Genomic DNA, 144,179 nt, shown 5'->3' with positions numbered 1-144,179 from the left:
ATTTTAGGACTTGGGTGCATATTTGTTTTGGAGCCCCGAGGGCTCGGGTTGATTTCGGGTGGTTAACAAATCATTGTTGGACTTGAGAAAACTGTAGAAATCTGCTTCTGGTTTCCTTCTTCATGTTCACGAGGGGAGTCTCGCATCCCCGATGAGGAAATTTGGACTGGCACTTTTTGTGCTTCGCATTCGCAACTAAGGGAATGTGTTCGCGAAGGGTCGAGGTGCAAAGCTTCGCGTTCGCCATCGAATCCCCGCGTTCACGAATGGAAAGAGATTGGCCAGGAAAATTAGCTTTCGCATTCGCGAAGGGCATCTCGCGGGCGCATAGGCCAAGCCAGGTAAGCATCGCGTTCGCGAGGTAGCCCTCGCGTTCGCGAAGAGTAAAAATTGGACAACACAAATTGTGCTTCGCGAACGCGAGGCACTGACCGCGTTCGCGAAGGGTAAAAATCCCAAAAACAGAACTTAAGTTCTGGAAATGGTGTTTCGACCCATTTTCAACTCTTTTTCATTTTTGAGCTCGGGTAAGGCGATTTTTGGGCGATTTTTACGGGAAAATATTGGGGTTAGTGTTCCTTATCCTATATTGATTATATGTTATGATTCCATATTCATTTACATCATGAATCCGTGATTTAGGGAAGAAAAATCAGATTTTTCTAAAATCTTTCAAAAACGAAAATTTAGATTTGAAGGTTCATTTGACATCAGAATTGGATAATTTTTGTATGGTTGGACTCATCTCGGAATGGGTGTTCGGATTTCATAAGTTTTTTCGAGATTTGAGACGTGGGTCTCACTGTCGAATATTTTAATAAATTTTGGATTTTTATCTGGAAAATTAGTAAATTCATATGGAATTAATTCCTATGATTCGTATTGAATATATTGAATTGTTTGTGAATAGATGTGAAGCTTTCGGAGACACATTTAAAAGGAAAAGCTGTGGTTGAGTAATTGATTGGAATTTACAAAGCGAGGTAAGTGTCGTGGTTAACCTTGACTTGAGGGAATAGAACCCTTAAATTATTTGTTATGTGAATCGCATGTGAATGACGTATAGGCGAGGTGACAAGTGTCTATACGTCGTCAAATTAATTGTTTGCCTACTTACTTGAAATATCATAAATTATTTTAAATCATGAATTAATTATTATAATAATTGTTTCTCTCCTATTCTTTGTCAAATATTAATTCTTGAATTCCTGGACTAATTGTTACATGTTATTTGAATTGTGTGCCTTAATAGTTATTTGATATTTAGCAAATTAAATATTAAACTGCATATTTTCTCTATGATCTCCAAAATAATTTGCTATTTGCCTTTGTTTATTTCATAATTAAATCATAATTATTGTATGCTTGTTGTCTTATAATTTTATATTAATTATTGTATTTATTGGGGAAATTACTTCTATAAGAATTGGTAAATGAATATGTTGGAGGAGCGGGTTGCAAGCCGCAACAAAATTGATTATAATGAATATATTGGAGGATCGGGTTGCACGCCGCAACAGAATTAATTATAATGAATATAATGGAGGATCGGGTTGCACGCCGCAACAGACTTGTTAAAAAGTCCATATTGGAAGATCGGGTTGCACGCCGCAACAGACTTATTAAAAGTCCATATTGGAGGATCGGGTTGCACGACGCAACAGACTTATTTAAAAGTCGACATACACACACACACACACACACACACACACATATATATATATATATATATATATATATATATATATATATATATATATATATATATTGGGGGATCGGGTTGCACGCCGCAACAGACTTGATTAAAATGAATATTGGAGGAGCGGGTTGCACGCCGCAACAGAACTGAATGTGAATATATTGTGAGAGCGGGTTGCACGCTGCAACAGAGTTGAATGTGAATATATTGTGAGAGCGGGTTGCACGCTGCAACAGAATTGATGGAAATGATAATTGGTTATGACTGCTGAGTTGGCTTCCATTATTATAAATGAGTTACCTGTTTTATTTCTCTTATTGCTGTTGTTACTTGCGTACAGGTAATGTAAGTGACCCGCCTTAGCCTCGTCACTACTTTGTCGAGATTAGGCTCAGCACTTACCAGTACATGGGGTCGGTTGTACTGATACTATACTTTGCACTTCTTGTGCAGATTTTGGAGTTGGTCCCAGCGGCGTACCATAGACTTGCTCGGATTTCAGCTACTCAGAGGAGACTTGAGGTATAACTGCATGGCGTTCGCAGTTTTGAAGTCCCCGCCTACTTTACTTTAGCTGTGTGTTTGTTTCCAGACAACTTTATTTTATTCAGACCTTTATTTGTATTTATTCTAGAAGCTCGTGCACTTGTGACACCAATTCTTGGATGGTATTTAGACACCGTTATTTTTTTTTATGGATTATTCACTATATTTTAGATTTTTCTTCCGCATTTGTTTCTTTGATTATTAATAATTTAAAAATTATTTTAAAAATAGATAATATTATTTTAACGTTGGCTTGCCTAGCAAGTGAAACGTTAGGCGCTATCACGGTCCGACGTTAGGAATTTTGGGTCACGACAAACATCCTACTCATAGTTTGGCCTATTTCCTTCAGATTTCATAAGGCCTAATTTCCCACATTAACACACTGTGTTAGTCTCAAGTATCAATTTCGTTCCTACACACTCATTATACGTATGCCCATAATCACATCTCTGGTCATAATAACTGTTCATAATTAATTACAGCATCCTCAATTAATCTTATATTAACCAAAATCTCATTTCAAAATTTCACAATATTGATAACAACACGCGAGGCATGAAGACCTCATAATTATTTACCCGAATTAACGAGTCACATTTAACGCCACCTGGGCACTCATCTCGTAGGCTAAAACTCAATATTTACAGCACGGATATGGCTAAATATGCACAGAAAATACATACAAAATTATCAAATAAGCCTAACCGGCATGACTCCCTATTAATACTATAGTACAAATTTAATTTCACAAAGGAAGAATTTAAACGCATAAATGTTTTCACCACAAGGACCTCGTCCTTATATAACTTCCATCGCGGCTTGTAGCCCAGTTTAAATATTTCACATCATATTAAAATACGAGGATCTCGTCCTCAACCTCGAATCACAAGTATTTTGCACATTGTGCCAACTGAGATTTTTTTTCATTCCCTTTCTTTCTTCTTTTTAATAAATTCCGTAAACAGTTTTTACAATACATAATGAACCCTCATCCTGGTAGGGCATATAATTCATAAAATTGAAATCAATTATTCTGAAATTACATCAAAACTCACTATAGTGACTAATAAAATTACTTTTGGACTTATAGTCCTCCATGATGCACAAAATAAAAATGATAGACGCGGGCTAACATCATCAAATCTCCCCAACAAGGATAACATATAAGTGGATCACAAAGTTACGAAGCTCATCCATAAGCGGAGCATAATAGGAGGACTCGCCTAAAAATTCATAACCGAATCAAATTAAGGAATATATCCTTTTATAACAGATCATGATCATACCTGTAGTGACACCACCTGGTGTAGTGGCTCAGCCACACCATAACAACTATATCAACGGGCTGGGCCTCCCCCTTCTAGGGCGCCCGCTACCCGCCTATCCTCCACCCCTAACTGGCTGTGCTTTTGGGGTAGTAACTGGAATAGAGCTTGTAGCCTGAGTATTCTGATGAAATCTGCCTCTCCCAAGTCTGGGACAATCTCTCATGATATGCCTAGTATCACCACACTGATAACAAACCCTCTACAGGTTTGGCTGTTCATACTGAGTCTATGCCAGATAACTGGAATAACCATTATAGGAACCCCGTGCCGGTGGTGCATTAAAAGAACTTACTGTAGCACCCCGAGTATTCTGAAATTGTTTCTGTGACCTCGCTGGTACTGAAATGTAGAATTATTAAGGACGCGGGAATACCGCAAGTCCCAGCATCATCCCACACAAATCTCAGCTCTTAATCATATACAAATTTTGGAGAACCTTTCAATACTACATAAATATATCTCAGGCCAAAACTGATATAACACATGACCCCATAATCTGATCGTTGATAGTGGAATCCCCTCACTTGGCGTGAAGCTATAGGACAAAGTCCGATGATCCACAACACTAACCTTCATCGCTCGTACGACACCGGTCATAAGACACCTCAAGCCATTTATTTGGCGCATGTCATCCTCGTGACAGTTAAACTCACTATAACGACCCAGAATCCGTTAAAGGTCGTGATGGCGCCGGACACCACTGTCAGGCAAGCCAACACTAAATAGTTAATTAAATTCTCATTTTAATATTTTTGAAATCGTAAATTTACTTCAATTTATCTAGTAAAAGATGAATTTACAGAATAATAACAATATTTTCCAATTTCAATACTGAACATCCCATAATCATCCCAGAACCCGGTGTCACAAGTGCATGAGTATTTTCTAGGAATGTAAAATAAGATACAATAACTGTCCGGAATACAAATTGGACAGGAAAGAAAATACAATACTCTAAAGGAGACTCTACTGGTTGCGGTGCGTCATATAAAATGCAGCTCACCTAAGTCCCCGCCATAATCACGCCTCTATGCCCACAAGGCCGCTAAACATATGTGTACCTGCACAAAAATATACAACAAGTGTAGTATGAATACGTAAATCAACGCGTACCCAGTAAGTATCCCGCCTAACCCCGAAGAAGTAGTGACGAGGGGTCGACTTCGACACTTACTATAGGCTATAAATGGGGTATCAGTGATATAATTAAGTATTGATTATATGAACGGTTGCAAGCTCAATATTTTGAAGTAAGTAAGCAGTCCTTTCGTAATTAAGAAATCTCCAAATTTATCTCCCATTATTTAACAATTTAACTCAGGCCGAGGAGGCAATATCATTATTTATAAGTTTCAAGGCAAGCTTGGCACGAACCATAGATGCATCTATTTACTACCGAGGCGCTCGGCCCGATCCACAAATAACAATTATTTTCAAGAAAATACAAGTTTCTCATTTACAGTCAAGTATCTCATACAAACCTTCAAGTAAGTGAATTTAACCTTATACAATTCTTTTATCAATTCCTATCATGACTAAGTGATTATATTAGCAAGTAAGGGCACAAACATTCCAAGTATAGCATGATACAGGTCCTAAACTACCCGGACAATAGCATAATAGTAGCTACGTACAGACTCTCGTCACCTCGTACGTACGTAGCCCCAATAATTAGGTACAAATATTAATTTAATTCACTTATAGGGTTAATTCCCTCTTACAAGGTTAGAAATGAGACTTACCTCGCTTCGAAGTTCTATAACCGGCTTCTGAGCCCTTCAAGCAACTCAAATCGATGCCCGACGCTCCAAAACTAGTCAATAAATGAGGAAATCCATAACTATATACTCTAATACTCATTATAATCTAATTTATAACAATTTCTAACTCCGTTCGAAAAGTCAATAAAAACCACCATCATGCCCACGCGCCCGGGTTCCGAAAATTTTCGAAGTTAATCATTACCTATAACCTTATGAACTCAAATATATGATTTATTCCCAATTCCATGCCCAAATTCGTGGTCAAAATCCAAAATACCAAATTCTAGGTTTTCTACCTAAAACCCCATAATTTCTACAAATTTCCATGTCTAAATCCATATATAAGCCATGTATTTAACTTGCAATAGGTGAGAATCACTTACCATGATATAGATAATGAAGATGGAGCTCCAAAATCGCCCTAAGACCGGCTCCCATGGAGAAAATGAAGTGAAAATGGCCCAAATTCCCGTTTTAAAACTTCACTGCCGAGGTCCGCCCTTCTTCGCGATCGCGGAAAGATCATCGCGATCGCGAAGGCCAAAAAACGCATTGCCTCCAACTTCCTCTTCGCGTTCGTGTCTACCTGGCCTTCGCGTAGCCTTCGGATCACCACCCTCCACGTTCGTGGTCCATTAGCCGCCTTCACGAAGGCCTACTGCTCCAAGCCCCGTTCTTCACTGCGTTCGCGTCCTCAAGAACGCGTTCGCATAAGGCCAAAAATCCATGGTCCATCGGTTCCTTCTTCGCGATTGCATACATCCACTTGTGATCGCGATGCACAACACCAGATGCTCCAAACAACTCTACACGATTGCGGACTTCCTATCGCGGTCGCGTATAAGGAAACCAGCAACGCCATGACATCAACTTCAGTAGATCCCCCGAGTCGAATTTCAATCCGTTAACCATCCGAAATCCACCCGAGGCCCCCGGGACCCCAACCAATCATACCAACCAGTCCCATAACACATTACGAACTTGCTCGAGCCTTCAAATCACATCAAACAATATCAAAATTATGAATCGCACCCCAACTTAAACTTAATGAACTTTGAAACTTCAAACTTCTACAATCGATGCCAAAACCTACCAAATCACGTCCGATTGACCTCAAATTTTGCACACAAGTCACATTTGACATTACGGACCTACTCCAACTTTCAGAATCGGATTTTGACCCCGATATCAAAAAGTCCACTTTCGGTCAAACTTCTCAAAAACCTTTAAATTTCTAACTTTCACCAAATGGCCCCAAAATGACCTACGGATCTCCGAATCCACTTCCGGACGTGCTCCCAATAGCAGAATCACCATACAGAGTTATTCTCAGACTCGGAATCCCAAACGGACATCGATAACATTGAATTGCACCTCAACCCAAATTATTGGAATTCTTCCAAAATGCTAACTTCCACAATAGGTGCCTAAAGGCTCCCGGGGCATCCAAAATCCGATCCGAACATACGCCCTAGTCCGAAATCAACATACGAACCTGCTGGAACTTTCAAATCCCGATTCTGAGGCCGTTTACTGTAAAATCCAATATTAGTCAATTCTTTCAACTTAAGGCTTTCGAAATGCGAATTTCCTTTCCAAATCAACTCAGAACTTCCGAAATTTCAATTCCGACCACGCGTACCAGTCATAATACCTGAAGTGAAGCTGCTTGTGGCCTCAAACTGCTGAACGACACACTAGATCTCAAAATGACCGGTCGGGTCGTTACATTCTCTCCCACTTAAACATACGTTCGTCCTCGAATGTGCTAAGAACTGCTCTGGGGTTGTCCGAAATTACTGTTTAATACCTCGTGCACTTACCTGTGCTGCCACAACTCAGTTGAGCACACTAGCTCGAGCCAGTCTGAAGATTCTACCTTTTTACTTAGCCAAATAAGCCTTAGAGTCCAACTCCAACATCCGGAATTCTTTGCCAGGCCTGTCCCTATCATACGAACACCATATCAATCACTACACGATGCACCGATACATGATTGCATACCTTTGCTGAATTCACACTATGCTCTGCATAACTCAAATGACCATAATAACATCCTCCGATAATAATAGCCGAAATTCCACGAATTTGATGCTCACAATGCACCTCCTGACATATATAAGTCTTGTTCCAACTCTTGCAATACCGCCATGACGGAAGAGATGTGTAGAAATTCATAACCAACTGCAGAGTCAACAAATCATTGAATCTCTCCCTTTGACTAGAATCATCACCCTATTATAATCTGATCGCACTAATCCCAGATCCAAAAATCTCGTCTCACCCAGTGTAAGCTGCTCAGGCAATAAGCCACCCCAGACATGACCAAAAGTCTCATATGACGCCGCAATGTGCCAATAAGCTACAAACGCAAATGTGATACATAAGGAAAACGAACTCTGGAAGGGATTACTCAGCCCACGTAACTAATCAGACAACCGAAAAGGTGTCATGAACCTTTCCTCAAAAAATGGGACACAAAACATGCAAAATAAAATATAGGGGACTGTACTCAACATTACACTATTGTGGTGTGCAACCCGATCCAAACAACATACCCGTGGCGGCGTGCCACCCGATCCACACAAAAAGAATCTATAAGGAAATACTTACCGAGTTAGAATGCCTATTACTACAAAATATCCGAATATCGGACACAAACACGCTAAGTGCATAATACCATCCCGAGGGAGACAGATAGTGCCTTACGCTACTAAAAGTCAAGCACAACTAAGGTGCAATATATGATCTGAATCTCGAGAGCCATCCTGCTCACATAACATTATCGCTACGCGGAACCTCAACACATATGAAATTAACAAGCCGTTTCATAACTCACACAACACAATATAGTATTACATGAAGTAGCCGACGACGAAATAACATCCAACGTCTGAATACTCCTCCACAAGGAGCGCTAAGCTGAAATGAACACATCAGGCCCGATATAGAGCCCACATTCATATCTAGATCCATCCACGGACCTCAAGCCGATTCTGACCGTACCGCACTAGATTAATAACCTTTCAAGGATCCATAATAACCCTTTTTCCCATAACACACAAGAACAACTATCATAACCGGAACAAACTTCCACATCCCACAACCAAATGAACCGAGCGCCCTCCAGGCATAAATTCTCGAATTAGCAATATTGCCACAATCTTCATACTTGGTTTCAATATTCACTCAATCAAGTGACTACACATCATACTTATACCTTCTTCCCGTGGGATACGCTCCCACGACCTTCCGCACCAGGTAACAAGTCTGCACATTCATACCACCGACCACACTAAAGCTGTAAAGCAAATCAAGAATCCACAAATCAATACACAAGGCCTCTTACACATGAAATCAACCTTAGGTGATGCCGAAAACAATACCATCTTACTTTAAACATCTAAATACTTTTTCCTACTCATCCGAGCTCATGACATCCTTGTCAACACCGCACCGCAATCTTGAATCCTCAACTTTCAAATCCCATGCTGCTTGATGCATTAAATCACGCCAATACACAAGAGTACAAGAATTTCATCATAACTCCTGAACCACTAATAAGGTAAACACTTCATCATATAGAAACCTTTTACTTAACTCATTTCAAGAGAACCATTGCAACATGTGACTGAATTCTCATATCCGCCAAAAATACCAATCTCAAGTAGTGGTCTAAACCACCATAACTCTCCCGGGATCTATCTACACATAACATGCCATAATACTTGAATTCCTCCAAATAAAATCAATTACGGCGGCCATCAAGCCTCGCACGTACCGCCACAAATCACATGCATAACTCAATGCGCTGAAGGAACTGATCATTGCCACCATCATGCCAATTCAACCATCGTTAGACGACCCGTCTTTTCCCAATTTATCCTTAACTTGCCTTAGAAATAATAATAGCTCCATTCATTACATCATGAACCTAAATTCGCACTCATCCTGAGTGACCTTATTTCACGAGACCACGCTGTTCCAAACCTACGAACCATCTCATACCCTCCTTGTGCGTATATTCTCATCTTCAACTGGTACACCCATTTTTAAAATTCCTCTATGAATCCGAAGTTATTTTCTCTCATTCCTCCAATACTACACTGCAGACCGAAGATAACATAGAACACTCCAAGCCCTTTTTCATAATCTGCAAAAGCTCGATACTCAACCATACTACTGGCTCAAAATCCTTAGGCACCGCACTCTGAATTTTTGAACCCACTAGAACCATTGCTGCGAGTCACCCACTCTGACTTGGTCCCGAATGTAATCAACTCCAAGGTTCTGCTAGCACTTGAACACTCTCTCAATAAGCACCCAACTGAATCTCTTTCCTTGTACATCACATCTATACGAAACATAAACTCTGAGTCTTCCCCAAACCCGAACACGAATCGATAAGGCCAAATATAGCACACATTCCTCAAATCCTTTGCTCAAATTACTACTGATGTTCTCTTCTCTTAGTCATAACGACCCATTTAATACACTGATAACCAGAAACTGCACTAGTTGACAATTACAAATCCAATCATAGACGGTGGGGCTCTCCCACTTAGCCTGAAACTACCGTCGCATGAACCTGGAACCTACCTAGGTTCCTTTTATTCTATTGACATGATCTTGCATAATCGACCCGCCAAATTCCTCGAAATCCTTCTATTAACCTTTAATGAACACTCCGAACCACTAGCCCCAGTTACATATTCAATCTCTTACCGGGTAGCCAGTAGAATTCTTCATAGAAGCTTCGTCAAAACCATACGACCGCTAACCTGCTCACAGGAGATAACCCACATGTGTAAATTATATGCCGACATATTCCAACGTTGCTGCACTGGGTATAATTACTACGAAATCAGTAGACCATCCTAAGTCCGAGCTCATTCACCAGCTGCACCAGCCTGTTCACTCCCCATTGGCATCAACTAAACGTGCGACAATACATTCCAATCCAAAGTCATGTTGTATCCTTTTTCATATTAAGTTACTCCCTCCTGTCACACCCAATCTTCCTCAATATAGCAGCCGATATTCCAAATTACGCCTGTAGACCTAGTCACTGTCCACCATGAATCCCAATCACTCCAAATGTCCCTCAAGACGTGTAGCTATCCCAACCCATATGCTACCTTGCCACTCTCCCACTTTGGTCAAACCCTCTCCTTTAAGCAACTACTCGACTCATGTTTCTCACACTTGGCCTTCTAGAAGTTTAACCATCGCGAGACACCTCCTACATGTCCTTCCTCATCCTTCGCTGCCCAGTTGTTGCCTTAAATAAATATCTATCTCTGTAGCACTTAAACCAATAGATTGCCACCAACTTAAAACCTCCCCGAAGATCATCTTCCTTGAGCCCTCAACACCCAGAACACCGATGCAATCCTGAACCACCGCACATTGTGATCTCTGACAGCCGCTTCCCCGGCACTATTTCATAATACCCTGCCCTGAAGGCAAATTGATGAAGACCATAACACCGGCGAACTTGACACATTCAATCAAGGGCGAAGACACCACATTATTGATGGAAATTCTACCATGCTCAAAAATACCAAATCTCGTTATTCAATCACCCCAAATCTAAACATTCCTAGTCCGACTGCCTTTCCTTCAACGGAAATAAAATACTGGAACTCTGAATCATGCACTGAGTAAACCTCCTTCCAAGTCATTCACTGCTTCGACGCATAGACAAGCATCCTTCCATTACACAAACACGGTGCGATAGCAACGCATAAATTGTCATACCAATTGGCGCATAGCCCCAAAACCATCAGAAATACAACTACTGAGCTGAGATGACAGAACATCCTTCCACAAGGCGACGACGTTAGCCCCAATCGAATACGCAGGGAGAAACATCCTACTCTATTAAAATTCCTCGATTCCAATTTATAATAAGCGCTTCGCGTCGCGTAAGATTGAATAGGAAGGAAATGAAGGCATAAGCCTCAAAGAAATCGAATCGCACGATGAGTAATCAAGAAAGGAAGTGCTCCTAACAACCCTGTAGCTTCTCGAAGATAAGTACAGACGTCTCTATACCGATCCGCAAGACTCTACTAGACGTGCTCATGACTCGTGAGACCTAAGTGAACATAGCACTCTGATATCATGTTGTCACGACCTAAAATCCGTTAAAGGTCATGATGGCGCCGAACACCACTGTCAGGCAAGCCAGCACTAAATAGTTAATTAAATTCTCATTTTAATATTTTTAAAATCTTAAATTTACTTCAATTTATCTAGTAAAAGATGAATTTACAGAATAATAACAATATTTTCCAATTTCAATACTGAACATCCCATAATCATCCCAGAACCCGGTATCACAAGTGCATGAGCATTTTCTAGGAATGTACAATAAGATACAATAACTGTCCGGAATACAAATTGGACAAGAAAGAAAATACAATACTCTGAAGGAGACTCTGCTGGCTGCGGTGCGTCGTATAGAATGCAGCTCACCTAAGTCCCCGCTATAATCGCGCCTATGCGCCCACAAGGCTGCTAAACATATGTGTACCTGCACAAAAATATGCAGCAAGTGTAGTATGAGTACGTAAATCAATGCGTACCCAGTAAGTATCCCGCCTAACCCCGAAGAAGTAGTGACGAGGGATCAACTTCAATACTTACTATGGGCTATAAATGGGGTATCAATGATATAATTAAGTATTGATTATATTAACGGTTGCAAGCTCAATATTTTGAAGTCAGTAAGCAGTCCTTTTGTAATTAAGAAATCTCCAAATTTATCTCCCATTATTTAACAATTTAACTCAGGCCGAGGAAGCAATATCATTATTTATAAGTTTCAAGGCAAGCAATACAAGCATGCGCAAATCATGCCGAGGTCGTACGGCTCGATCCAACGAATATTTAAACTGTGCACTACTAGAGGGTCGAATGACACGAACCATAGATGCATCTATTTACTACCGAGGCGCTCGGCCCGATCCACAAATAACAATTATTTTCAAGAAAACACAAGTTTCTCATTTACAGTCAAGTATCTCATACAAACCTTCAAGTAAGTGAATTTAACCTTATACAATTCTTTTATCAATTCCTATCATGACTAAGTGATTATATTAGCAAGTAAGGGCACAAACATTCCAAGTATAGCATGATACGGGTCCTAAACTACCCGGACAATAGCATAATAGTAGCTACGTACGGACTCTCGTCACCTTGTATGTACGTAGCCCCCACAATTAGGTACAAACATTTATTTAATTCACCTATAGGGTTAATTCCCTCTTACAAGGTTAAAAAGGAGACTTACCTCGCTCCGAAGTTTGGAACCGGCTTCGGAGCCCTTCAAACAAATCAAATCGATGCCCAACGCTCCAAAACTAGTAACTATATGAGCAAATCCGTAAATATATACTCTAATACTCATTACAATCCAATTTATAACAATTCCCAACTCCGTTCGAAAAGTCGATAAAAATCACCCTCGCGCCCACGTGCCCGGGTTTCGAAAATTTTCGAATATAATCATTACCCATAACCTTATGAACTAAAATATATGATTTATTCCCAATTCCCTTATGAACTAAAATATATGATTTATTTCCAATTCCATGCCCAAATTCGTGGTCAAAATCCAAAATAGCAAATTCTAGGTTTTCTATCTAAAACTCCACAATTCCTACAAATTTCCATGTCTAAATCCATATATAAGCCATGTATTTAACTTGCAATAGGGTGGAATCACTTACCTAGACATAGATGATGAAGATGGAGCTCCAAAATCGCCCCAAGACCGGCTCCCATGGAGAAAATGAAGTGAAAATGGCCCAAATTCCCGTTTTAAAACTTCACTGCCCAGGTCCGCCCTTCTTTGCGATTGCAGAAAGTTCATCGCGATCGCGAAGGCCAAAAAACGCATTGCCTCCAACTTCCTCTTCGCGTTCGCGTCTTCCTGGCCGCGTTCGCGTACCTTTCTGATCACCACCCTCTGCGTTCGCGGTCCATTAGCCATATTCGCGAAGGCCTACTACTCCAGGCCCCCTTCTTTACTGCGTTCGCATCCTCAAGAGCGCGTTCGCATAAGGCCATAAATCCATGGTCCATCAGTTCCTTCTTCGCAACTGCGCACATCCACCCGTGATTGAGATGCACAACACCAGACGCCCCTAACAACTCTACACGATCACGGACTTCCTATCGCGATCACGTATAAGGAAACCAACAATATCCATGACACCAACTTCAGCAGATCCCCCGAGTCAAATTTCAATCTGTTAACCATCCGAAATCCACCCGAGGTCCTCGGGACGCCAACCAATCATACCAACAAGTCCCATAACACATTACGAACTTGCTCGAGCCTTCAAATCACATCAAACTACATCAAAGTTATGAATCGCACCCTAGCTCAAACTTAATGAACTTTGAAACTTCAAACTTCTACAATCGATGCTGAAACCTACCAAATCACGTCCGATTGACCTCAAATATTGCACACAAGTCACATTTGACATTACATACCTACTGCAACTTCCGGAATTAGATTCCGACCCCGATATCAAAAAGTCCACTTCCGGTCAAACTTCTCAAAACCCTTCAAATTTCTAACTTTCACCAAATGGCCCCAAAATGACCTACGAACCTCCGAATCCACTTCCGGACGAGCTCCCAATACTAGAATCACTATACGGAGCTATTCTCAGACTAGGAATACCAAATGGACATCGATAACATTGAATTGCACCTCAACCCAAATTTATAGAATTCTTCCAAAATGCTAACTTCTACAATAGGTGCCGAAAAGCTCCCGGGGCATCCAAAACCTGATCCGAATATATGCCCAAATCCAAAATTATCATATGAACCTTCTAAAACTTTCAAATCCAGATTCTGAGGCCGTTTACTCTGAAATCCAATATTAGTTAATTCTTTCAACTTAAGGCTTTCGAAATGAGAATTTTCTTTCCAAATCAACTCTGAACTTTCGAAATTTCAATTCTGACCATGCGTACCAGTCATAATACCTGAAGTGAAGTTGCTTATGGCCTCAAACTGCTGAATGATGCGCTAGAGCTCAAAACGACCGGTCGGGTCGTTACACTCGCTTCCTCCAGTGCCTTGGCTGCTAGTATGTACCCTTCACTAAATAGAAATCCCATGCGAACTACATAGTCTTTAGATCTACATCCACCTCGTGAACCTACCACGATTGTGATGATTAGGCAATTAATTAAACCTTCTCAAGATCATACTTATCAACCAGATGTCAGAACCTGTTGCACCCCCATGTGCACAACTAAATGATCTCTCAATACTTCCGCATCCTCGATCTGGATGACACGTTATAACAATGGTTGAGCAACCCTGGCTCCCTTATAACCCCTATGTAGTATCACGAACCGTTGGTACATAGTTGATACCGAGTGCGCAATTTCATACACGAGTGGATGCAAAAGAACATAAGATATATGATTAGAGCTGAATAAATGTCGCACGATAAGGAGTGAAAGAAGTGAAGATTTTTCCTACTAGCTCTGTAGCCTCTCAAAGATAAGTACAGATGTCTCCGTACCGATCCGCAAGACTCTACTAAACTCGTTCGTGACTCGTAGAACCTATGAACCTAGAGCTCTGATACCAACTTGTCATGACCCAAAATCCCACCACAGGCGTCGTGATGGCACTTAGTCTATAAGACTAAGTAAGTCGATTATAATTACAATTCAAGCTAAATGTTTTTATTCAATACAAGTGTCAAAACCAATAGCGGAAATATTCACAAACGACCTCCCAAGACTAGTAATACTAAGTCACAAACTCTAACTGAATACATGAAATGATCACAAAGATCAAATATACAATATTGTTCGAATAAGAGTTGACAGTACAATAAAATGGAAAGACTCCAAGAGACTGCGACTACCAAGCAGCTCTACCTTGAATCCTTGCGTTCAACACACTAACTCTGCCCGAGTCCAATATCTCCAATACCTGGCTCTGCACAAAAATGTGCAGAAGTGTAGTATGAGTACACCACAGTCGGTACCCAGTAAGTATCAAGACTTACCTCGGTGGAGTAGTGACGAGGTACAGTCAAGACACTCACTAGTCAAATAACCTGTGCAATATAGCAGTATACAATAGTACTGAAAAATAACTAGCAATGATAACAAAAACCTCAACCACTAATATAACAACAAGGCAACAAGAACATCATAATTATTGCTTAGACGTATAAGGAACACAAGTACAATCAATAAATCAAGTCCTTCAAATATAAATCCTTCACATATTATTCTTTAAGATAAATATCTTTCGAATATACTTCTTTTGAATAAATATCTTTCGAATATACTTCCTTCAAATAAATATATTTTCAAGTAAAAGTCACGATGTGACACCTCATTTCACAATCATAAAAATTACGGGTCTAAGCCCACTTTCATATTTTCCACGGCACCTCGTGCCCATATTTCTATCACAATCACACGGACAACTCACGTGTCAATAATAAAATCATCATATTTTCCCCGACACCTTATGCCCATATTATTTCATAACTGCACGGACGATTCACGTACCAAAATATCAATGTATATAAGATCCGTAGGATCAATTTATTTTCAATAAAGTAAGGTTAACTCTTTAAATCAAGTAAGAAATCAACAAAAAGATAAGTTTATTTTAGAAATCGTTTGAGTGAAGAAAAATGACATTTTCATTAAAATAAAGCATCAGATAAGCTACTGATTTGGATATAACATTTATTAAATTAAAACATACTAGAAATGTTCTTTTATTTAAAACAAATCAATCATCAAAAATACGTACAATCCAAAAATACAAATCCTCAAAGTCTCGTACGAAAAAGTCAAGGTCAACACAATACATTAAGAAATACAAAACACTTAATATTAAGTCAAATAATACATCACGGAAAACACAAGAATTTACAAATTACGGAAAAATAAAATAATTAAAGGCAAGTGCAGCCATAGAGGAATATCAACAAAAGGGAACTCCCGAGGTACCGCCTCGTAGTCCCAAATCATAAATAAATTCACAATCTTTCCGTATATCACCGCGGGAGCCTTCACATATTATTCTTTAAAAATTATTTTTTTCGAAATAGCATCCCACGTTTTAGCCACCCTTATCACACCGCATGGCTTCTAGTAGTTCTCCCTACTAGCCACGCGTATCAAGCTCCCCTTAACTCACCGCATGCGTTTCAACACCCAGACCTTATACCACCAGATGCATATCAATATCACAATTCGCACCTCAAGTGCCTGATTATCACAGCATAACACAACTTGCACCTCAAGTGCTCAAATATCACAACATATTATAAATTGCACATCAAGTGCTCAAATATCAAAATATGTCACAAGTTGTACCTCAAGTACTCAAATATCAAAACATATCACAAGTTATACCTCAAGTGCTCAAATATTACAATATATCACAAATTGCGCATCAAGTGCTCAAATATTACAACATATAAAAAATTTCACATCAAGTGCTCAAATATTATAACTTGTCATAGAAATCAACACTACATTATTTTCCACAATAAGGAGCCCATGGCTCGACCATACTGTGCACACAAAATCTTAACAAAATATTCGGGAGTGAAGAACTCAACTAAATAATATTTCACAATTTAACACTTTGCCTCAGTATGATTTACGGCCTTTATAACTCAATACCAATTTCAACAACATGAACTGGAAAGTAATTCATCAAGGAACAACACCTTCTTTAATCCAAAATTTTAGAAAATAGATTAATGCCTCATTTTAAAATTATTTGAAATGAATAATCCATAATGAAATTATCTACAGAAAATATCAACTCAACAAAAAAATACAGGATTTACATAAACATTAAGGTGGCAATCACACTAAATCATCATATGAAAACAAATTCAATAAACAAGGATAAGGCGTGACAATTCAAGAATTTACTAAGTTTCAATAATTTTTCAATTTAATACATAAGGGCGTCTACGAATTTCAACCGGTATAATTTGCACATATAAACCAAGTACGTACTCGTCACCTCGCGTACATGGTTTTCAATTACGCAATTTTCACATAAGACTCAATGCCTAAGGGGTAATTCCCCCACTCAAGGTTAGGCAAGATACTTACCTCGGCGAAACTAAACTGAGTCTTTAAATGATCTTCATGAGTGAAACCACCTCCGGACGGCTCAAATCCCAATGATTTTCTTGAAAATAAGATCGTCACAAATCGAGCTTTCTTAATTTAGCTCTTTAGTGGTATTAAAACCTTCCACTACTCTTACAACTTCAATCTACATCAACATAATTCAATTGGACTAATATTAGTAAACAAATTTCCAGATTTTTGGTCATTGTAACGACCTGGCCGGTCGTTTTGAGTGTAATAGCCCCAATCCCCTATTAACTGCTTTTCTCAAATGTTTTTCTGCTATTGTGACTTACCGGGATGATTGGTTTTGAGTTTCAGAGTGTTTTGGGACACTTAGTCCCTAAATGAGAGCTTAAGCCTTAGGATTTGGACCGTAGTCGGAACTATGTGAAGACGACTCCGGAATGGAATTCCGTCGGTTCCGTTAGCTCCGTTAGGTGGTTTTGGGGTTAGGAGCGTGTCCGGATCGTGTTTTGGAGGTTCGTAGCTCATTCAGGCTTGAAATGGCGAAAGTCGAATTTTTGGAGTTTTGGGCCGGTAGTGGAATTTTTTATATCGGGGTCGTTTTCCGATTCCGGAAGTTGGAGTAGGTCCATAATGTTGATTATGATTTGTGCTCAAAATTTGAGGTCAATCGGACGTGATTTGATAGGTTTCGGCATCGGTTGTAGAATTTTAAAGTTTCAAGTTCTTTAAGTTTGAATTGGAGGGTGATTCGTGATTTTAGCATTGTTTGATGGGATTTGAGAGCTCGACTAAGTTCGTATGGTATTTTAGGATTGGTTGATATATTTGGTCGAGGTCCCGGGGGCCTCGGGTTTATTTCGGATGCTCAACGAGTCATCTTTGGACTTAGAGAAGCAGCAGATTTCTGGTGTTCTGTTGCAGGCATTTTCTTCATCGCGTACGCGAGAGATTCCTTGCATTCGCGTAAGGTATATGGGAATGGCAGCTGAATTTCTCTTCACGTCCACGATGTTGCTCTCGCATTCGCGAAGGTGTGGAACCTCGAAGCTACGCATTCGCGACATGGTCCTCGCGTTCGCGAAGAAGAACTGGAGGCAGGCGGGATTTCGTGCTTCGCGTTCGCGATGGAGATCCCGTGTTTGCGAAGGGTCAAGATGAGTGGTCTTCGCGTTCGCGACATGTGCATTTTTGAGCCAAATTACATTGTACTTCTCGAACGCGAGGGTGTGGCCGCGTTCGCGAAGAAGGTCGCGTCTGGGCAGTATTAAAGTTCCAAAAATGGAGGTTATGCCATTTTTATCAAAAACTTAAGTTGGGAGCTCGGATTTTGGACGAGGGATTGAGGGATTTTTAGATATATCGATTGGGTAACGATTCTTAACTCCTTTATGGTTATAGTCCACTAATCTATGCTTGAATTCATCATTTAATTTCGGATTTGGGGTGAAAATTTGAGAAAAAGTTCTTAGGCCAAATTTTGGGGTTTTGATCGAGATTTTGTTATTGAATTTGAACAATTTTGGTACGAGTAACTCGTGAGTGAATGGGTGTTCGTATTTTGCGACTTTTACCCGATTTCGAGACGTGGGCCCGGGGTGACTTTTTAGGTGTTTTTCCTAATTTCACGCTTTAGCTTCGAATTAATTAGCTAAATTAGTTACTCGTTGTTATAGTTACATTATGCAATTTATTTGAATAGATTCAGGCCATTTGGAGTCGGATACCCGTGGCAAGAACGTGTTATCGAGGTGATTTGAGCGGTTCGAGGTAAGTGACTTGCCTAACCTTGTGTTGGGGACTTCCCCCTTAGGATATCTTGATATTATTTGGTGTGTGGGCACCGTATACGTGAGGTGACGAGTACGTACACGGGCTATTATTGCAAAAAATCTTGTTTAACATTCTTAAATCATAAATTATTTTTCTTATTAAGTCATACTAATATGTTTAATTGTGTAGCTTAGACTAGAAAAGCATGTTTACGTGTTTTAACTGCCTAATTGACATTCTGTGCGTCATGTTTAGCTAAGTCCTCATTTGCCCTATCTGCGTGCAGTATAAACTGTATAACTCGATGTCATACCTGTCATTTCATCTTGCGTTGCATATTTACTTTGGGACTACGGACGTATTCCGGGAGATCCCCCATCACAATATTTACTTTGGGACTACAGACGTATTCCGGGAGATCCCCCCTGTACTGCATATTTATTTTGGGATTACGGACGTATTCCGGGAGATCCCCCTGTACTGCATATTTATTTTGGGACTACAGACGTATTCCCGGAGATCCCCCCTGTACTGCATATTTACTTTGGAACTACGGACCTATTATGGGAGATTCCCCATGTACTGCATATTCATTTAAAACTACGGGACAGTATCCCGAGAGATTTTCCCACTGTGTTTACCTTGTTTTGAGCCGAGGGCTCCCTTAACTGTTAAATTTTTGAGAATTTCTTTAACTATGTTACCGTAAATTTCACTTATATCTTTTACGGTTTAATTTATTATATTTACTCCGGTAGGGCCTTGACCTGACCTCATCACTACTCGACCGAGGTTAGGCTTGGCACTTACTGGGTACTATTGTGGTGTACTCATGCCCTTCCTGCACATGTTTTCGTGTGCAGATCCAGGTACGAGCTATGAGCCTTGGGGTTAGTGCGTGTTGCTGATTCTAGAAGACTTCAAGGTACTTCTGCTTGCGTCCGCAGATCTTCGGAGTCCCCTTCTACTCCCTCGCCTAGAGACTTTCTTTATTATCTTCAGACTTTTGTATAGAGCTACATAGATTATAACAGCTTGTGACTTAGTGATATTTCGGGTCTTGGGAAACTATTTTGTATATGCCGAGTGGTACTACTCTTGGCTATTTATAATATGTTGTTTATCTTTAAAATGTTGTGTTTCTTTATATTTTTCACAATATTAGGCTTACCTAGTCGTAAAGACTAGGTGCCATCACGACACCTTATGGAGGGATAATCTGGGTCGTGACAGTCATTTAGGCATTTTATCAAACACCTAGAGTACATAGCATTTTACTACCTTTAGTAATGATGTTTTCTTCAACCAACAATCCCTCATTCCCATCAACAAGATATAATACAACATCCTTTGTCCAATAACTACCTTCTTAGCATCATTATAATCATCAATGAACTCACATCCACCCAATTGTTACTAATTAATTCATTACAAAAATCTCTACAATACCCAATAATATATTTGAAGCATTTATGGCTTCCAAGAACCATCCAATAAGTGCAAATGCTTATTTCTTGCTCATATATTCACTAACAATCCATGATTATAGGTTTAAGAGTGAAAGATTACCTCTTGGAGACCAAATCTTGAAAGTCAACTTTTGGGGTGTTTTTGAAATTTTAAGAAATCCTATGGAATGCAATCAGAATCTTGTTGTAACTAGAGATTGAGAAGTGAAATCATCATAAAAATACACTTAAAAACTCACCTTAGGTGTGTATTGGAAGCCTTGGCCGAATGGGTGATGTCGAGAAATCCATAATCTTACAAAAATGACTTAGCCCCTCTCTCTATCTGTCCTTGGGGTTATTTAATGGGATCCTACGTGCGCGGCCGCGCGCCTGGGCAAGTGGCCGCTCATCTGGCTATGCACCTGAGGCAAAAACTCTCAAATATGCGCGGCCGCGCATCTGAGCGTGCATATGACACAGGTCTAGTAAAATGGCCATAACATTTTGTATACATATCCAAATGACAAACGATTTAATACATATCCTTGTTTTCTTCCGTGATGCCTTAATTGCCTTAGTTTAGTGTAGCTATTATGGTTTATTTCTTCATTGTTTCAATTGTATTGTTTATCTTTAACACACTGTCATATACCTATTCAGTTTTCTTATTTATTCCAGTAGGGTCTTGACCTGACCTTGTCACTACTCTACCGAGGTTAGGCTTGACAATTACTGGGTAACGTTGTGGTGTACTCATACTATGCTTCTGCATATCTTTTTGTGCAGATCCAGATACCTCTTACCAGCCTCGACGCCAGTGAGTCGAGCTCGTATTTGGAGACTTCAAGGTATACCTGTCGGCATCTGCAGGCCTCAGAGTCACCCTCTATCTAGTTCTATTTCATTTTTTCCTTTTTTGAGCCGTGAAAACAGACTCTTACAGAAATGCAGGGTAAGAATGCGTACAATAGACCCATATGGTTCGGCCCTTCCCCAGACCCCGCATAATGAGAACTTAGTGCACCGGGCTGCCCTTTTGTATAGGGATGTTCAGTATACTCCTGTAGAGCTTATGACTTGGCATCACCGGATTTTGGGAGTTTTGTTCTATTGAGTTGCAGAGTTCTTTTTATGATAGTAGTTGGTTAATTTGAAAGTTTTATCATTATCTCAGTTAAATTGCATGTATGTTAGGCTTACCTAGTCTTAGAGACTAGGTGCCATCACGACATCCTACGGAGAAAATTTTGGGTCATGACAAATTGGTATTAGAGTTGTAGGTTCGTAGATGTTACGCGTCACAAGCAGGTTTAGTAGAGTCTTGCGGATCGGTACAGAGACGTCTGTGCTTATCTTCGAGGAAACTTCACTTCTTTGATTCCTTGTCGTGCGAATTTTTTGACTACGAAATTTTGAAATTTTGTCTTTCTATTCTCTCACCGATAGTGAGGAAATGCATCGCTGGATCCGATGGTTACACACCTGCGCCCCCTGGTAGAGACGCGAGAGGCCGGGGCCGGGGCAGAGGCCGATGAGGGGCACATGGTGCAGCCAGACCACTTGCCCGAGCTGCGACAGAGGAGCCATTAATAGCTCCAGTTGGGGGGGGGAGGCACATGAGGCACCTGCTGCTACCTCTGCACTTCAGGAGACTTTCGTTCAATTCTTGAGCATGTTTGGTACTCTAGCTCAGGCGGGTTGATCCCACTTGCACTGGCCACATCTCAGGCTGGGGGAGGAGCACAGACTCCCGCAGCCCATACCCTAGAGCAGCGAGTCCATGTTGACAAGGTCCTAGAGGTTATACTAGTATAGCCAGGTTGTCCCAGTTCAGCCCGACGTTAGGGCAGCAACATCTTAGATGGAGTGATAAGTCGGGATCTTGACTGCATGTTAGCGCCTTTTATCTTTTGTTTTCATTGATTTTATTTGAGAAAAATTAAAAAGCTACAAAAACAAACTTGCATATTCTTAGAGTATATATTTTGTTCATATATTTAAATAGAAGAAAAAACATGTTTTTTTAAATTAAAAACTTAATAAGTAGACTAGTAACTTTTAATTTATTTTTAGTGTCATTTAAATCATAGTCCAAGTATATATTTGTATTGGTCTAAAATAGATAATTATATTCTTATCTTTATATTTTCTATTATTTCTCTTAACCAAAAAAAAAAATGGAGAAAAAAAGATCCTAATTTAATCACTCATCCCACATCTCTAACCTCCCAAACTTTCTACCAGCCTCACGTCCCTTACCCCCGCACTCTCTAGCCTTCACATCTCTCACCCCAGACACAACATCACATGCACACGATCTCACCAACATCCATATATATGAATGCATAATCTCCTTTCATGAGGAAACAAAATCGGGGGGGGGGGGGGGGGGGGAAGGGGAACAGAAGGAAAGTAACGTTGAAAATGGGAAAGAAAACACTTCACAAAAGAAGGAAACAAGCAACGAAGATTGAAAGAAAGAAAGAACGCCAAAAAGAGTTAAGCTAGTAGTAGTCTTTTCTCTCATTATTGACACTAAACGTCATCGGGAAAATTCCAGCCTTGAAATAACCTCCAAACTCAGTTAAAAGCAGCTCGAGAACGGTCCAAATCTCAGTCAAAAAACAAAAACTCCCAAACCCAGTTGAGTACGTCTGAGGTTCCTCGAGTTCCGGCGAGTTTTGAAGTCGAGATTTTGTTACGGTTTTTGGTTCTGAAGATTCAAAAGTTGCTGTCTTGTACCAGTTTTGACTTTTTATATTTAAAATGAAAAGTTTCTTTTGCTTCCGTAGAGGTTCGTTTCTGTCTTGGATATACTACTTTTTCTCTTAATATTGTTAATATTTTTTTTTATGAGAATTTTCTTTTAGTGATTCATGTTGATAGCCTATTACAAAATTATTTGTTGATATGAACATTCTAATAGTAGGTTTATGAGCTACATGAAAAGATAAAAGAGTCTATTTCCTGCTTGTTTTACTCTAAATATACCATGGATGAATGAAACTTTCCTGTTAATATTCGCCTTATCTATTGTTAAGTTGGTAAGAATTTTATGTCGAGCACATTACTGTATTGTCTGCGTTTTAAACTAAAGTTACGGTATATTTTCGCTTAGGCTCGTAGGAGTGAATGTCAGTCTTAAGTCTCTGTCGAAAATCCTTCATCCCTGTTGGTATAGTTTTCTTTAGAAAAATAGAAGAAGATATTTTTGTAAGCTTAAATCACTTCTGTAACTTGTTAATTTGGTCAGTTATTTAGTCATAGAAAAAAACAAAGTAAAAATAAAAAAGTAAAACGAAAGTGACTAGAGTTACGTTAATTTATTTTTAGATTACTTACTGCCTTTGGCATTTAAGTAAGTTAAGTCGACTTATTCTATTGATATATGTGGCTAGAGTATATGAGAATTTTTTTTATAAAATCTAAACGTCCTTCGTGTGTAGAATATTATACTAGTGATTTAAGTGAGTTCTTAATGATTTGAAATAATGTTAGGATAATTTTTTGTTTGAAATAGTTTCAAGAATTGAATTAGTTTGCTGCTTCTCATTTTGGAGTCAAGAATTGGTTTCATGATTGTGATCGTTAAATGACTGTATTTTCAAATTTTAGTCTTAATTTTTCATTAATTGCTTACAAATGTCATGGCTGAATTTTTGGCCATATTGCTGCTCGCATTTATATGTCGATTTTTGTCCATATTGTTGAATGTTTGGACGAACGTTTGTTTAAGAGGTGGAGAGTGTAACGACCCGGCCGATCGTTTTGAGAATTTAAGTCCCGTTCGGCGGCATAAGGCCCTGAGAAACTTCGTATTATGTGTATTGACTTGCGTGCGTGGTTGAATTCAGTTAACGGATGATTCGGAGTGATTTGGGACACTTAGTCCCTAAAACGGAAGCTTAAGTCTTAGAATTTTGACCGTAGTCAGAACTGTATGAAGACGACTCTGGAATGGAGTTCTGTTAGCTCCGTTGGGTGACTTTGGACTTAGGAGCATGTCCGGACTATGAATTTGAGGTTTGCAGCTGCTTTAGGCTTGAAATGGCAAAAGTCGAATTTTTGGTGATTTGGACCGGAATTTGACTTTTTGATATCGGGGTCGGAATGCGATTCTGAGAGTTGGAACAACTCTGGTATGTTATTTGGGACTTGCCTGCAAAATTTGACGTTATTCCGGGTTGGTTTGATAGGTTCCGGCACGAGTTTTCGAAGTTGGAAAATCTGAAAGTTCTTAAGTTCGATTCATGGTGCGATTCGTATTTTTGCCATTGTTCGATGTGATTTGAGACCTCGAGCAAGCCCGTGTTAGGTTATGGAACTTGTTTGTGTGTTTAGACGGGGTCCCGGGGGCCTCGGGTGTGTTTCGGATGGGCCTCGGGCCAATTTCTTTTATTTTTGGATTGCTGATTTTTGGTGTTTGGTGCTCTCTTTCGTGATCGCGTAGTGTTCTGTTGATCTGCCCCATTTTTCTTCATCGCATTCGCATAGTACCTCACGCGATCGCGAAGGTCTGCTTTCTTCTACTTCGCGTTCGCATATGTTCCCTCGCGTCCGCGTAGTAGAAATTAGGAGCTGGGGGCTGTTGGCTATTTCTTCTTCGCGTTCGCATCATTTGCCCCGCGTTCGCGTAAGCTCCTGTCCATTGTTCATTGCGTTCGCGTCCCTTCACTCGCGATCGCGAAGGGTCTTTCTTGGCAGCCTCAATTCTCTTCTCCGTGATCACGACCCAATCTCCGCGATCGCGATGCATAGTCGTCTGGGCAGAATATAAGTTTTCCAAATCGAGGGTTAGGCCATTTTCACCATATTTTGACTTGTAGAGCTCGGTTTTGAGCGATTCTTGGTGGATTTTTCAAGCAATTCGATTGGGTAAGTGTTCTTACCTAGTATTTAATATATTCCATGATTTTATCTTTATTTTTATCATTTAATTTGTGTTTTGAGTTGAGGAAAATGGTGCTTTTTGAAGAAAATTTTCAAATTGAAAAATCACGATTTGAGGGACGAAATGCTATCGGAATTTGATGATTTTAGTATGGTTGAACTCGTGAGTAAATGGGTGTTCATATTTCGTAACTTTTGCCGGATTCTGAGACGTGGGTCCCATAGTATTTTGCTTATGGAATTGATTCTAATTTTTTTATTGACTGTATCAAATTAATTATGACTAGATTCGAGTCGATCGGATTTGGAAAAATTGAGGAAAAGGCATACTACTTGATTAAATTGGAGCAAGTCGAGGTAACTGTCTTGCCTAACCTCGAGCGGGGGAATTACCCCTTAAGCATCGAGTCTTATGTGCCATTTGTGAAATGTGAAAAGCCATGTACGCGAGGTGACGAGTACGTACTCGGGCTTATATGTGCAAAATTCATTGAGATAAAGTCTTAGGCATATTATGTAGTAAATTGAATAATTGTTGGCATATATTTAATCATATATTTGTCATGCCTAAATCCTTGTTGTTGAATTTGTTGTTATATGACAATTTGATGTGATTGTTACTTGATTATTTCTGTAACTCCGTGAATTTGTTGGTTTGATAATTATTGGAATTTAATTTTATTATGGATTTTTCCTCTGTAAATAATTAATTAAATGAGCTTAAGAAGAGGTGTTTATATAATTATTGAGAATTTGGATTAATGAAGGCTTTGCTTTATGCTGAGTAATTTCTATCTCTGTTGATTATTTTTGGGGTGTTATACACATTGTGTGGAGCCTTCGGCTATTTGTTGTGAAAGTAATTGATTTTGTTGTATCTTTGTAATTTTGGTTGTGGCCATTGGGCAAATTATGATATGAATTGATTTTGTTATGTTGCCGTGATAATTTCCCGTATAAATTGTTGTGTTGTGTGAGTTATTATTTTGAGGAGATAAGGGTGGCATTTCACCGTTGATATTACGTGGGAATAAAGGTGGCATTTCACTGTTGATATGTTTGTTGGAATATTGTCTGGGCGGAGCGATAAGGGCGGCTATAGGAGCGATAAGGGTGGCTATAGGAGCGATAAGGGTGGCTATTGATATTGTCAGTGTCACGACCCAAATTCTAACCTGTTGTGATGGCGCCTATCTTGAAATTAGGCAAGCCGAAAACTTCATAAACCACAATTTCTTTTAAATAGAATCCGCAATCCTTACGGATACCGTTACAACCACTCCCCAAATCCTGGTGTCACTGAGTACATGAGCATCTATATATTACAAGTCTGGAGAATACGGTCTATAATAAACTGAGACCAAATGAAATACACAAAAAGATAGGGAAGGAGAGACAGGGTCTGCGAAACATGGCGTCTACCTCTGAATCTTCGAAAAATCGACCGTGTGAAAGGATCAACACCCACTGTATCCGGGATCACCTGGATCTACACACGAAGCGCAGGGTGTAGTATGAGTACAACCAACTCAGTAAGTAACAATAATAAATAAGGAACTGAAGATAGTGACGAGCTATACAATTTCTAATTCATTTTCAGTAATTCCAGCAAAGAATTGACATGCTTTCAAATCCGACAGTTTAAGTCAAATCAATTTATGAATTCGTACTTTAAAATTTATTTGAAATGACTTCAGTCAACTTATTGAGAAAATAGACCCGAATCCGTTTTTTGACGGTCCTGGTGGATTCGTATCATGATTTTGGGACTTGGGCGTATGTCCGGATTCGAATTCGGAGGTCCCTAACTCGAGTTATCGCAATTTGTTGAAAATTTAAAGTTTAAAAGTTTAAAGAATTTATAAATTTGACCAAAGTTTGACTTAGTTGTTACTGGGTCCGGATCTCTATTTCAGAGCTTGGTATGACTTTATTACTGTAATTACTACTTGCCTACAAATTTTGGTGAAAAACGAAGTTGATTTGATGTGATTCGGACGTCCGGTTGTTAAAATGGAAGTTCTTAAGTTTTATTGAAAATTTCATTTGTTTTGGTATCTGATTCGTAGTTTTAGGTGTTATTTTGGTTTTTTGATCACGCGAGCGAGTTCGTATGATATTTTGGACTTGTGTGCATACTTGGTTTGGAGCCCCGAGGGCTCGGGTGAGTTTCAGATAGACTACAGAGTGATTTCGGACTTGGTAGAATAGTTGATGCCTCTTTTGTTGCTGGTGTTCTGGTGCAGGTCTCGCATTTGTGAGATCTAGCTCGCATTTGCGAGCATGGGCAGGCTTGAGGATCCTTGCATTTGCGAGGTAAAAGTCCGCATTTGCGAACTTGCCATTTCCGCTTTTGTGAAGGCGGAGTCACATTTGTGACTCAACACGGTCCTTGGCAATCTTCGCATTTGTGAAGAGGTGGTCCGCATTTGTGAGAGCTGGGGGTTTGCATTTGCGACCAAAAATATCGCACTTGCATTGACTGGGTTTTTGAGAGGAGTTCGCATTTGCGACCTCTTTCGCGCAATTGCGATGTTCGCAATTGCGAATAAAATATCGCAATTGCGAACAAAATATCGCAATTGCGATATCCGCAGCTGGGTAAAAACTAAGATAGACGGGATTTTACTCATTCTTTCAAATTCTCAACCCTAAAAACCTTAGAGGCGATTTTCCCAAGAGCCTTTCTTTCTTAATTCATTGGTAAGTGACCTTAATCTACTTTCTTTCATTTACCCATTATATTTTATAAGTTTTCATCATTTAAGCCTAGGATCTTTCATGGTGGAAATTGGAGATTTGGGTAGAATTAGAAATTTTTGCAAAATTAAAATTTAGACCTCGAATTGAGGTCGGATTTCGAAACAAATTACATAACCGGACTCAGGGGTGAATGGGTAATCGGGTTTTGGTCCGAATTTCAGATTTTGACCAAGCGGGTCCGGGGTTGACTTTTGTTGCCTTTTTTAATAATAACCTAAATTGAACCTCTTTCATTCGTGGGTAGTTTCGGAGGCTTATTTTGAATCGTTTGGTTAATAATTTGCTAGATTGATTTTATTTTAGACATAGGGTCTCCCCTCCCTAGTCGCTTTTCTAACATAGGGTCTCCACTCCATAGTTAATTTTATTTTAGACATAGGATCTCCACTCCCTAGTAGCTTTTCCAACAAAGGGTCTCCATTTCCTAGTTGATTTTATTTTAGAGATAGGGTCTCCACTCCTAAGTCACTTTTCCAACATAGGGTCTCCACTCCCTAGTTGATTTTATTTTTAGACATATGGTCTCCTCTCCCTATTATCTTTTCCAACATATGGCCTTCACTACCTAGTTGATTTTATTTTAGACATAGGGTCTCCACTCCCTGCTTGACAATCAACCCAAAGATAATTTTTACCGCATTTAAAACACGTAGCACACCGCTGATAATATTCCGTTGCTAACTCTTCAACTGTTTCCTTAGGCTGGTTGTACTCCATCTTCACATCATTTAGAGTTCAATAACAAGAACATGCTCTTCAGGATTTCTTCAACAAAAGAAATCTTGAAGAGAAGTTAACATAACAAAACTAAAAATAAAAAAAAAACATAAAAATTAAAAGCTAATTCCTGAATTAGCACTACAAACTATTTCAAACACTATTGAGTGCCAATCCCCGACAACGGTGCCAAAATTTGATGAGCGCAAAACACACACTTAAATTGTGCTCGCTAGTCAAAGATAGTATAGTATAATATCGTGTCCACAGGGATTGAATTTAAACAGTATTCTCGTAGTTTGTAGCTAGATTGCTATCTAGGAGGATCAACAGTTGAGATTTATATGACTAAGAATCTAAAATCTACAGCTATTGACTAGTGACTATCGAAATAAGTAATAAGCAATTAAGGTTATCGGTGGGAGAGGATAGGGTTTTGACAGAATAAGTGCAAGATAATTGTTCGAGATCTAACTCTAAAATTGAATTTCGGCCCCGATATCAAAAAGTCAATTCCATTGTCAAACTTGAAAATCTTTAGCCTTTAAATTTCTAGTTTCCATTAAATGGACATAACTTGAGCTAGTGAGTTCCAAATTAAATTTCGGGCATACGCCCAAGTCTCAAATCACGAGACGGACCTACCGAAACTGTCAAAATATTGATCCGGGTCCGTTTGTTCAAAATATTGACCAAAGTCAACTCAGTTGAGTTTTAAGGCTCTATTTCACATTTTAATCAATTTTTCATATAAAAACTTCTCGGAAAATTATACGGGCTGCACACGCAAGCCGAGAAATGATAAATAGTGCTTTTTGAGGTCTTAGAATACAGAATTAATTATTAAATTTAAATATGACCTTTTGGGTCATCACAATTATTAGTTCAAATGTTCAGCAAAAACTTCTCTTTCGATTAAGTCTCAACTTCTCAATATGAACCAATTTAATCTCTGTGAAGATATGCAAGAATCCATAATGGATTGGTCTTTAGGATAGCCTCTCTCGATTATTCTCCTAACTAGGTTTAATCAATAATTCAACTAGCCTCTTTCAATTACTTAGAAGAATCTATGAACTCAACCAACAATATAATGCAAAGATATCACAAGTTATGCTTCTTTCAATTACAAAAACAAGTGAATATAGATGCAATAATTAAATGTTCCAAAAATGATTCAAATACATAAAAATAGAATTATAATCTACAAACAATCATCAATACACCAAATCCATCAAAACCCAAAAGGAACTACTCCATAGACATGGAGAAGTTCTTCACAAATATAACTAAAGTATAGAAAAACATAAATTCAATCCAAACCCGAATCTTGAGTGAGGAAGGAATGATGAAATCCTTATGCTTGTGTTCTTCCCAAACCTCCTTTGCCTCCTTAGGTCGAAAATCTGTCAAAAGTCCCCGAAAATGGTGTTTTTCCGTGTATTTAAGCCATCCCTCAATAAACCCCGGACAAAATTATCTTTTTTTAGCGGAAATGGAAAGTTACTCTAATATTTTTGTGCTATCTCGGCATAAATTGCATTGTCGTGCCGCCCCATGCAGCGCGGCTGTGCAGTTTCTTCGAGTAAGTTCGTTTCTCCAATATTTGACATTCGGACTTCGTCCTCGACCCCCGAACGCGACCCCGATTTAATCACTTGGGCTTCTACTTAGACTTCAATGCTCCAAATAGCTCGAATTAGCTCTACAACATCTAAATAACTTGGAATCACTCCTACACGACATAAAACACATAATAAGTGCAAAACACTACTAATTAAAGTTCAACATAAGTAAAGTGCAGTGAATTAGAATGCAATGAGCGACTAAAGTGCAATGAGCGACTAAAACACAGGGTTATAAGCCTACCATCAAGTAGTTGAAATCAGAAAGCACAAAATGGGGATATTAGTGTTGCTCACCATTGTTGACTGAGAGAAGCAAAGCTTGATCGTAAAGATTGGTAAAACCTGGAAAGAGGAAATCAATGTGAACATTTGACAGTAAGAAATTTTGATTAAACAAATGAATGTTTTAGTAGTTGCAATGGGGCTTAACGTTACAGTCAAACATTAAGATTAAATATGTTTATAAACCAGTAAATTAACCCAGTCATTCGAGTCAAATTTTAAAGGTAATGCATGTAATAGTTGTAATCGTTAAAGACAAATCACAAAACTAAAATTCTCTATAATTGTAGGGAAAACATATTTATTTTGATTCTCGTCAAAGAAGTAAGGAACCAAATTTGCATTTCAGGACAAATATTTACTACTATAATTTATTTGAGAACTTAGATAGGACAATTTACTTTTTTACATCTATAAAGTGGAGGTAATAATGTGGAAACAAAAATATACCAAGAGTTAAGGAAAACACAAACTGATCCAAAGAGAAATTCAACCTTGACGAAGATGTCATCTCTGCTCTGCTGCATAAACTGCACCAAGGCAAGTAAACTGTGTATAAATCACCAGATCGAATAAAAATAAAAACAAAAAGTTGTAATTCAAAAGTGATATGTTTTTTCTTGTGGGTTTATTTAAAATCTTGTAGACGGGGAAATTTCCAAAAAAAGAAGAAAAGAGATAAATAGTGCATCCGTGAGCATGGGGAATGTTCCACATCAGATTTTATTTTTTAGCTTTATAAATATTTGTATATAAATTATTGACAAACTTTAATTAAGCTCCACACACATGCAAAGATAATGTGAACATTACTGACTTTCCTTGTATACCAAAATTTCATAGTCAACAACTAAAATTCAAGGGAGGAAGATATTATGTTTCCCGTAAGCATCCATGATAATTTGGTGAAAGCTCTACTTTCATAATCTCAAATGACCGCAATTGTCATTAGGGAATAAAATGCCTCACCTGAAGGATAACTCGAGAAGACGAATACACTAACCTCGTGGCAATTAAACAATTTGTGTCGTGTTGTATTGGTAGTACTCAATTATAAGGGAGAACCATACAACTAAGCACATTACCGGTCTAAACTCCATATTAGTAAATTATAATCAATATTTATAGACATAAAAATAAATTCAATGGTCATCAGTCATCACTATTAAATAAAAAAATCTTTCCCAACTGTTAATAATGACTGATTGCACTTAACTCCGCCTATGTCGCCTCATATGTGCATTTTTGTGAGCATCTTCTTCTCTGGCTTTGTACTTTTCTTTTTCTCTTTTATTTCTAGCACTATTTCTGTGGTGTGGATTTAGTATTTTAACTACCTTGGCTCATCTCTTCATCGCTGCTACAACTGTTGGTGAGTCTTAATCTTCATTTTTTTTTTCAATTTGGTATTTACATGGGTGTGGATTGTAGGGTAGTTAGTTTTCTTCCTCCTTAATTTTCTTCACCCATCAATAGATTATATACACATAAATGATAAATCTTTATCAAGTTGAGTTAAGAAGGCATAAGAAAATTGCTACTGATTAGGGATAAATAACGACCAATTTACAGTAGAGCAATTAAGCAATCATTTATGCCACATAAAGTTGTGTTGTGATTATCTATATTACTTAACATATCAGATATTCTAGCCTTAATATTCATTTGGAAATGTTATTGGTTCTCTTCAAAATAAAAAAATTCTCTTAGATATAAAACATTCTACATGGATTTAGGTTTAAATTTCTTATAAAATTTTAGAAGTTTCTTACTGCAAATTTTCTTACAGATTTCAAGTTAGTTCAAGTGCATGTTCTTGAGAGGAAAAAACATAATAGAATCTTTATACTCTTGGTTATCAATTGTGCAGAAAACATAATACTTAAGGATCTTCGGGGCTCACCTCAAATACAGATGGAGAAGGTCAAATTGAATCTGTTCACGGCCTTTTGTTCGTTTGTACTACCATCTATCAACCTAAAAGAAAAATAAATCATGCGCTCAACTGAATTATGAAACTTCAAGGGTCTAACATTTAAAATGCTGAAAAGATATGCAAAGAAGACATAGTTGGTAAAAATTAACTTTGAAAGGATTATAGACATGCAAGTGTGAATAAATTTGCAGCATTTCCTGAATCCGTGGGTAAAGTCAACAATGCGGCATATTTTTGAATACTTCATGGGCGTCAACATAAGCAGTTGTTATCCAATTTTTCTGCGATGGCGAAGGAGTAAGTTAAAGACGGAGCAGAATCAAAAATCAAAGCGCAAATAACTAGAAAACGCAAATTGGAAACTGTGATGGGGAAAGAATTTAGAGATTAGCTAAGGAATTAAAGTAAATCAACAAAGATGAAGCAAAATCTGTGTAGAAGAGCAAACAGGGAGGAGAAAGAGTATAGGGATTTTCAACAATGGTAATGTGATGATCCGATAGATCATCTAGAGTTTTAACCTTTAATTTTGTATTTTGAAATCTTAAATAGCTCCTTTTCGTCTTCTCCGATTTGCGTGCGCATTCCGTGTCTTTTTCGAAAGGCTCTTGTGTGAAAACTTGATTTAAATGTGAATTCGTGCCTTAAAAATTTATTTGAGTTGACTTCGGATAACATTTTGAGCTAACGGACCCGGATCTGTATTTTGATGGTCCCGGTGGGTCCGTAACATGATTTGGTACTTGGGCGTATGCCCGAAATCGAATTCGAAAGTCCCTAACTCGAGTTATCGTATTTTGTCGAAAATTAGAAGTTTAAAGGTTTAAAGACTTTATAAGTTTGACCGAAATTTGACTTTGTTGATATCGGGTCCGGATTTTGGTTCTGAAACTTGGTATAGGTCCATTACTATATTTATGACTTGTCTACAAAATTTGGTGCAAAACGAACGTGATTTGACGTGATTCGGACATCCGGTTGTTAAAATGAAAGTTCTTAAGTTTTATTGAAAATTATATTCGTTTTGGTGTCCGATTCGTAGTTTTAGGTGTTATTTTGGTATTTTGATCGCGCGAGCGAGCTCTTATAATAATTTTGGACGTGTGTGCATATTTGATTTGGAACCCCGAGGGCTCGGGTGAGTTTCGGATATGCTACAGGTGTTTTGAACTTAAGGAAAAATGTTGGTTTTAGCTTCTGCTGGTTTCTGTTATCTTCTTCTTCGCGACCGCGAAGAATGTCCCGCGATCGCGAAGGGTTGTTTGGGATAGGGGAAGGGATTGTTCTTCGCGAATGCGGGGACCTCGTCGGGAACGCGAAGTGGAGGGGGGCTTGCCCTTCGCGAACGCGAAACATTGAGGGCTTGGGGGGATTGGGCTGGAGTGCTACCCGAATGCGGACCCTGGGCCGCGAACGCGATGGTCAGGGGGGAAGAACCATCGTGAACACGAAGGCCATTCTGGCCGCTGTGCTTCGCGATCGTGTCAGGCCCTTCGCGAATGCGGCTGCTTTTCCGCGGATGTGAAGCATTGAGGGCTTGGGGGAGACTGGGCTGGAGTGCTACGCGAACGCGGACCCTGGGCCCCGAACGCGATGGTCAGGGGGAAGAATCATCGCGAATGCGGAGCATTTCTCGCAAACTCGAAGGCCATTCCCGGAAGCTGTGCTTCGCGATCGCGTCAAGCCCTTCGCGAATGCGAAGAAGACCTGACGCCCAATGATTTAAATGTTTCGAAAATGGGATTTCACCCATTTTTCATAAACTCTCCATTAGAGCTCGGCCTAGAGGCGATTTTGAAGGGGGAACTCATCACCAATTTATAGGTTTGTACACTTTAACTCGTTTTCTTCCATTTCTAACATTACCCATTAATTTCTAGCCTTAATCTTTGTTCTTCCACGGTAGAAAATTAGGGATTTAGGAAGAATTGCGAGGTTTTGCAAAATTTGGGATTTAGACCTCAATTTGGGGTCGGATTTCAAAACTAATTATATAATCGGGCTCGGGGGTAAATGAGTAAATGGATTTTGGTCTGAACCTCGGGTTTTGACTAAGCAAGCCCAGGGTTGACTTTTTTTTTTTACTTTTTGGAAAAAGGGTAAAAATCCTATCTTTATGTATTGTTATTGATTCCTTTAGCATTATTTGACGTTATCGAGTCGATTGTGGTTAGATACGAGGTGTTTGGAGGCGGATTCTAGAGGAAAGGCCCCGTAGAGCTTTGAATTGACTGCGGAGTGAGGTAAGTATCGTGGTTAATCTTGATTTGAGGGATTAGGACTTGTTTATGTATTTCCTACGTGTTTAAATATTTGGGTACAATGTATATGTGATGTGACGAGTACTTATGCGTTGTTGATGGGTTAAAGCATACGGGTGGAACTTGTTTCTTGTAATTTACATCCTTCTTTGTTTATGGTATCCATTCTTAGACCAGTTTATTACTTAATTGATCGTTCTTTCCGCATTTATGAACTATTTGTGATAATTGAGTATTTTTGGAAGTTGAGGTTTGGTATTGTGGAACCGTTGTTGACGTAAGGTTTATTCTTGCTTATTCTCTCTCCCCAAATATTATGTATTCATTATTACATTATAAGGGAGAGTGTTAAAGCACGAAGGGTGATGCCGTGTCGATTATTGTTTCATTTATTGATTAATACATAGTGAGGAAGAGAGTTAAAGCACGAAGGGTGATGTCGTGCCGTATTTATCGTTTCATGATGAAATTAAGAGTTAAAACACGAAGGGTGATGTCGTTCCGTATTTATCATTTTATGGGGAGATTGAGAGTAAAATCATGAAGGGTGATGCCATGCCATTATTGTTGTTCCATGGTGAGGTTGAGAGTAAAATCACGATGGGTGATGTCGTGCAGTCTTTATTCATTATGTTATCTGTTTCCATTTGTTGGTGATTTACTTGACGGTTTTATGTTGTTATTTCTGTTATAGCTATCGTATCATGTTCCTCTTCGCATGCCCCCTCCCAATAGTACATGTTTAATCTTTATTGTTGTTATGTTGTACGTATATTTTCGTTTGTACAGGTTTAATTATGTGAGTCTCCTGTCATAGCCTCGTCACTGCCTCGTCGAGGTTAGGCTCGACACTTACGAAGTACATTGGGTCGGTTGTACTCATACTACACTCTATATTTTTTGTGCAGATTTGGGTACTGGTCACAGCTGTACGTGAGGTGCATCAGCTCGGATTGGCATATTTGGAGACTCGAGGTAGATCTGCTGGCGTCCGTAGACCTTGAAGTCCCCTTCCTCTTTCCTTATTTACTGTTCATTTCATTCAAGATAATTGTACTTATTTCAGACTTTATTTGTAGCACTTCTACAAGTTCGTGCACTTGTGACTCTATAGACATTTTTGGGTTTTATGCCACTTCGCACTTCGTTTTAGTTTCATTTCAGTTCAATTGGTTTAATTATTTGAGTTGTTTAAAACTCGCTTAAGAATTTCTCTAACGTTGGCTTGCCTAGCAAGTGAAATGTTAGGCGCCATCATGATCCCGAAGGTGGGAATTCCGGGTCATGACAAGTTGGTATCAGAGCACTAGGTTGCCTAGGTCTCACGAGTCACGAGCAGGCTTAGTAGAGTCTGGAGGATCGGTACAGAGACCTTTGTACTTATCTTTCAGAGGCTATGAAATTTAGGAACAATTTCAGTTCTATTTCTCTCTGTCGTGCGATTTTATTCTATCATTGATGATTGAACTCTCTTATTTTTGTTTTCTCGTAGATAGCGAGAACACATACTGCATCTTCAGCTGGGCAGTAGTCACAAATTCTAGTAATTAATCAATACATTCAGGAGTTAACGTTCTTCTCGTTTGTAGTTATTGTTACTGTAATATATTTGACACCCATACCCTTCCTTTACATATAATCTCATTTTTCTAATGGTAGGCAATCATAGTTATTAGTTGAATTTGTCACTACAGTACTTGGCCTGCACTAAGGTGTGTGCATAAATTACTTGTAGTACAGGGGACCGTTGGGCATAAATTACTTGTAGTACAGGGGACCGTTGGGCATAACAGATACGTGGGAAGTTCAGAATTTGTCAGTCCGTCCGTGGTGGTAGTTGGATTACATGAGTGACTTACATGTCACACGTTGTCCCTATAGCAGTTAGTTACTGAAAATGAGAGGATATATTAATACAAAAGCAGAAGATAAGGCAGATTGCCACCCCTTTGATGTTTACGAGAGAGAGGAGTGCCGATGAAGTTGTTTCGAAATAGCCGGCAATAAAGGAAATACAGAGAGTACTTAGTACACAGCAAGCAACCAACTTGGTAGCAATAATAACAATAACATATCCAGCATAATCCCACATAATGAATTGTGCGAATAATATTGTGTATGCAGACCTTATCCCTATCGTGTGAAAATAGAAATGTTATTTCCATAACGTGGTAGCAATTAATGGTAATTTCCCGAGGACCATCCTATCTTTCTTTTCCTATAGTCCCGATCCGGCGACCCCCACCACTGCATATTAAACAAGCGAATAAGATAAATAACAGATTGGAAGGACCAATTACAATAATTTGTTTCACTTCCATATATACATTGCGTGTTGGTTCTATTTTCTAATTTGTAATATGACGGCATGCGAGGTGTAAAAATATTGTGCAAGTTGACGCTGGTTCGAGTTTAAAATTATTTTACTTGAATCACTTAATGTATCATATAACAGCTAATGAAATGGATGTGTTTACCCTCAAAATCGGATAACAATTAGATTTATATGTGGTTTTAAGGATACACGATCTAGCTTGATACAAAATGATAAATCAGATTGAAATTGAAATAAATAATAGGAAAGTAAATGCAAACCACACAGGTTGAACAGTCTTAGCCTTAGATGAGCCCCCAGTGGCAACTCCTACTAGGGGCAGAGGTCGAGGCTGAGATCGCGCCAGAGGCCGAGGCAGAGACAGGGCTCAGCCTAGAGCTCGAGTAGCAGCACCAGCAGCGGAGCCTCAGGTAGATTTTGATGAAGACGTTCCAGCTCAGACTGTACCTGTTGGACCAGCTCAGGTCCTGGAGGAGTTCATTGCCACTCTAGTGCTTCAAGATGCTCTAGTCCGTTTAGTGGGCCTTATGGAGAGTGTGTCCCAGATCGGTACCTTCCCGGTGGCACCAGCCGTCTCTCGGGCTGGGGAAGGAGTACAGACTCCCGCTACTCACATTCCGGAGCAGATGACTCCCCAGTATCAGACTCCAGCAACCCCGCCAGGTGGGGTAGTTCAGCCGGTTGTTGCGGCACAGTCGATGATGGACCTGCCATGTCTTCTGAGGCTTTATTGGTATTGGACAAGCTCTTTCTAATTCACTTTAGTGCTGCACCTTTTGAGGACCCACAAGATTATCTTGACCGCTGCCATGAGATGCTGCGGAGCATGGGTATAGTTAAGACCAATGGGATCAATTTTGCTGTGTTTCAAATGACTGGTTCCGCCAAGCGGTAGTGGAGAGATTATATGTTGACCAGACCAACTGGGTCCCCTGCACTTACTTGGGATCAGTTCTCGCAACTATTTCTAGAGAAGTTCCTCCCCATCACACTGAGAGAGGATTACCGCAGGCAGTTTGAGCGTCTCCAGCAGGGCAGTATGACTGTTACTCAGTACGAGACCAATTTTGTGGATCTAGCTCGTCATGCTATTCTTTTGCTTCCTACCGAGAGGGAGAGTTTGAGGAGGTTTATTGATGGACTCACTCACCCTATCAGGCTACAGATGGCCAAGGAGACCGGGGGTGAGATTTTCTTTCAGAGGGCTGCTAATGTTGCTAGGCAGATCGAGATGGTTCTTGCACAGAAGAGAGGGTAGGGGTCTGATAAGAGACCTCGTCATTTCGGTGGGTTCAGTGGTGCCTCGTCTAGAGGCAAGGGTACTTTTAGTAGAGTCCATCCTCCCAAGCTATTTCACTCAGCGCTCCAGGCATCTCACAGTGCTTTAGGTGGCCGCATCCCTCATATGTCTCATACCGATCAGCTAGCCTACAGTGCACCACCAGCTCTTATTAGTGCACCTCCGCTCTAGAGTTTTCAGGGTGGTTACTCAGTTCAACAGGGACAGTTTAAAGGTGAGCAATCACAACAGCCGAGGTTCTGTTATACTTGTGGTGATCCGAGGCACATTGCTAGATTTTGCCCTCGGGTACCGGGCCGCTCACAGTAGCAGGGTTCTCGTGCCATGGTTCCGGCACTAGTTGCTTCACTGCCTGCTTAACCAGCTAGAGGAAGGGGTCAGACAGTCAGAGGTGGAGGTCAGGCTGTTAGAGGTGGAGGCCAGGCCATTAGAGGTGGAGGCCATCCAGTTAGAGGCCGTCCCAGGGAAGCGGTTCAGAGTGGTGGGCCCACCCCCGATGTTATGCTTTCCCAGCTAGGCCTGAGGCTGATTCATCCGACGTTGTTATCACAGGTATTGTTCCAATTTTCCATAGAGATGCTTCAGTTCTATTTGATCTGGGCTCTACTTATTCCTGTGTGTCATCCTACTTTGCTTCATATCTGGTTGTGCCTCGTGATTCTTTGATTGTTCCTATGTATGTGTCCATACCTGTGGGAGATTCTATTGTAGTATATCATGTCTATCACTCGTGTGTGATTACTATTGGGAGACTAGAGACTCGTGTAGATCTCCTACTTCTTGATATGGTAGATATTGATATCATCTTGGGTATGGATTGGTTGTCACCTTATCATGCTATATTGGATTATCACGCCAAGACGGTGACCTTAGCCTTGACGTAGTTGCCTCGATTAGAGTGGATGGGGACTCCTGGCCATGTCTGTGATTCTAGTGCGAAGGTTCCTTCAACAGATTCAGTGCCTGTTGTTCGTGAGTTTCCAGAGGTATTTCCTGCAGACCTGCCGGGGATGTCGCCCGACAAGGATATTGATTTCTGTATTGATTTGGCTCCGGGCCGTATGGCCCCGCCAGAGTTGAAAGAATTGAAAGAGCAACTGCAAGATTTGCTTAATAAGGGCTTCATTAGACCTAGTGTCTCTCCCTGAGGTGCGTATGTGTTATTCATGAAGAAGAAAGATGGATCGATAAGAATGTGCATAGACTATCAGTAGTTGAATAAAGTCACCATCAAGAACAAGTATCCATTGCCGAGGATTGATGACTTATTTGATCATCTTCAGGGTGCCAAGGTGTTTTCGAAGATTGATTTGAGTTCTGGCTACCATCAGTTGAAGATTAGGGTATATGATGTCCCAAAGATAGCTTTTAGGACTCAGTATGGGTATTATGAGTTTCTAGTGATGTCATTTGGGCTGACTAATGCCCCAGCAGTATTTATGGATTTGATGAATCGGGTGTTCAAGCCCTACTTGGATTCCTTCGTGATTGTATTTATTGATGATATCTTGATCTACTCCCGCAGTCGAGAGGAGCACGAGCAGCATCTCCAAATTGTACTTTAGACTCTGAGAGACAGCTAGTTATATGCCAAGTTTTCAAAGTGCGAGTTTTGATTGGACTCGATCACCTTCTTGGGGCACATCGTATCGGTAGAGGGCATACAGGTGGATCCTAAGAAGATTGAGGCAGTTCAGAACTGGCCTAGACCTACTTCAGCTACAGAGATATGGAGTTTCCTGGGTTTGGCGGGCTATTACCTCCGGTTTGTGCAGGGATTTTCCTCTATAAGAGCCCCATTGACCAGATTGACCCAGAAGGGTGCCCCGTTCAGATGGCCAGACGAGTGTGAGTTGAGCTTTCATAGGCTCAAGACTTCTTTGACTACGGCGCTGGTATTGGTGTTGCCCACAGGTTCAGGATCTTACACTGTGTATTGTGATGCTTCTTGTGTTGGGCTCGATGCAGTATTGATACAAGATGGTAGGGTGATCGCATATGCATCGCGGAAGTTGAAGGTTCATGAGAAGAACTACCCTATTCATGACTTAGAGTTGGCAGCCATTGTTCATGCGCTGAAGATCTGGAGGCATTATCTTTACGGCGTGTCGTGCGAGGTATTCACGGATCATCGGAGTCTACAGTATTTATTCAAGCAAAAGGATCTTAATTTGAGACAGAGAAGGTGGTTGGAGCTATTGAAAGATTATAATATCACCATTTTGTATTATCCCGGGAAGGCCAATGTGGTGGCCGATGCCTTGAGTAGGAAGGCAGTGAGTATGGGCAGCCTTGCGTATATTTCAGTTGGTGAGAGACCCCTCGCATCAGATATTCAGGATTTGGCAATCAGTTTGTGAGGTTAGACGTTTCAGGGCCCAGTCGTGTTCTAGCTTGTACAGTCGCTCGGTCTTCTTTGTTTGAGTGCATCAGAGAGCGGGCAGTATGATGACCCTCATTTACTTGTCCTTAGGGACATAGTGCGGCATGGTGGTACCAAGAAGGTTGTTGTTAGAGATGATGGCATTTTGAGGATGCAGGGTCATATTTGTGTGCCGAATATGGATGGGCTTCGTGAGTTGATTCTTGAAGAGGCCCACAGTTCCGATATTCTATTCATCCAGGTGCCGCAGAGATGTATTAGGACTTGCGTCAGCATTATTGGTGTAGAAGTATAAAGAAGGATATAGTTGCATATGTAGCTCAGTGTCTAAATTGTCAGCAAGTTAAGTACAAGCATCAGAGACCTAGTGGTTTGCTTCAGAAGTTAGAGATTCCTGAGTGGAAGTAGGAGCATATAACTATGGATTTTGTTGTTGGACTCCCACGGACTCAAAGGAAGTTCGATGCGGTATGGGTCATTGTGGACAGGCCCACCAAGTCAGTGCATTTCATTCCTGTGGCAGTTACCTATTCTTCAGAGCGGTTGGCTGAGATTTACATCCGTGAGATCGTCAGCCTTCATGGTGTGCCCGTGTTGATCATTTCTGATCGAGGTACACATTCACCTCAAACTTATGGAGGGAAGTACAATGTGAGTTGGGCACGCAGGTGGAGTTGAGCACAATATTTCATCCCCAGACATACGGACAGTCAGAGCGCACTATTCAGATATTGGAGAACATGCTTCGCTCTTGTGTTATGGATTTCGAGGCTTCTTGGGATCAATTCTTGCCACTTGCGGAGTTTGCCTACAACAAAAGCTACCAGTCAAGCATTCAGATGGCTCCCTATGAGGCATTATATAGGAGTCAGTGCCGTTCACCAGTTGGATGGTTTGAGCCGTGAAGGCTCGGTTGTTGGGTACAAATTTGGTACAGGATACCTTGGATAAGGTCAAAATTACTCGGGATTGACTTCGCACAGATCACTCTAGGCAGAAGAGTTATGCCGACAGTAGAGTTCGTGATGTCGCATTCATGATCGGAGAGAGGGTATTGCTCCGGGTTTCACCCATGAAGGGTGAGATGAGGTTTGGGAAGAAGGGCAAGTTGAGCCCTACGTATATCGGACCCTTCAAGATTCTTCAGAGAGTGGGTGAGGTGGCCTACAAGCTCGTATTTCCACCTAGCTTATCATTCCATCAAGTAATCCATGTGTCCATGCTCCGGAAGTATCACGGTGATCCGTCCCATGTGTTTGATTTCAGTTCAGTCCAATTGGACAAGGATTTGACTTATGAGGAGGAGTCGGTGGCTATTCTAGCCCGGCAGGTTCGACATTTGAGGTCAAAGAGTTATCCTTCAGTTCGAGTGCAGTGGAGAAGTCAGCCGGTCGAGGCATCCATCTAGGAGTCCGAGTCGGACATGAGGAGTAGATATCCACACCTTTTTACCGGTCTAGGTACTTTTCTATGTCCGTTCGAGGACGAACGGTTATTTTAAAGGTGGAAAATGTAATGACCCGATAGGTCATCTAGTGTTTTAAACTTTAATTCTGTATTTTGAAACCTCAAATAGCTCCTTTTATCCTTCTTCAGTTTGCGTGCACAGTCCGTGTCTTTTCCGGAAGGCGCTTATGTAAAAAAATTGATTAAAATGTGAATTAGAGCCTTAAAACTTCATTTGACTTGACTTCGATCAACGTTTTAATCTAACGAAATCGGATTCATGTTTTGACGGTCCCGGTGGATCTGTATCATAATTTGGGACTTGGGCGTATTCCCGAAATTGAATTCGAAAGTCCCTAGCTCGAGTTATCGCATTTTGTCGAAAATTTAAAGTTTAAATATTTAAAGACTTTATAAGTTTGACCGAAGTTTGACTTTGTTGATAACGGTCCGGATTTTAGTTCCAGAACTTGGTATGGGTCCATTACTGTATTTATGACTTGTCTGCAAAATTTGGTGCAAAACGGAAGTGATTTGACGTGATTTGGATGTCCAGTTGTTAAAATGAAAGTTCTTAAGTTTTATTGAAAATTTCATTCATTTTGGTGTCCGATTCGTAGTTATAGGTGTTATTTTGATCACGCGAGCAAGTTTGTATAATTTTTTGGACTTGTGAGCATAGTTGGTTTGGAACCTCGAGGGCTCGGGTGAGTTCTGGATAAGCTACGGGTGTTTTGAACTTAAGGAAAAAATTGTTGGTTTTAGCTTATGCTGGTTTCTGGTATCTTCTTCTTCGTGATTGCGAAGAATGTCCCGCGATCGCGAAGGGTTATTTGGGATAGGGGAAAGGATTGCTCTTCGTTAACGTGGGGACCTAGCCGCGAACGTGAAGTGGATGGGGGCTTGCCCTTCGCGAACGCGACAACCCTTCCGCGAACGCGAAGCATTAAGGGCTTAGGGGAGACTTGGTTGGAGTACTACGCGAACGCGGACCCTGGGCCGCGAATGCGATGGTCAGGGGGGAAGAACCATCGCGAACGCAGAGCATTTCTCGCAAACGCGAAGGCCATTCTGGCAGCTGTCCTTAGCGATCGCGTCAGGCCCTTCGCGAATGCGAAGAAGGCCTGATGCCCAGTGATTTAAATGTTTCAAAAATGGGATTTCCCCCATTTTTCATAAACTCTCTATTAGAGCTCGGGGTATCCATGCTTAGACCAGTTTATTACTTAATTGATCGTTCCTTCCGCATTTATAAACTATTTGTGATAATTCAGTATTTTGGGAAGTTGAGGTTTGGTATTGTGGAACCGTTGTTGACGTAAGGTTTATTCTTGCTTATTCTATCTCCCCAAATGTTATGTATTCATTGCTACATGGTAAGGGAGAGTGTTAAAGTACGAAGGGTGATGTTGTGCCGATTATTATTTCATTTATTGATTAATATATAGTGAGAAGGAGAGTTAAAGCATGAAGGGTGATGCCGTGCCGTATTTATCGTTTCATGATGAAATTGAGAGTAAAAGCACGAAGGATGATGCCATGTCGTATTTATCATTTTATGGGGAGATTGAGAGTAAAAGCACGAAGGGTAATGTCGTGCCATTATTGTTGTTCCATGGTGAGGTTGAGAGTAAAAATACAATGGGTGATGTCGTGCAGTCTTTATTCATTATGTTATCCGTTTCCAATTGTTGGTGATTTACTTGACTGTTTTATGTTGTAATTTCTATTATAGCTATCGTATCATGTTCCCCTTCGCATGACCCTCCCAATAGTACATGTTTAATCTTTATTGTTGTTATTTTGTACGTATATTTTCGTTTGCACAGGTTTAATTACGTGAGTGTCCTATCATAGCCTCGTCATTACTTCGTCGAGGTTAGGCTCGACACACGGAATACATTGGGTCGGTTGTACTCATACTACACTCTGCACTTTTTGTACAGATTTTGGTACTGGTCCCAGCTGTACGTGAGGTGCATCAGATCGGATTTCCATATTTGGAGAGTCGAGGTAGATCTGCCCGCGTCCGTAGATCTTGAAGTCCCCTTCCTCTTTCCTTATTTAGTGTTCATTTTATTCGAGTCAGTTGTACTTATTTCTGACTTTATTTGTGTAACGACCCGGCCGGTCGTTTTGAGCGTATTACCCCCGATCCCCTATTTACTGCATTCCCCGTATCTGTTTCTGCTTATGTGACTTGCCGGGAGGTCTTGTTTTAGTTTCGGAGTATTCTGGGACACTTAGTCCCTAAAACGGGAGCTTAAGTTTTAGGATTTTGACCATAGTCGGAATGGAATTCCGTCGATTCCGTTAGCTACATTTTATTTTGGAATTAGGAGCGTGTACGGACTGTGAATTTGAGGTTTGTAGCTGATTTAGCCTTGAAATGGCGAAAGTCGAATTTTCGTAAGTTTGACCGGGGGGTTGACTTTTTGATATCAAGGTCGCATTCCAATTTCGGAAGTTGGAGTAGGTCTGTAATGTTGAATATGACTTGTGTGCAAAATTTGAGGTCAATCGGGCGTTGTTTGGTATGATTCGGCACCGTTTGTAAAATTCAGAAGTTTAGAAGTTCTTTAGGCTTGAATCCGAGTGTAATAACTGTTTTGGTATTGTTTTGAGTGATTCGAAGGTTCGACTAAGTTCGTATTTGGTTATATGACTTGTTGGCATGTTTGGTTTAGGTCCCGGGGGCCTCGGTAGATTTCGGGTGGTTAATGGACTTGATTTTTTAGTTGATGAAGCAGCGGAAGAGTTGCTGCTACTGGTGTAACCGCACCTACGGAGTGGGCACCGCAGGTGCGAGCACGCAGAAGCGTGGCATGAATCGCAGATGCAGGCAAGGCCATGAAGGACAGGGGTCGCAGGTGCGAAGAATTTCCTGCACCTGCGGTAGCATAGATGCGGACAAGTGGACGCAGGTGCGGGGGCAGCTAGGAGAGAGTGACTCCACAAAAGCGAGGCCAGGGCCGCATATGCCCGTTCGCAGGTGCGGAACCTGGAGCGCAGATGCGGAACCTGGAGCGCAGGTGCGGGCCCTGGAGGTCCAAGTGACTTCCGCAGAAGCGGTATTTTCACTGCAGATGCGGCATCGCAGGTGCGATAATAGGTCCGCAGATACAAAAAGTCTGGGCAGAAGTTTTAAAAGCAAGGGTTCGCGATTTTAGTCTTATTTCAACATTTTGGACTCGGACTTAGGCGATTTTGGAGAAGATTTTTGAGGTGATTATTGAGGTATGCTTCTTGTACTCGGTTTGGATCATAAAACTTGTTTCCCCACTGATTTCCCCACCTAATTAGTGATATTTTGAAGTGAAATTTGGGGGTTTAGGGCTTGAGAATTGGAGAGTGGATTTTGGGGATTTGGATGACCAAATGGTGTCGGATTTTGATAAATTTGGTATGGTTAGACTCTTGAGTGAATGGTCTTTCAGGTGTTGTGACTTTTGTCGGATTTTGAGATGTGGGTCCGAAGGCCGGTTTGAGCTGATTTCGAATTTTTGGATATGATTTAGTACTTTTCTTGTGGAATTGATCACTTTAGCCTATATTGATTGTATTGTATTACTTGTGGCTAGATTTGGGATGTTTGGAGACCGATTTGAGCGGCAAAGGTATTTCGACGTAAGGATTTGCTCGGTTTGAGGTAAGTAACGCTTTCAAACTTGGTTCTGAGGGTTCGAAACCCCGGGCTATGTGCTATACGATTGGTATTGAGGTGACGCACATGCCAAGTGACGGGCGTGCGAGCGTGCACTGTGAGAATTGTGGCCTGATTGATTCCATGGCAACTGTAGTCAATCAGACGTGATTTGTTATGATTCGGCATTGTTTGTAGAATTTGGAAATTTCGAAGTTCATTAAGTTTAAATTGGAGGGTGATTTATGTTTTTGTTATTGCTTGACGTGTTTTGAGGGCTCGGCTAAGTTCGTATGGTATTTTAGGACTTGTTGGTATATTTGGTTGAGGTCCTGGGGGCCTCGGGTATGTCTTGGATAGTTAACGGTTTGAATTTGCACTTAGGCAAATGGGTGAAGCCTTTTGATATCTGGTGGTTTTGCACCTGCGGTGGGGAGACCGCAAGTGCGTACTCGCACGTGCGTGTGAAGGAGTGTAGAAGCGGGAATGGAGGAGATGGCCAGGGGTCACAGGTGCGAGGGGATTTTTGCATCTGCGAGCCCGCAGATGCGCTTGAAGTTCCGCAGATGTGGAGAGTGAACTGGAAGGGTGAACTCAAAAGCGGACCATTGTCCGCTGGCGCACACACGCAGGTGTGGCCCCTTCATCGCAGATGCAGACCCATTCCTTTAAGTCATTACCGCAACTGTGAAGGAAATTCCGCAGGTGCGGCGTCGCAGGTGCGATGGTGTGTCCGCAGATGCGGAAGAACAGGGCAGAAAATGGGATTTCGAGGGCTTGATTTCCATTTCGATTTTGGGACTTTGAGAGCTCGGTGTGAAGCGATTTTTTGAGGTTTTTTCAAGAAGATTGTTTGGGTAAGTGATTCTAACTCGGATTGGACTATACTTCATGAATCTATTGTTATTTTCATCATCTAATTAGGGATTTTAGTTGTAAATTTGGGGGGAAATGGTAGAAACTTCATAGGCTAAAATTTTTAGTTTTGGAAGGTGATATGAGGTTGGATTCGAGTAATTCTTGTATGGTTGGACTCGTGAGTGGATGGGTGTTCATATTTTGTGACTTTTGTCGAATTTCAAGGCATGGGCCCGGGGGCCGGGTCGAGCCTATTTCGGATTTTGGTTTATAATATCGTATTTTTCTTGTGGAATTGATTCCTTTAGCCTATATTAATTATATCGTACTGCTTGTGGCTAGATTCGGAGCGTTTGGGAACTGATTCGAGGGGCAAAGGCATTTCGGAGTAGGATTTGCTCAGTTTGAGGTAAGTAACGCTTTCAAACTTGGTTCTAAGGGTTCAAAACCCCGAACTATGGGTTATGTGATTGGTATTGAGGTGATGCACATGCCAAGTGACGGGCGTGCAGGCGTGCACCGTGGGAATTGTGGCCTGTTTAATTCCATGGCACTGTATAGTGACTCTATCTAGTTGATATTCGTATTTTCATTATGTGATAAAGTAATTGACCTATCAATCATGCTAGATATCATGTTTAGCTTTATGCCGGTACTGTTAGGACCCCTATTGGTCGTTTCTTACTGTCATCTCACTGATTTTATTGATATTATGTACTCAGTCATGTTCATGCATTTCACATCATATCTCCGTCTCAGTTGTTATTTATTGATACATCATATCATTATTTCGGGCTAGTTTTCATGATATTGTGAGTCCGTGAGTGAGACTGGAGAGATTGATGACTGAGTGAGGTTCAGAGCCTGATTATGAGTGACGGTTATGGTATCGGGATGCACGCCGCAGCGATTATACTGATTTTATGATAGTGTTTGCGCTGTAGGAGCCCTTCTGGAGTCTGTAACACACCCTCAGTAAGCGCAATTGATAATATTGAGGGATGGATCTTCCTTGGACATGGATCTTGTCCGAAGTACTTGATACCTGGAGATGGATCTTCTCTACAGGGCTGGATTGGCCTTCCTCAGTACTGGGTGACTTATAGTCAGTGATGTATATGTTCCGGGATGGATCTTCCCTGGGCCGTATGAGCCATATACAATACCGAGTAGTTGAGCATTCGAGAGTGTGAGCACATGAGGCTGACAACATGGCGCTTCACATACAACATGTGCATTGGCCTATAGAGATAGCAGAGTTATATTCTTTACACTGTTCAGATATGCTTTACTTTATTCTTTTGAGTTGCCTATTTAACTTGAAAGTATGCCTACGTTTCTGTACAGTTATTTCTATTTTATCTGTACCGGTTGAGTTCATCATTATCTTTTAGTCCAAAGTTTGGACTTGTTACTTACTGAGTTGGATGTACTCATGTAACTCCCTCCACCTCGTATGCAGATCCAGGCATTTTTGGTCATGGCGGCAGTTGCTCATTGAGACTTTAGAGTTCGGAGACTACCAAGGTAGTTGCACGACATTCGCAGGCCTTTACTCTCCTTCTATATCACTAGTTGTATTTTTATTTTATTTCTCTAGATACTGTAGTGGACTGTATTCTGATTTAGACGCTCATATACTCAGTGACATCCCGGTTTTGGGATGGATTGTACCGTATTTTGGATATTTCTGTTTTCAAAAAGGCTTTTCCTAAATTATTAAATTGCTTCCATCTTTATGTTCAAAGATTTTTTTTTGTTGAGATGTTGAGTTGTGGCTTGCCTAGTTCCACGATAGGCGCCATCACGACGGTTAGATTTTGGGTCATGACAAGTTGGTATCAGAGCCTAGGTTACATAGGTCTCACGAGTCATGAGCAGGTTTAGTAGAGTCTTGCGGATCGGTACGGAGACGTCTGTACTTATCTTCGAGAGGCTGCCGAACCCTTAGGAAACTTCACATTCTTGAATTCTTGTCATGTGAATCTGTTGATTCTGGTAACCAAACTTTTGTTGTTCTATTCTCTCACAGATGGTGAGGATGCGTACTACGGGGCAGGACGGACATCCACCAATACCACCATTCAGGGCCGCGAGAGGCCGAGGTCGCGGTAAGGGAAGAGTTGTAGCTCGCACCGTAGCTAGGGTAGCACCTGCAGATCCGCCAGTTGCCCCAGTTCAGGAGCAGGCCCCAGTGGTGGATGAGCTTGTGGGACCAGCTCAAGCACCATCTGTGCCCATTGTGATTCCAGGCCTTCAGGTGGCCTTAGCTCATATTCTGACCATGTGCACCAGTCTGGCTCAGGCGGTCTCTGTTCCGGTCACAGCAGCCACTTCTCAGGCCGGAGGAGGTGCTCAAACTCCTGCCGCCCGCATACCAGAGCAGGTGATACAGGGACTCCAGACACCGGGGGCACCACCAGCCCAGCCGATTGCAGCTGCTCAGGACTATGTGGTTCCTGTCATGCCCGATGATGAGCAGCGTCGATTGGAGAGGATTGAGATACTCCATCCTCCATCTTTCAGTAGTACCGAGGGAGAGGATGCACATGGTTTCTTGGACAGATGTCAGAGGATCCTCCGTATAGTAAGTATTCTGGAGACCAGCGGGGTCTCGTTCACTACTTTTCAGTTTACTGGACCTGTCTTTACCTAGTGGGAGGCTTATGAGAGGCGTAGGCCGGTTGGTGCAGTGCTACTTACCTGGCAGCAGTTCTCCGTTCTCTTTTTGGAGAAGTTCGTGTCTCAGTCCCGCAGAGAGGAGCTGCGCAAGCAGTTTGAGCAGCTTCGTCAAGGTGATATATCCGTGATGCAGTATGAGATGAGATTTTCAGAGTTGGCCCGTCATGCTATCTGGTTGGTTCCCACTGACAGGGAAAGGATCGGGAGGTTCATAGATGGCCTCACTTTTCAGCTGGGATTTTTTATGACTAAAGAGAGTGTGTCTGGTGCTACATTTGATGAGGTTGTTGATATTGCTCGTCAGATTGAGATGGTTCGCAGCTAGAAGCGGGTTGAGAGGGAGGCCAAGAGGCCTCGTGGATAGGGTAGATTCAGCGGTGTTCCTTCTGGGGGTCAGTTCCACCACGGTAGGGGTCGTCCTTTCAAACATGCTCAGACGACTCGCCCGGTTCACCGTGGTGCATCATCTAGCCATGGTGCACACAGCTATCAGCAGGGCCAGTCTTCATTCAGTGCACTACCAGCTCAGAGTTTGTCTCATGCACCATAAGCTCGGGGTTCATCTGTGTCAGGACCTTCTAGCAGTTATTCCGGTGCTCGGGGTTCCTTTCAGTCCTCACCGCCATTTGCAACGAGAGGTTGCTTTGAGTGCGAAGATTTGGGACATATCAAGAGGCATTGTCCCCGTCTTTCGGGAGGTTCATCTCAGTAGGGGAGTCAGCCTTCGACTTCGGCACCAGTTACTTCACCACCCGTCCAGCTAGCTCGGGGTGGAGCTCGGTCAGCTAGGGGTCGCCCTAGAAGGGGGCCTATCAGTAGGCGGCCAGGCCCGTTTCTATGTGCTTCCTACCAGACCAGATGCCATTGCTTCGGATGCTGTGATTACAGGTATTGTCTTAGTTTGCCATAGAGATGCCTCTGTATTATTTGACCCTGGTTCCACTTATTCATATGTGTCCTCGTATTTCGCTCATTATCTGGATATGCCCCGTGAGTCTCTAGTTTCATCTATTCATGTATCCACTGCAGTGAGCGATACTATCATTGTGGACCGTGTATATCAGTCATGTGTGGTGACTATTGGGAGTCTGGAGACTAGAGTAGATCTCTTATTTCTTAGTATGGTCAATTTAGATGTTATCTTGGGTATGGTAAGTTAACAGATGTTTTATTATATGGTTTTGAGCCAAGTGGGGGAGTCTGCTATCTATGATTTGATTGCACGATTTTGTACAGTATTAGTTTTTGGGCTGAGGCATACTTGTTGATTGGTTATGACTTGTAGAGGTTGATATCGGGGATGACTTGAGTAAGAAAAATTCTTGAATGCGGGTTATATTGCACTTTATGAAAAATCATGACATGATTAAATTGTTATTTTGAAGGATGTAGTGCGCACGGAGTGTGAATTTAATCGGTGCTATTAAGGCAGGGTTACCCCTTCGAGCTTTGCTGTGCTAATGAGGCACATTTCATTCAGCCCGTTTGGGTGGTGCAATTTAGAATCTGAAATTACATTTAATGGTGCCGGGATTTGCGATAATTATATATGATTATGGATTCTATATTTTAGTATAAGAAAGGTAAAAAGAATAATTTTAAAATTCACATAAGGTATTTTTCAGAGTGAGCATTATAGTTGCGGTATTTATGGAGGTACATAAGAAGAGTACAATGGCTTACGGGCCTTATGGTGGTGTGGTGTTATGTTAGGGTGTCTTGTAGTGAGCTTTGGGTAAGGATCGTGGAGTTCTGACAAGGAGAAGCATCAAATTAAGGTTAATTCAGAAAAAACCCAAAGTAAATAGGATAACTGGGTAGTAGGCTAGACCAGTATGGTAATGGCATGCTCGTTTCTTTTTTGGGTAATAATGACATGTAGGCGTTACAGATGTTTTGGTGGCAATATTCTTCGGCTTTAGTGACCTGCGTGGCTTGGGCGAGTTGGAGGAAATTAGTTCTGATAGCTTGATTAGGTGCAAATGGATTTCAAAGTGTTCTTGATGGTTTCTACCATAGTTTGAACAGGATATTTCTACCAGTGTGGGAACGTGTTATGTATTGTGATTTCCTCCTAGAAGGAAGCAAGAGGAAGGTTTCTAACTAATCGGGGATGTAAATTGTTGGTGACTCGAGGTTGATAGTGAGATTCTTGTGCTTGCCACATGACGGCATAATAGACGTGGTGTGTTGTGCAGGATTAAGATTTACATGTACAAGGTGGCAGTTCATTCTTGAAGGCAAGTTCACGAATTCTGGACAGAATGGTCAGTGTTATATATTTAGATTAATGTTATAGTTGCTCGGTAATCCCTGAGAGGGGTGCGCGATTGAAAGGGTCCATTGTGTTTTGATTACGGATGTTCATTGGTATTACAGTACTCTCCTGGTTGATCGACTGCTGATATTTAATTTTGCTATGTGGCACGGAAGAATTTTAGGAGTATTCCTCGTTGGATGATCGTGTCTGAGAGATGTGTTAGACATTATGGCAATGGAGTTGGGATCAGATATGGGATTCGTATGTTATATGGATTTGGAAACTGGGAGTTCTCAAGACCAGGTTGTTTCCATGGTTGTGGACTGTGAAGTCATGGCTGAAGCTAGCTAGACGATAGTATGTGTTATGATTCGGTCATTGTGGGCTTTCGAAGGGTTATTTATCCATGTGTGGGTTCCCGGAGTTGATTTGGGGGTCCATTGGTAGGCCCAATTAGGATGTGTATTCTACACCGAGTCGGATTGGTTGGCTCCATACTGCTATTGTTGAGTGATGTGCCATTCGGTTGTTGTTGAGCTTATTCGTGTCTTGATATGTTCGGTGAGTTACTCTTCTATGCTACGAGGGGTTGTGATTCGTTTGTTGTATGCACCCATGGTGCAGTTCTATTGGGGCCTTATAGCGGAAATTGCGTGAGAAGGGTATTTGGGTGATGCATGAGTGGTTGCGCATTGGTTATGTTCTTTCGGGTTTGTGTGGCATTGTTTCATTTGCTTCTCCATGGTTATGGTAATGCACTTCGATTACTTGATGCCAGATTCCGCGTGGTTATTGATTTTGAGCATAGTGGCTGAGGTATTTCTTATGGATCAGTGTTTGGATGGGGTCGTGCATTGCGGCAGAGTTATGTTGAGATATGATCCTTGTGTTAGATTCGTGTGTTATGGTTCTACGGTATGTGATGGGTTCTTAGCATTTTGTTGGGGTGGTACCCGTCGATCTTACGGGACGATTCTCTTGTTTGAGTCATTTTCGTGATTGAGTACATTTGGAATGTTGCTTATTGGTGCACGGATTGCACGGGTTATGGCTTTAGATAGTATTGGTGTGGCATGTCAGTAGAGTAGCTGGTATTTGATAAGATGAAGTCGTCGGATCTAGGATGAGTGCTATCAGATTTGATTGTGGCATTTTTGGAAGGATAATATCGAAAGCCGGCTTACGAATTTGCTAAGGTTCTTGTCGAAAGAGAGGGAGCTCCACGACTGGTAGATCTGATGAATGGTTATGAGTCTCTGCTTGTTTCTTTCATCATCGGTGGTGTACCAAGGTTTTAGAATGGAGTCTTGTTTGATATGAGGTTTATTACCGGCATGGGGTTGTTTCGAGCAGCTACGGTGATTAGAAATCATTGCTTCGAGCATTTGAGCTATGTGGTATTTGAGTTTTGAGTATTTGAGTTATGGTTATGGCTTTTGGTATAACTTGTTCAGACTTATACAGTGTGTAGGTTGCGGGATTCTGACCTTATAAGAAATTCCGTATGTTGGAAATTGGATTCTAAGGCTTGTGGGCTAGGTAGAATTAAGAAGTCTCAGTTATGTGGTGTTATCAGACCTATATGGGATAGGGTGACGTGGGGTCACCCTCGGGTACGTGCGTTATAAGATGGAATAGTGATGTGGTGGCTTGGAAACAACTTTTGGCACGTTCGAGGACGAATGTATGTTTAAGTGGGGGAGGATGTAACGACCCTGCCAGTTATTTTGAGCGTATTAGCCCCGATCCCCTATTTACTACATTCCCCGTATCTATTTCTGCTTATGTGACTTGCCGGGAGGTCTTGTTTTGGTTTTGGAGTGTTTTGGGACACTTAGTCCCTAAAATACAGAAGATTGAGTCTTAGGATTTTGACCGTAGTCGGAATTGTGTGAAGACGACTCCGAAATGGAGTTCTGTCAGTTCCGGTAGCTCCGTTGGGTGATTTTGGACTTAGGAGCATGTCCGGACTGTGAATCTGAGGTCTGTAGCTAATTTAGGCTTGAAATGGCGAAAGTCGAATTTTTGGGAAGTTTGACCGGGGAGTTGAGTTTTGATATCGGGGTCGGATTCCGATTACGAAAGTTGGAGTAGGTCCGTAATATTGATTATGACTTATGTGCAAAATTTGAGATCAATCGGACGTGATTTGTTATGATTCGGCATCGTTTCTAGAATTTAGAAATTTCGAAGTTCATTAAGTTTGGATTGGAGGGTGATTCGTGTCTTTGTTGTTGTTTGACGTGTTTCGAGGGCTCGGCTAAGTTTGTATGGTATTTTAGGACTTGTTGGTATATTCGGTTGAGGTCCCGGGGGCCTCGGGTGTGTCTCTAATGCTTAACGGTTTGAATTTGGACTTAGGCAAATGACTAAAGCCTTTTGATATCTGGTGGTTTCGCACCTGCGGTGGGGAGACTGCAGGTGCGTACTCGCACGTGTGGGTAAAGGAGCGCAGAAGCGGGAATGGAGAAGATGGCCAGGGGTCGCAAGTGCGAGGGGATTTCCGCATCTGCGAGCCCGCAGATGCTCTTGAAGTTCCGTAGATGCGGAGAGTGAACTGGAGGGGTGAACGCAGAAGCGGACCATGGTTTGCAGGCATGCACATGCAGGTGTGGCCCCTTCATCGCAGATGCGAACCCAGTCCTTTAAGTCATTTCCGCACCTGCGAAGGAAATTTCGCAGGTGCGGCATCGCAGGTGCGATGGTGTGTCCGCAGATGCGGAAGAACAGGGTAGAAAATGTGATTTCGAGGGTTTGATTTCCATTTCGATATTGGGACTTTGAGAGCTCAGTGTAAGGCGATTTTTTGAGGTTTCTTCAAGAAGATTGTTGGGGTAAGTGATTCTAACTCGGATTAGACTATACTTCATGAATCTATTGCTATTTTCATCATCTAATTAGGGATTTTAGTTGTAAATTTGGAGGAAAATGGTAGAAACTTCATAGGCTAAAATTTCGAGTTTTGGAAGGTGATTTGAGGTTGGATTCGAGTAATTTGTATATGGTTGGACTCGTGAGTGGATGGGTGTTCATATTTTATGACTTTTGTCGAATTTCGAGGCATGGGCCCGGGGGCCGGGTCGAGCCTATTTCGGATTTTGGCTTATAATTTCATGTTTTTCTTGTGGAATTGATTCCTTTAGCCTATATTAATTATAGCGTACTGCTTGTGGCTAGATTGGGGGCGTTTAGAGATTGATTCGAGGGGCAAAGGCATTTCGGTGTAGGATTTGCTCGGTTTCAGGTAAGTAATGCTTTCAAACTTGGTTTTGAGGGTTCGAAACCCCGAACTATGTGTTATGTGATTGGTATTGAGGTGACGCACATGCCAAGTGACGGGCGTGCGGGCGTGCACCGTGGGAATTGTGTCCTGGTTGATTCCATGGCACTGTATAGTGACTCTATCCGGTTGATATTCGTGTTTTCATCATGTGATAAAGTGATTGAGCTGTCAATCATGCTAGATATCATGTTTAGGCTTTGTGCTGGTACTGTTGGGACCCCTAGTGGTTGTTTCTTGCTGTCATCTCACTGATTTTATTGATATTATGTACTCAGTCATTTTCATGCATTTCACATCATATCTCCGTTCAGTTGTTATTTATTGATACATCATATCATTGTTTCAGGTTAGTTTTCATGATATTGTGAGCCCGTGAGTGAGACTGGAGAGTTTAATGAATGATTGAGGCTCAGAGCCTGATTATGAGTGACAGTTATGGGATCGGGCTGCACGCCGCATCGGTTATACTGATTTTATGATAGAATTGGGCTGTAGGAGCCCCTCCGGAGTCTGTAACACACCACCAGTGAGCGCGGTTGATATTATTGAGGGATGGATCTTTCCTGGACATGGATCTTGTCCGAAGTACTTGATACCTGGAGATGGATCTTCTCCACAGGGATGGATTGGCCTTCCTCGGTACTGGGTGACTTATAGTCAGTGATGTATATGTTCCGGGATGGATCTTCCTTGGGGCGTGTGGGCCATATACATTACCGAGTGGTTGAGCATTCGAGAGTGTGAGCACATGAGGCTGACAACATGGTGCATCACATACAGCATGTGCATTGGCATGTAGAGATAGCAGAGTTATATTCTTTACAATGTTCGGATCTGCTTCACTTTATTGTTTTGTGTTGCCTATTTAACTTGAAAGCATGCCTACGTTTCTGTACAGTTATTTCTATTTTATCTATACCAGTTGAGTTCGTCACTACCTTTTAGTCCAAAGTTTGAACTTGTTACTTACTGAGTTGGATGTACTCACGTTACTCCCTGCATCTCGTGTGGAGATCCAGGCATTTTTTGTCATAGCGGCAGTTGCTGATTGATACTTCAGAGTTCGAAGACTACCAAAGTAGCTGCACAGCATTCGCAGGCCTTGACTCTCCTTCTATATCACTAGTTGTATTTTCAGTTTATTTCTCTAGACACTATAGTGGACTGTATTCTGATTTAGATGCTCATGTACTCAGTGATACCCCGATTTTGGTATGGATTGTATCGTATTTTGGATATTTCTGTTTTCAAAAAGGCTTTTTCTAAATTATTAAATTGCTTCTGTCTTTATGTTCAAAGATTTTTTTTTCTGTGTTGAGATGTTGAGTTGTGACTTGCCTAGTTCCACGATAGGCGCCATCACGACGGTTAGATTTTGGGTCGTGACAATTTCATATCATATCTCAGTCTCAGTTGTTATTTATTGATACATCATATCATTGTTTCGGGCTAGTTTTCATGATATTGTGAGCCCGTGAGTGAGACTGGAGAGATTGATGATTGAGTGAGGTTGAGAGCCTGATTATGAGTGATAGTTATGGGATTGGGTTGTACGCCGCAGCGGTTATACTTATTTTATGATAGCGCTTGGGCTGTAGGAGCCCCTCCGGAGTCTGTAACACACCACCGGTGAGCGCGGTTGATATTATTGAGGGATGGATCTTCCCTGGACATGGATCTTGTCCGAAGTACTTGATACTTGGAGATGGATCTTCTCTACAGGGCTGGATTGGCCTTCCTCGATACTGGGTGACTTATAGTCAGTGATGTATATGTTCCGGGATGGATCTTCCCTGGGCCGTATGGGCCATATACGGTACCGAGTGGTTGAGCATTCGAGAGTGTGAGCACATGAGGCTGACAGTATGGCGCATCACATACAGCATGTGCATTGGTATGTAGAGATAGCAGAGTTATATTCTTTACACTGTTCGGATCTGCTTCACTTTACTGTTTTAAGTTGCCTATTTAATTTGAAAGCATGCCTACATTTTTGTTCAGTTATTTCTATTCTATCTGTACTGGTTGAGTTCGTCACTACCTTTCAGTCCAAAATTTAGACTTGTTACTTACTAAGTTGGATGTACTCACGTTACTCCCTACACCTCGTGTGCAGATCCAAGCATTTTTGGTCACGGCGGCGGTTACTGATTGCGGCTTCAGAGTTCGGAGACTTCCAAGGTAGCTGCACGGCGTTCACAGGCCTTGACTCTCTTTCTTTATCACTAGTTGTATTTTCAGTTTATTTCTCTAGACACTGTAGTGGACTGTACTCTGATTTAGACGCTCATGTACTCTGTGACACCCCAATTTTGGGATAGATTGTATCGTATTTTGGATATATCTGTTTTCAAAAAGGCTTTCCTAAATTATTAAATTGCTTCCGTCTTTATGTTCAAAGATTTTTCTGTGTTGAGATGTTGAGTTGTAGCTTGCCTAGTTCCACGAGCGCCATCACGACGGTTAGATTTTGAGTCGTGACAATTTGTAGCACTTCTACAAACTCGTACACTTGTGACTCCAGATCCGGATTGTACTTAGATATTTTTGGGTATTATGCCACTTCGCACTTTGTTTTAGTTTCATTTCAGTTCAATTGGTTTAATTATTTGAGTTGTTTAAAAACTGGCTTAAAAATTTCTCTAACGTTGGCTTGCCTAGCAAGTGAAATATTAGATACTATCCCGATCTCGAAGGTAAGAATTTCGGGTCGTGACAGGTAAACAAAAAGGACAATAGAAAAATAAAAAATTAAAGGAGGATGAATAGAGAGATAGAGGGAAGAAGGGAAACAGAGAGAGTAAAGAATCTGTTGGAAAAGAAACGATTGTTTTTGAAGCATTGTATGTTTTTCGTATGCTGTGACTTTTGGTTTTTGATAGTGAAAAATCAGAGGAAATGACAAAAAAATCATAGGGAAAGAAAAATTGAGTTCCTGTTAAATGGAAGCGCCACGTAACCGGTATTAGAGTCCTCAATTATATATATACTAGTAAATATGCCTTGGTTCGCACAGTTGTAAGAGAAATTAATAAATTAGCAAAATAATTTCTTATAAATATAGTTGACATATAAAAGATAAAAATTTCATATTTGTATAAATTACAAAAATGAATTCTCTAAACAAAGAAGGGTGTTAAAGAAAAGGGAAAAGGAGCAAGACTACTTGCTTAGCGCCTTCTTAACCCTACGTTAAATAGATAGTATATACCTTTTCCTTCTTAAAATAAGAAGGATACATTAGAAGTATCTTTTTGAAGCATTTGTTCCAAAGTATCCAACATAACTTTTATTATGTATTTTGTGATATTTTTGTATTTTTTGATATTTTTACGCACTCACGTATATTAATAATACTACTCTAGTTAGTATATACTAAGCTAACATAAACAAACTCACTAAAAAAGCAAATTCTAGCGGACTTTGGAAAACCGTCCAAAGCACTATATTGTATAATCATTTTTGATCTTCAAACACCACAAAACAGACTATATATTTCTAATCTAATAAATATACAATGAAATAGTAAAGAAACTTAAATAATTCTATTAGATATTTGTTATAATATGTATAGGTGAAAATCATAAAATGGAAATAATTGAAGTTCATATTTTCTTACTTTTATAGATGTATTTTACTTGGTCTTATTTTTTGTCTAGTATGAAAATAGTATAGTAGTTTACATGGAGAGAACATAACCAGGATAAAATAATAATTATATATGGTGAAGTGATGGAAAAATATGAAGAGAAAGAAGGAATGCATTCAAAATCAATCTATTGTAAGAGAATATGTGCCCTTCTATCAAAATAAATGTATGATTACTTCAAGGATTTATTTCATGAAATTTGTTATTGATCTAAAACTTCTTCGAAACACACAAATAACAAACAAAATAGAAGTATATAAAGAAAAATTGAAATGTACAAGTGAAAATTTCGTATGAAAAAATAAAACAGAAAAATATTTCAGAGAAAATAATAAAAAAAGCTTTAAAAAAGTAGAAAGAAATAACGATATTACCAATTTTAGCGGCTTATTGTCAGATTTTCTTTTCTGTTATTTTTCATTATTCCTTCTTTTCCTTTTTTGTTAATAAGGAGGAAGGGGTAATGACGGTTCGATCACCCTTTGTTTTCCTTTACTTCCTAATATAGTTCTTTTTTGTTTTTCCCTCTTTTTTCCCCTCCCATAGTCCCACTCATGTCCCTTCTTCGGTTCCCTTCAGTACCAGTAGAACAACATATCAAAAACTAATACCTCATTTTCCTCCTCCATTCTTTTCTTTAAATATGCCCTTGCTTTGCGTGGTTATTAAAGACAAGTATAAATATAAACATATTTTTTTAATAAGTTTAATCGAAAGAAAAGATAAACATGTATACGAATTTTACATATTGATGAAATAAAAGTGTAAATATTTACATAAAATAGAGCTAATATGAATTTCATTTTCATTATTAGAATTTTCTATAAAAAAAAAAAAAAGAACAAAACAGAAGTTTCAATAAATTTTTATTTTTATCTCTACATATATTTAATATGCATAAATACATGTATAGAGTAATTCGATTTCATTTAATAGATGGTAAAATATATTTTTTTCTAAAATATTTTTGTATTCAAATCAAAGAGAACGTGAAATGAATAGCTTAAAAGAATAAAAATAAATAAGAGAAAATGAATTGCCTTTTCGTTATATATTTCTTTTTCTTTCACTTTTTTTTCTTTCCATTCATGATTCTTTACCTCCCCTCCATTATTCATCCCCTAAATAAGTTTCTCATTCTAGCATAATGATACTACTTCTCTTGTATCCTCTCTTATTTTTTTATTTTGTTTCTTTTTCTTCCTTTTTCTACAGCTACTTTCTAGTACTTTTTTCCTTTCCTCTTTTCTACGGTTACTAAAAAAACACAGAAACTTTGGCCCCTCCTATTCTCCCCTTCTCTCTCTTCATGCCTTCAAAATCTTATTTTCTCCTAATTCTGAGAAAAACTCTCAAATTTGTTTCATATCAGTATGGAGGAAAAAATGTCTAATCGAACTCTTCTGAATTCTTGTTCTTTTCTATTCTACCAACATTTTAAAATAATTTTATCTTTTCACATAATTAGTACGGATTAAAAAAATCTTAAAAAATACTTCAAACTTATGATGTTATCATGTAAATTGTATATCATGACAAATCCAATATATAATCATGTTTATATTGCTCAGTTGTAGTAAACCAAATAGAAATACAGTGAGAATAATTAAAAAATATGAGAATACTTGTAAGAGAGTTTACTCTACTTCTTTTACGTTAATTATAGTATCTTGAAATTTATTTACACGCAATAAAATATGTTCTTTAACATGAAGAAAACAAAAAAAGTTAATCGTAATACTATATACCAAAAATCTTATTCTTCCCCATCTTCCCATGTGCATCATCATGCCTCTAGTTTCTCATTTTCTTCTGCAAATCCTGTCATGAATTGTATTCTTTAAAAGAAAGGACTGCATTATAATTAATTCAACAAACATCCTTTACTAACTCTTGTTCTGGTCTGCTTCTTCGATCCTTCTTCCACTAATGTTATGTATTGCATCTGTAATGTTTCTGGAAATTTTGATGGTATATGAAATTGTTTGTGAGAAAGAAGACAATGAAAGAGGCATAATTAAGAATTAAAATATTAATTAATGGGAAGAAGAGGAAGTACATGGTTTTTTGGCTTTCCTAGGGAAAGCAAACGGATAATTGAAAAAGGCAGATAGTCTTTTGGAACGGTGCTTTAATTTTTACTCAATAAGTGGGTACCGTTTCAACTAAACATTTGGTTAGATGGTTAATTAAAGAGGTAAATGGCTAAAATATGAGAAAAATCCAAAACAATGTGGGAAAAGATAAATGCATTTTCTAGCTTTTGAGATGTGCCACATTATCACGACCCAAAATTCAACTAGTCGTGACACCTAACCCAACCCGCTAGGTAAGTCAATTATCAACTATCCAATTCCAATGAAATTAATAAGGCAATTAATAATAATATATGAAACTAATACATTTCCCCAAGAACTGGTAATACAAATCATGAGCTCCTAAGAATAGAGTTTATAAAGCTGCTATGAAGTAAATACATCATCTGTTTGAAAAGTAAATAAACAGAATTTTATCAATCTAAGGCTACCATGAACAAGAGGCAGCTACAACCGGAACGCAGGTACATCTTCAGATCCAGCTCCCAACGAACACAGCAACATCAACAGCCAACATCTGCACGCAAGGTGTAGAAGCGTAGTATGAGTACAACTGACCCCATGTACTCAATAAGTAACAAACCTAACCTTAGGTTGCAAGTAGTAACGAGCTTGTACCAAGGTAAGAGTCCAGCTCCAATAATCAATAATAGTTCATAATAACATAAAGCAAGTAATAAAAGAGGTATCTCAGAAATAAAGTACTCGGTTCGGTCACAATTCCAGAAAAATAGGCATTTCTTTTCAAGTATCTCAGTGAAAACCCAAATCTTTTACCGAAAATGCCAAAATACGAGTAAGTTTGAAAACTGTAATTTTTCCCAAAAATCCTTTCAATGATAAGTAAGATATTTCATTTTTAGAAAGCATGAGGAAAGTACGTCTCTATGCCTACATGTCAAGATACAGGTAAAATCATAAATGTCCCCAAAACTGGGTAGAAGAAGAAAATGCACCTCTATGCATGTATCTCAGGTACGCATGTCAAATGCAATGCATCTCGATGATGAGCTCATGTACTCACACTCTTAGAGTACTCAATCTCACTGTCTCACATTCTCTCTCACTATGCTCAGCACACTCAATCACTCAGCGCTGTATAATACCTGTTGCGGCGTGCAGCCCAACCCATATATATATATATATAGTCGACTGTGCTCACTGGGGGTATGCAGACTGCGGAGGGGCTCCTTCAGCCCAAGCGCTAAATCGCTGTGGCGTGCAGCCCGATCCCATAAAATATAATCAATATATCGCTGCGGCGTGCAACCCGACCCCATAACTACTTTATCACATGGTGAAAACACGGATATCAACAAAGTAGGAACATTATACAATGCCATAGAAGCAACAGAGTCCCAATTCACATAGTTCACGCCCACACGCCCGTCACCTAGCATGTGCGTCACCTCAACACCAATCACACAACACATTTTATGGGGTTTCATACCCTCAGTACTAAGTTTAGAAGAATTACTTACCTCGAACGAGCCAATACCAATGCCGAGCAAGCCAAGGGATGCTCCAAAAATGCCATCTAGCGCGTAGCGACCTCCGAACTGCTCAAAACTAGCCAAAAGCAACTCAAATACATCAAATAAAGCCCAAGGAAATAATTCCAAATGAAAAAGGTCGAATCTTTAATCAAAAGCCCAAAATCGGCCAAAACATCCAACCTAGGCCTGCACCTCGGAACCCGACAAAACTCACAAAATCTGATAACCCACTCAATTATGAGTCCGACCATTCGTTTTATGAAACTTTAGGCTAAAACCACCAATTTCTCTTTAAAATTCATCAACCTATTGCCAAAAATGAAGATAGATTCGTGAAATAAGATTAAAAAATAAAATAAGTGTAGAATACTTACCCCAATCCTTGTGATGAAATTTGATCCAAAAATCGCCTCAATCCGAGTCCCACATCTCAAAATATGAAGAAAGAACCAAAACCTCGATTTATAGCTTCTGCGAGCATTTTCGCACCTGTGGCACATTAGCCGCTTCTGCAACATAACCTCCGCTTCTGCGGAATCAGCTGATAACTCGACCCTCGCACGTGCAGACAAAATATCCGCTTCTGCGACATCCCAGGTGCGAGCCACCATCCGTACCTGCAAAATACTTCGCTCCTGCGCTCCATCACTTCGCACCTGCGAAATACCTCTCTCCTGCGCTCCATCACTTCGCACCTGTGCATCCGCATATGCGCACAAATCTCCGCTTCTGCAGTCTTCCTCACCCAACACTCACCTTACCTCTGCGACACCTTTGTCGCTTCTGTGGCCATCGCACCTGTGCAAAACTAGCCGCAGGTGCGATCATACCAAAACCAGCAGCCTTCAGCAATGCACTATGCAACGAAAGTGATGCGAACCTCGTCCGAAACTCATCCGAGGCACTCGGGGCCCCGTCCGAATATACCAAAAAGTCCATTAACATAACACGGACCTACTCGAGGCCTCAAATCACGCATAACAACATCAAAACGATGAATTGCACCTCAAATCGAACTTAATAAACTTTAAACTTCTACAACCAATGCCGAAACCTATCAAATCACGTTCGATTGACCTTAAATTTTGCACACAAGTCCCAAATGACATAACGACGCTATTCCAATTCCCGAAAATCACAATCCAAATCCGGTATGAAAAAGTCCACACCTGGTTAAACTTTACAAAAATCCAACTTCCGTCATTTCAAGCCAAATTCCACTACGGGCCTCCAAATCACAATCCGGATGCGCTCCTAAGTCCAAAATCACCCAACGGACCTACCTGAACCATCAAAATTCCATTTCGGGTTCAAATTCATAAAAAGTCAAACTTGGTCAACTCTCCCAATTTAAAGCTTCAACCATGAAATCCATTCTTCCAATTCGATTCCGATTAACCTGAAAACCAAGACCGACGATTCACATAAGTCATAATACATCATACGAAGCTACTCATGCCCGTAAACTACCGAGCGAAGTGCAAATGCTCAAAATGACCGGTTGGGTCATTACATTCTCCCCCACTTAAACATATGTTTGTCATCGAACGTGTCCAGAGTTGTTCCCAAGGCCATCAAACCGCTGTGTAACCTTACCATGCACATACCCGGGGGTAATCTCACGTCACCCTATCCTATATAGGTCTGATAACTCAATATAACTGAGATTTCCTTCATTCAACCTAGCCCATAAGCCTTAGAATTCAATTTCCAACATCCTGAACTTTCTATAAGATCAGATTCTCGCATCAACACTCTGTATAAGTCTGAACAAGTTGTATCAAGCCATGTCCATAACCCAAGATGTAATCACATGATATACCGCATAACACAAATAGTCATATCAATGACTTCTAATCACAACTGCTATCCAAAACAACCCAATTCCGGTAATAAACCTCATGTCAAACCAAACCTCGTCCTAAAACCTTCGTACACTGCCGATGATGAAAGAAACACGCGGATATTCATAACCATTCATCAGACCAACAAGTCATGGAGCTCCCTCTACTTCAACAAGAACTATAGCTAATTCTTAAGCCGACTTCCTATATTATCCTTCTAAATATACCACAATCAAATTCGATAGCACCCATCCTAGATCCGACGACTTCATCTTATCAAATACCAACTACTCTACTGACACGCAACACCAATACTACCTAGAGCCATAAACCGTGCAATCCATGTACCAATAAGCAACAATCCAAATGTACTCAATCACGAAAATGACTCAAATAAGAGAACCATCCCGCAAGCTCAACAGGTACCACCACAACGCAATGCTAAGAACCCATCACACACCGTAGAACCATCACACGATTCTAACACAAGGTTCATACCTTAACATAACTCCGTTGCAATGCGTGACCCCATCCAAACGCTGGTACATATTATATACCTCGAGCCACCATGCTTAAAATCAATAACCACGGATAGGCAAATGAAACAATGCCACACAAAACCTAAAAGAATATAACTATTACGCAATCGATCATGCAATACCCAAATACTCATCTCGATCAAATTCCGCAATAAAGCCCAAATAGAACCGCACCAGGTGTGCTTATAGCCAACGAATCACAACTCCTCGTAGCATAGAAGAGTAACTCACAAATCCTTTCAGAACACAAATAAGCTCAACAATAACCAAATGGCACATCCCTCAACAATAGCAGGATGGGGCCAACCAATCCGGCTCGGTGTAGAATACATACCCTAATACCAATGGACCCCCAAATCAACTCCGGGCACCCACAAATAGATAAATAACCCTCCGAAAGTCCACAATAACTGAATCATAACACATACTATCATCTGGCTAGCTTCGGCCATGACTTCACAGTCCATAACCATGGAACAATCTTCCCTTGAGAACTCCCAGTCTCCAGATCCATAGAACACACGAATCACCATATCTGATCCCAACTCCACTGCCAGAATGTCTAACACATCTCTCATACACGATCATCCCACAAGGAATACTTCTAAAAAAATTTTGTGCCACATAGCAAAATTTGAATATCAACAGTCGATCAACCAGGAGAGTGTCGTAGTACCAGTGAAGTATCCATAAATCGAAGCACATTGTCGCTTCTGAAATATATACTCTCATCAAGCCATACCGATTAGTAATATCATTTACCTAGTCATCTGAAACCGTCCATGCTGCCTACAAATTTATGCCTTTCCCTTCCAAACTGACCAATGACCTTGCACATGCAAATCTCAATCCCACACAACACACCGCATCTACCATGCCATCATGTGAAGAGTACAAGAATCTCATAATCAACTCTGAGTCACAAGCAGAATACATACTCGTTCAGTCAGAAACCTTTCATTTGATCTCATCCAAGAGAAAATCACTATACACCACATGCTCCTCACGCCAGTAGAAATATACTCCTCGAACCGTGGTAGAAACCGTTGATAACTCTTCGAAGTCCATTAGCACATAACCAAGATATCTTAACCGAATCTCTCTAACTTAACCCAGCCACGCAGGTCGCCAAAACCCAAGAGCATTGCCACGAAACACCTGTAGAGACTAGCCACTCATAAGCCCAAAGAACCGATTATATCCATTATTGTGCTGATCCAACCTACTACCAAGTTGTCCTAACTCTCCGAGTTCTATCCAACTTGCCTTCAAATTGATAGTTCTCCTCACCATAATATCACGATCCTCAACCAAAACTCACCACACAAGAGACCCTAGTATAAAACCACAACACCCTAAGTCCCATAAGCCGCTGACTTCCCTCTTAAGCACCCCAAAGCACCACACCCGAGACACCCACTCTACAGTGACCTTATATGAACCTAAAACTATTTCTTTCACCTTCTTGATACTGAATTGCATAATCCACAATGATATAAAAGTGCCACATGTCTCGACACCATCCAATGCAAATATCAGATTCTAGACATATACCAATCCGAAATTCTCAATTGCTACATATAATTCTTGAATCCATTAGAACCATTCTCGAGAGTCATCCATTCTGCTCAAATCTCAATTGCACCACCCCAAATGGGCCAAATGACTGGTGCCCCATTGGCACGACGACACCCAAAGGAGTAACCCCATCTTAGCGCGACCAAGCAAATTCCTATTCCATGCAAACAACATCTTTCATGAATAACCACTCAATCATTCCATGATTCCCATATACCCATAGAGTGTATTACAACCCGTATCCAGAAATCCCCTTACTCGAGTCATCCTCAATCTCAACCCCTGCAGTCATAACTGATTCACCAGTATACCTCAAACCGAAACCAATACAACACATAATCATGCAATCAACTCGTCGATAGCAGACTCCCCCACTTGGCTCAATGCCATAGAACAAAACAGTCGATAATATTACGATACCCTTACTCTATTACTGCCAAAATCCCGCACTGAAATTCAACTAAATCCTTCGTAAGCTCATGTAACACAAACTTAATACCTCAAATCGTCTGCAAATCTCACATTCAACCTCGTGATAGTTAGGTCAACTGTTACAACCGGTCCAAACTCAAATCGCACAAATATACCCCGCTGTTAGAAAAGAAAGCCTCCATACAACATTATAAAAATCACACATCAGTAGATTACCTCGCAGGTTATAACCCACTTGCTTAGCCTCAAACTGATATCTCTTGATACTATTTCATAGCCACAACTACTAAGCAATCATTTAATCTTCTTGATTCTGAACTCAACAACAAGACATGAGAATCTACTTTACTCCACAACTAAACAACATGAGAGATACCTCAACACACCCATAACTCAATACTATACGCCAAATCAAGACAGAAATCAAACACCCAATAATCCTTGCTACATCTCAAGTAAACTCTTCTCGTCATATTCAAATCATCTTAACACATTCCGCAGGCACATCATACTCATCACAAAGCCATTATACCGCTCATCGAGCCATAAATTCCACTCATAGGAATACAACCGGACGTATAAATCCAAAAGCACGTGCTCACATAATCAAAATCTTCGTGCTCAAGCTAGAGAAAAAACCTGGCCTCCAGTCCTCCAGACTGGTCCATCATCAGCACACAGAAATCATATCTCGGACCCCGTTCATAGAATCACAAACCGACAATGCATATCTAATATCGAGTTCTCGTGTGCGCATGCAAATGCGTGGAAGAAATTCAAAAAGTTATGTCTCAAGCTGAATCAATTCCGCAAGATAAAGAAATAAAGATGGGAAGTATATATCCTAAATGCCCTGTAGCCTCTCGAAGATAGGTATGGATGTCATCATACCGATCCGCAAGACTCTACTAGACACTTGCTCATGACTTATAGAACCTATGCACCTAGAGCTCTGATACCAACTTATCACGACCCAATATTCAACTAGTCGTGATGGCACCTAACCCAACCCGCTAGGTAAGCCAATTATCAACTATCCAATTCCAATGAAATTAATAGGGTAATTAATAATTAAAAAAAAATTATGAAACTAATACATTTCCCCAAGAACTGGTAATACAAATCATGAGCTCCTAAGAATAGAGTTTATAAAGCTGCTATGAAGTAAATACATCATCTGTTTGAAAAGTAAATAAACAGAATTTTATCAATCTAAGGCTACCATGAACAAGAGGCAGCTACAACCGGAACACAGGTACATCTTCAGATCCAGCTCCCAACGAACACAGCAACATCAACAGCCAACATCTGCACGCAAGGTGTAGAAGCGTAGTATGAGTACAACTGACCCCATGTACTCAATAAGTAACAAACCTAACTTTAGGTTGCAAGTAGTAACGAGCTTGTACCAAGGTAAGAGTCCAGCTCCAATAATCAATAATAGTTCATAATAACATAAAGCAAGTAATGAAAGAGGTATCTCAAAAATAAAGTGCTCAGTTCGGTCACAGTTCCAGAAAAATAGACATTTCTTTTCAAGTATCTCAGTGAGAATCCAAATCTTTTACCGAAAATGCCAAAATACGAGTAAGTTTGAAAACTGTGATTTTTCCCAAAACTTCTTTCAATGATAAGTAAAACGTTTCATTTTTAGATAGCATGAGGAAAGTACGTCTCTATGCCTACATGTCAAGATACATGTAAAATCATAAATGTCCCCAAAACTGGGTAGCAGAAGGAAATGCACCTCTATGCATGTATGTTATGTGTGCATGTCAAATGCAATGCATCTCGATGATGAGCTCATGTACTCACACTCTTAGAGTACTCAATCTCACTGTCTCGCATTCTCTCTCACTATGCTCAAGGCTCAGCACACTCAATCACTCAGAACTATATAATACTTGCTGTGGCGTGCAGCCCGATCCACGTATATATAGTCGACTGCGCTCACTCGGGGTGTGCAGACTCCGGAAGGGCTCCTTCAGCCCAAGCGCCATATCGTTGCGGCGTGCAGCCCGATCCCATAAAATGTAATCAATATATCACTGCGACATGCAGCCCGACCCCATAAAATATAATCAATATAACATGCTATGGTGTGCAGCTCGATCCCAAAATATCTCTCACTCAGGCCCTCGGCCTCACTCAGTCATCAATCTCTCCAGTCTCACTCACGGGCTCACAATATCATGAAACTAGCTCGACAACAGTGATATGATGTATCAATAAATAATAACTGAGACTGAGATATGGTATGAATGCATGGATATGACTGAATACAAAATATTAATAAAATCAGTGAGATGACAGTAAGAAACGACCACTATGGGTCCAAATAGTGTCGTCATAATGCCTAAACATGATATCTAGCATGATTGACAGCTTAACTACTTTATCACATGGTGGAAATATAGATATCAACAAAGTAGGACCATTATACAGTGCCATAGAAGCAATAGAGTCCCAATTCACATGGTGCACGCCCACACGCCTGTCACCTAGCATGTGCGTCACCTCAACACCAATCACATGACACGTATTACGGGGTTTTATACCCTCAGTACTAAGTTTAAAAGAGTTACTTACCTCGAACGAGCCAATACCAATGTCGAACAAGCCAAGAGATGCTCCAAAAATGCCATCTAGCATGTAGCGACCTCCGAAAGGCTCAAAACTAGCCAAAAGCAACTCAAATACATCAAATAAAGCCCAAGAAAATAATTCCAAATGAAAAAGGTCGAATCTTTAATCAAAAGCCCAAAATCGGTCAAAACGTCCAACTCGGGATCGCACCTTAGAACCCGATAAAACTCACAAAATCCGATAACCCACTCAATTATGAGTCCAACCATACTAGTTTCACTCAAATACGACTCCAAATCGATGTTCAAAACGCAAAAATTCGTTTTATGAAACTTTAGGCTAAAACCTCCAATTTCTCTTTAAAATTCATCAACCCATTGCCAAAAATGAAGATAGATTTGTGGAATAAGATCAAAACCAAGTGTAGAATACTTACCCCAATTATTGTGATGAAATTTGCTCCAAAAATTGCCTCAATCCGAGTCCCACATCTCAAAATATGAAGAAAGAACCAAAACTTTGATTTATAGCTTCTTCAGCATTTTCGCACCTGCGACACATTAGCCGCTTTTGCGGTATCGCTTCTGCGACATAACCTCCTCTTCCGCATAATCAGCTGACAACTCGACCCTCGCACCTGCGGATAAAATATCCGCTTCTGCGACATCGCAGGTGCGAGCCACCATTCACACCTACGAAATACCTCGCTCCTGCGCTCTATCACTTCGCACCAGCGCATTCGCATATGCGCACAAATCTCCGATTCTGCGGTATTCCTCACCCAATACTCATCTTGCCTCTGCGATGCCTTTGTCACTTCTATGGCCATCGGACTTGCGCAAAACCAGCTGCAGGTGCGATCACACCAGAACCAGCAGCCTTCAGCAATGCACTATGCAACAAAAGTGATTCGAACCTCGTCCGAAACTCATCCGAGCCACTCGAGCCCCGTCCGGATATACCAGTAAGTCCAATAACATAACACGGACCTACTCGAGGTCTCAAATCACACATAACAATATCAAAATGACGAATCACACCTCAAATCGAACTTAATGAACTTTGAACTTCAAACTTCCACAACCGATGCCGAAACCTATCAAATCACGTTCGATTGACCTCAAATTTTGCACACAAGTCCCAAATGAAATAACAACGCTATTCCAATTCCCGAAAATCATAATCCGAATCCGGTATCAAAAAGTTCACTCCCGGTCAAACTTTTCAAAAATTCAACTTCCGTCATTTCAAGCCAAATTTCACTACGGACCTCCAAATCACAATCCGGACGCGCTCCTAAGTCCAAAATCACCCAACGGACCAACCGGAAACATCAAAACTCTGTCCGGGTTCAAAATCACAAAAAGTCAAACTTGGTCAACTCTCCCAATTTAAAGCTTAAACCATGAAATACATTCTTTCAATTCGATTCCGAATAATCTGAAAACCAAGACCGACGATTCACATAAGTCATAATACATCATACGAAGCTACTCATGCCCGTAAACTACCGAGCGAAGTGCAAATGCTTAAAACGACCGGTTGAGTCGTTACAATTATATAGATATAGATAAATAATTGTTGCTTAATTTCTAAACATTTAAATTTAATTTCATAAACTAAATTAATATAACTCCCAATTTGAACTAGGGGTGGGCATAAAATCCGAAAAATCGAATTCCGAACCAAACCGAATTAATTTGGTATTTCGATTTCGGTTTTTTCGGTATTTCGATTTATTTCGGTACAAAAAATTTGGTATTTCGGTAATTCGGTTCGGTATACGGTATTGGATTTTTGATATTTCGGTATTTCGGTATACCGAAATACCGAAATAGTTTAGTCCAAGCCCAATTTTGTTTTAAATTTTTAGCCCAATAACCTTAAGCCCACACCCCAAATTCCAAAGAGGAATCGACATGGGTGAGCACTTTTTAAAAATTATTTAAAAAAATAATAATATTCTTTATTTATTACATAAATAAAAGATTTATTTTACACTAATGGCATATTATAAAGATTAAGCAAATAATTAATGACCAGACAAGATGCATAAATCATGGGATATTCTCTATCATCTTAAAGAACTTTTGGCATACTTCCTTGATCCGGCAATATCCAACAGCATCCTATGGTGTTTCATGCGTTCCATTATTCTGTAGGATTTTGATGGTTTATGTTAGATATATTATACGTATATATCTATCACTATATGGAACATACCTGTTTATATATGTACATTATGTCATTTATATATGTTGTATATAATAGTACTATATTATACAAATTAAAATTCATACAACTATATAACATAGTCCAAACAAATAGTAATATTTATACGATAAATATGCCACAAACTGAATTATAACATATAATACACTCCAGAATTTTTATATCAATATTTTGGCGGAATTCTGAATATATAATATTTATACCGATATTTTTCTGTAAATATTTATTTCTAAGTATGTATGTATCTTATACCATTTATATAATTAAATATGCAACATACTATCATTATTCCATAAATATAAAATGAAATTATTTCATTATTATACCTTTTATAATATTAAATGTTGCTAATTAAATTTGTAATATACCAAAAACTACGTTTGGTGGAAGTCATTCATGCGAGAAATTAGGAATAGATTGTGGAGAATTGGTTGATCCATGGCAGAAGAAATAAACAAGATATTTTAGTTGTTTGCTTTCCTATTAGTTAATGGAGTGAGGGAGATAGTGAAAGTTTGATTTAAACCGAACCGTACCGAAATATTTTGGTACGGTATTTGGTATACACAATTGATAAACCGAATACCGAAATACCGAACCAAAATTCTTAAATACCGAACCGAAATACCGAATGCCCACCCCTAATTTGAACTCTAAAGTTCCTTGAATCGCCTCGCATTTGAGTAATTTCAATTCAATTTTGAGTAATTTTCCATGTTCCATCTTTCTTGCTCGAGTTTATTGGCTTTTGAATTCTTGCGTGCTGCATTTATTACTCTTTCTCATCTATAAGTGTATCCACACTCTTCCACTTGACAAAACCATACATATCTTTGTTTCCAGTTCGAGAGAATTGAAAGAATGGCTTCCAACTATGCTCAACTTGACGTGCCTCATGCAATTTGCGTACCAGCTCCTACCCAAGGTCACATCAATCCTATGTTAAAGTTAGCCAAATTCCTCCATTTTAGAGGCTTTCATATAACTTTTGTCAACACTGAATACAACCATAGGCGTCTCCTTAAGTCTCGAGGCCCTGATTCCCTCAAAGGGTTACATTCCTTTCGTTTCGAGACCATCCCCGACGGCCTGCCACCGTCTGATGCTGATTCAACCCAAGATATTGCTTCCCTATCTAAATCCCTTACCACTACTGGTTTAGTTCCTTTCAAAGAGTTACTTGCCAAGCTCAATCATACTTCTTCATCCAACGTGCCACCCGCTTCGTGTATCATTTCCGATGGTGTTATGAGCTTCACTCTAGCTGCTGCTCAAGATTTGGGCATCCCTCTAGTTTTCTTTTGGACCCTATGTGCTTGTGGTTTATTAGGTTACATGCATTACTGCAATCTTATTGAAAAAGATTACACTCCCCTTAAAGGTATGCATGTTATAAAATGGTCAGTTTCAATTGCATTATTGTTTTTAAAATGGTCTGATAAGTTAAAATTATTTTTTCTTGTAGATGAAAGTTATTTGACAAATGGGTACTTGGAGAAGACTTTGGATTGGATACCAGGAATGAAGGACATACGTTTGAGGGATCTTCCAAGTTTTATTAGAACTGCAAATCCAGATGATTACATGATTAAATTTCTAATCCAAGAAACAGAGAGATCCAAAAATGCGTCTGCTATAGTTGTCAATACATTTGAGCCATTAGAGAAGGAAGTTCTTGAATCACTTCAAACACTTCTTCCTCCGGTGTATGCCATTGGACCATTGCATTTGATTTTGAAACATGTTGACGACAATAATTTGGAGGAGTTAGAATTAAATCTTTGGAAAGAAGATGAAAAGTGTCTTGAATGGTTAGATTCCAAGAAATTGAATTCTGTTGTTTATGTGAATTTCGGAAGCATCGCTGTAGTAACTTCGAACCAACTTATCGAATTTGCTTGGGGACTTGCCAATAGCCGGATGGAATTTTTGTGGATCATAAGGCCTGATATTGTATTAGGAGAACAAGCAATTCTTCCACCTGAATTTGTGGAAGAAACTAAAGACAGAGCGATGCTAGCAAGTTGGTGTCCACAAGAACAAGTCCTTAGCCACCCTGCAATAGGAGGTTTCTTGACTCACGGTGAATGGAATTCGATTCTTGAAAGTATTAGTTGTGGGGTGCCAATGATTTGTTGGCCGTTCTTCGCAGAGCAGCCGACTAACTGTTGGTTTTGTTGCACCAAATTGGGAATCGGAATGGAGATCGACAGTAATGTGAAGAGGGACGAAGTTGCAAGTCTCGTGAGAGAGTTGATGGCCGGAGATAAAGGCAAAGAGATGAAGAAAAAAGCTTTGGAATGGAAGAAATTGGCTGAAGAAGCTGCTAAAAAACCAACAGGATCTTCTTATGTGAACATAGATAAAATTATCAACGAAATTTCCCTCAAACATTAGGCGTTAATTATCAATAGGTTATTGGTTTTATCTTTTCCTGTGTTGAAATATCGTCACATCTTTTAATCCACGTATCCCATCTTTCCTAGTATTGCAACTTGGTATGATGTAATAATGATAAATAAAAATATCGTTTGCTACCTCAAGGTCTCTCTTGTCCCCAAAAGAGTTTATGCCGCCCAAATTTCCCCACGTGACAAAAATAAAGTCTCATAATTACCTTCCTAAATTTGTTATTGGCATTTGACGGTGAGATATGCAAGAGGCAAACATTTATATTTATAGAGGATTATTAAAAGGGCAATAGGTAAGATATTTAGTCAATTGTAAGCTAATAAAAGATCACATGGCATTATAACAATACTCTCAAATAACAAGTAATGCAATAACTATAAAGAAAGAATAAAATGAGAAAATAAAATAATAAAAATGTAAAAGGATAAAACTTAGCTTATTTGAACTTGAGAGAATTTTGTTTAAATCAACATGATAATATGCTCGAATAAGATATATTACAATCTGACACGTTTAGTATTCTTTAATATTGACCGCAAAACGAAAGTAAATGCAAGTACTAATATCTAATGGTTGGATTGTTAAAGATATAGAAGAAGAAAATAAGTTTATATACTATGAAATTTGAGAAATAATTGTATATCCTAATTCTTAATTAATATCTAATGATTATCTAATATTTTTATCTGAAAGGTTTAAATATTTAAGATAATTTGTATCTAATCTAATTAACTCAAATCATAATTTGACATGGTTTGTTTTCGTGCAACTAATACTATTAATAATAAATAAAAATATCTTTTGCTATCTCAAGGTCTCTCTTGGTCCCCACAATATTTTATGCCACGCAAATTTCCCCACATGACATAAATAGAGTCCCATAATTACCTCCCCAAAATTTGTTATTGTCATTTGTGGTGAGATATGCAAGAGGTGAAAAATTTATCCGTACCAATAGATGCATGATAGTTTGCACATATACCTTTTCATTAAAGTACGTTTTATTAGTGCATATTTACACCTCATCAAATTATTTAATGTTGATAAGTTAATCCGTTTTGGTGTAAAAATAACTTACACAAGAAATGATAATAAAGAACTTAAACTGTGTTCTTAACAGCCACTCGTACTACTCTAGACTTATCCTTCGTTCATCCTTTTTATCGAATTAGACTTGCAAAGCTACAAAACAAAATTGCAGAAAATATCCGAATTAAGAAGCACGAGATACTGTACAAGGGATAAATCAGCAGTCCAAATCATTAAAAGTAACTAAAACATAATATAGAAATTTACTACTACTAATTTCTTTCAAATATGAGATGCTTTCTCTGTTTTTGATGTCGACTTCGATTAATTGTGAATAATGACGAATTTTGTGGTCCAGACCTGCCCAATTGTTCAAACTCCAATATACCGGTCGTTTTGAGTTCTAGCGTGCCATTCAGCGGTTTGAGACCCTGAGCAGCTTCACTTCAGATATTATGACTTGTACGCGTGGTCGGAATTTTATTTCGGGAAGTTTGGAGTTGATTTGGAAAGAAAAATTCCAATTTCAAAAGCTTTAAGTTGGAGGAATTGACTATAGGGTGATTTTTGAGTAAATGACCTCGAAATCGGGATTTGAAAGTTCCAACATGTTCGTATAATAATTTTGGACTTGGACGTATGTCCGGATCTGTTTTTGGATGATCCAGGAACGTTTCGGCACCTATTGTGGAAGTTGGCATTTTGGAAGGATTTCATAAATTTGGGTTGGAGTGTATTTCAATGCTATCAATGTCCGTTGGAATTTCTGAGTCTCGGAATAGCTCCGTATGGTGATTCTGGTATTGGGAGCGCGTCCGGATGTGGATTTGGACGCCCGCAGGTCATTTCGGGGTCATTTGGCGAAAGTTGGAACTTTGAAGGTTTTTTTGAGAAGTTTGACCTGAAGTGGACTTTTTGATATCGGGGTCGGATTCTGATTCCGGAAGATGAAGTAGGTCCGTAATGTCAATTATGACTTGTGCGTAAAATTTGGTGTCAATCCGAGTAGTCTAAGTACGTTTCGGCGCATTTTGAGTGAATAGAAGAACTTAAAATTCATAAGTTTGATTCAATTGGTTTTGGGGTGCGATTATTAGTTTTAATGTTGTTTCGGGCGTTCCGAGAGTTCAAGCGAGTCCGCTATATGATTCTAAACTTGTTGGTATATTCAGACGGAGCTCTGGGGCCCCCGAGTGTCAATAGAACGAGGCTCGGACCAAGTCGGAAGCTTGAAGTAACAGTTGAAGCTCCCAGATCTGTCATAATCGCACCTGCGCTTGGCCAACCGCAGGTGCGAGCCACGAGACGCATAAGCGAGAAATGGAGGGCAGCCCAGAATCCGCAGATGCGAAAGATTGGGCGCACCTACGTGAGTGCAGGTACGAGAGACATGGTCGCAGGTGCGGCTAGGCTCGCAGAAGCGGCCCTCCTTGTCCGCAGATGCAGAGCCCGACCAAGTGAGGGAAAGGCACACCTGCGAGGCATTTGCCGCATGTGGGGGACCGCAGATGCGGCCCAAAGCACCGCAGGTGCGAAAGTCGCTAGGTAGTGAGGGTTCATTTAATATTTCATTCACTCTTAGGCGATTTGAGAGCTTTCAAGGAGGGGATTTCGATTTAGCTTTGTGAGGTAAGTAATTTCTACTTAATGTGAGTTTAATACATAGATTACGGGTTGATTTTAACATGAAAATTGGTAGAAATTATGGGATAGAATACCTAGAAATTGGTATTTTTTGGATTTTGACCACGAATTTGGACATGGAATTGAAAATAAATTATATAGTTGAGTTCGTGAGGTTATTAGTAATATTTATCTTCGAATATTTTCGGAATCCGGGCATGTGGGCCCGAGGGTTGCTTAATTGATTTTTTGAGCGGAGTTGAAAATTAATTAATTATGAGTATTAAAGTATATTTTTATTGGGTTGCATCTTAATTAACTAGTTTGGAGCGACGGGCACCGGTTTGAGGTGTTAGAGAGGCTTTGGAGCCGGTTATGGAGTTTCGGAGCGAGGTAAGTCTCCTGTCTAACTCTATGAGGGGAAAACTACTCCCTAGGTGTTGTAATTGATATTTGCTACTTGTTGCGTGGGCTATGTACGCACGAGGTGACGAGAGTCCGTACGTAGCTATATTCATGTTATTTGTCCGGGTAGACTCAGGTTCATGCCATGCTATAACTGTACTATTTGAGTTGTCTCTTGCCTATTAGGTTCCTTATTACATGCTAAAATTTGAGACTAGACTTGTGTGGAGCGGCATACTTGTTATTGTAGATATCAGATGAACTTTATCACTTGCCATAGAATAATTGTACTCCTCTTACGAATTTCCTCCGCGTTACGCATTCTCATCGAAAGACTTTCCCCAAAGCTTTCCTAAAACTCACCTGTCCCTTCGTGAGTGGGGAAAAGGACCCGTAAAAGTTTTCTTATTCTAATGGGAGCGGGCCGTTCACCTCGGCAGGATAGATACATCTATGGTTCGTGTCGTTCGACCCTCGGCAGTGCGCACACTTTATGAGATCGGGTCGTTCGCCTCGGCAGGATTATGTACCACACTCTCATGGGAGCGGGTCGTTCGCCTCGGTAATATATATATAATAGATGTATCTATGGTTATATACCAGATTATGATGGGATCGGGCCGTACGCCTCGATATTTCTGTAAAAATCCTTCTAGGGAATCGTGCGTATTAATTGTACAAAGGGCCAGTGTATCTGGGAGTTTTCCTGATTTGAATTATGGCGACCCATCTGGTGAGGTCCATTATACATATATATATATATATATATATATATATATATATATATATATATATGTGTGTGTGTGTGTGTGCGCGTGTGTGTGTGTGTGTGTGTGTGTGGAGGTGACTGCTAATTGAGAGTTGAGTTTATTGTTGAGAGGAAGATTGTACCACATATTTATATTTATTTAATTCGCGCATTTATTCTGCCCCGTATCTGTTTTACTTCTTACTGTATTTTCCTTATTGGACCACTAGTAAGCGTCGATGTCGACCCCTCATCACTACTTCTCTGGGGTTATGCTAGATACTTACTGGGTACACGTTGCTTACGTACTCATACTACACTTGCTGCACATTTTTGTGCAAGTACATATATGTCTAGAGGCCATGTGAGAGCAGAGGCGTGTATACATGCGGGGACCTAGGTGAGCTACATTCCATTTGTCGACCCGCTGCCAGCAGAGTCTCCTTCAGAGTATTTACATTTTTTCTGTCCAATTTGTATTTCGGACAGCTGCTGTATTTTATTTTATATTCCTAGTTAATACTCATACACTTGTGACACCAAGTTTTGGGATGATTATGGGTTGTTCTGTATTGAATTTGTTAAAAGTATTATTATTTACTCTGTAAATTCCCATTCTTACTATTTAAATTAAAGGAAAAAAAATATGATTTCAAAAATAATAAAATAAGAACTCAATTAAGTAATTATTGTTGGCTTGCCTGACAGTAGTGTCCGGAACCATCACGACCTGTATGGATTTTGGGTCATGACATATATGATGATTTACTCATCATAACAGGTGAACTTATTTGTGACTTCATGCTTCACGAAAATAAGAAAAATTAAAAAGTAATGAGCAAAATATAATGTAAAAGAAGTAACCAAAAATATATATATATTTAGTAATCGTTTCCCAAGTTCTGAGAAGTACATCGCTTCATATATCGTAGCAAAAATTAAAATACAAGAGTGAAGGGGCTTTTACAATGCGTGAATGGATAAAAGAATAAGAGCTTTAAATTAGGAGAGTTGTTGAGTTAGTCTGATTTCTTAATGTTGGATATTCGTTGATCGTGATCTTGATCTTTATTTATAAAATAAAATGTTGCATGTGGTTTGGAAGTGGGCAAAACTACGCCCCTAGATCGTGACACGTAATAACCATTGTCATTTTACTTGGCTAAGAGGCAATGATAAAGTGTCCGTATCGTGCCTGCTCTATAATATTTCCAGAAATCTAGTCTCTAATATAGATCATATATTTGTCAATAATGCTAGCATATCCCAAAAATAGACATATATCTATCAGAGGTGGATCCAGAATTTAGAGGCTCCGAGTGTCACAATTTTTGAACATAGTCATATTACAATTTATATTATTTAAATAAAGTATGAATTTAATCGGTTTGATTTTGGATTCGGGTTATTCGTCTTTAAGGTTAATATAGACAAATAGATCGAGCAAAAAAATATGTAATGATTATAATAACTTGAAAAAAGTATAAGATTCAACTGGAGTATGCATTTTGTACAAGAAAAAGGCTCGTTATCAATTTATATTTGGATATTCAATGCAAGAACTTATACTAATAAGTCTAAATATTAAGCTTACACATATTATTCAATTTACTATTTTTTATAAAAATTAAGCTCACTCGATATTATATACAATTGTCCTACTTTAGAGCATTTTGATAACAAAATAAACTTTCATCATTGATTAGAACAGTATTCAAGGATTTCTATTTATATTTTTTGGTTTCGGCAAATAAATTTACGGAGTTGTGCTCCTGGAGAAAAGAAATTAATTTTTTTATCATCTATTCATAAATCATGGAGGAGTTGAAAAAGCGCAATAGTGGGGGTTTTTTTTTTCACGAAGAAAAAATAGATTTGTGAAAGAATTTTTTATATATATATATATATTTTATATTTAATGTTTAAAGTAAAAAAAGAGAGAAAAGAAATTTTAAAATAAACTAATAAAACCAAAGAAGAAACAAAGAAATTTGTAGCGGTTAAATACACCAATGAAAAGCTTCTAAAATATTTGTGCCAAGCAGGGCTCGATCTCCCGTCGCAAGGGTGGAAATGAGAGTGCCTTTCCGGTGACCTTGAATCTTTTTGTTAATGGGGGATATGTTTGTCAATAATGCTAGCGTATCCGAAAAATAGACGCATACCCATGTCTAACATTTTTGGAGGAGTGGCCATAATTTTGCAACGCAGTGGACAATTCAATTCTTGCCAAGTAGTGGGGTTGTTCTTATTTCGCGCCGTTAGTACTATGTCATTATGATGTTGTAGCAAAATGTCTTGCAGATGTGGACAATATCAAAAGTAAGGCCATTATGTCATAGTGCTAACATTAAGATTTATTGTAAATTAGGAAGGAATATAAAGATGTTGCCTCTTTTTATATCAGTCTATAAATATATGCATCCTCATCCTCTTGCCAAACTCATACCAATCTTTCGTATTTCTGTTTGAAAGAAAGATAACTAAGGAAACTAAAGAATGTGTTCCATTAGCGCTAATGATTTAGACAAGCCTCATGCAGTTTGCATACCATATCCTGCCCAAACCCACATTAACCCTATGTTAAAATTAGCCAAAATCCTCCACCACAAAGGCTTTCATATTACCTTTGTGAAAACTGAACACAACCATAGGCATCTTCTTAAGTCCAGAGGCCCCGATACGCTAAAGGGATTGCCATCCTTTCGTTTCGAGACCATTCCCGATGGCCTCCCGCCATGTAACCCTGATTCTACCCAAAATATTTCTTCTCTTAGTAAATCCTTAAATAAAGTGGTCTGGCTTCTGCGATATTCGCACCTGCGGTTCGACTACCACATGTGTGGTTCCGCTTATGTGGACCAAATCACGCAGGTGCGGACCAAAGCCAGACTGCCTTCTCTCGCTTCTGCGCTCAGGCGATCACTCTTGTGGACCCGCACTAGCGGCAAAAGATACGCACCTGCGAAGCTGTCCGCTCCTGCGATGGCTGCCTTCGCACCTGCGCCTTCGTAAGTGCGGTCTCTGGCCCGCTTCTGCGGTCACTGGCCTCCCTTTGCTGGTCCGCTTTTGCGGCTCGTGGCTCGCACCTGCGAGCTTGTACCTGCGGCTGGCCAAGCGTAGGTGCATTTACACCAGAAGCTGAAGCTTCAGCATTTTCCTAAAGCCACAACTTGATCCGAGCCTCGTCCATTTAACACCCAGGGTCCCCGCCCGAATGTACCAACAAGTTTGGAATCATAAAACGGACTCGCTCGAACTCTCGGAATGCACAAAACAACATCAAAACTAAGGTGCATCAATTCACGGTAACGAGTACATGTTCTTAATGGTAACTTTGTTCAACTGACGGTAATCAATGCACATCCGCATAGTCTCATCCTTCTTCTTCACAAATAAGACTGGTGCACCCCAAGGTGATATACTAATCCTTGACGAACCCCTTTTCTAGCAACTCCTCAAGTTATTCCTTCAACTTCTTCAATTATTTCGGAGCCATATTGTGCGGTGGGATGGATATGGGCTGGGTATCTGGAGCCAAGTCAATACAGAAATCGATATCACGATCTAGTGGTATGCTTGGAAGATCAGAAGGAAACATGTCGGAGAACTCTCGGACTACTGGTACTGAATCAATCGCCGTGGTCTTTGCGGTAGTATCCCGAACATAAGCTAGATAAGCCAAACAACCATTCTCGACCATACGTCGAGCCTTCAGAAAAGAGATAACCCAACCAGATGCACTGACAGACGAATCATTCCACTCCAATCTATGCAACTCTGGCAGCGCTAAGGTAACAGTCTTGGCATGGCAATCAAGGATGGTGTGGTATGGGGATAACCAGTCCATGCCCAGGATGACCTCAAAGTCGGTCATATCGTAACCACAGAATGTGACCACACAGGACCGATAGATCTGATCCACAATAACCGAATCGCCCACAAGAGTGGACACATAAATAGGAGTGCCCAAGGACTTACGAGGAACATCCAGAAAATGAGCAAACAGAGATGACACATATGAATAGGTAGACCCTGATTCAAATAATACTGAAGCATCCCTACCGCAGACAGAAATAATACATGTGATCACGGCATCTGAGGCCACTTTATCTAGTCTGACCGGAAAAGCATAGAACATAGCTGGGGCGCCGACTGGCTGGCCCCCACCTGACTGGACTGTAGCTGGTTGGCTTCCACCTCTAGTATGGCCCCTACCTGCCTGCCCTCCGCCTCTAGGCGGCCGGACAGCAGGTGCTGTAATCATGGGTTGCTGGCCCTACTGCACTGCCTTGCCCCGAAGCCTGGGGCAGAACCTCCGTACATGACTGAGTTCTTTGCACTCGAAACAACCTTTCGGTACGGTGATCTGCTAACCTGAAGCCTGAATACCCACTGGAAGAACCCTGAATAGCTAGTGGGCATAAGAACTCTCTAGCATGGCAGTGAAATAGGGTCGAACTGGAGCACCCCGAGGAGGCGGCAGTGCTGGATATGTAGGCATGCTCGGCTGACCTCTCCCAAAATGACCTCTGCCCCCAGATAGAGCACCACTGAATCCTCTCGAATGACGGAACCGCTTGTCCTGCAACATCTGCTCTCAGTCCCACTGACGATAACCCTCAATCCTCCGAGATATCTCCACAACTAGCTGGTAAGAGGTCCCCATCTCAACCTCTCGAGCCATAGTGGCCCGAATACCGAAGTGTAACACCGCAAGGAACCTCCGCACCCTCTTTGTCTCAGTAGGAAGTATCATAAGTGTATGGTGAGACAATTCAGAGTACCTCGTCTCATAATCGGTCACTGATATCTGGTCTTGTCGGAGCTGCTCAAACTAAAACCGCAACTCTTCCCTCTGGGAGGGTGGAGTATACCTATCCAAGAAAAGGTGTGTAAACTGATCCCAAGTCATGGGAGGAGAACCTGCTGGTCTGCCAAGAAGATGTGACTGCCACCATCTACGGGCCCTGCCCTCCAGCTGAAAAGTAGTGAAATCCACCCCGTGGGACTCTAATATACTTATGTTGTATAGTTTGTCCCTGTACCACTCAATAAAGTCCTGGGGATCCTCATGTCGCTGATAAGTAGGGATTTTAATCTGTTATTTGCTCTCTTTTACTTGTGTTTTAGGACAAAAATGCTTAAAGGTATTACCGGAAACTAATGAAATATGCTTGCTTGCAGGAATTGTTCAAAATGCGCCAAAGGAATCAAAATCAACTCACAAAGGAGTCAAAAGTTGAACAAAAATAAAGGCTGGGCAAAGAGGTCTGAAGTGCGGACCGCACAAATATTGTGTCGCGATCATAATTATGCGGTCCGCAGGAGGGAGATTCAGAGAGTGTGTTTTTGGGATAAATGATGAGCGCGGACCGCACTAAAAATGTGTGGCCGCGAAAGTCCGTGTGAGGCTGCAATTAAAATTATGCGGACCACGATGACTGAGATTCAGAGAGCTGACAACTTGAGCAAAAGAGAGAAGTGTGGACCGCACAAGAATTGTGCAGCCGCGGAAGTCCCTTGTGTGACCACGATCGAAATTATGCGGTCCGCAAGATGAATAATTACAGAGTTGATTTCAAGCTAAACTCAAGAAAGTGCGGACCGCATCACTTTTATGCGGCTGCATAATCTGGAGCGCGGCCGCACTTAGAATTATGCGGTCCGCGAAAGTTTAGCTCAACCCAAATACAAAAGAGAAGAACGTGGACCGCATCAAAATTATGCGGCCGTGAAAGTAAGAGTGCAGTCGCACTCAGAATTACGCGGCCGCACAACTTTCGCAGAGGCATTTTTGTTAGATATTTTCAGCTTAGTATAAATAGAACTTTTGTCATTTTTAGTTTATGTTATGTTTTGTATGAGCACCTGAGATGGCTGACGTTTTTGTTTTCGGAAATTTTATACTAGATTCACTTCTTAACATTAGATTTTCATTCCATAAATTAATATTATGGATTTTATCTTCATTTCATCTTTAATTTCTGTTATTTCCATGAGTAGCTAAACCCATAGCTAGGGTTGTGACCCAACCCTAGTGTGGGTATTTATTGGGTATTTGATTTTAGGGCTTGAATGTGAATGGGTTAGTGATATTTAGCCTAGTTCTTGCTAGAACTCAAGAATTAACGGTTGCAAACATTGATTCATGCCTTTATGACTTAGTCTCTACTTGAGAATGAGGGATTAAGTCTAGGAAAACTAGGCTAACAAGGAATTGGGGTGAACTCAAGAAATTAATAGCTCCAATTAAAGGGTTAAACCTAGAGATAGTAATACTCAACTTGAGATAATATCATATGATTTGCATGAATGCCCATTTGGACTTGAGAAAGCCAAATTGGGCAAAATCACTCAAACTACCGAGAGGTATAGAGTGAGTATCCAGGTGTGATAGCTATATTATAATCCCAACTAATCAAGCTTGCCATAGATTTTTCTACCCGTTAGATATCCACCTAGGTAGAAGTCAATACCCTAGTCTCTTTAAACATTTGAAAAACAACAACAAAAAAGTTGTCCTTAGTTTCAATTATTGCAATCTTTAGAGTAATTAGATTCAAAACCCGCATCTAGCTTAGATATAAACCTAATTCCAAACATTAACTCCCTATGGATTCGATCCCGAACTAGTTGGTTTAAAACTGCATCTACCACCCTCACTACTCAATAGTAGTGTAGGCTTGGACCCGATCAATTTTTGGCATCGTTGCCGGGGGTTAAACAGATTTATCTATATATCTAGGTATTTGTATGTTTTGTCTTTCTTTCCTTCTGAATCACTAATTTTGTTTGTGAATTGCTTTTAGGTACAAAATGGCCCTTAAAAACGAGCCCCTCAAAAATTTACCATTGGGGGAGGAGGTAGATGATGATCAAGTGGATGAGGTTCATCCCGAGCCTCAAGTAAGCAGGCGAGGCCGACCGCCTCAAGATAATGTCCCAAACCCTCCCCCACCTTCACCAAGAGCAGTGCACCGGGTGTTGCCGAATGAGGGCTATGCAAGTGCAATAGTCCCGCCCCGGATTAGGGCGTGCAACTTTCAAATTACCAACGTGATGCTTACACTGCTTGAGCACCGGGATTTCTTCACCGGAGCTCCACACCAAAATGCCTACAAGCATTTCAAGGGTTTCATCGATACTTGTTTGGGAGCAAGAAAACAAATTCCACCGAGGATACACTCCGGTTAAAGCTGTTTCCTTTTTCTCTACGGGAAAAGGCTTTGGACTGGTTAGAGAGATTGCCCAATCATTCCATCCACACTTGGGATGAGTTGGCCAAGAAGTTCATTGCCAAATTCTTCTCTCCGGGGCACATGGCTACACTAAGGGATGAAATTTTAGATTTCAAACAAGAACCCAATGAACCATTGCACTAGATTTGGGAAATATATCGCACCATGGTCAAGGAATGCCCGATCAATGATATGACCGAGGCCATGATCCAACAGACCTTCTACAGGGGGATCAACACAACAAATAAGTGTGTGGTAAATCAACTCGCTGGGGTAACTTCATGAACACGCCTTATGCTGAAGCTTGTGAAATCTTGGATGAGATGGCGGACACCTCTTCGGCGTGGAAAAGTAGAGCCAATGTTCCTCAGGATGACCCAAATGTTATTCACCTACACAAGGAGCTACATGATCATGGGCAAGCTATTGCGGAGTTGATAACCACCATGAACCAATTGGCCAAGGCTCAGCTTCAACAAGTTCAAGGGTCGAAACAGGTGAATGCTATGGAAGGGGTAAACATGATGGTATACAAGAGACGGCAACGAGGTCAACAAGTACAAAACTATCCGGAACAATTTGAGCACAGTAATAGTGGGTATAATCAAGATGATTCATAAAATGAGCAATATGAAGAGGTTCAATATGTCAACAATTATCAAGGTCAAAGAAGCAATGCTCCAAATAAACAACAATGGAGATCACAAGGAAACCAAGGAAACTGGAACAACCAAGGCCACCAAGGAAATTGGAGTGGTGGAAATAACAATAATCAACGCAATTGGGGTAATCAAGGCAATTGGGAAGAAAATAATCAAGGTAATTGGGGTGGCAAAAATCAAAGCAATTGGGGGAACAACAATAATCAAGGGGGTTGGAACAATAAAAATCAAGGAAATCGGGGGTCCCCGATGTACCAACAACCAAACAACCTGCCTCCATATCCATCGCAAGGTCCTAGTTCTTCCAATAGTGAAATGCGACGGATTGAAAACATGTTTAAGCAAATGATGGAGAAAAATGCCGACTCCTATGCCCAATTAGCCTCCCACAACACTTCTATCCGTAACTTGGAGGTTCAACTTGGCCAAATTTCTCAAGCTTTAGATACTCGCCCCAAGGGGACACTACCTAGTGATACGGTGGTGAATCCAAAAGGTGGGAATACGAGGCATGCAATGACCGTGACAACAAGAAGTAGGAGAAGTGGAGTTGCTAGTACCTCAAACCAAAGAAGACATGTGGGTGATGATGTGTTGGTGCAAGATGATGATGAGCCAAGCAATGATGTTCAAGCTGTTGAAGAAGAAAGGATTGATATTGATGAAAATGTGGAATAGACGCAAGAAGAAGTAAACCCGTCTAGGGAGCACGTGACTGACATGCCGGAACCAGTAGTGCCAAAGGCTAAGGTACCAATGCCAAGGACTCCTCCTCCATACCCTCAAAGACTTGAAAATAAAAACAATGAGAATCAATTCAAGAAATTAATTTATATGATGAAAAGTTTGTCTATAAATGTGTTGTTGGTTGAAGCCTTAGAACAAATGCCGGGATATGCCAAGTTCTTGAAGGATTTGGTAACAAATAAGAGATCAATGAACTGTGAAACAATCAAAATGACACATCAAGTGAGTGCTATGGTTCACTCCATGGCTCCAAAGTTGGAAGATCCCGGTGCTTTCACAATCCCGTGCACTATTGGGAGTGTCGATTTCTCCAAAGCTTTACGTGATTTGGGGGCAAGCATTAACTTGATGCCCTATTCTGTGTTCAAAATGTTGGGGATTGGGAAACCAAGACCCATATCCATAAGGTTGCAAATGGTAGATCGGACAATGAAAAGTCCATTGGGGATAATCGATGATGTGTTAGTTAGGGTCGACAAGTTCATCCTTCCCGCAGATTTTGTGATACTTGACTGTGAGGTTGACTACGAGGTGCCAATCATTATGGGGAGACCTTTCCTTGTTACAAGGAATGCCTTAGTTGATGTGGAGTGAAAAAGTGGTGTTCCATGTTTGTAAATCAATGAGACAGCCAAATAGCAACGAAGTGTGTTCGTTCGTGGATCTTGTGACCGAAGTAATTATTGATGACACAAGTGCTGTGATAATTGTGGAAGATACCTTGGATATTGTGTTGTTGAATCATGATAAGGATGAGAAGGAAGGCTTTATAGAATGTGTCAATGCTTTGCAAGTAATGGGATCATATACGTATAAGCCCCAAAACTTTCCTTGGATCTCAAAAACCGGAAGACTCCACCAACAAATGCCCTCAATCGAGGAGCCTCCTACCTTGGAGTTAAAGCCTTTGCCTTTACACCTCAGGTATGAGTTTCTAGACCCTTGTTCCATTTTACCTATTATTCTTTCCTTGTGCTTAACTAACGTGCAGGTAGATGCCACCCTTGCAGTGCTTCAAAGGAGGAAGAAAGCAATAGGTTGGACATTGGCGGATATTCGGGGTATAAGCCCTGCCTTTTGCATGCACAAAATAATTTTGGAGGAGGATGCCAAACCCTAAGTGAAACATCAAAGACGATTAAATGAGGCCATGCAAGAGGTAGTAAAGAAAGAGATCATCAAGTGGTTGGATGCCGGGGTGGTTTACCCCATTTTCGATAGTTCGTGGACCTCGCCAGTGCAATGTGTCCCAAAGAAAGAGGGCATGACTGTGATCACAAATGACAAAAATGTATTGATCCCCACAAGAACTGTCACCGGGTGGAGAGTGTGCATGGATTATAGAAAGTTCAACAAAGTTACGTGAAAAACCATTTTCCGCTTCCATTTCTTGATCAAATGTTGGATAGGTTAGCCGGACGTGCTTATTATTGCTTCCTGGATGGATATTCCGGATATAACCAGATTCTTATTGCACCTGAAGACCAAGAGAAGACCAGCTTCACTTGTCCATATGGCACTTACGCATTCTCGGCTATGCTATTCGGGTTATGCAATGCACCGGCAACCTTTCAGCGGTGTATGATGTCCATCTTCACCGATATGGTGGAGGACTTTCTCGAGGTTTTCATGGATGATTTCTCTGTCATGGGGGATTCTTTTGAAGAGTGCTTGGATAACTTGGATAAGAAATTCACACATTGTGAAGAAACTAAATTGGTGCTGAATTAGGAGAAGTGTCACTTTATGGTCAAGGGGGACATTGTCCTCGGTCACATGATTTCCAAGAATGGTATTGAGGTTGATAAATCAAAAGTTGAAGTGATATCCAAACTCCATCCCCTACTTTCGTAAAGGGAGTGAGAAGCTTTCTAGTTCATGCGGGGTTTTACCGCCGATTCATCAAGGACTTTTCTAAGGTGGTAAACCCCTTGTACAAACTCGTGGAGAAAGATGACAAGTTCCTTTTCGATGAAGATTGTATGAAAAAATTTGAACTACTCAAGTATAAGTTGACTACCACTCCTATTATCACCGCTCCAAATTGGAGCTTACCATTTGAGCTCATGTGTGATGCAAGCGATGTGCCAGTTGGTGCGGTATTGGGGCAAGAAATTAATAAGATCTTTCATCCGGTCTACTATGCTAGCAAGTACATGAATGAAGCCCAAGTCAACTATACGGTGACCGAGAAAGAACTCCTAGCCATTGTCTTTGCTATGGAGATATTTTGCCTGTACCTAATGGGTACAAAGGTGATTATTCACACCGACCATGCGGCACTTCCTTATTTGATGAGCAAGAAAGACTCTAAGGCAAGGTTGATGCGGTGGGTACTTCTATTGTAAGAGTTTGATCTAGAGATTCAAGACCTAAAGGGTAGTGAGAATCAAGTGGCGGACCACTTGTCCCGATTGGAGGAGGAGGGGAGGCCACATGATGGCCTTGAGATCAATGATTCATTTCCTGACGAACAACTCCTTTGCATTTCTATGACTAAGATGCTATGGTTTGCCGATGTGGCCAACTATCTTGTGAGTGGCATTGTTCCGAACGAGTTCTTCTCAAACTAAAGGAGGAATCTCAAATGGGACTGCCTGGACTGCTATTTGGATGAGCCATATCTCTTCAAAATTTGTACTGATGGTGTTATCGGAAGATGTGTACCAGAAGAAGAACAATTGTGTATTCTTGAAGCTTGCCACTCTTCCCTATATGGTGGTCACCATGGTGGGGCGAGAACTGCTACAAAGGTCGTAAGATTCCTACCTTGTACAAAGACGCTAGCGAGCTCGTTAAGCGTTGTGATGATTGCCAAAGGGTTGGTGGGATCTCCAAGAAAAATGAGATGTCTCTCACTACCATCCTAGAGATTGATATTTTCGATGTGTGGGGCATCGACTTTATGGGTCCATTTGTGAGCTCGTGTGGGAACATCTATATTCTTGTTATTGTGGATTATGTTTCCAAATTGGTTTAATCTGTGGCTTTTCCCAACAATGAAGCACAGAGTGTGGTGGCTTTCTTGAAGAAAAACATATTCGCAAGGTTCGGCACCCCAAGGGACATCATTAGTGATAGGGGTTCACATTTTTGCAACAAATCTTTTGATACTTTACTCTCCAAGTATAGTGTCACTCACAAGGTGTCAACCCCCTATCACCCCCAGGCAAGTGGACAGGTAGAAGTCTCCAACATGGAGATCAAGAGTATTCTATCCAAGACTATCATTGCAAATCGGACTGATTGGGCAAGGAAACTTGACGATGCTCTTTGGGCCTATAGAACAGATTACAAGACTCCAATTGGTAAGTCTCCATATTGGTTGGTGTTTGGGAAAGCATGTCACCTTACGGTGGAATTAGGGCATAAGGCCATGTGGGCGTTGAAGAAATTGAACCTTGGGTGGGATGTAGCTGCCAATCTTCGGGTGGAGTAGTTGAATGAACTTGATGAGTTCTGGTTCCATGCTAACTCTAGTTCGTCCTTGTATAAGGACAAGATGAAGTGCCTATGTGATAAGTAAATTCGGAACAAAGAATTCACAGAACGTGACCTTGTTCTTTTATTCAACTCTCGGATACGGATATTTCCGGGAAAGCTTAAATCAAAATGGAGTGGTCCTTTTGAAGTGGTACATGTGACTCCTTTTGGTGCTCTTGATTTGAAAATTAAGAATGGTGAGATATTTAGAGTCAATGGGCACTAGGTGAAGCACTACCTTGGTAAGGTTGATGATGGCCACGTTGTGGCATTGCTCCATTTCAAATGAGTGATGGTAACATGCGTCGTGCCGCGACGTTAAATCAGGTGCTTCTTGGGAGGTAACCTATGTGTTTTTCTTTATTTTGATTTTCTTGTTAGATTAGGCATTATTTTGGACTAACTGATTGTGAAGTGTATGCAGGAATTGGGTATGCAGTGCAGAAAATTGACAAGACAAAAATTGGCCAAGTGGTAAAATTATGCGGACCGCACCAGAATTATGCGGACCGTACAAGCCCTTCGCGGCCGCATAATTCTGTGTGCAGTCGCACAACTGAAAGATGGAAAATGCCAACTCTATGAAGTTTGGCCTCACAAAATCTCTTAAGGATTCGCGGCCTCGATCAAAATTTTGTGGACCGCACAGATTGTGCGGCCGCAACCATTTTTATGCGGACCACGTCACTGAATCAGCTACTGAGTTAGAAAAGGTAAAGAGTGCGGACCGAACCAAAATTGTGTGGCCGCACTCAGGTAAGTCGGTGGACCAACATGGTCAGAGTATAAATAGGACTTTTTGAGACTATTCACACTTTACACCCTCTGACCTCTCAAGCTAGACTAAAGCACAGTGCACTCTTTCTTGTTTTCAATCTCATCCCATATTCATCAAGTGTTGATTTCCTACTACATTTCAGTACTGGTATGTTGATTTCAATGAATGAATTTTATCTTTTTCTTTACTTTTCTCTTTATTTTAGTTTTTTTTTAATCTAGGGTTAGATTCATGCCAAAAATGTCAAATTGATGCTTCATTCTTGCTTAGAAGCATGTGGGTAGTGTTTGAATGCATAATGGGGGCTGGGGTTAGTAGATTTTATTGTTTAATTTCCATAAATCAGGCATAATTAGTGAAAACCCTAGTATTAATCGTACTCTAGTGCCGCTCTGATTTGAATTTCGCGGTCGCACACATTTTTGTGCGGTCCGCGCTAGGGTTTGCGGCCACATACAAAATTGTGCGGTTCGTGATACCCTAGGTTGAAGGTACTTGTCATTGCTAAGTTTGTGCGGCCGCACTCAATTTTTTGCGATTCGCGGTTGGTTTTTGTGGCCGCACTCAATTTTGTGAGGTCCGCACAATTAAACTTCAGAGACCCAACAAATCGATTATGCGGCGCACTCAATCTTGTGCGGTCCATGATAGGGCTTCGCGGCCGCACTCAAAAGTATACAGTTCACGCTGAGGTAACATCAAAGAACTAGTAGTCTGAACTTGGGATCTCCGCGACCGCACTCAATTTTGTGCGGTCCACGATGGGTATTATGCGGCCGCACTCAGTTTTGTAAGGTACGCACAATTAAACTTTAGAGACCCAACAAATCGATTATGCGGCCACACTCAATCTTGTGCGGTCCGCGATAGGTTTTCGCGGCCGCACTCAAATGTATGCGGTTCGCACAGAGGTAACTTCAGAGAACCAGTAGTCTGAACCTGGGATCTCCGTGACCACACTCAATTTTGTGCAGTCCACGATGGGTATTATTCGGCCGCACTTATTTATGTGCGGTCCGTGATGGGCAGTCCGCGGCCGCACTCACTTTTGTGCGGTCCGCGCTACCCTGTTCTGAGAAGTAGTGTCTTTCTTTTCAACTATAATTTAATAACACATGTTGAACCCCAATTCTAACTAACTTTCACTACTTGTGTGTTGCAGACAATGGTGCGTTCTCGTGGTCGAGGTGATACTTCCAAAGGGAGGGCAGAATCCTCCCGAGGCCGGGGTAGAGGAAAACCTAACATGTCACTATCAGTCCAAAAAGTCTTGGGCAAAAAGACTACTCTCAGTAGACCAACTCCGGACTCCTCAGACACTAGTGAATACCTCATATCCCGGAAAATGTCTGAGGGGGATTCTGTACAACCACAACCGGAGGCACAATCACAACAATTCCCCGATAGACTCTGTTTAGTCAATGAACCTACCTCCTTCTCTTGTTCTTCTGATGGCTCAGAGGGAGGTAGTCAGGCATCTAAACCATCTTCCCCACTTGCTACAACACCTACCACAACAGCTACCCCAATCAATTTAGATGATGATGATGATGAGGTCCCAGATGATGGGAGAGGGGGTGACACAATTGTGGGAGGCCTGGCTAGATCAAGGAAGCCAGAGGTGTGGGCTGATTAGATTTGTAAGTGAGAAGGCGTATATAAAATTTCAGGAATGGTGGTCCCAAAAGTCGCTCACTCTTGAGCGACAATTCATAACCAAAGACCTAAGCCAGCAAAATCCAAATGTCCTAAAGTAATTTACGGATAGAATATGATGGAAATAGTTCACCGGCCGGTTGCAAGATGCCAATGAATACCTCGTCAAGGAATTTTATGCCAATGTTGCCCACATCAAAAAGGGTACAAAGGTGACGAAGGTCCGGAACTTAAAAATCCAATTTGATGGCCACGCACTGAACAAATATATAGGGTTTGAGGAGGTCGAGCCAGTGCAATGCCTGGAGAAGCTAGCCTTGGGTGATGCAGTTCACCCATGGCTAGCTGAGATAGTTTTTATTCCGGGGACAACACCTGCATGGCTCACAACAGGAGTTCAAATTGTCAGAGCCACCCTTAACTTTGAAGCAAAAGGGTGGCAAACATTCGTGTGCAGCCGTCTTGACCCGTGCCAGCATGAGAATGTCCTTCCACTCCCCCGGGCAATATTGGTAGCTTCCATCATGGCAGGCTATCCTATTAATGTAGGAAACTTGATATCCTACAACATTTCCAATACAGTCCAGAAAGAAGAAAGATTGTATCCCTACCCCAACTTCCTCACAGAGTATTTCCAAGACCAAGGGGTAGAGCCGAGACATTTTGAAGTGGAGGTGAAGGCTAAAAAGCCTTTCTCATGGTACTACCTCCAGGGAGCGGACAACCCTAAATTCAAGGGTAAAACTACTACCTCCACAGGCCAGTCTGAAAAGCCAGGGGTAGTGGTCACCGGGTCAATTGCCGAGCCCTCCACAACAGTCGGTACTTCTGCCGGAACAGCTGCCATGCCTCCTCCTTCCACCGGACCATCCCTCTCAGTGCCACTGTCAGTGCCCTTATCTTCTACCTACCCTCAGACTACACTGCAGGTTTCATAGACACTATCCAGTCTCAACAACTGGATGCAGGCAGCTACCATATCCAGTGTAGTGGCAGCACAGTCTTCAGCCTCATCAGAGCTTCAGGTACCTCCATCAGTAGAGGACTCTTTGAAGAAGATTCTGGACAACCAGAAGAATATTCTGGACGACCAGAAGATGATCCGGGAGACTCTTGATACACATAGGAGGATTATCAAGGATTTGGGGAAACAGGTGAAGAAGATACGGAAGGCTCAGGCATCTAAGGAGTCGATGGAGAAGTTGAGCAAAGAGGTTAAGAAGATTGCTTCTGCTGGTGATATTCCACTGGACCTGCTCATGGAGGAAACAGTCCCAGCAGTACATGCAGCAGTGCCCAAGGCATCAGAGGCAGCATCCAACCAGTTTGAGGAGCTGGCTGCCACTTCACACACTGCTGAGGAGCTGATTCAGATGCTCAGCAACCCCGTAGTCCCCCAGCCAGAGGATGTGGAGATCTAGTTAGAGGATACAGAGGGTGCTGATGAGCCCATGCATGCTGAGGACCCCGTCCATGTTGAGGACCCGATGCAGACAGAGACCACATAGGGAGTTTTCTATACTCTCTACCCCTTTTCCCTGTTCTTATTTGTTATGAGCATTGAGGACAATGCTATTTTTCATTTGGGGGGTGGTCCATTTTGATTTGATGACATTTGGTATGTAATAACAATTATACTATTTTTATTTATCTTTATTTTCACTTTTGGTATGTATATATTCATTTCCATTATGTATATATTCGCTTTACTTTATTTTGTACATATTCAGTCTACTTTTCGTAGTTTACTTCATAACGTCTTTCGTTGTTTTTCCTTAGTAGCATAGCTTCTTATTTAATTTAGTAGCTTATTTTTAAGTTTTTAGCTTCTTTTTACGTTTTGTGTGAACAATAAGCCTTTGATTTTCTTAATGCCACGGTTCTTTCCAAAGGTGGATGTTGTGTGAACCGGGTGGCTCTTTCTAACGATGGATGGCGTCACAACCTTCTTAAGGGATTGAGTCTGTTTTCTTTATGTGTTTGTATATATAGTAGTAATGAATAAAAGTGTCTCAAGCATGCTTCACTTGGTACTAACACATTCACCTTCGACCTTATGGTTAGAAACAAGTTGATTGGCAAAGAATAGTTCTAGTTGTGACCTTTAGACTCTTATGTTGACTAAAACAATCATCGAGTGGTTTCTTTGAGCCATTTGTGATTTTCAAACTTCTCTAGGGTTGTTGTGGGCCCTCGACTTTGTTCTCTTTAACAATCCAGCAGCTTGAGAGGTGAGGTATTGAATTGCAAGTCCAAGTTCCGTGCCAATAAGTCTAGAAATTGCCCTGAATGTTTGTTTAAGCGAAATTTTAGCTCGACTTGAGAAATGATTGTAGGCTCTCCTTGATCCAAATTGTACCTTGAAAGCTTCCGTAACCTACCAATGTGATATCCCTATTCAACCCCTTTGAGCCGAAGCCATTTTTCATTCAATAGCCATGTTACAAGCCTTTATCCGTTTTATAATGACCCTCTCTTGGCACCCAATCCTTCCTTAGCATTCTTGATACAATTGGAAAAAGCATAAGTTTGGGGGAGAGATGAGGAATGTGAAAGTGATAAAAGGTACAAAGAAAAAAAAAGAAATGAAGAAAAGGGAAGGCAAAGAAAAGGAAGAAAGGCCAAAATTAAATATGTCAAAATGAAAGTGAATAAAGTAGAAAGTTGAAGGGATTCAAAGAAAGCAATGATGAATTGCATGGAGTGATTAGAAAAGGAGAAAAATGATTGTCATGAGCAAGAAAGAGTGACATTACGTCTCTCTAATTCCCCTAAGAAAGAAGAAAATAACTCAAAGAGTCAAGAAAGTGTGAGCCAAAAAGAGGAAATGGAGTGCTTAAGGAAAGACGAAACCATCATATGCTGATAAGTCCTACCTTGATCCAAAAGCCTTCATTACATTCCCGTAAAAGCCCTATATGATTTCAAGTTGAGTGAGCGTATATTAGTGGTGATTTACATAAGGGGCAAGCTTATGGTACTTAGAGCCGGACATGTGACATTCTTTTGAGAGAGATGAGAACACTTCTTCACAATCCTTGTTTGGAGTGTTACATTCTAAAGTGAGATTTGCTCATGGAGAGTAGAGGAGGAGGAATTTGGGTTCCACAATGACCTACATGATAGAGCGAGCTTCCTTGGTGAATTAAGTCAACTCTTGATGCTCTAATGTCACATTAGAACTATGGTACTCAAAAGGTCAAAACATGGTATTGTTGATAATTCATTTGTGTTGAGGGTAATTGTTAGTCCCAATTGATGCATGATTGATTCACCTTAGGCCATCTGAAATATCTTTTTTTTCTAGTGGAGGTGGGAATTACCTTATTTTCTTGAGGACAAGCAAAAGCTTAAGATTGGGGGAGTTGATAAGCAGGGATTTTAACCTATTATTTGCTCTTTTTTACTTGTGTTTTAGGCCAAAAATGCTTGAAGGTATTCCCGAAAACTAATGAAATATTCTTGCTTGCAGGAATTGTTCAAAATGAGACAAAGGAATCAAAATCTACTCACAAAGGAGTCAAAAGTTGAACAAAAACCAAGGCTAGGCAAAGAGGTCTGAAGTGCGGACCACACAAATATTGTGCGGCTACGAAAGCCATGATGCGGCCGTGATCATAATTATGCGGTCCGCAAGAGGGAGATTCAGAGAGTGTGATTTTGGGCTAAATGATGAGTGCGGACCGCACCAGAAATGTGTGGCCGCGAAAGTCCCTGTACGGCCGCAATTGAAATTATGCGGACCGCGATGACTGAGATTCAGAGAGATGACAACTTGAGCAAAAGAGAGAACTGCGGGCCACACCAGAATTGTGCAGCCGTGATAAAAATTATGCGGTCCGCAAGATGAAGAATCAGAAAGTTGATTTCAAGCTAAACTCAAGCAAGTGCGGACCACATCACTTTTATGTAGCCGCATAATCTGGAGCGCGACCACACTTAAAATTATGCGGTCCGCGAAAGTTCAGCTCAACCTAAATCCAAAAGATAAGAACGCGGACCATATCAGAAATATGCGGCCACGAAAGCAAGAGTGCGGCCGCACTCAGAATTACACGGCCGCACAACCTTCGGAGGGGCATTTTGTGAGATATTTTCAGCTTAGTTAATAGAACTTTTGTCATTTTTAGGTTATGTTATGTTTTGTATGAGCACCTGAGACGGCTGACGTTTTTGTTTTCGGAAATTTTATACTAGATTCACTTCTTAACATTAGATTTTCATTCCATAAATTAATATTATGGATTTTATCTTCATTTCATCTTTAATTTCTGTTATTTCCATGAGTAGCTAAACCCATAGCTAAGGTTGTGACCCAACCCTAGTGTGGGTATTTATTGGGTATTTGATTTTAGGGCATGAATGTGAATGAGTTAGTGATATTTAGCCTAGTTCTTGCTAAAACTCAAGAATTAATGGTTGCAAACATTGATTCATGCCTTTATGACTTAGTCTCTACTTGAGAATGAGGGACTAAGTCTAGGAAAACTAGGCTAACAAGGAATTAGGGTGAACTCAATAAATTGATAGCTCCAATTAAAGGGTTAAACGTAGAGATAGTAATACCCAACTTGAGATAATATCACATGATTTGCATGAATACCCATTTGGACTTGAGAAAGCCAAATTGGGCAAAATCACTCAAACTACCGAGAGGTATAGAGTGAGTACCCGGGTGTGATAACTATATTACAATCCCAACTAATCAAGCTTTCCCTAGATTTTGCTACCAGTTAGATATCCACCTAGGTAGAAGTCACTACCCTAGTCTCTTTAAGCATTTGAAAAAAAACAACAAAAATATTGTCCTTAGTTTCAATTATTGCAATCTTTAGAGTAAAGTTAGAAGTAGAGATCACTCAAACTATCGAGAGGTATAGAGTGAGTACCCGGGTGTGATAACTATATTACAATCCCAACTAATCAAGCTTTCCCTAGCTACCCGTTAGATATCCACCTAGGTAGAAGTCACTACCCTAGTCTCTTTAAACATTTGAAAAACAACAACAAAAATATTGTCAGTTTCAATTATCGCAATCTTTAGAGTAAAGTTAGAAGTAGAGATCAATCCCAAACTTGTGGAAGTGTAATTAGATTCAAAACCCGCATCTAGCTTAGATATAAACCTAATTCCAAACATTAACTCCTTATGGATTCGATCCCGACCTAGTTGGTTTAAAACTGCATCGACCACCCTCGCTACTCAATAGTAGTGTAGGCTTGGACCCGATCAGTCGCTCACCTACGAAGATATGGGGGTGTAGCCTAGTCCATCTGTCCAATAACTTTTGTGGCTCGCCGACTGCAGCTGGTCTGGACTCAGTTACAGCTGCTTCCCCTGGCTGGGCTCTGCCCACGGGTAGTGTGTCGGGGGTCTGATATACGGCAGTTTCATGCCTAGGAGCCTGAGTAGTAGGGGTCTGTGCTCCTCTTCCCGCCTGAGATATGGCTGGGTCTACTGGAAATAAATCAGCCTGGGTCATAGTATCCATGAACCGTAATATACGGCCCATAACCTCCTGAAATCCCGGTGTGGACATGAAATCCACCGGGGTTGGCTCTGCTGTAGGCATCTCGCCCTGCTCCTCGATAAGGGGATCCTTTGTTGGATCCACTGGTGGTATAGCTGGGGCCACTCTGGGATGTCCTCATCCGCTACCTCAGGATCGTGCCCTTCCTCGGCCTCTGCCTCCGCCTCTGGAAATAGGGAGAGCAGCTCTTCTCGGGTCTGGAACATCCGCCATGCTCGTTCTCACCATATGTGAGAGAATAAGAGAAAGAGACTTAGTATAACATCAACTGTACGATAAGAGATAGAGAAAGAGTAGTTTCCTAAAACCCTATAGCCTCTCGAAGATAAGTACAGACGTCTCCGCACCGATCCGCAAGACTCTATTAGGCCTGCTCATAACTTGTGAGACCTATGTGAAACTAGTGCTCTAATACCATGTTGTCACGACCCAATTTCTCCTATAGGCCGTGATGGAGCCCAACGTTACTGCTAGGCAAGCCAACCTTAAACTAACTTTGTGATCCTCACTTTTAAAGATTTGAAATAGTTGATTTTTAGTTTATGCATAAATAAGAAGTAAGAGTTTAATAAGAATGCGAGATCAATTTTTTTTTAAAGCAAGTGAGATAAGTGAAAAACCCAAAAACCATCAAGTGTCTACTAGCATGAACCACCAAGACCTAGTGTCACAAGTGTACGAGAAACTAGTAGAATATACAAAAGAATACTAGTCTACGGTCTGAAGTAAAATAGACAAAAAATACGAGCAAAAGAAAGACTCCGTTTGCTTCAGAACGGGCTCAGAAGGCAGCTCACCGCGAAGTCTCGTAGTAGTCAAGGATGCGCGTCGGACTGATATCCAGATGCACCTGCCTCGGATCCTACACATTTAGTGCAGAAGTGTAGCATGAGTACATAAATAACATGTACCCTGTAAGTATCCAGTCTAACCTCGAAGAAGTAGTGATGAAAGGTCGACTTTGACACTTACTATGGGCTAACAATAAAATGTCACAATTATAACTAAGCATGGGTTACATAAATATAGCTGAAAACACAATAACAGGAAATAATAAACAAATCCTTTCACTAATAGTAAATCTAAAATTTATTTTCATCATTTAACAACTTATATCTCAAGCCAATGAAGCAATATCAATTATAATTAGTACCAAAGATTTATTACGCACAATTTATGCCGAGGTCGTACGGACCGATTCAACATAAAAATATTTAAATTGTGTACTGTCGAGGGTCAAACGACACGAACCATAGATGCATCTATCTGATACCGAGGAGTTCGGTCCGCTCCACAAAAAAGAGAAAGTACTTTATAACAGCCGATCCAAGATTTATTAAGAGGCTAATATTTAAAGATCACCAATCCTCAATAAAAGTCAAGTGACCCATCCACAATTTCAAGTAAGTGAAATTTAACCTTTTACAATTCCTTTATCAAGTTTCAATATGACTTAAGAAATTAAGTTAGCAAGTAGGGTGCAAACATCGTAGGTATAGCATGGTATAGGTCCTAGACTACCCGAACCATAGCATAATTAGTAGCTGCGTACGGACTCTCGTACATACGTTGCCCTCCACAAATAGGAGCACATATTAATCAATTCACCTATGGGGTTAATTCCCTCTTACAAGGTTAGAAAAGAGACTTACCTCGTCTCAAGGCCTTCTTTCCGGTCCAAGATTGTGCTCAAACCCTCAATTCGATTCCAAACGACTCAAAACTAGTCAAATATTATATATAATAGTCAATACATGTTCAAAAGTTCACATCCTAACTATCAAAGTGATTTTCTAACCCTATTTGAAAAATTCCTAAAATTCACCCCCGGCCCACGTGCCCGGATTCCAAAAATATTTAAACAAAGTTATTACCCATAACCTCATGAACCCAAATATATGATCTTTGCTAAATCCCATAACAAATTTCGTGGTTAAATCCTATTTTTATCAAAACCCTAGGTTTTCACCTAAACCCATGATTTTCACTAATTTACATGTTATAATCTACCCATCAACTATGTATTTAACACACATTCAGTAGAAAATACTTACCTCAATTAGTTGAAGAAAACCCCTCTCTAACTAGCTCCAAAATCGCCCCCAAGAAGTGTAAGAAATAAGCAAAAATGCCTAAGTCCCGTATTAAATAAAGTGGTCTGCCTTCTGCGATATTCGCACCTGCGGTTCCGCTTCTGCGGACCAAATCACATAGGTGCGGACCAAGGCCAGGCTGTCTTCTCTCACTTTTGCGCTTAGGCGATTGCGCCTGCGGACCCGCACCAGCGGCAAAAAGTGCGCACCTGCGAAGCTGTTTGCTCCTGCGAAGGCTGCCTTCGCACCTGCGCCTTCGTAGGTGCGGTCTCTGGCCCGCTTCTGCGGTCACTGGCCTCTCTTTGCTGGTCTGCTTCTACGGCTCGTGGCTCACACCTGCGAGCTTGCACCTGTGGCTGGCCAAGCGCAGGTGCGTTTACACCAGAAACTGAAGCTTCAGCATTTTCCTAAAGCCACAACTTGATCCGAGCCTCGTCCGTTTAACACCCGGGGACCCGCCTGAATGTACCAACAAGTTTGGAATTATAAAATGGACTCGCTCGAACACTCAGAACGCGCAAAACAACATCAAAACTAAGAATCACACCCCAAACCAATTGAATCAAAAATATGAACTTCAAGTTCTTCAATTTACTCCTAACGCGATGAAACGTACTTAAACTACTCGGAATGACACAGAACTTTGTTTGCAAGTCTTAAATGACGTTACAGAACTGTTCCCGGTCTCGAAATCCCATTTGGACCTCGATATCACCAAAACCAACTCCAAAACAAATTTAAAGAACTTCAAAAACCTTCAAAGAGCCAACTTTCACTATTAGGCGTCGAAATGCCTCCGGATCATCCACTACGCGATCCGAACATATGCCCAAGTTTGAAATCATCATACGAACCTATTGGAATCGTCAAATCCCGATTCCGAGGTCGTTTGCTCAAAACGTTGACCGAAGTCAAACTTAGTCTTTTTAGCCAACCTTAAGGAACCAAGTGTTCCGATTTCAACCCGAACTCTTCCAAATCTCGAACTAACCATCCCCGCCAGTCATGAAATAGTAAAAGTACATACGGGGAGCCTTATTTAGGAGAACAGGATTCTAGAAAATAAAACGACCTGTTAGGTCGTTACATTAACACGATGAGTCAGCTTATGGAAGTTGAGTCACCAATTTGACTTCATTTGGGTGGTACACTACAAGATGCTTTAGTCATTAGCTGCAGAAAAAGTTTCCGACTTTCAAAAACTTCCAAATTTTGCTGAAACTATCAAGATAAACAGGAGATAATGCCCATGGGATAGATCAGCAGTCCAAATCATCAAAATAACAAGTAATTTATTTTGAAAAGAAAAATGTGTGACTGTATGAGATGTTTCCTCCAATATCTTTTTATGTGTGAGCTTCAATTAAACATAGAGATCAACCTTATAGTAGAACAAGATTTTCTCATTAGTGATTAGTGTTAGACCCGATTTCACTTAAATTTTTATTTCTTATACAGGGGTATCTTTCTTTTTAAAAGGTTGATCTCTATGTTTATTCTTTTAGGTGACCAAGTTAGACCTTGATATTAAACACTCACGCATATATATATATGTACGTATTACTCTCTGTAAGTCATTTACTTTATACATATCTGCTAATTTGTTAATTTGAAGAAAAAAAATTAGCTCCACCTTCCAACAAAATTTGTCTAGTTGCATGAATCGCCTCAGCAAGTGACATATGACTTGTGAGATGTGATAAACTAATCAGGCCGTGGAAATAAAATATACTATCGCATTCCATTTTCAAGCTTTCTTGTCCTTTTTCATCGGCTTCTGAATTCTTACATGTTGCATCCTCTTACTCTTTCATAAATTATCTATAAGTTTCTGCATATTCTTCCTCTTGCCAAAACTATACATATAGTTCGTTTCAGTTTGAGCGAACCTAGAGAAATAAAGAAAGAATGGCTTCACTAGTGCTGAACTTGATAAGCCTCATGCCGTTTGCGTACCATATCCTTGCCAATGTCATATCAATCCCATGTTAAAGTTGGCCAAAATCCTGCATCACAAATACTTTCATATAACATTTGTCAACACCGAATACAACCATAGACGCCTTCTTAAGTCCCGAGGCCCCGATGGCCTCAAGAACTTGCCATCTTTCCGTTTCGAGACCATTCCCAATGGCCTTCCCACCATGTGATGCTTAATAATATAATACTTCCTCTGTTCCAACAGTCTTATGCATCATTTCGGATGGTGTCACAAGCTTCACACTCGCTGCTGCACAAGAATTGGGCACCCATCAAGTTTTCTTCTGGACCTTCGCTGCTTGTGGTTCTTTAGGTTATATGCATTACTTCAACCTTCTTGAAAAAGGATACACTCCATATACGTGCTTTAATTTTCCATGTTTTAAAATGTTAAGCTTATGTATTTTTTTCTTCCCCTCTTTTGAAGTATCGTTTTTGTTAAATTTTCTTCTTCTTCTTGAGAATTCTAGATGAAAGTTACTTGACAAATACTTGGAGATGACCACAGGGCACCATGCCTGTTAGATACCCCACCATGACAAGAACATAAAGAAATACAACTCGTTCCATACTTTTCAATGTTGAGAGACAAAGAGGAACCAGAAGTGAAGTTACTCATAAATTTGACACATGTTTTACTTAGTTACCTGATGTGTGGCTATAATTCCATAGTTTCGTGCATTATGTGCCTTGCATTTTACATGCTTTAATGATAAATTACACTTTATTTATGCATAATGAAGTCTATTTTATGTGTAGGTGAATTGGAGATGAAAGTAGAGCAAAATAGATACTTAAACATTGAAAGTGTGCTCGAGAACAATGAAAAGGAGAGACCTGGCGAGGCCAGCCAAAGGCCAGGTTGGACCAGGCTTTAGCCTGGCGAGGCTAGCCTAAGGCCAGGCTGGACCAGGCTTTAGCCTGGCGAGGCCAGCCTAAGGCCAGGCTGAACCAGGCTTTAGCCTGGCGAGGCCAGCCAACTTCCAGGCGTTAGGCTGGCGACGCTAGGCCTGAGGCCAAGTCCAATCCGAGTTTTGAAGACTTAATTCGTTGCGAGTTTGACTAAGACTCGGCCCACACGTTTAGGGTTTCTTCTACACATATAAATAGACCTAAAATACCACTTGGAAGGAGGTTTTTCAGCAGCCACGTTTTTGGGCAGCTAGAGGCAAGGAGAGCTGGTGGAATCACCTCTTGGGAGTTAGAATCATCTATTTCTACATCTTTTCATCTTTACTCTGTATTTTAATTATGCAAAATATTTGGGATATTGTTACTATGAGTATAAGTAGCTAACTTTCTAATCTAGGGTTTTGATGGAACCTATTGAAGGATGATTTTCTTGTTATGTTAATATAGATTTGCCGTAGTATTTTCTCTATTTGTTCAACTATATTATTCTTGTGATTGATTGAAAGGCCTATTTAGTATATATTACTCGGGAGAGAGTGCATATTTAGGTAGTTATTAAACAACATCACTCCTAAACGTATATGAGGGATCAATACGGAGGTTTAAAGGTGGGTTTAGGGATAACGAAACCTTGGTGCGATCTGAGTGAGTTGTGCTTAATGCTAGCTAGCGTAATTCGGGGGAATATGTCTAGTAATTGTGGTAATTACTCGGGAGAGAGTTACGACAGTTAGAGTGCTCATGATCGGTAGAGAAGACTTAGGCAAACTTGTAGAAAACGTAGCGAAAAAGATTCCGACAATAGGGGAAATCACAACCTTAGGTCATTTCAATTCTTGTTTACAATCCGTTCGTAGTTAGTTGTTAATTATTATATTTTCATTACGTAATATTTAGTTAGTAAAAAAACCAATTTGTTACTTAAATCCTTCTGAATATTGATTGTGTGAATTTGTGCGAGTCTAGTAGTTGTATTTGATAGGTTAATTCCTTGTAGGATTCGACTCCGGACTTATTAGCCGGAATATATTTGCAATGACCGCTTAGTCCTTTTATAAGGCATAGTTGGGCGTTATCAAATTTTGACGCCGTTGCCGGGAAACTAACGGTGTAGATGTAGGTGTACACATTGCTAGGTTGCAAGTTTGAACTTTTTTTTTTCTTGTATTTGAATTTTTTATTTATTTTTGTTTTACTTGTTGATTTTAGAAACATGGCATCTTGGAATTATGACAGTTTTGATGTTGGTAATTCTACTATTGATCCTCCTTATGCATATTGTGGAGGAAACCACCCATGACAAAATTATCAAAATATTCCTGAGAGCGAGTTATGTGCACCAACTCAATCTTATGTGTGGAATGTGTGTGATATGTGTGGTGGTCAAGATGATTACTTTCATGGTTGTGCTTATATATCTTATCCTCCCCCAACCCCTTACTTTGATGGTTCTACATTTTCATGTGAAGTGAATAAGAACAAAGAATCTTGGGAAGCTGACCTGAAGGAGATCAAAGATATGTTAAAGGGTCTCATGGATCAATATGCTGAGAAATTACTGCAGATACAAAGGCAAGAGACAACTATTCACAACTTGGAGGTTCAAGCTAATAAACTAATTGAACCTTGTAAAGTGCAACAAGCTTACATTGCGGATAATAACCAAGAAGAGCATGAATGGGCTGCAGAAATTGCCATTATAATGGAGGAGTTGAGAGTAGAATTTGACCAAATCAACCAACTAGAATTTGATGATGCCGATGTTATAGAAGAGATACTAGAGTCAAGCAAGGACATTGAAGATACATATTTAGTTGACTCTAGTGTCATTAGTGTTGAGGATGTAGACAGTCTCAATGCTCATGTAGTTGAACGCATTGGTCCACACTCCAAGTATTTTTCCACATTATTTTTGGATGATGATATAGAAATAGAGTCATCTGAGCCACTTTAGGAGTCAAGGAATGAGGAACAAGGCGCCTACATTCTGAAATGCTTCTTGCCAGAAAGTCGGGAATACACATCTCATCTAAAGGCCAAGAAGTGCAGAATACTACATTATTTTATTGGGCCAGTCAGATTCATTCCACCACCCCAGGAGCATGATCATAGAGCAGAATCAAAACTTGGGGTCCAATTCATATGTTCAAAGTGGAGGCAGAAAGTGATTCGTGTCGTGCCACGACATTAAATCAAGCGCTTGTTGGGAGGAAACCCAGCTTTACTGTTTTATTTTATTTTTTATTTTTATTTATTATTTTTGTAGTGTCGATTTTTGCTTTTCTAGGAGCATGGAAAGCAAAGCTATTGGAAGGATGCAACAGCAAACTAGATGGTTGGAACTAAGTGTGAGGTACCCGCATAAAGGACCAAGCCTGGGAGAAGTCTGAGTACCACATGAGTTGCTAGTGCTTCGGCCTTTGGCCCACCATGGAGTCTCTTTTACCCTCTTATTAGTTATGGTGTGCATTGGGGACAATGTACAATTTTAAGTGTGGGGTGAGGAGATTGTCTAGGTGACTTTCTATGCTATTTTAATTATGTTAGTTTAATTGATTTTTTTTTTAGAGAACAGAAATAGAAAAGATTGGACTTTTCCTGATGATGGATCTATTAGACAATTTTCTTGAGGGATTTAAGTCAAAAGGAAAAAGATAAAAAGATTTTCTTTTGTTAGGTAGTGTAGCAATTCCCCCTTGGTTTTTCTTTGTACCGCGGTTCTTTTCCAAGGGTTTTGTTTGAACCGGGTGTAGTTAGTTTTATTTGTTTTTAGGAATAGGAACCATTGTGCCATGAATTGAATTGAAGCAATATCTCTTAGCTTTGTTATGCCTTGAGAATAGTTAGTACTATGATTGTGACGCTTAGGCTCGGGTTTTGACTCTCGCATAAGTACCTTAAATCGTAGATTCTTAATTTTGCTTAACTGCTTTGACTGAAGCGTCGCGATGAAACCAATTCTGAGTGAGTTATGTGCCATGTCTGTGTGAGGTTTTGTATGTATTCTATGCATTGCATTTGATGTCTAGAACTTGCCCCGTGTGTTTGCAAAGCGAAATAGTAGTATTGTTCAGTCTAGGAAGTGATATAGGCATTTCTTTGTTAAGCTAGATATATAAAGTTTACCCACCTAAATGTTATGTACCGTAGTTAACCCCGTTGAGCCTATAATCTTGTTTCTTTGGTAACCACATTACAAGTCGTACCCCTTTGTTTTAATCGACCATATATTTGAACCTTTTCACCTCTCATGAGCACTTGAATTGTTATGAACTTTGTAAAAGTTAAAGTGTGGGGTGGTCGGTTCGGCTTTGGTGTGGAACTAATAAAATAAGGAGAAAGGTGCATTGTTTTGAAAAAGTAAGAGCCACTTGAATTGAAAAAGAAAGAAAAGAAAAATTAGTTGTATTGCTGTGAAAAATATCCCTTGATAGTGGTGACTCTTGATGTAATTGTGCTTAAAGAAATATGGAGTTAATATATATTGAGGTGAAGGTGGAGTTATGATTTGACATAAGTATGGGATGTGTGTTAAAGTATATGTATTAAAGTGCTTAAGGGAAGTGTAGTCACTCATATCCAAATGTATCCTACCCGACCCGCAGCCTACATTACAACCAATAAAAGTCCTACTTGATCTTAGACTGAATGAACTCGATTAGTAGAGTATTACACTACGGACAAGCCTATGGTGCATCTTTTGTAGCATATGAATGTTATTTCTGAGAGCGAGTGAATTCTTCCTATATTGAGTTCCTACGGTCTTAAAATTCATTGTGTGTGGAACTAATCTCTTTGATTGGGTGAGGGCACATGATTCATAAAGAAAAGGTAATGTTGTTGACATCCATATCAGAGTAAGTAAGTGAATTGTGAATAAGGCATGGTATTTGTGAGTCGAATCTTGAGGCGAGGATGTCACACTTGTGTGCTTAAACTATTTTAAAAATTCTTGGTGTAATGAGTTAGGAGAATTGCTTAAAAAGGCCGTATCAATAAGTGTAGTTTGATTGCTCGAGGACGAGCAATGTTTAAGTATGAGGTATTGATGTGTGGCTATAATTCCATAGTTTCGTACATTATGTGCCTTGCATTTTACATGCTTTAATGATAAATTACACTTTATTTATGCATAATGGAGTCTATTTTATGTGTAGGTGAATTGGAGATGAAAGTTGAGCAAAATGGATATTTAAACATTGAAAGTGTGCTCGAGAACAGTGAAAAGGAGAGACCTGGCGAGGCCAGCCAAAGGCCAGGCTGGACCAGGCTTTAGCCTAGCGAGGCCAGCCTAAGGCCAGGCTGGACCAGGCTTTAGCCTGGCGAGGCCAGCCAAATTCCAGGCGTTAGGCTGGCGACGCCAAGCCTGAGGCCAAGTCCAATCCGAGTTTTGAAGACTTAATTCATTCCGGGTTTGACTAAGACTCGGCCCACACGTTTAGGGTTTCTTCTACACATATAAATAGACCTAAAAATACCACTTGGAAGGAGGTTTTTCAGCAGCCACGTTTTTGGGCAGCTAGAGGCAAGGAGAGCTGGTGGAATCACCTCTTGGGAGTTAGAATCATCTATTTCTACATCTTTTCATCTTTACTCTGTATTCTAATTATGCAAAATATTTGGGATATTTTTACTATGAGTATGAGTAACTAACTTTCTAATCTAGGGTTTTGATGGAACCTATTGAAGGATAATTTTCTTGTTATGTTAATATAGATTTGCCGTAGTATTTTCTCTATTTGTTCAGCTATATTATTCTTGTGGTTGATTGAAGGGCTCTTAATTAGCTGTGCCTATTTAGTATGTATTACTCGGGAGAGAGTGCATATTTAGGTAGTTGTTGAACAACATCACTCCTAAACGTATATGAGGGATCAATACGGAGGTTTAAAGGTGGGTTTAGGGATAACGAAACCTTGGTGCGATCTGAGTGAGCTGTGCTTAATGCTAGCTAGCGTAATTTGGGAGAATATGTCTAGTAAATTGTGGTAATTACTCGGGAGAGAGTTACGACAGTTAGAGTGCTCATGGTCGATAAAGAAGACTTAGGCAAATTTGTAGAAAACGTAGCGGAAAAGATTCCGACAATAGGGAAAATCACAACTCTAGACCTCCATAGTCTTGTATAGAATTTCATCCATGTTAGTTGATAATTTTACCGGTTTATAATATTTGCTAGTTAATTAGTAGAAATAAAAATCAAATCTTTATAACTAGAAAATTATTCGAACTTGTGTTTCTTTGCAATATTGAACAGTTGTAGCTAAGCCTTAGTTCTCTGTGGGATTCGACTCCGAACTTGTAAACCGGATTATATTTGTAACGACCGCTTAGTCCTTTTTATAAGGCATAGTTGGGCGTGATCATTACCGTAACCCTTACATTTACACTATGCGATTTACCCTTATATTTGATTTATTTTCAAGTCACTGTCATAAAACTAACCGGAGATGGACTAATGTACCGAAATGACTAGAAGTAGACGGCTTATGGAAGCTGATTAGCTGAAATCAGAAAAATTAACTCCATTTGGGACATACAACATGATTTTAACATGTCAAGAAAGAAGAACCCTCGCGCAATAGCACATGGCTAACCAACTTGTCAAAATTCAAATAAGACGATCCATCTGGAGAAGAGATAGTTTCTTCTGTCAACTTCTTCCACTTCAATGCATTTTCTTTCATCTCTATACCTTTTTCTCCGATCATCAGCTCTTTAACAAGTTCTTCTATCACTTTCCTCTTCACATTGCTATCAATTTCCATTCCTACACCCAAGCAATTACAAATAAACCAACAATTTGTTTGTTGATCTGCAAAGAAAGGCCAACACAACATTGGCACACCAAATGATATACTTTTAAAAGTCGAATTCCATTTACAGTGCGTTAAAAATCCTCCTATTGACGGGTGACTTAAAACTTGTTCTTGAGGGCACCAACCATCTAGTAAACCTCTTTCCTTAGTCTCCCCGAGAAATTCAGGAGGCAAAATGACAGAATCACCCTTGACTATATCCGATCTAATAATCCACAAAAAATTCAATTTGGTATTAGCAAGTCCCCATGCAAACTCAACTAGCTGCTCGGGGGTCAATACAGTAATACTTCCAAAATTCACATATACAACTGAATTTGGTTTTTTAGTATTAAGCCATTGGAGACAGTGAGTATCTTCTTTCCATAGATTTGATCCAATTGATTTCAAATCTTCGTCTTGAGTTAAATTATTCAAGAAAGAGTGAAAGGGTCCAAGAGTATAAACCGCTGGGAACATGGTCGAAATAGGCTTCAGAACATCAATTTCTAGTGCATCGAAAGTGTTCAAAATGAGTGCTGAGGCTTTAGGAATTTTGTCCAAGATTTCTTCCATTATAAATTTGATTACCATATAGCTAGGTTCGTCGACTGTGGCTCTAATGAAGCTTGGCAGATTTTTAAGACGGATGCCTTCCATGCCTGGTATCCAATCTATAGTGGTGTCTAAATGGCCGCTGGTCAAATAACTATGATCTGAAATTAAACCAATAAAAAGAAACTGTAACTAATTTCCATATTGAAAAAAACTGGAAAAGAAAAACTACAATTATCTTCCAGATATTTATAGCTGGATAGCTAAAGAATAAAGTTTCATTTCAAAAAGAACTGGAAAAGACTATTAGACTAACGTAATAGTTAGTACAAAAAGTTCAAATGGTGTGACTAATTGTCATTGAATTGTACTCCAATTAAGTTCGTATTTCCACAAAACATTGAAAATATGAAACTAGCCCTCGTAAACATAAGGAAAATATCCACATGGGTTCTCCAAATTGTTGAAGGAATTAAAAAGGAAAAAAAAAAAGAGAAGTTGTACAAGGGATGATATGAAGTACTAATATTTCAGAGTATTTAGCTTTTATGCACTGCTCAGTAGAAAAAGATTTTATCCTATCAGCTAATGGTGTAAATAGGTTGGTTGGTTCGGATTTTTTAATTACCAAACCAAATTAATGGTGTCGGATTTTTAAATCTATAAACCAGTCAAACCAACAAAGTCGGGTTTTTTAATCTCGGGTTTTTCAATCACGATTTTCGGGTTTGACTCAGATTATCGATTTGGTACGGTTTATCGGTTTTCTTTGTACACCCCTACAATTAGATATGTAAACGAAAACTACGTGTAACTATCCATAAAAAATGAAACTATTTAAACGAAAACTACGTGTAACTATCCATAAAAAATGAAACTATTTAAAGCATTCTAATTTTGCTTTCATACCTTTTAGTGGACAATAACCTTCTTCCACAAGTTTAGGATATTGTAAGAAAGCCCATAAGGCACAACCACTAGCAGTCCAAAAGGCAACATTAGGAATACCTAATTCCTTAGAAACTTCATGAGTGAAGCTCATGCCAGCATCAGAAACTATGCAACTATATTAAGTAACTACTCCTATCATGTTAAGTAGTACAGTAAAAGTTAACTACAGTAGATTGTTTAAAGGCAGCATAGGTATGTGACTTGAAAAAGATTATAATGTAAACTTTAGATATCAAGGTTTAAATTTGAATAGACAAAAAAAATATTAGGTAATTTCTTTACATCTATCTAAGCTTGTTTGGTAGAGTTTCCTTTATCCGTTTTGGTGGGAGATAGCAAACACTCCGTACAATAGTCGAGATACATGCAAATTGGCACAAGTGCACCACCATTGAAAGAAAGTTACATGTCACAGGCTATGGAGAAATTTTTATTAAACAGTAATCAAATAGTCCAGAGCATAAAATTGACCTTTTGCTTTTTACATTTTCCATAATATTAAGTTTACATAACACAGGTTTAAATTTCAACTAATCAAAGCTTAACTTCCGGTCAGATCCGGATTGCTCTGCTCGTGTATGAATCTATAAATCAATTTTTGCTTTTACATTTTCCATAATATTAAGCAAGATATATTAAAAAAAAAAAAAGAGGAGTTATTATGTAATCATTTGAGTGCATACCTGGTGATTTTATTATTAAGTCGTGATTGTGCAGAAAAGAGTCAACTTCGTACAATTATTTTTTTAGTCATAATCACTTTGGCGGCATCAGCATTTTTTTTTCTTTTTCTGGAGCATCATTTCTTTACCAATGCACAACGTTAACAAACAAAAGAGTAAATATATTATATTGTATACGGGTAAACCGAGGCTAATGAACATCCCGATTTTCCAGCCAGGCAAACGAAGCAAGGACATGACTGCAAGGAATCGGAATCGAAGCCAGGAGCCTCTCGTATCAAGGCCCGAGCAAAACACCTTCTCTCGGAGCCATCGAGACCACGCCCCCGGGTCCGGTTCGAGTTCCAAGACCTAGGAGAGCATTATTAAACGACCATGCACGATTAACAAACGGTCGTGATATCCGTGTCCAACCGGATATCACGGCGTGAATCTCGACCCGTATCGACAGCAGATCAGTGATTAGCGAAAAGGAAGATTTTTACCTTTCTTAGAATTGTGCCTAGGGTAAAACTCCCCTACTATATAAAGGGCAAGCGGATTATTAAATAGACACACTGTAACACGCACATCAAGGCAATGTACATTTATTTTCTCTATTTCTAAAGGTCATTCAATGTTCTTAATTTTGTTCATAATTCTTCATAAGTGTTTGGCTTTGAACCGAAGGCAGGCTAACTGTTAGGCTCACAACTGAGCTCGGAATCGATACTACCACTGGTTTGGCAATTTATTCTATCTTTAACCTGTTCATCCAACGTTATTAATCGCTTGTATTGAATTAGTCCACATATCCTTAAAACCCCGTATAAATTCAATTGTTATCCATTTTTAAGGGTAAACAATTTGGCACTCACCGTGGGGCTAAGGATAATAATGGTAATTTGATACAAATTTCCATAATACACTCTGTTTTACGCTTGTTCTTTGAGATTTTAACTTCAGGTCAACCTAAAAATGTCAAACTCTCAGTCTACTCATTTGAACATTGACGCCGAATCTTGCCATCACGGCGAAAACAACAATATCGTGCCTAGCAACAAGGTACCCCCTGCCGATCCCAATGGAGCCCTAGTTGCAAACCCAGTTGGCAGCAACTCGCATGTGGCCAACGACGTTAACCTGCCAACCAACCCTGAGAAGAGTGTTCACGGAGGAGCCCGACCTACGACTCAAGGTACGCCTGAAAGTGAAGGCGAAAGAATCAATATGCGGGTGATCTTCGAAATGTTATAGACCCAACAAGCGGCGATAGCATAACTGCAAAATCAAAGCCTCGCCCCTAGCAGAGTTGAGCCTGAACCATCCTAGCAAAGCATCCGAAGGAGTGATCACGCCACAGAAAGGCCGGGTGAAGTTGAGCCCCGGGCCAACCCCAAAATAATTAAAGATGCTTGAGGAACTGACAAAGCGGGTGGAATCGGGGGATAAGAAAATTGAGGCCAACGACAAAAATGTGGAGACCTATAACTCCAGAGTCGATCAAATCCCAGGAGCACCCCCGATATTGAAAGGCCTGGATTTAAAGAAATTTGTCCAAAAGCTTTCCCTCCAAGTGCGGCACCAAAGGCAATCCCGAAGACGTTCCGCATGCCCGAAATCTGAAGTATAATGGAACTACATACCCAAATGAGCACGTGACCTCCTACGTGTGCCATCAAGGGAAATGACCAAGAAGATGACGAAATCGAGTCGGTTTTGCTAAAAATGTTCGGGGAAACCCTATCCAAAAGAGTAATGATATAGTATCACAACTTACCCCCAAATTCTATTGATTCGTTTGATATGCTTGCAGACGCCTTTGTGAAAGCGCATGTCGGGGCCATCAAGGTTGAGACGAGAAAATCGAACATTTTCAAGGTAAAACAAAGAGATCACGAAATGCTTAGGGAATTCGTATCGATGTTTCAAATGGAACGGATAGATCTACCCCCCGGTTGCATATGATTGGGCCATTCAGGCGTTCACTCAATGACTCAACCCCTGAAGCTCCTTGGTTTCACAGAATTTAATAGATTACCCGATGGTAACTTGGGCCGACGTCCGTAACAGCTACCAGTCAAAAATTAGAGTTGAGGATGATCATCTCAGGGCCCCGTTCGGGTCCGTTTATCCCATCAGAACTAGTGACAGGCCTAAGAGAGTCGTCGATCATGAACCGAGACCGAACAGAGACCGGTATCAACTGTATAGTGGGGATCGAAGGGGCAACGGATATTGGCGTAACCCCACGAGAAACGAAAAGAGGAAAGATCGAGGCCGGGGACTTATGAGCAAAAACGATTTTGACAGGCCACTCGACACACCAAGGTTATCGGAATATAACTTCAATGTCGATGCTACCAGCTTTATATCTAGCATTGCAGACTGACCCTTCCGAAAGAGACCCTAACTTAATGTGTAAGTATCATGGCACTCATGGCTATAGAATCGAGGACTGCCGACAATTAAGAGAAGAAGTGGCCCGGTTATTCAATAACGTGCATCTCCGGAATTTTTGAGTGATCGAGCCAAAAATCACTTCAGGAATAGGGACTCAAACAAACAAACCGAACAAGAAAACCTCAGCACGTCATCAACATGATCATTGATAGAGTCTACATCCCCCAGGGACCAATGCTATAGCTCACCAAGGTGTCCATCACAAGGGAAAAACAAAACCAAGATTATATCCCGGTATATCTCGGAGGGAACCATTTCGTTCAATGATGAGGACGCTGAAGGCATCGTACAACCGCCTAATGATGCACTGGTAATATTTGTACTTATAAATAAATCTCGAGTTAAGCGTATATTGATTAATCCAGGTAGCTCGGTCAATATCATCAGATCGAGGGTCGTAGAGCAGTTGGGTCCACAAGACCAAATAGTGTTGGCAGTCCGAGTTTTAAACAAATTCAACATGGCTTGCGAAACTACTAAAACGGAGATAACCCTATCGGTGAACACCGCCGAGACCTTTCAGGAAACGAAGTTCTATGCGATCGAAGGGGATATGAGATATAATGCTATATTCGAAAGGCCATGGATTCACAACATGAGGACAGTACCCTCGACACTACACCAGACACTGAAGTTCCCCACACCGGGAGGGATCAAGATGGTTTACGGAGAGCAGCCGGCCACAATAGAAATGTTAGCAATCGATGAGGTGATCTCGATGTACGCACTCTCGACATCAAAGAACACGGAGCCGGTTAGGAAGGAAGCAACTAAATATAAATCATCGATACCGGATCCGACCGAATCGGATAAGCAAAGAGCAGGCGAGGATGATGATTACGGAGTTCCTAGGTCGTTCATCACCCTGATGATTCCGATTCCACCAAATCAACGGTCGATGAGCTATAGCAAGTCATATTGATCGAACACTTGCCCGATCGGAAGGTATACCTGGGCACGGGGTTAACTCCCGAGCTCAGGAAAAAACTCATTAAATTCTTTATAGCTAACATAGATTGTTTCTCTTGGTCCCATCTTTATATGATATGGATCCCGCCAGAAAAAACCACTCATAAGCTGAGCTTGGATCCAAAGTTCCACCCGGTTAAACAAAAGATGAGCCCTCATTCCGAAGTCAATCACGCATTCATCAAAGTCGAGGTATACAAACTCCTTAAAATAGGTTCCACTAGGGAAGTTAAGTATCCTTATTGGTTAGCTAACATAGTGGTAGCACCTAAAAAGGGAAATAAGTTAAGAATGTGCATAGATTACAAAGACTTGAACAAGGCGTGCCCCAAGGACTCTTTTCCTTTTCCTAACATCGATATTATGACCGATGTGATGGCCGAGCATGAGATACTCAGCTTTCTCGACACCTATTCCGGGTATAACCAAATCTGGATAGACCGGGCAATCAAGAAAAAACTTCCTTTATCACTAAATTCAGCACCTATTATAATAACGTAATGTCGTTCGGAATAAAGAACGATGTTGCCACTTTTTAACGCCTAGTAAACCGGATGTTCGAAGAATAAGTAGAAAAATCAATGGAAGTTTATATTGACGACATCTTAGTTTAGTCTGTGCGAGTAGAGGACCATTTGAAACATTTGCAGGAAACCTTTGACATACTGAAGAGATATAATATGAAGCTGAACCCGGAGAAATGCGCATTCAGGTTCGGATCCGGGAAGTTCCTTGGATTCATGGTGTCCAACCGAAGGATTGCGATCAATCCCAATAAAATTGAAGTTATAAAGGACATCACCATGGTGGACATTGTCAAGGTCGTTCATAGGCTAACGGGGCGCAGAGTCGCCTTAGGCTGGTTCATATCGAGGTCCTCCGATAAGAGCCATCGGTTCTTCTCAATATCGAAGAAGAAGAAGAATAACTTTTCTTGGACCCTGGAATGCCAACAAGCTTTGGAAGAACTCAAACGGTACCTTTCGAGTCAACCATTGCTTCATACTCCAAAGTCGGATGAGTAGTTGTACCTGTACTTAGCGGCATCCGAGGTAGCGGTAAGTGGAGTCCTAGTCCGGGAGGAGGAAGGTACGTAATTTCCTATTTACTATGTTAGTAGAACTCTGGGCGAGGCCGAAATAAGGTGTAATGACCCGGACGATCGATTTGAGAATTTAAGTCCGGTACGGAGGCATAAGGACCTGAGCAGCTTCGTATTATGTGTATTGACTGAGTGCGTGGTTGAATTCCGTTACCAGATGTTTCGGAGTGATTTGGGACACTTAGTCCCTAAAACGGAAGCTTAAGTCTTAGGATTTTGAAACCGTAATCGAAATTATGTGAAGACGACTCTGGATTGGAGTTCTGTCGGTTCTGTTAGCTCTGTTGGGTGATTTTGGACAAAGGAGTGTGTCCGAACTGTGAATCTGAGGTCTGTAGCTGATTTAGGCTTGAAATGGTGAAAGTCAAATTTTTGGAGATTTGGACCGGAAGTAGACTTTTTGATATCGAGGCCGGAATACGATTTCCGAGAGTTGGAACAGCTCTGTTATGTTATTTGGGACTTGCCTGCAAAATTTGACGTCATTCTGGATTGATTTGATAGGTTTCGGCATCAGTTGTAGGAACTTGAAGTTTCAAGTTCTTTAAGTTTGAATTGGAGGGTGATTCGTGATTTTAGCGTTAGTTGATGTAATTTATGGTCTCGACTAAGTTCGTATGGTGTTTTAGGATTGGTTGGTATGTTTGGTTGATATCCCGGGGGCCTCGGGTGAATTTCGAGTGCTTAACGGATCAAAAGTTGGATTTGAGTTGTTGCTGAAGTCTTCAGGCATCTGTCATTTTCGCACCTGCAGTGGAGAGACCGCACGTGCGATGAGTCAAGCGCAGAAGCGGAAAAATGGAGGAGTGCCAGGGGTCGCAGGTGCGAGGTGAATTCCATATCTGCGATGCGCGCAGATGCGTTAGGGTCATCGTAGGTGCGCAATGTCCGCAGAAGCGGAAGGGATTTCCGCAGGCCCGCACGCGCAGGTGCGGCCCTTTCATCGCAGGTGCGAAGGCAGAGGGGGTAAGTGATTTGCGCAGATGTGCACATTTTTCCACACAAGCTCACCCGCAGGTGCGAGCCCAGGCTCCGCAGGTGTGGAAATACCTGGCAGTGGTTAAAACCGAAGGGCTTCGCGATTTTTGTCATTTTTGGACTTTGTAACTCGATTTAGGGAGATTTTGTGAGAGCATTTTTGAGCGATTTCTTGAGGTAAGTCCCTTGTGCTTATTTTTTATCAATAATCATGCTTCCCCATGTATTTTCCCACCTAGTTAGTGTGTATTTAAGGTGGAAATTCGAAGTTGGAGGCTAGAAATTTGGGAGTTTGAATTGTGGATTTGGAGGACCATTTGGTGTCGGATTTTAGTAAATTTTTCTGTGGTTAGATTCGTGAGTGAATAGGCTTTCGGATTTTGTGACTTTTACCCGATTTCGAGTCGTGGGCCCGTGTTAAAGTACCCCAATTTCTGATTTTTTGTTAAAGTATTGATTTAATTAATTAGATGAGTCTATTATGATTGTAATTATGATATGTAATTGCTTTTGGCAAGATTTGGGCCATTTAGAGCCAGATATTCGTGGAAAGGGAATTCTTACGGATTGATTGAGCTTGACTCGAGGTAAGTATCTTGCCTAACCTTGTGTGGGGGATTTTCCCCTTAGGATTTGAGTCATCTATGTTGATTATAGTCTGTGTACGCGAGGTGACGAATGCGTGCTCGGACTTATTTGTGAAAAGTTGGCCTTTAAGGGTTCTTATGTCCTTATATTCAATGTGTATGATATTTTTCTTGATACGCTTGAATTCCTATTTTCTAGTTTCACCTCTACATGCTTTGATCGGAGATAAATGCTTTAGGATTCACTCTTACTGTCTATTTGACCCTTATTCGACTTAACCAAAGATTTTACCTCTTTTATCGTTGTGCTATATTTTTCATAACTGCTTATATTTAATTGAAATCATTATTTTCTCATCCTATAATTGTTTAGTCTTAATTGGAGCTATGATTATCTTCCGCTGCTTATCCTTACTTGAATTGTTGAATATTCCTCGTAATTGCTCAACCTCAAAAGGAGTTTAGATAACCTATATCTTAGTTGACTTGCCATTATTTAGAAATATTTGACTCGTGTTGGCTTCTTATTGTTAACTTGACTATTGTGGAGTCATTGCTACATTTTTGTTTTGTTTTCCCTTGTTAAGCTGTTCTCCTTGTGCCTAGCATTCTTTACTGTGGTTATTCCTTGTGAATGAGTTCTACCGTTCTTGTAATTTAAATTCTTGAGTTGATTTGCTCGTCGTACTTTGCATTTCTGTCACTGTTGTTTTTGTACTCGTTGTGGTGATGTACGAGGTTTATGTCGTGTTATAGTTGTTATCTCTGTTGTTTGCACTACATATTTAAATTGGGACTACAGACGTATTCCGGGAGATCCCACAGCATTGCATATTTATTTTGGGACTACGGACGTATTCCGGGAGATCCCCCAGCACTGCATATTTAAATTTGGACTACGGACGTATTCCGGGAGATCCCCCAGCACTGCATATTTAAATCGGGACTACAGACGTATTCCGGGAGATCCCCCAGCACTGCATATTTAAATCGGGACTACAGACGTATTCCGGGAGATCCCCCTGTCTTGCATAATTACTTTGGGACTACGGACGTATTCCGGAAGATCCCCCAGCACTGCATATTTATTATGGGACTACGGACGTATTCCGGGAGATCTCTACCCCCCTGTACTGCATAATTAATTTGGGACTACGGGACAGTATCTTGGTAGATTTCCCCTGTGGTTATATCTATGTTCGGAGCTGCTAATCTTCCATGCTTAGGTGTCACAGGGTGACTTATACTCGAAGGGTATTACTTGAAAAGTTTATATTTGAAAAGTATTTATCTTGAAGGAACTATGTTTGAAGGATATTTATTTGAAGGGGTTATGCTTGAAAAGTATTTATCTTGAAGGAACTATGTTTGAAGGATATTTATTTGAAGGGGTTATGCTTGAAAAGTATTTATCTTGAAGGAACTATGTTTGAAGGATATTTATTTGAAAGGGTTATACTTGAAAAGTATTTATCTTGAAAGAACTATGTTTGAAGGCTAATTATTTGAAAAGTTTATATTTTGAAAGGTTTTATCTTGAAAGAACTATGTTTGAAAGATATTTATTTGAAGGAAGTATATTTCAAAAATAATTTCTTATTGGAAAGGATTATATTCTAAAGACCTCAATTTAAAAACTTACGGGTGAAAGTTTACACTTGAAGGATTTGACTAATTTGTTGGGGTTTGTTGGCTGAGACCTGATGTGAAAACTATTGCAGCTGTTGAGTTACTGCTTGCCTTTACTGTATTGTGATTTTCGGATTTGGGTTGTGTTTCCGTTTATTCTTCTATGTCTTATTCTAGTGTTCCGCTGTTACTTGTTATTTTTCCTTCCTTATTGCAATTGCTATGTCGTTAGCCATATTGCTGGGTCCTTATATAGATGTCATGCTCTGTCATCCCTATACTTATGCTTGTTCAATTTATTAGACCAGTGGATGTCTTGACTAGTCCTTGTCACTACTTAACCGAGGTTAGTCTTGATACTTACTGGGTACCGCCGTAATGTGCTCATGCTACTCTTATGCACATTTATTTTGTGCAGATCCGAGTATTTGTTTGTTAGTTAGCTATGTGGACTGTTGCTGCGGAGACTCAAGGTAAACCTGCCGCTGCGTTCGCAGGCTTCGGAGTCACCTTCAAATTTTTATTTTGCACTGTTTATTCTTATTTCTGGACAGTTGTATTTAGAAGTTCTCTAGCAAACACTCTGTAGAGCTTATGACTTGTACTACCGGTTTTGGAAATTGTAAGAGATTCTATTTAAGTAATGCTGTTGTTTCAATTATTGTTAGGCTTACCTAGTCCCTAAGACTAGGTGCCATCACGATACCCAAACGGAAGGGAAATTGGGTCGTGACACAAGGTATCCTCACCTGGAAAAATTGGCGCTCTCTTTGTTAAGCGTCTCTAGAAAGTTAAAGCCGTATTTTTAATGCCACCCCGTATGTGTCGTAACTTCTTACCCACTAAGGAATATTATGCACAAACCCGGGCTCTCGGGCAGGTTAGATAAGTGGGCCATAGAAATTAACGGGTACAATATCGAATATCGACCCCGAATCGCCATCAAATCACAAATTTTGGCAGGCATAATTGTTGTTAACCTCGGGGACTTCCTCGGGAATATGGACTCTCTTTACGGATGGTGCCTCAAACGCAAAGGGGTACGGACTCGGCATCGTGTTGAATCTATCTACGGGTAACATAGTTAGACAGTCTATTAGAACTGTGAAATTGACTAACATTGAGGCCAGGTATGAGGCCATGATTTCAGATCTCGAATTGGCTAAAAGATTTGGGGCCGAGGTGGTCGAATCTAAGTGTGATTCCCTCCTTATGGTAAATCAAGTCAATGGGACGTTCGAAGTAAAGGAGGAACGAATGCGAAGGTATTTAGACAAATTGCAGGTAAAGCTGCATCAATTCAAGGAATGGACCCTACAACACGTACTCCGAGATCAAAATAGCGAGGTCGGTGCTCTGTTTAACTTGGGGTCATCGGTTAATGATGATGAATTTAGCTCACGAACGGTCGTACAGCTCATGAAATCGGTAGTGGAATAAGGCCATGCTGAAATAAACTCAACAAGTTTAACTTGGGATTGGAGAAACAAATACATAGACTATTTGAAGACAGGGAAGTTGCCCTCAGATCCTAAAGAATTGAGAGCTCTACGCATGAAAGCGGCCAGGTTCAGCCTGTCCGAAGGGAATCTGTTCAGAAGAACATTCGATGGCCCACTCGCAATATGTTTGTGGCCGGGAGATACCTAATATGTCTTGAGAGAAGTTCATGAAGGCACCTGCGGGAACTATTCAGGGGCAAAATCTTTGGTTCGGAAGATAATCAGGGCTGACTATTACTGGGTCGACATGGATAAAGATGCAAGGGACTGTGTACGAAGATGCGACTGTTGTCAAAGACAGGCAGCGATGATCCATCAACCCAGAGAGCTACTCCATTCGGTCTTGTCCCCATGGCCGTTCATGAAATGGTGAATGGACATCGTCGGTCCCCTGCCATGGGCACCTGGTAAGGGTCAATTCATATTGTTTATGACTGATTATTTCTCTAAATTGGTCGAAGCTCAAGCATTCGAGAAAGTACGAGAAAAATAAGTCATTGACTTCATTTGGGATCACATAATATGCTGGTTCAGGATACCGGCCGAGATCGTATGTGATAATGGGAAGCAATTCATCGGCAGCAAGGTAAACAAATTTTTTTTAAGACCACAAAATTAAATAGATACTCTCCATACCCTATCAGTCTAGTGGGAACGGAGAAGTGGAATCTAAAAACAAGACCATACTCCAAAACTTGGAAAAGAGGTTGACCGATGCCGAAGGGAAGTGGAAGGAAATTCTTCCCGGAGTCTTGTGGGCTTACCGTACAATTTTGAAATCTAGTACCGGGGCCACCCAGTTTTCATTAGTCTACAGTACCGAAGCAATAATACCAATCGAAATGGGAGAGCTGAGCCTCAGTTTTCGATATGCGACCGAAAAATCAAACGGTGAGGCCATGAGTACGAGCCTGGAACTATTAGATAAAATATGAGAGGTTGCCCTAGTCCGGTTGGCCACCCAGAAATAGCGGATAGAAAGATATTACAACAGAAGAGCCAACCTCCGACACTTCAGGATCGGGGACTTGTTGTTAAGAAAGATAACAGAGCATACCCAAAACTCGAACGAGGGAAAGTTGGGACCGAATTGGGAAGGACCATATCGGGTCGTCGGAATTACCGGCAAGGGCTCATAGAAACTCGAAGCGGGAAACGGTGTACCGCTACCGAACAATTGGAATGTGACGCATTTAAAGAGGTACTACTGCTAAGGTACGATCTCATTTACTTTTTTTTATAATATTAGAAATAATATTAACACTTGCAGGCCGTAGCCAAAGGAAAATGTGACTATTAGGTATAAAAGCACGCGTTGCACCCTTTTTCCCTTGAACCAGTTTTGTCCCAAATGGGTTTTCTGGAAAGGTTTTTAATGAGGTAGCAGTAAATCGTGCTAACTTAGATTCGAAAGCCAGTATTCAATCAGAGTCAATGGGCGCATCAACCACATCCGAGCCCTCTCAAAATCGACCTCGAATACTGGGGGCCATCACTCTCGGGCTAAGGTTCTTAGCAGGAAAGAAACTTTGTACTTGAACAACTTAGGCTCGATGGTTAGGATTTATTGTACGGGATAAATGGTCAAATGAACCATTTCAACATAGGCCACCTTAGACATAATACAGGCTTTTACAAGCTTTCGGTCATATACTTTATATGCAGAAATGAAAGAAAGTTTCCACCTTGCTATTACGAATTTTTGCCTCTTCAAATATAAATCCTAAGGGCTACCCCTATTCGGGGACTATCGAGCCTAAGTTCTACCCCTATTCGGTGATCGTCGAGCCTAAGGGCTATCCCTATTCGGGACTATCGAGTCCAAGGGCTACCTCTACTCGGGGACCGTCGTCCGAAATAAGTTCGGGCAACTCGGCCTACCAAATCCTGGAGGAACAAAACCTATTAGGATGTGCCTAAATACAAAAGGCTACGGCCACACTAAAAAATGACTTGAAGACGTCCGAAGCTCGTAATCAAAGCATAAGGCCTTCGTAAAATTTCAAAACTTGCTAAAAGGTTACCCTCAACAAAAGCATCTTGGGAAAACATCCGGCCACTCCGAATTTTCAAAGTCTCGATAAAATAAGATTTCATTGAAGTCAGGGTCTGTTCGGACCTCCGAAAAACAAACGGCTTATTACTACATCTGATTCTATGCTAAGTCATTAGAAATATTTGCAAGAGAAGAAATTATGAAAAGATGCTGAAAAAGTAGAGACTTGAAATTGCCAAAAAGGGAAATTTTATATATTCCGGAATGTATTTACTAAGGCCCAACAAAAACGGCCTCAAACTAAACAAAAAATATATACAAAACAAAAACTAAAAAAGCTCCGAGGCATTTATGCCTCATCTTCGTCGGGGCCCGATTCATCGCCAGAACCGTCGGAGCCTTCGGATCCCTTGGATCCCTCTGCGCCTGGGACTCGGAAAGTTTCTTTGCCTCGGCCTCAGGCTTTATTGCTTCCTCGATCTCGGTCGACAGATCAAAGCCTCATGCATTAATTTCTTCGAGGGTCTCCCTTCGAGACAGTCGCTTCACATATTCAGCATTAGTCTTCAGGCGGGCCTCGGCTGCTTCGACATAGGCCTTGTATTGGGCCACCATCTCGTAGGAATAGGCAGAGGTTGTCTCCATATTAGACCTCGTCGCTTCAAGATCTTTACCGAGGGCGTCCCGTCCTGCGGAAGCCGAGCTCGGTTGTTCTCGGAGATCTTCATTCAGCTGAGCCCGCTTATCAGGTTTCTCCTTCGTCACCCAAAGCTGAACCTATACCGAAGACAACTTTGCCTGGGCAGTTTCCTTCCCTGTGGCCAGAAAATCTACCTTGCTCTTCCACCCATTGGACATGGCTTGGATCTCGTCCATCTTCTTTCGGAGTTGGTCGACCTGGTCGATCTTCTATTGGACCTACGAGGTTTTGCCGTTAGCCACTACGACTAGTTCCTTGTTTCTAACTTCAAAGAACTTTACCTTTTCGACCAAGTTGGGGTGCTCCCGCCTCAAGGCCGATGCTTCTTTTTGAGCCCTATCCAGCTCGGCATGAGGGTCCTTAATGACCTCGTCTTGTTGCTCGCTGAGGAGCTTGTACGTATCCGTTTTATGAGCCTGCTCCTTGAACTCAATCTCGAGCTAGTTGACCTCGACACGGTATCGTATGATGCTTTCGTGATGAAGCATCGAGGCGTGCAAAACAATGAAAGTCGTGTGAAATATCCAAAACTAAGTAAAATCCAAAAAGACGTAATGATGCCTTACCCGGTTCAGCGCCTGTTGCGCCTCGTTGAAAAGACACAGCACGTCCACCTTGTTCATGTTTGCCTGGTCCTCCTCGGTCACCAGGCATCGGAGGTAGCTGGCTACTCCCATGGGAGTAGATAAAACCCAGGTATCCTCTGGAACAGTAAGGATAACCGATCTCTTGTGACCGGGATCCACACTCAGAGCAGGAAACTGATTAATCAGTTTTGGGCTCGAACTCGACCCACCAGATTCCGATGATGTATCCTTCTTCAGGACTTCTAGATTGCCCAGCCTAGAAAAATCTTTCAAAGTAGACGATTCCACGCCATTAAAGAAAGAATGAAACGGATCATCCACGCCATGAACCCCTTCATTGGATTTCTTATTCCCTACTTGGGCCTCCTCGAGCATGGACTTGGTATAGGAGGGCGTCCCCATAATTTCTATTACAACGGACACTTACTTCGTAGCGGAGTCGGCATCCCGGAGGGTCCCACCCCCGGTCTCCATATCGACCTCTCGAGTTTGAGGGAGGTCGGCCTTACGAGTCTCCCCTTCGGCTGCCTTCTTCTCTCCGGGAGGGGTCGATCCATGGGCGATAAAAATGTTGTCTTCTTCCGGCTCATCCCTGATATGGAGAAGAGAATCAGAGTCTGGCACCCTGGAGTTGGTGCTCATCCTGGGATTGCGAGCCACCCTCTTATTGGGTTTCACCTCAGGACCCGGGGAGCCAATAGGTTTTATTTTCCTTTTCTTTTTTTCCCCCACGGCAGCCCCGGGCTAACCCATAACAGAGGGATCAGCGGACAAGGATGCGTCCTCGTCCCATTCCAAAGGCCTAAGCTCGGTGGTCTTAGGCAAACCTATGAAAGAAAGAAGAGAAGTTAGTATGATGTGAGCTAAGGATACAATAATAGCTATTTGGAGGGGACCATGAGAATGGGCTTCCCATCGGCCCTTCGAAATCTTGCGCCATGATAGCTCGAAGTATGACATCTGTTTGCATATACCTTCGATCTACTCCTTAAGCCGGGGAACTGCATTTGGGATCCGGGAAACAGCTGCACAACCGCATATATAAATGATAAGGAAGGAAATGAAAGGAAATCGACACTTAGGGAAAGGCCGCACTTACGAGATGCATTCTACTTCACGGGGAATGGCATGAACTCGAGAGGGATAAAGTCCTCGGTCTTCACCCTGACGAAACTCTCCTGCCAGCCTCGGTCTTTATCACGACCCTCGGAATTGCAGAAGTGGCACAAAGGCTGCAGATGCGTGGATCGCGGGACAGAAATATGAGATTCGAGGGTTTTGATTCATAATTTATTTTGGGACTTAAAGCGCTCGGTTTGAGGAAAATTTTCAAAGAATTTTCAGAGAGAGTTTAGGGGTAAGGAATTCTAACTCATTTTTGATTAATTCACATGAATCTATTGATAATTTCTTCATTTAATTAGTGCTTTGGAGTTGAAAATTGGAAAAAATGGTAGAAACTCCTTAGGCTAAATTTTCGAGTTTTAAAAGGCGAATTGAGGTCGGATTTGAGTAATTCTTATAGGGTTGGACACGATATCGAATGAGTGTTTGGATTTTGTAATTTTGGTCGGGTTCCGAGACGTGACCACATGTTGACTTTTTGGGGCGATTTTTTAATTCTTTACAAATAACATAATTTCATTGTTTAAATTAGTTTTCGATAGTTATATTTATATTATGTAATTGCTTTGGCTAGATTCGAGTCGTTCGGAGTTGAAAAATCGAGGGAAAGACCTTCTAGTTGATTAGTTTAGCGTGGTTTGAGGTAAGTGACTTGTCTAACCTTGTGTGGGGGAATTACCCCTTAGGATTTAATATCATTGTGATAATTGTGATATGTGAAAGCCGTGTACGCAAGGTGATGAGTGTGTACACAGGCTAAATATTGAAACTTTCGGTTTTTAGGTATGTAGATTCCTTTCATGCTTTAATTGAGTTACTTTAACATGTTATAGTCATCATATTTAGTCTAATTTCACATGTCTACTTGTCATATCTCTTACTTGCTAATTGCTCTACTTGTTTAGTTGAAATTCTTGTTTCCTTATTCCGTATTCACTATTTAACTGTTGAATTCTTACTTGAAATTGCACCCCTTGGGATATCTTGTTGTTGAAATTGGTATTGAGTTACAAAGGTCGCGATTCTTGTTGAGGCAAAGTGTTAAGTTGTAAAATATCACTATATCACTAATGTTAGGATTTACACACAATTATTTATTAAAAAAAATAAATATTCCTGTGAATGCTTGGTGAATTTTATTCTTTAAAGTGTGACATTATCTCTAATTTAGTATTATAGTTATTCAATTAAATATATCCCATAAAAGCATACTTTAACTACCAGAATAATACAATAAATTAACGGAATAAAAATTTTAACATTTATGTTGCAAAGTAAGAGGAGGAGGTCTTCCTAATGATCTTTTGTCAAAAGGTATATATTTTTTCTCATAAAACTTTTCATCTTCTCAATATATAATTAACAATAATTTAATTTATTTTAATTGTGTAGTTTTAAGAATCTATGCAACTTTTATTTTAATTTTAGATTTTGTTTTTCTTAGTCTTGGACTTTCTTAATTAGATAAAACTTAAGTAATATTCATTGATAATATACAGTTAATTGTACGTCACATAGATTATTTACTACAAATAAACTAAATTTATGAATTAAACCAAATGTATTTTATTTATTGGCAATTTGCTTTCTCATAAAAAGAGGGATAATATCTACATTTGTTGTTAACTCGATAAATTCTTTTTAAAATTTTTATTGATGTTTCTTAAACCCGCGCAAAGTGCGGTTAAGTTTACTAGTTCTTAAATATTGACCGTGAAACGAAAGTAAATGTTAGTACTAAATTTTAAGGGTTGGATTGTTACAGATATAGAAAAGAAAATGAGTTATCCATTATGAAATTTGAGAAATAATTGTATGTCCTGCTTCTTATTTAATATCTAATGATTATCTAACAATTTTATCTAAAAAGTTTAAATGTTGAAGGTAATTTGCACCTTATCCAATTAACTTAAATCATAATTTGACATATTTTGTTTTCGCACATCGTGCTAGTATATTATTATTTGTATATCTCCGTGTTGTACTATTTTCTTAGCTCTGTGTATTAAATCTTGTTACATTATTTGTTGTTTCAATTTCATTACTGTTTTAACACACTGTTTACAATTGGTCACTCTTTTATTTTTTTCCAGTAGGACCATGACCTGACCTCGTCACTACTCTACCGAGGTTAGACTTGGCACTTACTAGGTACCGTTGTGGTATACTCATGCTACTCTTCGACACATCTTTTTGTGCAGATCCGGGTACTTCTTGTCAGCCCGGACATTAGTCGGGATCCTACTCCGGAGACTTTAAGGTATACCTGCCGGCGTCCGCAGGCTTCGGAGTCCCCTTCTCTCTAGATCTCTTATTTCATTATCCTTTGTATATATAGACATGATGTATATGATTATCCAGTATTCATACTTGGAGCTTGTGACTTGTATTTTCATCGGGTCTCGGGATTTGTATATGCTGAGTTGAAGCGTTGTTTTATATATAGCTGTTGAGTTTGAGGATTTCATTTATTATTATTTCAATTATTCCGCATACTGTTAGGTTTACCTAGTCTTAGAGACTAGGTGCTGTCATGACATCCCACGGGAGGAAATTGGGATCGTGACAAGTTGGTATCCAAGCTCTAGGTTCATAGGTGTTATGAGTAACAAGCAGGTTTAGTAGAATCTCGCGGATCGGTACGAAGACATCTGTACTTATCTTTGGGAGGCTTCGGGATTCTAAACTTCTGTCTTTCTATTCTCTCACAGATAGTGAGGACACGCACAGCCGGATCGGATGACCAGAAACCTGCACCCCCTGGTAGAGCTGTGAGAGGCGGGAGTCGGGGTAGAGGCCGAAGACGTCCACGTGGTGCAGCCCGAGCACCTGCACGAGCTACTACTAAGGAGCCACCAGTAACTCCAGTTAGAGAGAATGCACCTGAGACGCCTGTTACTGCCCCAGCACTCCAGGAGACTCTCGCCCAATTTCTGAGCATGTTCGGCACTTTAGCTCAGGCAGGGTTGATCCCACTTGCTCATGCCATATCTCAGGCCTGGGGAGGAGCACAGACTCCCACCGCCCATACCCTAGAGCAGCTGGACAAAAATATAGTCCCATAATTATCTCGCAAAATTTATTATTGATATTTGTCTGTGAGATATGCAAGAGGTAAAAAAAAATTATTGAGGATTATTAAAAAGGCAATAAGCAAGATATATAGTCAATTGTAAGCTAATAAAAGATCACATGACAGTATAACAATACTCATTAAATTACAAGTAATGCAATAACTATAAGCAAAGAACAAAACAAAAAAATAAAATAAAATAGAAATTCTGTGTAAAAATATAAAAGGATAAGACTTACCTTATTTGAACTTGAAATGAAAAATAAAGTGATAGTAAGAATTTTGTTTAAATAACCATGATAATGTGCTGAAAGACGTGACTCGTTTAGTATCTATATATATATATATATATATATATATATATATATATATATAAAGTTGGGAATAAGAATCCTATGACCAGCATTTGTATTTATCTATTCTCTCCTATTTTTGATAATTTTCAGTTCTCTTCTTTTTTGTCTTCTATTTTTCACATTTACGTGCTTTGAATAAAAAAAATTCAACAGTCGCTTCTCCTATTTTTTCTCACCTAACAGTGGCTTATTTACTTCTCTTAGTAGTAAACGAAACACTCTCTCCCTTATCATGGTTGTCGTATTACTGGGATAAAACGCCTCCATCTCTTCTCCCTTTTTCCTCCTTCTAAAGTGATTGCCCAATTGCTGATATCTTTTCCTTTATAAATTGATGATTATTGCTGAGATTTTGAGTTAATCAACCCATATTATTTTTATTACTATTTTTCAATGTATGAATTCAAGCACTCTGTTTCCAAGCTACTATCATTAGGAACTACAGGTAAAATATTCTTGCTTGTGATTATGTAGTTTAATTTTTTTTTTTTTTTGTGGCTTCTGTATATAAATTTTGTCCTTCCTTTTCTCTTTGTAAGGAGATCCAAAAGGGATTCCTTTGACTCAACATGTCTCTCATACTGACCTGAAGTTCTTTTGAGCAAACCATGAAATATTGGCAAATTAGGAGACGTACATATGGTATTACTTTCCTTACTGATTGCTCATTATATCTATTAGTTCTTAATGTGTTCCTTAATTTGTTATTCAACTTTGTTGCTGGACTTTTGAGGTTTTTGTTCTCCTTCACGTGTTTCTACAATTTTGTTTTTCATGTTGACATTAATTACTGCTTTTGATAGGCAATTTTAGATGCTCCAATTTTTCATCAGTTTCCAACTTGATCAAACGTCCATTAGAATCTACTGAGGTTTAGTGGTAACACATTTTTATTTTCCTTATTTGTTGGTATATGTATATGATGCTGCCTGCGTTTCTTTGTCAGTATTTATCTATATATATATATATATATATATATATATATATATATATATATATATATATAAAGTGGGCAATAGAAAAGTGAGGTGGCACCTCTCTTAAGCCAAGAAACACATTTATCTTTTTTTCTTCTTTTTTTGGATTTTTCATCATTTTTTCCATTTATTTTATATTAAAAATTCTATCTTCATAACTCACACCTCTTTATCTTCATAACCTATATTTTTAATAATCTCAATAACTCATATGCCTTTCATATTCATAACCTCTAAATATTTAATATGTAAGTTTATGACTATTTATTATATGTTCCTCCATATGTACCTATATAAGGATTTCTACGTTTTGAACAAATATGATTGATACTAACTTTATATTCTGCCTATAATAGTTGAGCTATCTCTATGTCAAAGGTTGTAGTGGAAAAGAAAAATTATACTATGATATGGTATAATTTCTATTCTTTATTTTTTGTTCAAGGTAAATTGACGAAGATATTCCATACATGTGTGAATCTTAAGAAGAATGTTTAAGAGGAAGTGTCAAATAATGAGGTGAAGATCGAAGTAAAGCGTATTTCACAATTCTCATTAACGGTCTTTGATTTTGTCATCTTTAGGTTTATGTTGTATAAGTTGAAGTAGTGATTTTTTTCAAATAATACATAGAGATTTTGATATCTATTTTTTGTTGTATATATTTATACTCTACAATTATAACAACTTTGAGTCGTGATTTATCCAATGTCGAAGTGAGATTCTAATGTGTTTTTCTTTTCTTGTTATATATAGATTTAGCATTATATATTTTTCTATATGTTCTTAATATTGTCGCCTCTATTTCTTTTCTTCAATGAACTTTTTTGAATTAAGCATTAATCTATGACATTGATAATTTATAGATAACTTTAAGTTAACATATAATGTAATCTAATTAATTAAGAAATCACATGTAATAATAGGTTATTAACGATCAAAAATTTTAACACTGTGAATGGGTTAGGCTTTCAGTAGTTTAAAAATCACTAGGCAACGAGCTATTAACTTTATGAAATAAAGTATTTTTTATTTTCGGGTTATAGTATCGATGATTGAAAACTTAGTGAAGTTCATAATCAACTTGCAATCAATAATCATTATTCTAATGTTAGAATTTACACACAATTATTTATTAAAAAAATAAATATTCCTGTGAATGCTTGGTGAATTTTATTCTTTAAAGTGTGACATTATCTCTAATTTAGTATTACAGTTATTCAATTAAATATATCCCATAAAAGCATGCTTTAACTACCAGAATAATACAATAAATTAACGGAATAAAAATTTTAACATTTATGTTGCAAAGTAAGAGGAGGAGGTCTTCCTAATGATCTTTTGTCAAAAGGTACATATTTTTTCTCATAAAACTTTTCAGCTTCTCAATATATAATTAACAATAGTTTAATTTATTTTAATTGTGTAGTTTTAAGAATCTATGCAACTTTTATTTTAATTTTAGATTTTGTTTTTCTTAGTCTTGGACTTTCTTAATTAGATAAAACTTAAGTAATATTCATTGATAATATACAGTTAATTGTACGTCACATAGATTATTTACTACAAATAAACTAAATTTATGAATTAAACCAAATGTATTTTATTTATTGGCAATTTGCTTTCTCATAAAAAGAGGGATATTATCTACATTTGTTATTAACTCGATAAATTCTTTTTAAAATTTTTATTGATGTTTCTTAAACCCACGCAAAGCGCGGTTAAGTTTACTAGTTCTTAAATATTGACCGTGAAACGAAAGTAAATGTTAGTACTAAATTTTAAGGGTTGGATTGTTACAGATATAGAAAAGAAAATGAGTTATCCATTATGAAATTTGAGAAATAATTGTATGTCCTGCTTCTTATTTAATATCTAATGATTATCTAACAATTTTATCTAAAAAGTTTAAATGTTGAAGGTAATTTGCACCTTATCCAATTAACTTAAATCATAATTTGACATATTTTATTTTCGCACATCGTGCTGGTATATTATTATTTGTATATCTCCGTGTTGTACTATTTTCTTAGCTCTGTGTATTAAATCTTGTTACATTATTTGTTGTTGCAATTTCATTACTATTTTAACACACTGTTTACAATTGGTCACTCTTTTATTTATTTTCAGTAGGACCATGACCTGACCTCGTCACTACTCTACCGAGGTTAGACTTGGCACTTATTAGGTACCGTTGTGGTATACTCATGCTACTCTTCGACACATCTTTTTGTGCAGATCCGAGTACTTCTTACCAGCCCGGGCATTAGTCGGGATCCTTCTCCGGAGACTTCAAGGTATACCTGCCGGCGTCCGCAGACCTCGGAGTCCCCTTCTCTCTAGATCTCTTATTTCATTATCCTTTGTATATATAGACACGATGTATATGATTATCCAGTATTCATACTTGGAACTTGTGACTTGTATTTTCATCGGGTCTCGGAATTTGTATATGCTGAGTTGAAGCGTTATTTTATATATAGCTGTTGAGTTTGAGGATTTCATTTATTATTATTTTAATTATTTCGCATACTGTTAGGCTTACCTAGTCTTAGAGACTAGGTGCTGTCATGATATCCTACGGGAGGAAATTGGGATCGTGACAAGTTGGTATCCAAGCTTTAGGTTCATAGGTGTTATGAGTAACAAGCAGGTTTAGTAGAATCTCGCGGATCGATACGAAGATATCTGTACTTATCTTTGGGAGGCTATGAAACTGTTAGGAAAATCTTCACTTCTTTGATTCCTTATCGTGCGAAATTATTACTATTTTTCAATGTATGAATTCAAGCACTCTGTTTCCAAGCTACTATCATTAGGAACTACAGGTAAAATATTCTTGCCTGTGATTATGTAGTTTAATTTTTTTTTTTTTTGTGGCTTCTGTATATAAATTTTGTCCTTCCTTTTCTCTTTGTAAGGAGATCCAAAAGGGATTCCCTTGACTCAACATGTCTCTCATACTAACCTGAAGTTCTTTTGAGCAAACCATGAAATATTGGCAAATTAGAAGACGTACATATGGTATTACTTTCCTTACTGATTGCTCATTATATCTATTAGTTCTTAATGTGTTCCTTAATTTGTTATTCAACTTTGTTGCTGGACTTTTGAGGTTTTTGTTCTCCTTCACGTGATTCTATAATTTTGTTTTTCATGTTGACATTAATTACTGCTTTTGATAGTGTCACGACCCAATTTCACCTGTAGGTCGTGATGGCGCCCAACACTACAGCTGGGCAAGCCAACTAATAAATTAAGCATACATTGATAAAATTTAAAACGAAGAAAATATAAACCCAAACTCTACCAATGTGTGTGCCAAGACCTGGTGTCACAAGTGAATGAGCATCTAGTAGATTATACAATAGACAGAATATAAACTCTAAATACTGTCTGAAATAAAATAGACAGAATATAAATATCAGAAGAAGAGACACTGGTAACTGCAGAACGGCTCAGAAGGGTAGCTCACCACTATGCCTCTGGATGATGTGGGTATGTGATGATAGATCCTCCACTAGTACCTGTCTCAGATCCTGCACAAAAAGTGCAGCAAGTGTAGTATGAGTACGTAAATAACGTGTACTCAGTAAGTATCAAGCCTAATCTCGAAGTGGTAGAGACGAGATGGCCGACTTTGACACTCACTATAGGTCAATAACAATAACTGAAATATATCTAGAATATTTAAATCAGCATGATTTACAGAATTTACAATAATTTATTTAATCAGCAGAGATAATCAAATTCCTTCAAATGTAACAATTATCAATATATTAATTAAATTCCTTCAATTCAAATAAATTCTAATTTATCAATTTAATCTCATTTACAGGAGTAACAATTAATCCCTAAACAAGCAAGAATAATAATTCATTAATTTCCAAGGATTTTTCCAATTTATTACTTAGCTTCACAAGCTGAAATAAATTATTAAAGTATCGTGTAATTATTATTATTAAGCACGATTTCTGCCGAGGACGTACGGCCCGATCCAGAGTGTCGTGTACACTACCGAGGGACGTGCGGCACGATCCATAGATGCATCTATCTTGCCGAGGCATTCGGCCTGCTCCACAAGAAAGGAGGACATTTTCTTATGTGCCTCCGGAAGGACAGTATGTTTATTATAAGATAAATTTGGGAGGAGAATAATTTCTTTTAACAATTAATTGATTTAAACAAAATCAAGCATATGAGATTTTCATCCTTTAATATCTTTATCTAAAAATTCACAATATATTTATGTAGATATCAATTAATATAAATAAATCAAAGAATACAATTTACACAAGTAAGGCATGCTTTGAGTCCTAAACTACCCGGACTTTAGCATTTAATAGTAGCTACGCACGGACTCTCGTCACCTCGTACGTACGTAGCCCCCACAATTAGCAACAATTATTTAATCTTAATCACTTATGAGGTAATTTCCCCCTCACAAGATTAGACAAGAGACTTACCTCGTCTTGCTCCAATTTAATCCAAGATTTTGCCTTTTTCACGTTTATCCAACTCTGTCTGGCTCGAATCTAGCCAAAATAATTCAGTACAATCACTAAAGATTGTAGGAAATAACTTCTATAAGGAAATACTATATTTTTAATAAAAATCCCGAAATTAATTAAAAATTCGCCTGCGGGGCCCACATCTCGGAATCCGATGAAAGTTATGAAATCCGACAACTCATTTAATTACGAGTCCAACCATACCAATTTCACTCAAATCCGACTCCGAATCGATACCGAAATCTAAAAATTTTATTTCTATGAGATTTCTAAATTTTTCCAAATTTAAATCTCAAAACACTAATTAGATTGTGAAAACAATGATATATTTATGTTCATAAGCCAAATCCAAGTTAGAATCACTTATCCCAATATTTTTCCCTTGAAGATCTGCCAAAAATCGCCTCTGCTCAAGCTCAAGTTCGCCAAAAATGGCAAATGGGACGAAAGTCCTCTGTTTTTATAACTGCCCTGCAGTTCGGAACTGGGCCTCGAACAGGGCCTCGAACAGGGCCTCGAACTGGGGCCTTGAACTAGGCCTCGATAGTGGCATCGAGCTTGTGCCTTCGATCAGGGCATCGAGGGTTGTCTTCGATCTCAGGCTCGAGCATGGTCCTTCGATAGTGACCCTCGAGCCTTGCTCTCGATCATGGAATCGAACTGGACCTTCGATCCTGGCCCTCGTACTGGACTTCGATCAACCAGCTCGAACCTGGACCTCGGTCATGGCCTCGATCTTGGGTCTCGATCCTATCCCTCGTGCTTTGCCTTCGATCATGGCCTTCGAGATGGGCCTTCGATCATGGCTTCGATACCTAAGCTCGAGCCTGAGCCTCATCAACTCTGGCTTGATGCATGGGTTCGATGCCTGGGCTCGAGGTCTGGGCTCGATGACAGTCCAGAATGCCCAACAGAAGAGGAAAAATTGCAGCAGCTTTTTAAATCAAAATTCTGATCCGTTAACCATCTGAAACTCACCTGAGGCCCTCGGGACCTCAACCAAATATACCAACAAGTCCTAAAACATCATAAAAACTTAGTCGAACCTCTAAATCATATCAAACAACGCTTAAACCATGAATCATACCCCAATTCAAGCTTAATGAAACTAGGAGTTTTCAACTTCTACATTCAATGTCGGAACCTATCAAATCAACTCTGAATGACCTCAAATTTTACACACAAGTCATAAATTACATAACGGAGCTATGAAAATTTTTGAAATTGGATTCCGACTCCGATATCAAAATGTCAACCCCTCCGGTCAAACTTTCAAACTTTAAATTCCTATTTTAGCCATTTCAAGCCTAATTTCACTACGGACTTTCAAATAAAATTTCGATCACGCTCCTATGTCCAAAATCACCATACGGAGCTGTTGGAATCATCAAAATTCTATTCCGGGATCGTTTTCTAAAAATATTGACCGAAATCAAACTTAGCACTTTAAGGCCAACTTAAGGAACCAAGTGTTCCGGTTTCACCTCAAACACTTCCAAATCCCGAACCAACCATCCCCACAAGTCATAAATCATTACAAGCACCTACGGAAAGTTTTATTTTAGGGAACGGGGTTCTAAAAGTTGAAATGACCGGTTGGGTCATTACATTCTCCACCTCTTAAACAAACGTTCGTCCTCGAACGGGTTTAGAATTGTACCTGGAGTGCTGAATAAGTCTGGATATCTGCTCTGCATGTTTTCCTCGGCCTCCCAAGTCGCTTCCTCGACTGGTTGGCCCCTCCACTGGACCTTTACTGCAGAAACCCTCTTGGATCTCAACTGGCGAACCTGTTTATCAACAATGGCAATTGGCTCTTCTTCATAACCCAAGCTTTCATCTAGCTTAACTGTGCTGAAGTCTAACACATGTGATAGGTCGGCATGATACTTCCGGAGCATAGATACGTGAAAAACAGGATGGACTCCCAATAGGCTGGGAGGCAAGGCAAGCTCATAAGCAACCTCCCCAACTCGTTTCAACACCTCTAATGGGCCTATAAACCTTGGGCTCAACTTGCCCTTCTTCCCGAATCTCATAATTCCCTTCATCGGCGAAACCTTCAAGAGAACTTTTTCACCTACCATAAATGATATATCACGCGCTTTCTGATCCGCGTAACTCTTTTGTCTGGACTGTGCTGTACGAAGTCGCTCCTGAATCAACTTTACCTTCTCCAAGGCATCCCTTACCAAATCAGTACCATATAACTTAGCCTCACCTGGCTCAAACCATCCGATAGGTGAACGACATCGCCGACCATATAAAGCCTCAAACGGAGCCATCTCTATTGTGGATTGGTAACTGTTATTATAAGCAAACTCGGCCAAAGGCAGGAAACGATCCCACTGACCTCCAAAGTCAATCACACATGCTCTGAGCATATCCTCCAAAATCTGAATTGTCCTCTCTGATTGTCCATCGGTCTGCGGATGAAAGGCTGTGCTGAGCTCTACACGGGTCCCCAACTCACTCTGTACTGCTCTCCAAAAATGTGAAGTAAACTGAGGGCCTCTATCTAATATGATGGAAATTGGCACACCGTGCAACCGAACTATCTCCTGAATATAAATCTGGGCCAACCTCTCTGAAGTATACGTAGTCACAACAAGAATAAAATGTGCCGACTTGGTCAACCTGTCAACAATCACCCAAACTGCATCAAACTTCCTCAAGGTCCGCAGCGACCCAACTACAAAATCCATAGTAATTCATTCCCATTTCCACTCTGGTATGGTCATCTGCTGGAGTAGGCCATCTGGCCTCTGGTACTCGTATTTAACTTGTTGACAATTTAGACACCGAGCTACATACTCAACTATGTCCTTTTTCATTCGTCGCCACCAATAATGTTGCCTCAAGTTACGATACATCTTAATAGCACCTAGATGAATAGAATATCGAGAACTGTGTGCCTCCTCTAGGATCGTTTTCCTCAGTTCATCCACATTAGGAACACACAGACGACCCTGGAGTCGTAGAACACCATCTGCACCAATAGTGACTTCCTTGGTACCACTTCGTAGTACCGTTTCACGAAGAACCACCAGGTGTGGGTCATCATACTGGCGAGCCTTGATCTGTTCAAATAGTGAAGACTGGGCCACAACACATGCAAAAACTCGGCTGGGCTCTGAGATATCCAGCCTCACAAGTCTGTTAGCCAAAGACTGAATATCTGAGGCTAATGGTCTTTCCTCTGCTGAGATGAAAGCCAAACTTCCCATACTCTTCGCCTTTCTGCTCAAGGCATCTACAACCACATTTGCTTTGCCCGGATGATACAAGATAGTAATATCATAATCTTTTAGTAACTCCAGCCATCTGCGCTGCCTCAAATTTAGATCCCTCTGCTTGAACAAATGCTGCAAACTCCGATGATCAGTGTAAAATTCGCAAGACACCCCATAAAGATAATGCCTCCAAATCTTAAGAGCGTGAACAATCGCAGCTAACTCCAAATCATGTACCGGATAATTATTTTCGTGGGGCTTCAGCTGACGTGGAGCATATGCAATAACTTGCCCTTCCTGTATCAATACACAACCCAAGCCAACACGCGAAGCATCACAATACACTGTATACATCCCCGAACCAGAAGGCAACACTAACACTGGTGTTGTAGTCAATGATGTCTTGAGCTTCTGAAAGCTCACCTCACAATCATCGGACCATCGGAATGGAGCACCCTTCTGGGTTAATTTGGTCAAAGGTGCTGCAATAGATGAAAAACCTTCCACGAACCGACGATAATAACCTGCCAAACCCAGAAAACTCCTGATCTCCGTCGCCGAAGTGGGACGATGCCAATTCTGAACTGCCTCAATCTTCTTGGGATCAACTTTAATACCTTCGCCCGATACGATATGTCCCAAAAATGCTACAGACTCTAGCCAAAACTCACATTTAGAGAACTTAGCATATAGCTTTTGTTCCCGCAATGTCTGAAGCACTACTCTCATATGCTGCTCATGCTCCTCCTTACTACGAGAGTAGATCAAAATGTCATCAATGAAGACAATGACAAATGAGTCAATATATGGCCTGAATACCCTGTTCATCAGATCCATAAATGCTGCCGGTGCATTGGTTAAACCAAAAGACATTACCAGAAACTCATAATGACCATATCTAGTACGGAAAGCAGTCTTCGGAACATCCGAATTCCGAATCTTCAACTGATGGTACCCCGACCTCAAGTCGATCTTAGAGAATACCCTAGCACCCTGCAACTGGTCAAATAGATCATCAATACGCGGCAACGGGTACTTGTTCTTAACAGTGACTTTGTTCAATTGGCGATAATCAATACACATCCGCATTGTTCCATCCTTCTTTTTCACAAACAATACGGGTGCACCCCAAGGTGATACACTCGGTCTGACAAACCCTTTGGCTAGTAACTCTTCAAGCTGTTCTTTCAATTCTTTCAATTCTTTCGGAGCCATGCGATACGGTGGAATAGATATAGGCTGGGTATCTGAAGCCAAGTCAATACAGAAATTAATATCACGATCAGGTGGCATACCTGGAAGATCTGACGGAAATACATCGGGGAACTCCCGAACTATAGGCACTGAGTCAATAGTAGGAGTCTCTGCAGTAGTATCCCGAACATAGGCTAGATAAGCCAAACAACCCTTCTCAACCATGTGTTGAGCTTTTATAAAAGAAATAACTCGATTAAATGAACTAACAAGCGAACCCTTCCACTCTAGCTTAGGCAATGCTGGAATAGCCAAGGTAACAGTCTTGGCACAATAATATAGAATAGCATGATATGGAGATAACCAGTCCATACACAGAATAATTTCAAAATCGATCATCTCAAGCAATAGGAGATCTGCTCTAGTTTCATAACCACAAAATATAATAATATAAGTCCGGTAGATCCGGTTCACGATAACAGAATCCCCCACAGGAGTGGACACACAAACAGGAGTACTCAAGGACTCACGAGAAACACCCAGGAATGGAGCAAATAGAGATGACACATATGAATACGTAGATCCTAGATCAAATAATACTGAGGCATCTTTGCCACAAACAGAAATAATACCTGTAATCACAACATCTGAGGCCTCTGCATCTGGTCTAGCCGGAAAAGCATAGAACCGAGCTGGAGCGCCAACTGGCTGGCCTCCGCCTCTAGGACGGCTCCTTCCCACCTGTCCTCCACCTCTGGGTGGTCGGACTACTGGTGGAGCAACTGGTCCGGTAAGCATAGGCTGCTGACCCTGCTGTACTGGTCTACCTTGAAGCCTGGGGCAAAACCTTCGCATGTGACTGGGATCCCCGCACTCGTAATAACTCTTCGATGCGATGGGCTGCTGACTAAGTGTCTGGCCCTGGGGACCTGAATACCCACTGGGAGGACCCTGAATAACTGATGAGTGGTAAGAACTCTCTGGGATAACACTGAGATAAGGTCGCACTGGAGTACCTCAAGGAGGTGGTGGTGCTGGATATGGGGGTCTGCTGGACTGTCCCCTCACGAACTGACCTCTGCCCCCGGACGGAGCACCTCTGAACTCTCCAGAGTACCTGAACCGCTTATCTCTTATAATCTGCTCTCGGCTCCACTGACGTACACCCTCAATCCTCCGGGCTATCTCCACAACTAGCTCATAAGAAGTACCCATCTCAACCTCTCGAGCCATAGTAGCCTGAATACCAGTATGTAAACCGGCTACAAACCTTCGCACTCTCTCCGCCTCAGTAGGGAGTATCTTTAGTGCATGGCGAGATAATTTAGAAAACCTCGCCTCATAATCGGTCACTGACATCTGACCCTGCTGGAGCTGCTCAAACTGAAACCGCAACTCTTCCCTCTGGGAGGGTGGAATATACCTGTCCAAGAAGATGCGGGTGAACCTATCCCAAGTCATGGGAGGAGAATCTGCTGGTCTGCCAAGAGTATAAGGCTGCCACCATCTACGGGCTCTACCCTCTAGCTGAAAAGTAGCAAAATCAACCCCATGGGATTCCAGTATCCTTATGTTGTACAGTCTATCCTTGCAACGATCAATGAAATCCTGTGGATCCTCATGTCGCTCACCCCCGAAGACAGGAGGATGTAGTCTAGTCCATCTTTTCAATAGTTTCTGAGGATCGGCGGCTACAGCCGGCCTGGGTTCAGGTGTAGCTGCTGCCATTGGATGGACTCCACCCACGGGTAATGCACCCTGGGTCTGATATACGGCAGCTGCCTGTCCATGAGCCTGCGCAGTAGGGGTCTGTGCTCCCCCGCCCGCCTGAGATGTGGCTGGGTCTGCTGGAAATAAACCGGCCTGAGTCATATTATCCATGAATCGTAGTATACGACCCATAATATCCTGAAATCCCGGTGCAGATGTGATGTCCACCGGAGCTGGCTCTGCCACAGGCACCTCACCCTGCTCCTCAATAATGGTATTCTCTACTGGATCCACTGGCGGCATAACCGGAATAGTCGTGGGACGTCCTCGCCCTCTACCACGGGCTGGAGCCCTCCCTCGGCCTCGGTCTCTGCCTCGACCTCTAACAACTGGGGGAGAAGCTCTTCCCTGGTCTGGAACCTCATTAGAGCGTGTTCTCACCATCTGTGAGCGAATAAGAGAAGGATATTTAGTACTACATCAATTGCACGATGGAATATGAAGAAAGGTAGTTTCCTAACAACATATAGCCTCTCGAAGATAAGTACAGACGTCTCCGTACCGATCCGCGAGACTCTATTAAGTCTGCTCATGACTTGTGAGACCTACGTGAACCTAGAGCTCTGATACCATGTTGTCACGACCCAATTTCACCTGTAGGCCGTGATGGCACCCAACACTACAGCTAGGCAAGCCAACTAATAAATTAAGCATACATTGATAAAATTTAAAACCAAGAAAATATAAACCCAAACTCTACCAATGTGTGTGCCAAGACCTGGTGTCACAAGTGAATGAGCATCTAGTAGATTATACAATAGACAGAATATAAACTCCAAATACTGTCTGAAATAAAATAGACAGAATATAAATATCAGAAGAAGAGACACTGGTAACTGCAAAACGGCTCAGAAGGGGTATGTGATGATAGGTCCTCCACTAGTACCTGTCTCAGATCCTGTATAAAAAGTGCAACAAGTGTAGTATGAGTACGTAAACAACGTGTACTCAGTAAGTATCAAGCCTAATCTCGAAGTGGTAGAGACGAGATGGCCGACTTTGATACTCACTATAGGTCAATAACAATAACTGAAATATATCTAAAATATTTAAATCAGCATGATTTACAGAATTTACAATAATTTATTTAATCAGCAGAGATAATCAAATTCCTTCAAATGTAACAATTCTCAATATATTTATTAAATTCCTTCAATTCAAATAAATTCTAATTTATCAATTTAATCTCATTTACAGGAGTAACAATTAATCCCTAAACAAGCAAGAATAATAATTCATTAATTTTCTAGGATTTTTCCAATTTATTACTTAGCTTCACAAGCTGAAATAAATTATTAAAGTATCGTGTAACTATTATTATTAAGCACGATTTCTGCCGAGGACGTACGGCCCGATCCAGAGTGTCGTGTACACTACCGAGGGACGTGCGGCGCGATCCATAGATGCATCTATCTTGCCGAGGCGTTCGGTCCGCTCCACAAGAAAGGAGGATATTTTTTATGTGCCTCCGGAAGGACAGTATGTTTATTATAAGATAAATTTAGGAGGAGAATAATTTCTTTTAACAATTAATTGATTTAAACAAAATCAAGCATATGAGATTTTCATCCTTTAATATCTTTATCTAACAATTCACAATATATTCATGTAGATATCAATTAATATAAATAAATCAAAGAATACAATTTACACAAGTAAGGCATGCTTTGAGTCCTAAACTACCCGGACTTTAGCATTTAATAGTAGCTACGCATGGACTCTCGTCACCTCGTGCGTACGTAGCCCCCACAATTAGCAACAATTATTTAATCTTAATTACTTATGAGGTAATTTTCCCCTCACAAGATTAGACAAGAGACTTACCTCGTCTTGTTCCAATTTAATCCAAGATTTTACCTTTTTCAGGATTATCCAACTCTGTCTGGCTCGAATCTAGCCAAAATAATTCAGTACAATCACTAAAGATTGTAGGAAATAACTTCTATAAGGAAATACTATATTTTAAATAAAAATCCCGAAATTAATTAAAAATTCGCCCGCGGGGCCCACATCTCGGAATCCGGCAAAAGTTATGAAATCCGATAACCCATTCAATTACGAGTCCAACCATACCAATTTCACTCAAATCCGACTCCGAATCGATATCGAAATCTAAAAATTTCGTTTCTATGAGATTTCTAAATTTTTCCAAATTTAAATCTCAAAATACTAATTAGATTGTGAAAACAATGATATATTTATGTTCATAAGCCAAATCCAAGTTAGAATCACTTACCCCAATATTTTTTCCTTGAAGATCTGCCAAAAATCGCCTCTGCTCAAGCTCAAGTTCGCCAAAAATGGCAAATGGGACGAAAGTCCTCTGTTTTTATAACTGCCCAGCAGTTCGGAACTGGGCCTCGAACAGGGCCTCGAACATGGCCTCGAACTAGGCCTCGATCGCGGCATCAAGCTTGTGCCTTCGATCAGGGCATCGAGGGTTGTCTTCGATCTCAGGGTCGAGCATGGTCCTTCGATAGTGACCCTCGAGCCTTGCTCTCGATCATGGAATCGAACTGTACCTTCGATCCTGGCCCTCGTACTGGACTTCGATCAACCAGCTCGAACCTCGACCTCGGTCATGGCCTCGATCTTGGGTCTCGATCCTATCCCTCGAGCTTTACCTTCGATCATGGCCTTCGAGATGGGCCTTCGATCATGGATTCGATACCTAAGCTCGAGCCTGAGCCTCGTCAACTCTGGCTTGATTCCTGGGTTCGATGCCTGGGCTCGAGGTCTGGGCTCGATGACAGTTCAGAATGCCCAACAGAAGAAGAAAAATTGCAGCAACTTTTTAAGTCAAAATTTTGATCCGTTAACCATCTGAAACTCACCCGAGGCCCTCGGGACCTCAACCAAATATACCAACAAGTCCTAAAACATCATACAAACTTAGTCGAACCTCTAAATCACATCAAACAACGCTTAAACCATGAATCATACCCCAATTCAACCTTAATGAAACTAGGAGTTTTCAACTTCTACATTCAATATCGGAACCTCTCAAATCAACTCCGAATGACCTCAAATTTTATACACAAGTCATAAATTACATAACGGAGCTATAAAAATTTTCGGAATTGGATTCCGACTCCGATATCAAAAAGTCAACCCCCCGGTCAAACTTTCAAACTTTAAATTCCTATTTTAGCCATTTCAAGCCTAATTTCACTACGGACTTGCAAATAAAATTTCGATCACGCTCCTAAGTCCAAAATTACCATACGGAGCTGTTGGAATCATCAAAATTCTATTCCGGGATCATTTTCTAAAAATATTGATCGAAGTCAAATTTAGCACTTTAAGGCCAACTTAAGGAACCAAGTGTTCCGGTTTCACCTCAAACACTTCCAAATCCCGAACCAACCATCCCCGCAAGTTATAAATTATTACAAGCACCTACGGAAAGTTTTATTTTAGAAAATGGGATTTTAAAAGTTGAAATGACCGGTTGGGTCATTACAGATAGGCAATTTTAGATGCTCCAATTTTTCATCAGTTTCCAACTTGATCAAACGGCCATTAGAATCTACTGAGGTTTAGTGGTAACACATTTTTATTTTCCTTATTTGTTGGTATATGTATATGATGCTGCCTGCGTTTCTTTGTCAGTATTTATCTCTCTCTCTCTCTCTCTCTCTATATATATATATATATATATATATATATATATATATATATATATATATATATATATATATATATATATATATATATATATATATATAGAAAAGTGAGGTGGCACCTCTCTTAAGCCAAGAAACACATTTATCTTTTTTTCTTCTTTTTTGGGGTTTTTCATCATTTTTTCCATTTATTTTATATTAAAAATTCTATCTTCATAACTCACACCTCTTTATCTTCATAACCTATATTTTTAATAATCTCAATAACTCATATGCCTTTCATATTCATAACCTCTAAATATTTAATGTGTAAGTTTATGACTATTTATTATATGTTCCTCCATATGTACCTATATAAGGATTTCTACGTTTTGAACAAATATGATTAATACTAACTTTATATTCTGTCTATAATAGTTGAGCTATCTCTATGTCAAAGGTTGTAGTGGAAAAGAAAAATTATACTAAGATATGGTATAATTTCTATTCTTTGTTTTTTGTTCAAGGTAAATTGACGAAGATATTCCATACATGTGTGAATCTTAAGAAGAATGTTTAAGAGGAAGTGTCAAATAATGAGGTGAAGCTCGAAGTAAAGCGTATTTCACAATTCTCATTAACGGTCTTTGATTTTGTCATCTTTTGGTTTATTTTGTATAAGTTGAAGTAGTGATTTTTTTCAAATAATACATAGAGATTTTGATATCTATTTTTTGTTG

At 40.2% G+C, this 144,179-nt stretch overlaps 3 protein-coding genes and 4 long non-coding RNA genes across 10 annotated transcripts; 4 read left to right on the top strand and 3 right to left on the bottom strand.

The window, feature by feature from the left end:
• Positions 1 to 30,163: 30,163 nt before the first annotated feature.
• LOC104089523 (uncharacterized) lies at positions 30,164 to 33,408 on the bottom strand. Of its 4 annotated transcripts, none has more exons than XR_684767.3 (5): positions 33,063 to 33,408; positions 32,881 to 32,954; positions 31,428 to 31,507; positions 30,990 to 31,037; positions 30,164 to 30,802 (listed from the first exon to the last, which is right to left on the bottom strand). It is a non-coding gene; the product is annotated as an uncharacterized lncRNA (long non-coding RNA). The 4 variants fall into 4 exon arrangements; XR_004505181.2 differs by having other exon boundaries at positions 31,472 to 31,507; XR_011415550.1 differs by having other exon boundaries at positions 32,881 to 33,408.
• LOC117275033 (uncharacterized) lies at positions 32,156 to 33,462 on the top strand. Its single transcript, XR_004505182.2, has 2 exons — positions 32,156 to 32,349; positions 32,848 to 33,462. It is a non-coding gene; the product is annotated as an uncharacterized lncRNA (long non-coding RNA).
• A 39,065-nt stretch (positions 33,463 to 72,527) lies between these two features.
• On the top strand, positions 72,528 to 74,353 carry LOC104089524 (7-deoxyloganetin glucosyltransferase-like). The gene is made up of 2 exons (XM_009594448.4): positions 72,528 to 73,197; positions 73,282 to 74,353. The coding sequence occupies exons 1-2, from the start codon at positions 72,678 to 72,680 to the stop codon at positions 74,211 to 74,213; spliced, it is 1,452 nt and encodes a 483-aa protein (XP_009592743.1). The 5' UTR covers positions 72,528 to 72,677; the 3' UTR covers positions 74,214 to 74,353.
• A 7,164-nt stretch (positions 74,354 to 81,517) lies between these two features.
• On the bottom strand, positions 81,518 to 81,883 carry LOC138910263 (uncharacterized). The gene has a single exon (XM_070201492.1). It carries the CDS (start codon positions 81,881 to 81,883, stop codon positions 81,518 to 81,520), a length of 366 nt encoding a protein of 121 aa, XP_070057593.1.
• Positions 81,884 to 101,824: 19,941 nt separating this feature from the next.
• On the top strand, positions 101,825 to 103,583 carry LOC138909050 (uncharacterized). Its single transcript, XR_011415552.1, has 2 exons — positions 101,825 to 102,517; positions 102,964 to 103,583. It is a non-coding gene; the product is annotated as an uncharacterized lncRNA (long non-coding RNA).
• Positions 103,584 to 108,589: 5,006 nt separating this feature from the next.
• On the bottom strand, positions 108,590 to 110,530 carry LOC138909048 (7-deoxyloganetin glucosyltransferase-like). Its single transcript, XM_070200079.1, has 2 exons — positions 110,379 to 110,530; positions 108,590 to 109,630 (listed from the first exon to the last, which is right to left on the bottom strand). Exons 1-2 carry the CDS (start codon positions 110,509 to 110,511, stop codon positions 108,666 to 108,668), a joined length of 1,098 nt encoding a protein of 365 aa, XP_070056180.1. The 5' UTR covers positions 110,512 to 110,530; the 3' UTR covers positions 108,590 to 108,665.
• Positions 110,531 to 128,245: 17,715 nt separating this feature from the next.
• Positions 128,246 to 128,896, top strand: LOC138909051 (uncharacterized). The gene is made up of 2 exons (XR_011415553.1): positions 128,246 to 128,594; positions 128,689 to 128,896. It is a non-coding gene; the product is annotated as an uncharacterized lncRNA (long non-coding RNA).
• The last annotated feature ends 15,283 nt before the right edge of the window (positions 128,897 to 144,179 follow it).

Source organism: Nicotiana tomentosiformis, chromosome 4, assembly GCF_000390325.3.
Source record: "Nicotiana tomentosiformis chromosome 4, ASM39032v3, whole genome shotgun sequence".
NCBI classification, from domain to species: Eukaryota; Viridiplantae; Streptophyta; class Magnoliopsida; order Solanales; family Solanaceae; genus Nicotiana; species Nicotiana tomentosiformis.
The sequence above is the reverse complement of the archived record's forward strand: the minus strand, read 5'-3'. Positions and strand labels throughout refer to the sequence as shown.

Excerpts from the sequence above, each read along its gene's own strand:
- LOC104089524 (XM_009594448.4), top strand. The coding sequence starts at position 72,678 with ATGGCTTCCAACTATGCTCAACTTGACGTGCCTCATGCAATTTGCGTA. Across the intron at positions 73,198-73,281 it reads AGATTACACTCCCCTTAAAG|ATGAAAGTTATTTGACAAAT; the intron begins GTATGCATGTTA and ends TTTTTCTTGTAG.
- LOC138910263 (XM_070201492.1), bottom strand. The coding sequence starts at position 81,883 with ATGGACTGGTTATCCCCATACCACACCATCCTTGATTGCCATGCCAAG.
- LOC138909048 (XM_070200079.1), bottom strand. The coding sequence starts at position 110,511 with ATGAGCTTCACTCATGAAGTTTCTAAGGAATTAGGTATTCCTAATGTT. Across the intron at positions 109,631-110,378 it reads AGGTTATTGTCCACTAAAAG|ATCATAGTTATTTGACCAGC; the intron begins GTATGAAAGCAA and ends GTTTAATTTCAG.